This window comes from Grampus griseus (assembly GCF_964374135.1).
Source record: "Grampus griseus genome assembly, chromosome: 18".
Lineage (NCBI taxonomy): Eukaryota > Metazoa > Chordata > Mammalia > Artiodactyla > Delphinidae > Grampus > Grampus griseus.
This window is the reverse complement of record NC_139012.1, coordinates 60020541-60164719: the sequence shown is the minus strand read 5'-3', so window position 1 is coordinate 60164719 and position 144179 is coordinate 60020541. Positions and strand designations below refer to the sequence as shown.

Here is a 144179-nt window from a genome sequence, read left to right as displayed (position 1 = left end):
ACCTTCACTACCTTCAAACATGTCAGATCACCAATCCCATATTTCCAATTAATAATCCTGGCCCCAGTTACTAAGTTAACCCTTAGATTTGGACACACTGGTTCTTCCAGGTCCCCGGTCCATTCACCAATGCAGGTTTTTTGATAATAAAATGGGAATAGCACAATATGGTTTTTTGAGGATTAAAAAATATGTGAAAATGCCTACCACAATGACTTAGTAGTTGCTTAATATATGTGAAGTGAAATTTACCTGATGGGTTGCCATCAAAATAATTGTTTTGGGTGGAGAACATACACAATAGGCAGGGCAACAGGTGAGAGACGGGACTTGGGTACAAGGAATGCAACAGCAGAGGTTAAAAGAGGATAATCCTGAGGGAGACTGTTTTAGCCAGTTCAGGCTTCTAGAACAAAAAATACCATAGACTGAGTGGGATAAACAACAGTTCTGAGGCTAGAAGTCCAAAATCAAGGTGCTGGCCGATTTGGTTCCTTGCAAGAGCCCTCTTCCTGGCTTGCAGACAGTCACCTTCTGGCTATATACTCACATGACCGAAAGAGATAGCTCTTTTGTCTCTTCCTCTTCTTATGCGGCACTAATCCCATCATTGGGGCTCTACCCTCATCACCTCATCTAAACCTAATTACCTTCCAAAGACCCCACCTCCTAATACCATCCTACTGGGGTTAGGGCTTCAGTATATGAATTTCGAGAGGACAAACATGCAGTACATAACAGAGTTGATACGAGAAACCCCACGTGGAACAGCATAGCTGTTCAGGAAATCCAGTAAGAAATAAGCCAGCCTCAAACATCCCAGGAGCCCTTGAGAGAACCCATTTTACAGAATGGTACAATGACCACAATAAGCAGTGCTCTGGAGGCACTGCTGCATAGCAGAAACAGGCTGACCCCCTGGAGTGAGACAGCAATGCAAACCCCAGCTCTGCAAGTTACTAGCTTTATGATCATGGGTAACTCAGTTTCCTCATCAGTAAATTATAGACATTTTAGCAAAGCTGCATGACAGTTGTAAGAGATAATGTATGTAAAACGTAATGGCTGGCATGTGGTAGATGCTTAATAAATATTTTATTAGTATCCATATCTGTGTTTTAGGCACCATGTTAAGTTCTTTACATGCCTTATCTCATAAGAGTCTAGGACAAGTCTGTGATGTTTTATTGTCACTGTCATGCCCATTTCTCAGATGAGGATACTTAGGCTTAGAAAAGTTAAGTGACTTGCCCAAGACATCAGCTAATAAGTGGATAAATCAAGATTCACACACAAGTGGTCTTGCTCTGGAACTTGTACTAATTAATCTCTGTGTCCTCCATAAAAGGGCAGATACAAGAACTGGAACAGATTGTCTTGACCTCACTATCAATTATAACCTGAAGTAACAAAAAATATTCACTTAACATTCTTTAAACAATAAAGATGGAAGTATATAAAACATTTTCAAAAAGTTTCTGTCAATACTAGATACAACATAAATATTTCCAGACCAAAAGGTAGACCCCTCACTTAACCTAGAGGACAAAAGCCACTAATCAAAGATGCTTAATTACCAAGGAAGACTAAGAAATACATAAAGAAGAAAGACAATTTTGAGGCACAAGATAACTGCAGAACAATCCCACAGGGGAGGAGCAGACACCTCCAAGCACAGGAAAATTCAGCATAAGGGTTTTCTAAACCTAGAGATTTCACAAAGGATAAAAATGATGATCACGATTTAAGAACTTGAGTGAGTAGAAGCAGACATAGTGAGTGAGTTTGGAAGCTCAGAAAGGTAGAGCAAACCATAACAGAAACTCCTTACAGCAAATCAAGCCATTCCTAGGATGCAGTACTCAGCACAGGGACTGGCTGGCACTCATGGCAGCTCTCTCTGCCTCGGAGGAGCAATGAGGTTGAGGCTTGTAATGGAAATGCCCTAGGACGAGGGGTAGGTAAGTCTGGTTCCCAATGGCAACTCTCAGACAAATTAGCGGCGCAACACTGAGCAAGTGGCTATACGTCTTTGCCTACATGGCCTTGGTGGCCTCCAGAGTAGACGATCTCAAGCAGAAGAAAATGGGTGATAACCTAGATCAGTGCAATTTACCTGGGTGAACGCACGCTAAAGGCAGGAGCAGCAAAGCAGTGAGATTGAAGCTGTCCCTTTAAACTAGGTAGCGGAAAAACCCTGATAAACTGTAAAAATCACGAGGAAGATGACCCCCTGGCTATGCCTGGAATTTGAAGACTGTAAGACTATAAATCAATTTTAAATAGGTTATGAAAAGTCATACTGGAGGAAAAAAAATCAAATGTTCTTGTATGAAAGTTTATTTTAGATCAAAGGGCAGACACTAAGAATATGGAAGTGGGAGGAACCCTGGAGAAAAAAAGATTCATTTGCCAAAGATACTGGTTTGGGGAAGAAGAGTTGACTGTATGTTATCTCTCTTATTATCTTCAGGCAAAGTTCTCCACTGTACTTTGCAGTATTTTCTACCTCTGACTTTGATGCCTTAATCCCCGAGTTTCTGGTGGTAAGAAGAAGCAAAAACTGAACTTGGACTCAGCAAGATTGGTTCCAATCACGGCTCTACCACATATTAGCCCAGTGAGGTGGAGATGGAGATGAGCTTCCCAGAGCTTCAAGGAAGACCTTGAACCCCAGCTGCTGGGAGTAGTGGAGGCAAAAAACCATCAGCTATTAACAGAAGAAATTCACCTCATGGCTACACTCCTGCTAAAACCTTATAATTTCAGTTTACATTGAGATGAAAACAAAATTCATTTCCATAGCCTAAAAATCCTTACAAGATATGTTGTGTACCCATCCCTTCAGCCTCATCTCTAATGATGCTGTAGCTAACCGTCTTCACCCCATGCCTATCTAATGCTCCCTTCTTTCCAGGAACTTTGCGTATGCTGTTCCTTCTTCCTGAAAACTCAACACTCTCTTTAACTGGTTTCCTATGACTCATCCTTTAGACTTCAGCTCAAGCATTATTTCCTTAAGGAATTTCCTTTTTTTTTTTTTTAACCTTCCTGACTAGGTCAAATCACTTCATTATAAACATTAGAGTTTTTGTATCCTTTCTTCATAGCAATCATCATAGTTGCAATTTTACATTTTATGATTTGATACATGTCCCCCACCAGGCTATAAATTCCCTAAGAAAAAAGTTCAGTTTTACTCACCATTTATCCCCAGCACCTATCGTAGTGTACATATATAATAAGGACTTGATAAATACTGAATTCATGAGTAAATTGAAACACTGGCAGTTCCTACGTCAATATTTCACGGATATTTTGGTGGTACTTATCAGTGTTGCACTAATATCTTGTTCTTTTCCTCTGTGCACACAAAAGATCAAATTTTCCATTCCCTTTTAGCTGGATGATAACATGTAACTAGTTCTTGTTAATATGTTATAAATGAGGGGAGCATTTAACTGTCAGTGGGAGACCTTTAAGTATTCTTTTGCTTTTGATTTCTGTAGTGATCCTGAAATCACATTGAAATGAACTTTCCATCAGCCTGGATCCCTGAATGAGAACCACAGAGAGCTGAGCCTGCCGGTCAGCCTGATGGATGTGTAGCACAAGGGAGGATAAGCTGTCACCATTTGAGCTGAGACTTCAGGTTTGTTACAGCAGCATAAACCACCCTGAACGAAAGCAGAAATTGGTACCAGGAATATGGTGATCCACATTGTTCAGTGATAACATTTGACAAAATAATTATCTGTGATCGTTTGGAAAGCTGATAAATATACTTAGTGAACATGTGTCTCCAGAAACGGTTAGAAATCAGAACGGTATAGTGTGTTCTTAACGTCGCTGGCTTCATTTACAGGGTGTGTTAGTTTGCTAGGGCTGCTGCAACAAGCTATCACAAATTGGGTGGCTTAAACAATAGAAAGGTATTGTCTCAGTTCTGGAGGTTAGAAGTCCAGGATCAAGGTATTGACAGGGTTGGTTCCTCCTCAGTATTGAGAGGGAGAATCTTTTCCGTGCCTCCGTGCTAGCTTCTGGTGTCTTGTGGACAATCTGTGGTATTCCTTGACTTGTACATGCATCACTCTGAGCTCTGTCTTCATCCTCACGTGGTTTCTGTGTCTAAATTTTCCCTTTTTATAAGGACACACGTTGGAGTGTATTAGAGTTCATCCTAATGACTTTAACTCGATTACCTCTGTAAAGATGCTATTTCCAAATAAGGTACTTTGAGAGGGGGAGGTACTAGGGGGTTAGAACTTCAATGTATCCTTTGGGGAGAATACAACCCCACTCATTATGTAACTATTACAAGAAAGAGATGAAATCAGTAAAGAATAAGCCACACTGCAAGCAAAGTTATTAGGAAACGGAGAGAGTCCACAAATGCAGAAACTTCTAAGTCTGAAAGAGACCACCACTTCTCACGCTTAATGAATGAGGGAAAAAATTGAGAAATGTCTTTAGTAATAAATGTCAGCTAGAGCTCCACACTGCAGCAAGAATTAAACTGAGTTTAGCTGTCTCACCCATAGTTAAAATCTCTGAACAGATTTAGGTGGCGTCCAGTAAATTGTGGAAGTCGAGAAAAAACGGCTCAGCAAAAAGTAGGTTGAAGGAATGTGTCTGCCCAAGAAGCCCAGTAGGTCCATGGAATTCACAATTACACTAAGAGAGGCAGAGGAGTAAGAAAGCAGAGCTATACAGCGAATCCAGGGAAAATACCTAGAAAACAACTGTCAGTGTGGCTATTAGCACATTTTGGTGATTGGATTAAAATAAAAAACCTGAGCTATAAACAGAACTGGATTGCCAAAACAAACCAAGACCATGAAACCTAAAAGACTTGGGGTTTCAAACATCTATAGCAAAAAAAAAAAAAAAAAAAAGGGCTGAGAAGGCTGCTCAGAGCACAAGAGGAGGTACCATCCAATCCCTACTTCCTACGTATCAAAAAGGATATTAGAAAAACAAGAATCCCCCAGAGGCTGAAGCCAAGGGTTATGGAGAGCGACAGAGCAGGAGCTCCATCCAACAAGCCTAATTAGTAACAGTCTCCGTTCCCGTAACTCCACCCAGAGATGATGGCCACATCCCCAGCTCCTGGTGTGCAGACGCCTATGCATAATCCAGCGATCCTGAGCTTCGAGTTTGATGCCATGAATAAATGGGACTTTGGGGTTGTGATCCTGAGAGAGGGCTGAGTGTAACTCATATGTACTTAGAAGAGTAAACCAAATAGCTGATGGACATACGGGCAGAACGTAGTAGTGATTACTGCTGCTCACCGAAATCCAGTTATCTGGATATTCAGCTATCTTTCGGCAAATTGGAAAACTGAATTTCCTGGCTCCCTTTTGTGCAGGTGAGGCCGTGTGACCAGTGAGCATAGATGATGTGGATCATTTCCAGGCTAGAGTACTGAACTACCAGTATTAAGACCCTCTAAAGCTCTTTCTCTGCTTCTTCTGCTGTGCTGATCGTGGAAACCCTGTGACCCCTGAGAGGTGCTTTTGAGCCTGAGCTGCTAAATGAGAAGAACACATCAGAGCCCCCAATCTAATTCAAGATGAACATGTAGTTTGAGCAAAAACTAAATTTTTTGCTCTGAAATTTGATCCTATGACCCAGCGATCATGCTCCTTGGTATTTACCCAAATGAGCTGAGAACACACGTCCACACAAAAACCTGAACATGAATGTTTACAGCATCTTTAGTCCTAACTGCCAAATCTTGGGAGCAACCAATACGTCCTTCAGTAGGTGAATGGATAAACTGTGGTACGTCTGGACAATGAAATATTACTCAGCGCTAAAAAGAAATGAGCTATGAAGCCATGAAAAGACAATGAAGGAAACTTAAATGCACATTGCTAAGTGAAAGAAGCCAATGTGAAAAGGCTACGATCGACATGACAGTCTGGAAAAGGCAAAACTATGGAGACAGTAAAAGATAAGTGGTTGTTAGGGGGTTGTGCGTGGGTGGGATGAATAAGTGAGCACACGGAATTTTAGGGCGGTTGAAACCATGCTGTATGATACTGTAATGATGGATATATGTCATTATGCACTTGCCAAAACCCACAGAATGAACAACACAGAGTGAACCCTAATGTAAACTATGGATTTTAGGTAATAATAATGTATCAATATTGGCTCATCAAAAAAATATTAGAGGTTGTTTGTTACTGCAGTCTAACTTTCCCTATCCTAAGTGATACAGCATCAATAAAATCAATTGATTAAATAATCTAACAACAAAGAAAGATATGTATGTGAATTCAGAATAGTCAAAATTCACATATATAGCATCAGATTTTTACATCAGAAGCAACAGCACGTGAATAAGAAATAAAGTAGTAATAAGTAAATCAGTGTAAAAGCGATCAATCTTCCGAAGGTAAAAAGCCTCTCAAAAGCAATATCAGGGCTTCCCTGGTGGTGCAGTGGTTGAGGGTCCGCCTGCCGATGCAGGGGACACGGGTTCGTGCCCCGGTCCGGGAAGATCCCACGTGCCGCGGAGCGGCTGGGCCCATGAGCCATGGCCGCTGAGCCTGCGCGTCCAGAGCCTGTGCTCCCCAACGGGAGAGGCCACAACAGTGAGAGGCCCGCGTACCACAAAAAAAAAAAAAAAAAAGGGAACTTATAAATGAATCCCCATTTTCCCCGACGCAAACTTGTGCTAATTCTGAGTCTGAATTCTCCTCCTGCTGCACACATTTCCCACAAGGGATAAATGGTATCACTTAAGGTAATGAGCCTTTGCAGTTAGGAAACTGATGGAAAACATAAACCGCAAGATCTTCAAGGGGTTCTTTTGGGCGAACACAGCATCATGATGGAGGCAAATAGAAACAAAGTAACATAAAGCAAGCAGAACAATTCATACTTTTTTCCCCTAAGAGTGAATTTATTATTCTCAGTGTTTCTTCTGGCAATGATTTTTTTTTTTTTTTCCTTCGGTACGCGGGCCTCTCACTGTTGTGGCCTCTCCCATTGCGGAGCACAGGCTCCGGACGCACAGGCTCAGCGGCCATGGCTCACGGGCTCAGCCGCTCCGCGGCATGTGGGATCTTCCCGGACCGGGGCACGAACCCGGGTCCCCTGCATCGGCAGGCGGACTCTCAACCACTGCGCCACCAGGGAAGCCCCTGGCAATGATTTTATTCCATAATTGCACGTGTCTCTGGCTTATACAACTGAGTGAATCAATCAAAGGGGACTAGGTATAGGCATGTTCTCTATCTCGAGAGTGCAAACAACCTCTGCCATTCTTACAAATCTAGGATTTGTGATCTAGGATAATAGTTCTATGGTCTGAATCTAGGGAAGTTCAACTAACACATGTTTTACAAAGCCAACCTGAGGCAGGAGTAGGCTGATTCTCATTTAATGGGATTTATTCAACCTCAACTGACCTTTGTCTGCTCTATGATGTTTGGATTCTTATTCAATATCACTATTCTCTAGTAGCTCCACAGGTTAGTTTTTCTCCCCAAATTATTCAATGTAAGCTTTTTGAGAACACAAACCATATCTAAATGAGGTTAGAGCTATGAAAACACTTAGTAACTATAAAAAGCAAAGTAATAATAAACGCTAGGTATTATCATTTGTAGCTTATTCTAAAACAGCCTGGAAAATATAATCATTCAAGCTCTATTTAACAAACGATTACATTTCTCTCAAGTCTATCAGAAGACAAATTAATTTCGTGCTAATTAAATCCAATCCAAAAACTCAATCTCAGTTTTCACCTTTAATCTAGGCTTTACATTTTTGATCACCAAGAAAAATGCTATGGGTTACAGAAATGTCATGATTTCACAGTTTCCAAGGGGGAAAAATTAAGATATGATATGATGATAAACTCATTGACAGATTTCTAAGTTAGCTCTTTGATGTCGCTGTTATTTTTTCAGGGGAGAGTAGACTGTTTCAAGATTTTTAAAAATATGAATGCATATTTAATCTAAAATGATATCACAATGACAATAATCTCAGCCCCTGAGAATGTACTCAGTAAAAAAAAAACACCTTCCAGTTGATTAATAGGTGTGAGGTCAACAACATGCTCCTTAGCAGGACTTTTCTGACATGGAAGTCACGACCCACAAGATAAAGTTCCTATCACTACACTCGAAGGGTTCTCAAGCCTGAGGACCTTCCTGGGGATAAAGATGCTTGTGTGTCAAACCATCAAATAAAACTGAAAATACAGAAAAGGTCCCATTGAGGTAGAAATAATGCAGAGGTGTTGTGAGGAAGAGGCTACGAGTTAGGATCTGGACGATGAAAACAAGGTGGACAGGATCTGCCATAGATCGGGACGTTCGAATGTTAGGCAAACACTGCAGTAGAAAAGAGAACTGAACATACAATTGGACCAGCAAAATAAGGAGTGAATATAAGGGAGGGTATCTTGCACAGTGCCTAGTTTACAGTATGTGCTTGGTAAGTGTTTGTTTTTTTAATGATGATCTTACAGTACATGGGCTCAGAGTTCCTGAATTTCTGCCAAACTCCATACAGGGTCCTTCTGCCCTTGCCCATCTCTGTAAGACACACTCTCACATGCATTGCTGTGATAACCTGCAGATGATCAACAATGGATACTAACAAGTTACACGCCGAGGAAAATTCAGCCGAAGAGAGGGGTTACATGGCAGGATCCTCCCTTCTAGGGATTCATTTGGGGTTCTCTGCAAAAGGCCATTCCTGTCACCAGCACTCACCCAGCATCACCCAGAGACACAGCCTGATACCCGAGTGATGCTGCTAAAAGCAGCTCATCACAGCTCTGTCCCCTCCTTCCTTCTGGCCAAATCTGTATCTCAGACACTACAATGAGAGGAAAGAGTCTCCTGGGTTTTATAGAAGTGACAAAAGATCAAAGATTCAGTCTGGGGACAGACCTAAGAAGTTTGGCAGCCATATTTACTAAGTCAAAATCAGGATACTGTCTGAAAAGGGGAAAACATATTTGAAACTGACACCATGATGAAGAAACGAGGAAATCAATCTAGAAGTCAGATAGATTAATTTCCTCATTTTACAGATGAGGAATTCAGGTTTGGGAACTGCTCCCATGTGCCTTAGCTGGCTGACGGCAGAGTGTGGTACAAGGGCCACATTTCCTGGTGCCCAGAGCCACATCTATCCTACCACACTGCCCCTCCTCAGGACAAGGGATGGTGAACATGCCTGTCTAGGAATGCTCTAGTGATGCTTTTCCTGTACCTCCCCTTCCCATCTCAAAACAATCACACCTTCCTCCATCACCATCAAAGTAAAGGGAAGAGCACTTACTTCTAATTTCAGACAGACTCTGCTCCCCTATTTTCCTCTTATTTGTCCCTCATTACTGTCCCCCAGAAAGTATCTTCTATATTATATAAAAGTGTGCATTTATATGTAAAAATATTCAACCTATAAAATATATTGTATGGTATATAGACTATATACTGGCAAGTGAAATGAGCACACTAATACACTTTTAATATTAATATAAAATGGTACAATCATACCCTTACATGAAAGCCTTATTCTGCTATATAAAAATAATTATATGCGCTTTGCAAAAAATAAACTTTAAAAAATAAAGTATAAGTACTTTATATAAAGCATACACTGCTATATATTGCATACAATACTCTCTATGGTGTTTCTATAGATATTGTATATTAAAATTCTACATATTTTAAGGAGCAAAATTATTTGCTTTAAAACTGAAATCACTAACAACGTGAATACTAGTACTACAAGTTATTAATCATAGGTTTTCCTAAACTGGGGACATGCTTTCATCTTGCTTCAGATACCTTGTAACCTTGGGTTGCAATCCACAATTTTGAGGGGGGAAAAAAAGCCAGCTTTTACAGACTGGCTTCATACAGAGAAAGATCTTCACCAAGAAGCCCAGTTAAAGATTGTGGGAGACTATCGAACCTTTTCTGTGGATGTGTCTTTCACAAAGTTACACATGTAAATTATGAACTAGAGTGATTTTCCAATTTTTTTAGATCATAATCTCTTCCTCTTTCTGGCATCTGTCTGTGGAGCGCCAAGTTCTCTGAGGTTGCCACAGGCCATCCAGCTCTCTCTTATTTCTATGGTTCCCAGGCTTCTAGATTATGCCAAGGTCCCATCAGTTCTCCAAGTCACACAAGACTGCAATCAGTCTCTCAGTCAGCCTCTTGAGAATATTAGAACATTGGATGCACGCTCTACTCCTCTCATCCTCTCCCCCATATCCCCACCAAGGCAGAGTCCACCAAGCCATGTCAGCCTCTGTCTGCTGTATCACAGGTCATCTGGAGCAATAGCAAGCTCCCCATCTCTCTTTTGGTCGCAGCAACCTCTGGGTTGGTGACCATTTGCATGGAATTGTTTTCCCATCCTTTCATTTCCCATCCTTTCATGCCAGGCCCTATTATGGCTCCTAGACAAATGAGACAGAAAGTAGTCTCTCAGGCACACCCCTAAAATGCTGAAGTGCTGAACACATGCTCCATCTTATTTCCTCACCAGAGAGAGTCTGGAAGTTGCATGTTTTCTCCCACATATTCTGCACTGAGCCAGAGGGAGGGACTCTGAAAGTGAGTGGATGTCTGCCAAAATATGTGCCTTTGTTTTCAGTGGCCCCCAACCTGGTGCCCTTTCCTGTCAGTGCTTAGATTCAGGCAACACAGAAGCCAGTTCCTCTGGCAGCTTCCCCACTCCCAAAACCAAAAGTCTGAACACTGCATACGCAGTCCTTTTTCTTTCCCTCCTCCAGAGAGAAGCCAGGTGCTGGGAATTTTCTCTTGATCACACACTGAGTTGAAGGGAGGTAGTATAATGAGTGTGTGTAGGCGATTTGATGTTCACCTGGGGTGAAGGATACTCTATAACTGGTTTCTGGATTTCTTACAACAGGAATTGGTCCAATTGGTGTCTGGGGAGGGGGGAAGAGGTTTTGGGGCTTCCTTTTCTACCATCTTTCTAATGTCACACTTATATTATATACTCTTAATAGATATGTTAACATGACCCTACATCCTTTTCAAATGGCAGTTTCTTCACCTCCGAAATGAGAGCCTATGGAATATGACTAATGTTCTATAAAACTCCAACATCCTACAAATTTTGAGATAATATAAGAAATTAAGGAGCAGAGGCAAAAAAAAGTTACAATGAAGAAAGTGGATGGGCTATGGCAAAATACACTGATAAATATATTTCTCATATTTCTAGGTATGACAAACTCACAATATCCAGGAAGCCTCTACTCATCAGAATTAAATGTGCCTCCCCTGTTTAAGTGCCTTTACATACAAACTTAAATGTCTATTTTGTATTTCAAACCTTAAGAAAAAATGACTTATGGTAAAACAAAATTATCATCTGATATTTAGTAATCATGATTAGTAATAAAAATAACAGCAATAAATACAATGTTGATTAGCATGATCAATGCAACAATGGTATACATATTTAAATTGAAAATATACAATCACAGATGCAAATTTATAAATGTATTCATTACCTTTCGTCCAGTTTCTACCATGCTCACCATTCTAGCAGCTTCTCAGAGAGGAGAGCACGTATCTCAAGCTTTCTCTGCTGGAAGCTCAGGAATATGAAATTTCAAGCAGCCACATACATTTCATTCCTCTTTTGTCTCTCCTATTACACACACAGTTTGACCCCTTTTTAAAGGGCTTAAATAAAGTCCTGCAGTAAATGCATGCTTGTTGACAAATGCAACCATAATGCTCAGAGAACAATTTTTCCTACCCTCCAACTGTTCTTAAAATGAGAGGCCACAGAAGTAATTTATCAGAAAAAAATACATGTATCAAGCCAATGAGGACAAAGTCTTTTCATGCTCTCTCTTCAACTGCTTCCTGTTAGAAGTAGCTACTCCGAAACATTTGCACAATGTGAAGAGTCCTACATATAAAATGCCTACAAGTTTTGACAATGTAAAAATACCGACTAACTTGGCTAAGACCCGAATGACAAGGAGGAGCCTGTGGCTGAATGCTCTGGGGGCACATCTTTCAGATAGAAAAATAATTGGGGCACATATCTGGAGGCAGGAAGAGCTTGATGTGCTTTAGGGAAGGAAACCAGAGAGAGTGGCTGAAGGGGTGTCACATGTGACGGGAGAATGGGGAAAGATGAGATTGTAGATGTAGACAAGGGCCAAGTCAGGCAAGAGACACAGGCCTTGGCAAGGAATCTGAATTTCATTCTAAGAGTAGTAGAGAGCCATGGGACAGTTTTAAGCAGGAGAGTGATGAGAGGTGGTTGACATGTCAGAAGGCTCACCCCAGCTGTTATGTTGAAAACAGCTTGTGGTCACGGGAGATGGTGGGGGGTGTGTGTGGAAGCTGGTAGAGTATGACAGGCATCAAGACAGGATATGGGCGCAGCTTAGAAGAGGATGGTGGTAGTGGAAGCTGGGAGAGAGGGCAGATTCAGGATAGATTTTGAAGATGCTGCTGATGGAGACTGGAGATGCTAGATCAGGAGATAAAGGGCAGAGAACAAACAAGAATGAATCCTAGGCTTTTGGCTTTGGTGGCAAAATACCTATGCTAATAGAATGTGGCAGTCTGGAACAGTGGGCTCAAACATGCAAGACAAAGTTTCATAAAGATCAATTTAAAATTCGGTCCTCATTCCCAGATTCCAACAATTCCTAAATTTCGTTCAAGGATTATTGGCTTTTATTAGCTTTCTTTTCATAATTCCTATAAATTAATGTTTCCTACAAGTAAACATTTACTCCATTATTCTTCAAATTTGTAAGAACAACAACAAAAATAATCACAGTGTAATCCAGAAGGTTATTATGGCCTATTGACTATAACCTTGGATTTCTGTTCTATTTTATTTATTTATTTACATCTTTATCGGAGTATAATTGCTTTACAATGGTGTGTTAGTTTCTGCTGTATAACAAAGTGAATCAGTTATATATATACATATATCCCCATATCTCCTCCCTCTTGCATCTCCCTCCCACCCTCCCTATCCCACCCCTCTAGGTGGTCACAAAGCACCGAGCTGATCTCCCTGTGCTATGTGGCTGCTTCCCACTAGCTATCTATTTTACATTTGGTAGTGTATATATGTTTATGCCACTCTCTCACTTCGTCCCAACTTACCCTTCCCCTTCCCCGTGTCCTCAAGTCCATTCTCTATGTCTGTGTCTCTGTTCCTGTTCTGCCCCTAGGTTCTTCAGAACTTTTTTTTCTTCTTAAGATTCCATATATATGTGTTAGCATACGGTATTTGATTTTCTCTGACTTACTTCACTCTGTATGACAACCTCTAGGTCCATCCACCTCACTACAAATAACTCAATTTTGTTTCTTTTTATGGCTGAGTAATATTCCATTGTATATATGTGCCACATCTTCTTTATCCATTCATCTGTTGATGGACACTTAGGTGGCTTCCATGCCCTGGCTAGTGTAAATAGAGCTGCAGTGAACATCATGGTACATGACTCTTTTTGAATTATGGCTTTCTCAGGGTCATATGTATATTTTAAATAGTTATGTACAACACACAAACACAGTATTATAACTCAACAATGTATTATAGCATTTGCATAAAGTTATCATAAAGCTTTTATAACCATCATTTTATAAGCTGCATAATATACTATTGATTAAATACATCAAAACTTAAATAGTCCCCTATGGAATATACAGGTTATTCCCACTTGTCCTATGATCTGTGAATTATCACATTGACTATCATCACACACATAGTATTTTCAATATCTGGGCTCATTTCCTCTGAGAAAAATCCTGGAGATAGAATTTTTGAGTTAGAACCCATTAATAAGCAAACACGACACACTAGTATAGCCACAGTGGTTTATGATGTACTGAAATATGTCCATATAAGTTATTATATAGCCACTGCCCAGTACCTCCTGAGTGCCCCCTTTCTCCATCCTTAGCCCCTCCCTTAGACACACCTTGACATCTCCAGGGTCCCAAAATGAAAGGGTCAACACCCAGCTGCATAAAGGGGCTCCAACACTGTGACCAAGGTCCTGGTTGGTCACTGGCCAAAGATTACTAATTGTTAAATATTGTGACACCCCAGGGTCAGAAGTATTTCAGTTATAACATTTATATTGACTAGAGCAGTGTTAACAAGTTAACAAACTTTTATTAATAAATTGATCCTATAACATTCAAGGAGAAATAACTCTTTTATCCAATTCATTCTGATTGTTCTAGAGTCTTCTGGGGCTAAAACTGCCCCATGAAGTTGCCCTAGGTAGTTCCCCAGCCCTGACCCCACCTGTTCTCCATATGCCACGTAGGTGCCCGTTCTTCTTCCCTGAGACATTACAAATGGTAGGGTCTCTTTCTCTTTTGTCACTCCTCTCCTCACCTCCACTTCAGGAAATCTTGGTCCCCACATATAGGTTTTCTTTCCTCTCTACTGTGTGGGTAAAGATTCATAAATATGTTTTTTATTTGTGGATGGTGCATAGTCTATATTTTTATATTTCTGATTTGTGGATGGTACACAGTCTATAGTTTTTACTGTTGTCCTAAAGACATTAGGGCTTTGAAAGATCATAAAAATAGTACTTTCAGGGCTGGTAAGGGATCAGACAACTCTGAACTCAATGAATAAGCTATTTTTCTCTCTCTGAAGTAAATATTTGAGGGGACCTGATCTTGACAAAATAATCATTGTTTTTATTTAGTAAAAAAATGCAGGTAAGCGGTTTGTGCTGAACATGTGTATCCAAAAATTGTTGAGCCAAAGCAATCAATCAGACAGGGGTTACTGCATAGTATGATAGTCACTATTCAGGTGGCTATGGCAATATACACCCTAAATTAAGTGGACATCCAAGTCGGTTTTGGAGTTTTTCCCACAGCTCATCTCCTTTCCTTTTAGTTCTACCCGTTAGTTTTGAGTCACTCCCCTAAAGCAATATATTAAGTATAACACATCATTCAATTAAATCAGTAAGGGAACAGGTGGACCCAGTTCAGAATAAGTGGGTATTTAATCCTCGGAGAAAATATATGGAGAACATCCGAGATGCTATGAGAAGGCTAGACTAGGAAGAATTATCTTGAAATCCATTAAGGGAAAGTGTCCAAAAAAAAAAAAAAAAAAGGGGGAGGGAATGAAGGATGATGCTCTTAGAAGGTGAATGGCAGCACCTGGGCCAGCTCCCACTCAACCCTATGCTTCCAACCATGCATCCAATTCAGTTGAGACAGCATCATGGTCCACGATACGGCTTCCTACTTTGGATTTCTATTTTAATGACTATGTCACGGCCTGCCCAGAAAGACTTCTCCAAGACCAATAAAACTGAAAGTGCCTCTATAGAACCAGATTCTTCCATAAAGATCTACTGGAGGAAGTAAGACTCTGGGTGGCATCCTTGGATCAAAATATTCCTTCAGTACTTCCTCTGCCTGACCCAGCACATTGGTATCCTGATTTGACAGCCTTTAAAGAAAAGGAGGGCTAGGGGTGTGTCTAAGGTCTCTCTGTACCTAAGAGGACACTAAGTCTTATGCCCCAGGCAGGGTTCATAGGCCAAATATCCTGCCTATTTCTGGCAAACAGACTACATTGATCCTCTGCTGCTACCTCATTGCTACCACTAGGGTCTAAAGGCCATTGACAGGTACTCCAGCTACAGCCACACCATAGTAACATTAGAAACTAAGATATGCCATGTTTCTGTATATCCAGGCTATTTCAACATGTGATAGTGGCATCCTACTCATGGCAAAAGGAACACAGCAATAGACATGGTATTTGATAGACATTTCACACCCTTATTCTAAGAATACTGGCATAATCACCCAGAGGAAGGGACATCTAAATACCTGATTGAAAAAGATTTCTGGACAGAACATGTCGTCAGCATTGTGGCTGAACATCTTAGTAAGCGCATTAAATACAGCTATTCCCAACAAGGGAACGTGCCCTTTGGAGTAACTGCTTGGGTAAACTCAGAGGGAAGATGGGAAATAGAATGGAGAGACCAGATCTATTTATCTGTGATCCCAACAATCTGACAATACCCAATCACCCCTCTACTTTTTTTTTTTTCCACTGACTCTCCATCTGGGAGGCCTGACTAATTTCAACTTAGGGTAGCAATTAGTTAACAGGGTTTGGGTGACTGCAACCTACTGCTTGAACTCTACCTGGTTTCAGTTATTAGGCAGGACAGATCACAGACCATAAGCAAATTGAGCAGCTGGTTGAATGAGTAAACTCTAAAGCATCGTTACAGTAGCCCCCTTGGAAAGTGATGGGGGTACACTAGGTCATTACAAGTTCTACCATTGTGCCCCATGCCCCTTGATGCCTGACCCATCAGGCTGGGCAACGGGAAGGAGAAGTGGCTTCTAAGTTAGAAAAACTATGTAGCTTTGGAGGGAGAAAAACAACTCTGGCACCTAAGGGGGAAGACAACCTTAGATCCTTACAAGTGTGGGGAGAGAAAAATGCTTACTATTATCCTTGTCTCCTAGATCTAGCGCCACAACTTGGCAAAGCAATCCTGTGATCTGCCTGAGTTAAGCAGCATCTAAGCTGGCAAGCTGGTCCTCTGCTGGGTTTATGGTCCCTGTACACATGCTATGGGAACAGGAAAACTCATGTAGGCATGACTATACACGAATTATTTTTCTGTACTCAACGCTACTGTCAACGGCTCCCATTGGGGACCTCCCCTTCATTTACGACAGACACATAGGCTGTCACAACCTGTGTCAATACAACTGATACAAATGCACATGTGTCTTCTGAAACCCAAACAACCCAAAAACCAGGTATGAGAAGCAAGTCTGCGACTACCTGGGGACACTATCCGTGGTGCTTAACCAAACCCAAGTAATAGTAAGCCAAACCAAGTTCAACGACAAATCCTGAACTGGAGTAACCCGTGCCCTCTGGGTTATATGTTTATATGGGAAGGAGAGTGGGCCATGGAAGGCCTGCCATTGAGATAGAGCCTGTTTTCCGGCCCATCTGTTGCCCACTGTAATTATTGGCACTGACACTGGCTTGTTTTCTCTTTGCCGTAAAAGATGCTGTGCCCTTGGCCCCGTTCCTCTTCTGAAGCACAACCCACTGCACGCTGGGTTCGCTGCATTGCTGTGAGACTTGGGGGCAAGGAAATCAGTGCTGCCATGTTGGTACTCTTGCTGTGTGCTGTGCTATGAATAATACTAATAACGGTCTCACTCAGATCACTGTCTACTTTGTTATTTATGTAGTTGTTGAATGTTTTAGTCCTTGCTGTTCATTATGGGCCTGAGGCTCTTCCCCGACAATAAATAATTGAGCAGAACATAATTATAATGAGCCAATAATGAATGCTAGAGAAAACAGGAGACTAATTAGAGAAAATATGAACTACATACTTGACAAGTTTAAAGGAAAGAGAAAACAAGTGAGGGAAAGTAAATATAATCCCAGTCCCTAAAAGGAGGTATAGAGGCACACATACTTGAAACAGAAAAAGAATAGCAATGGCAGTCCAGGTTGACTAATCAATTTTAGAAAAAGGGATCAAAATCCATAATTAAGAGTAATTTGTTTATAAATAAATCATAACAAACAATAGTAATGAAACCAGTGGTTAAATTAAAAACAGCGGTCTTGGTGAATGTTTTGACTTTATTCTCATAAAATATCAGGTCAATATGAAGATACCATGTGGATTAATGCCAATTAAGTATTCTGGAAAGGTTTTTAAGTATTGGATCAAAAATCATTCAATTTACAAGAAAGCAAAATAGATGGAAAAACAATAGGTCCATGCATTCTGTATATTAAAAAAATCTAAGAGTTTGGAACAGCAGTATTGCTATACATTTAACAACCAGTTTTACAGAAAAGAAAACTGACCTGTAGTGCTTGCCTATTTCCATGGTGTAAATATCAATGACACGGCAAATTTCAAGCTGCCAACACATCGCTGATCAGATTTGGAAAAAAGATGGGCACAGTTGGCTCTTGTGAACTGGTATAAGCTATCTCTGGCACACCACTGAATTAGGGGGCAATGGACAACATATCATATGACTTTCAGTCATAAAAATAGACCCAAGAAGTTACTGTCTGTGGAAACAGTACAGCTTAGTGGCAAAAAGCTAGACTTTGGTGTTGGATATATGTGGGTCATAAACCCTCATCATTTACTATTGTGTGGTCATATGCACACAATAAAATTACAGTAGTCCCCTTGATCCACAGTTTCATTTTTCACAGCTTCCCATTTATGCAGGGTCAACCACAGTGGGAAAACATTAAATGGAAAATCTCAGAAATAATTCATGAGATTTAAATTGTACACTGTTCAGAGTAGCACGATGAAATCTTGCACTGTCCTGCTCTGTCCCGCCGTGGACGTTAATCATCCATTTGCCCTGCTTATCCTACCCAATAGTCACTCAGCAGCCATCTGGTTCTCAGACTGACTGTCTAGGTATCACAGCACTTGTGTTCAGGTAACATTTATTTTACTTAATAATGGCCCCAAAGCCCAAGAATAGTGATTCTGCCAATTGACATATGCCAAAGAGAAGCTATAACGCGCTTCCTATAAGTGAAAAGGTGAAAACTCTCAACTTAAAAAGGAAAGAAACAAAATCCTACGCTGAGGTTGCTAAGATCTACAGTAAGAAGCAATCTTCTAACTGTGAAATTGTGAAGGAAAAAAACTCATGCTGGTTTTGCTGACACACCTCAAACTGCAAAAGTTAATGCCTCCAGTGTGTGACAAGTGCTTAGTTATGATGGAAAATGCGATAAATCTGTACAGTAAGATATTTTGAGAGAGAGATAAAGACTACATTCACGTAACTTTTATTATACTAAATATATTGTTATAATTGTTCTATTTATAATCAGTTACTGTCATTAATCTTACTGTGCCAAATTTAGAAATTAAACTTTATCACAGGTATGTACATATAGGAAGAAACAGTGTATATATATATATATATACACACACTCACACATATATATGTATACACATGTGTGTATATGTACATATATGTGTGTGTTTACAAGTATATATATGTACACGTATATACACATTCACATATACCCCCTCATATATACACATATATACACATTCCTATATATACAGGGTTCAGTACTATGCATTGTTTCAGGCATCCACTGGAGGGGTCTTGGAATGTATCCCCTGCGGATAAGGGGGGACTATTGTATTTCAGTGTACTTAGATTTACTTTTCTATATACACAATGGGCATAAGAAGAGTATCCGCTCTAGATTATTATATAAGCATATAATAATGCATGTAATCACTCGGCACAGGATCCAGCACATAGTGTGAGGAGAAAACTTGACATGTTCAGCTATGGTTAGAATATGCCCAAACCCCTTAATACAACCCACAGGGTTCTTTCCAATCTAACTGGAAAACCACAGCCCTCAGCTTTCTTCCCCTTACATCCAGTGACCAACTACGGTTCCCTGAACAGGCTGAGCAAATCCAGACTCTAGCTTGGCTTGTGCCATTCCCTCTGCTACTTTCCTCCTTAGTAAATATTTACTCATCCTTTAAGTTCCTGCTGAAATCTTTCACTCCTCTGTGAAGCTTTCCTTGACCAGTTCAATCTTTCCTCCTACAAGATTAATCACTCCCTTCTTTATGCTTCCTCATCACTTTGTTTGTACTTTTAATGTGCATCACATTGTATCTTAATCATTTGCTTACATATCTGTCAACCCAACAATACCTTGCATATCATAATTATTTTGTACATGATTGTCTAGTACCTTGGGAGTAGGTTAGCATACTAATCTTTATATCCCAAGCCCCTAATACAGTGCTTGGCCTAGTGCCTCACATATTTTTGATGATTTATCGAATGAGTCCAAACAATAACTGAAGGGCTGGAATAAGGGAAGAAACCCAAACTGAGTTCCCTTAAGCAAAACCAGTATTTCTTAGAGAGTAATAAGTTCAGACAGCTCGCTATATCCACTGGGGTCTAATTAGAACACAAAAACCGTACCAGTAATTTGAACAAGGACAATATTAATAGCAAGACTTGTTAACGGGGTAAAAGGTAGTTACTCACTGAAAGATGTAAAAGAAAACTTTAAGGTATAATAGGGTAGCAACTTCAGAATGCTGTTGCCACTGTTGTTAGGCTAAAAGAAGTGAACGAGCAACTTAGAAACTTAAAGAAGGGGGGCTTCCCCCGCAAGAGGGAGTTTGACATTTGAGAAGAAACTAGCTGCTGCAGAGACACATAGCCACTAATCAAAGTGAAGAAACAGGCTCCAGGCTACCTGCCAGCACCGTGGGAGGTAGACCCACTGAGCTCTGATCTGCATGCCATCACAGAAGAAAGAGAGGAAACAGAAAGAAAAAAAACGTCCTCCTTCCCTCTCTCATCTTGCTGTCCCTTCCACAGCACCACCTATTGGCAGAGCTTAACGTCAAGCCAGTTGGTAAAGGATAAATGCAGTCTGCAAAGTCCAGATCCATTACCAAACAGTAGGACAAAAAAGGGTAGGTTTAGAGATGAGAAGTAACCGATAGCCAGCACACTCCCCCAAACTGGAATAAGTGCTATGAAAACCAGGACAGCTCCTCAGATCTCAGGTGCTAGGAGCAGAGACTCAACACCGGCAGCATTCTGCCTCTCCACCTCCCATCTTGCTCTCCTCTAAGAATCACCTTCATTCTATTGTGCCTTTTAACCATGGATGGGCTCTTTCATTAGTCAGATCATGGACACTGTCATCATCCAGAACCATACTTTCCAAACCAAGACCAAAGTGGAGACTGAGAACTGGGGGGAAGTCTTCTCTTCAACTTCATTATAAATAAACTCTGAAGGAGTTTTGAGTCATGGTTGCCCCACCCCTGCTGCCTTCCTTAACGAGTCTCTGTGACCAAGAGGATGTACAGCTCTTGTGCCTTATGTGACACACGCTCATTTCTGTAGGGAGGAAATAAGGGGCTATATGATTGTAGCTGCCATCAGAAGCACATGGGTGGCACAGAGAAGAAAGCAGAGCTCCCCCAAAAGAAAGGACAGAAGACAAAACAACAAATACCCACGACAAATACTTCAACAGTATCATTCTATGCCTCATTTTTCGCTCCTCCAGGCCACTGTTTAAGGCCCCGTTACAAAGCCCAGTCTGCAAATCTACTATCCAGTAAGACAATTCTGCTTCTACACAACCAGCTTGTTCACTGTGCTTGATATCTTCTGCTTCCATTTCACCAATGACAGAAATAGATGACCGAGGGCTGGAGGTGGACACCATGATCAATCACCATGTGGTGGTTCATAATGGTTTAGTTTCATTGCTGCAGCTTCTTAACGCAGAGGGAAAGTAATTTGAAAGGCAAGTTAAAGTTTTAGACACAAGAGAAGATTGGTTTTAAATTTAAAAAGCTCCTTTATAGAGAACCAATAATGATCATGACCAAGGGGTTTTTATTCAAGGAGAGGAATATACACTGATATGGCACTTCATTTAGTGATTCCAATTTATTAATCTCATATCTGATTAAAAAAACTTTCAAAATTGTTTTATTGAGCACGTGGACACCAGTTAGAAATGTGATTAATTCCCTTAAACTGTAATTATAGATTTAGTATGGTTGATTCCTTTGAATGTATTAAGCATCTAAAACAGCAAATAATAAAATTACAATGATTAAAAAATTTATAATACCTTTACATTAAAGCTAGTTATCAAAATGCTAAAAATAAATGTTTAACTTCGTTTCTTATTAGCCTTGATTTGACACATTGCAAGTGCTATCTTTAGATGCTCTTAAGAGTTTTGTTCATCTTACCAGACACAGTCAAGAAAAAGATCATAGTCACACAAATCAAGTTTGCAGATTCTAATTGTTGGCTAGGAAACTCTGGCTTGGGACCTTGGGTGTGACTGTAATGGCCACAGTGATTCACACAAGTGACACTGAGCATCATAAGCTGAGTCCTTTTATATAATAAATGTTTTAAGTTTCATTTTTTAAAGTTGGTGTCTTTTTGGAAAATGATATATTCTTAAGCTTTCGGATTTATTGGTCCCTAATTTTTGGCCTGTCACTATGATATATGAGCCTAGTCTACTAGCATTATTAAAAGTATATATTTTTACTAGATTTCTAAAAATTTTAATTACTAGAGCTATCTAGGGTTTATTCTCTATGAATACCTCACCTCTTGCGCTGTTAGACTCAAGAGATGAGGCTGTTAGAGATTAGGCTACTTTATTGGAAACAAATTTTTGAAATCTCCATCTTCCTGACCAACAGGTCTGATTAACTTCTATACCTAATTTGCTGGTTATTTCATATGACCACAAATGCTAATCACTACTTCCTGTTCTTCATAGAGCTCCTACTTTACACAGGATTTCTTTCCTGCTTACACAGATAGAAATAAGTGTGTGTGTGTACATGTGCACACACACACACACATATTTAATAGCAAAACCAAAATACCACATAGTAGTAATACTCCTTACTGTAAAACAATAAAATTTTTAAAAATACCCAAGTGTATCTGTGCTCCTTTTATATGACAACTACTTTTTGCACACTTAATGTTAAACTTTTTTATTTGGTGTGTTATAAATTCATGGTTTTTACAGATGCTAATTTCTAAGTATTATTATTGTTATTTTTTGAGTCCTCTTAAGCAGATCTACTCACTCTTTTTACTGCCCCTTACATCTCTCAAAGCATTCGTGCTTTCTGACAACAGGATATTCCATATATATCCTGATTTTTCTCCTGCCTTGAAGCAGCACATCAAGTACCTCCAGTGAGACATGACCCTTTTTATGTAGAGACAAAATTGGACATAAAACAAAATCTTGACACTAAGGATACACTATAGAAATGATCATGGGCAAAAGACAAAATGCTGTTGGACTTTTTTTTGAACTGTCTAAACTAGGAACATGTATTTATTTTAAAAGTATGACTTCAAGCTAATTTTTCCAATTTACTGTATTATGTTTTTGTTCCCTTCTTTCCTTACAATATGCTATTTCATCAACCACTAGAATTTGCTCCTACAATGACCTAAGGTCTCAATAGTTCAACAAAAAAACCCTCAAAAGAGTGAAAGTTTAAGATTCTGCATTGCTTATACATCCAAAGAATATTTACATATAACAAACTAGAAGTTGAGCTCTAAGAGTTTTTTAAGCAAAATACAACTCAGAAGTGAAGAGAATTAGGAAATAGAGTATGGTTCCTGATTTTGGAAAGTAGGATTACTATAATAGTGGGAAATCCATGTCTGTGGTCCTAGGTAATTACCACTCTTATTCTTCCTTCTTTGAAAAAAATGTAGGGCAGTAGAGGTTGGAGGACTAACTGAAGAGAAAAACATGAAACATGGTCACAAAACAACTCAGCCAATTTCCTAAGAGTTCACGGATAATGGTGGTAGATAACTCATTACTACTCAAAGGAAATTTCTATGTACTTATATCACAAAAATATTTATTTCAAAATCATCTATTTGTTTACAGTAATTCCATGACTGTACTACTTCATTTTGTATTCTTGAACATAATAAAATTTGATTCAGGGAAGATGGTATCAGTGGCAGCTTAGTTTTTCAACCTTCTTAAATTTCACCACACAAAGCAGAAAGCAGCCAGGGCAGCAAAGAGATGATCAACATCTCCAACAAACTTAGGTGACAAAGTATCTTCATATGCCTCGCAGTATGGGCACGTGTGAACGAACTTTGAATAGCTACAAGATACACACAGCATCTGCATCAGAGGAAGAGTAAGAAAGAATTAGGTATCCTCTTTAGTCCTGAGGCTCCTAAAAGAGCCAACAGGAACTCACTGGAAATTTCCGAGGGCCAATGTGAGAACAGCAGCTGGAACTCGTGAATTTTACGTAATCTAGTAGTGCATGAGAGTGAGGGCCCTTGCAGTAAGTTCTGAAGAGACTGGAGTAGTCTGTGCCCCATTGATTCAAAGCCAGCTGCCAAAGCTTCCTCCCAGGACAAAGCCCCACACTGAGTGTTAAGTGCTAGGAATAAAATCCAGGTGAGAAACGCAAGAACAATGGAGAGAGAGGCAAGAGGAGGCTCACATAAAAGCTGGACGTGAGAACAGGGCCATGGAGATCAAGAAGGTAAACCACCATACTTCTGTAACGCTACACAAAGGAGTAGAAGAGTCAGCTGTAGACTGTAAAGTTAGAAACTTTATCTTGAACAGTAACTCCTAAAAGTTTAACAAAACTAATTTCATACAAAAATAAGCAATGGAAAAGGAGTGAGGTTAATCTCATAACAAGTTAATATAAGAAAAAGAAAAAATAAACAACATAATCTGTGGAACTGAGGTCAACATGATTATACACCACGAAGCGTTTTCTGAGGAATTTCCAAGTGACCTGAAGGGTATGTTCATTATATGGAAGACAATGAGTTTGTAGACTTTTAAAAAATTGTATATTTAAAAATAATACAGGATTTGCACTTCCTCATAATTTTAAAGTTCTATCCAGTATTTGGTGTTAGAAAGAAAGAATATTCTCCTCATTTTATAACTGGGAAAACTGAGGCTCACAGAGAATGGACTTTTTCAGTATCATGTTGCTGAACTACCAGAATAAAAGCATGACATAAAGCCATCCTCAAAAAATATCTGAAAATTATGTTTTTCAAGATGAGCCAAATACTTTTAAAAATGATAAGACATAATAGATCAACATAAGTCCAAAGTAGAGAAACTCAAATGACGTGATAGGGGAGAATTTAGAAAAGAACACTAAACTAGAAGGAATGAAAGAAAAAGAAGCGGACACTAAACACATAGAAGGTAAAAGGGAGAAAAATTTTTTTTAAATCAAAAACGAATTAAAGTAACAATGAGATACCACTACACACTATTAGAATGACGAAAATCCCAAACATGGACAACACCAAGTGCTACCAAGGATGTGGAGCAACAGGAACTCTCATTCTTTGTTGGTAGGAATACAAAACGGTACAGCCACTTTGGAAGAGTTTCTTACCAAACTAAACATTTCCTACCATATGAGTCCAGCAGTTGAACCCCTTAGTATTTACTGAAACGAGTTAAAACCTTAAGTTCATACAAAAACCTGCATATGGATGTTTACAGCAGCTTTATTCATCATTGCCAAAACTTGGAAGCAACCTAGACGTAAGGCAAGTGGATACATCAACTGTGATATGTCCAGACAATGAAATATTATTCGTCACTGAAAAGAATTGGGCTATAAAGACATGAAAAGACATGGAAGAATCTTATATGCATATTGCTAAGTGCAGTAAGCCAATCTGTAAAGGCTACGTACTGTGTAACAATCTGGCAAAGGCAAAAACATTGAGACAATACAAAGATCAGTGGTTTCTGGGCGTTAGTGGGGAGAAAGGGATAGATAGAACACAGAGGATTTTTAGGGCGGTATCCAGTGCCCTACAAGTGTATTCTACATGATACTACAAAAGTAGATACACGGCATTGTACATTTGTCAAAACCCATAGAATGTACAACAATGGAGTGAACTCTAATGTAAATGACGGACTTTTGGCGATGATGGTGTGTAAACGTAGGTTTACCGATCGTCATAAATGCATCACTCTGGTGTGGGGTGTTGATGATTGGGAGAATGTGTGTGGGAGGGGCCGGGTGCTATATGGAACTCTGTCCTTTCTGCTCAGTTTTGCTCTGAACCTAAAACTATTCTAAAAAAATTAAATCTATTAAACAGAGGTTTGAAGAAATAGGTAAAAAGGATTTGAGAGAGTGACAAATATTGAAAGTAAGCAGAGAAGATTCAATATACATAAATACGAGTGCTCAAAGAGAAAATCAGATTGAGGGAACAATATAAAAATTTATTTGATAAAATCAATTTGATTAAAAATATTTTTTCTTTAATTAAAAACATTAAAACCACAAATTGAAACCAAATATTGAAACAAAAGGTGTATCTGAGAAAATAGAAATTAACAACACCCAGAAAAATTCTAGCAAAGTAATGGAATTTAAGGGAAAAAAACCCTGTGTCCAAGCAAAAAGACTATCTTATTTATAAAGGAAAGAAAGCAGTTTTTATCAGACTCTTCCAACAGCAATGCTTTATGCCAAAGGAAAATGGGGTGGCATTTAAGATATTAAGGAAAGCAAAAGCAAGTCAAGGATTTTATATCCAGTCTAACTTGCAAATATAATGACCACATCAAACTAATATCAACACACAAGAATTCAGTATTTTTCCCGTGATTTTCCTGGGAAATCTACTAGAGAACAAGTTTCAGATAACTAAATATAACCAGTGAAACACTATCACAAAGAGGAGCTATGAACATTAAATATACACTTAACTGTAGAACTAGGGCTGGATGATGGTTAAAAGGGTGATAATACAGTATCTGTGGCTATATTCTGACAAAAATATCATGCAACTATTTTTTTTAATGGGGAAGAATAAGGAGAATGCATACATAAAGAAAGGTTACCTGTTTTTATCTTGGTGATGGTAATATCAGTGTGTAATTCTGAGTCTGCTGTGTAACTAACGTGAAATAAAGTAAATAAGCAATTAAGTGATATTGTAATTCAATCATCCCATGTCCGTGAGAGTCAGAATTCTTGGAAGAAAGAAGAGTCAGGTGTAAGATAGAAACTATTACATAGAAACACCTTACTCATAAATTTGACTTTGAAGTATCATTTCTCAGCATAAAATATTTTTATTGTTGTATCTTTTTTTCCTAACTCCACTGAAAAGGCTTAGAAACAGTGACCAACCCAGGAGCAGTGAGTACCCCCTCAGACCAAGGTTATGGGCTTGAAAAACTATTTTCCACTAAGACACCAGGGACTCTTGGGGAATGACTGATTAGAGGTTTGGAACAGGAAATGTACAAGATGGGTCAGAACGTACCACCTACCAGAGAGCAGAGAAGCTGTCCAGGACTACTAGGGGCATGTGCAAAGGACTCGGGAGTAAACCTGAGGAGGCCTCCACAGCCAAAGAGGGCCAATTTGAGATTTAATAAGGATTATAACTGGTAACTACTGGGAAAGAAGTACAGCCACCCTGTCTTTCTAAGTCTAGTTATACTTAAGAATAATCAAATAGTAGAGGAGGGTAAGTTTCTTCTTATAGACGGTTACAACAAATGAAGAATGATAGATGGCATCACCTTGCAATCTCAGTGAAGGGCTGGATCTGAGCAGTGTGCAGCAGCGGCTGCTAACAACAACGGTAAAAATCACACACCACCATGAAATAGTCTTGCGAAAAATTCATATCTGATTAAGCTTCTATATCCAGATATCAATATACGGGAAACAAAAAGCGCAGAGGAACATGCTAAGCCATATGTTGGGGATGCAATTAGCATAATTCAGAGTGAGAGAAACTCTACAGATAAAGATCTGAGTTTCTTCAACACATTGCAAGGGAAAGTGGTGGTAGGGAAAGAAGGAAAACATGCACATTTAGGAGACCGTAAAGGGACTACACTATACTATATTACGTAGGCACTATATATAAAAGAAAGAAGAGAGGGAGCGAGAGATGATGGGAGGAAGTTACGGTTGCACACTTCGGGTGATAAAACAATAAAAGCAAAACAGTGATTGCATTAAAAATCAGGACACTGGTTACTTTTAGAAGAAACAGAAGGGGCTATGAATGGAATGAGGAACTGCAAATATAAAGGTGCATGAAGCTTCCAAGGCAACCAACAAAGCTCGATTTCTTCAAATGGTTAACTTACAAAGGTAGTTGCTTTGATTCATTGTTATACGTGTGTTATGCAATTCTTTGTTATATTTTATAATAAAGATGGTTTTTAAAAATTGAAAAAATACTTTAAATACTTTATATTTCAAGCCTGTCTTTGTTTATTAGTCTGAATTAATGAGCATGCTTTTTAAATAAGAACTCCCCTTTCTGGAGTTACCCTTTTATTGGATAACTACATTTACAGCCGTATCCACTTTTAGAACAGAAGAGGGCACAGAGCAGGGACTCAGGGCGTGGTTACAAAGCACAGTAAAATGTGCCCCCATTAGAATAAGAGACCCGGAAGTTGAAGAGCAAACAGGACACCCATGGAAAGATAAATATATCAAACCAATTTTGATTTTATACAGAACTAAAGTGTTTCTGGTGTTTCTCTCCACAGAATTGGAAATGTTCACATGACAGAGACCAGAATCAGAGCAGCCACCCTAACAATGCAGACACAATTATCCCAAGAACGAACAGTATCTTCCGAAGCAGCTGCACAGGGTGTAATTTTTATTTTTGAAATGAAGCGTAGCTTTACACTTGGCACAGAGTTCCATCAGACTAGCTTTGATTACAAGGAAGCTAACCTCTATAGATAAGAGACTTCCTTCCAAGGAGACAGGTACCTACAATAGTTGACCATGTTACAGTTATTTCAAGAGATCTGTGAGTCTACATGTTAGCAAGCAATGCTTATAGGCTGAAAGAATGTCATCCACATAAAACATTCTGACTGTTCAAAGATCAGTAATTGATTTTATGTTGAATAAAATTCAAATTATTTCAAAAACATTAATGAACTCAGCTTTCTCTCACATTTAGGAGATTTTCATGTATGTTTGACTCAATAAGCAGATTTTCCCCAGCTTTTAATCTTGAACAGTTTCAAAGCTACAGAGCAGTTGGAAGAACAGCACATGAACAACCATCTGCCCATCATCTAGATTCACCAATTTTTAACATTACTGGCAATATATTCCCATTCTCTCTCACTCTCTTGTGTGCTCACCTGTGATGTTGTTTCTAATATTTTCCTGGTCTATTTGAAGTAAACTGCAGACTTCACTTCTTCACCCCTAAGTACTCTAGCATCATTTCCTAAGATTAAAATTAAGGACATTCTCCTACAAAACCACAATATGACTCCCATACCTACTGAAGGGGGGGGAGGAGAAAAGAGACACTATATTTAAATTTCACCGATACCCCCAAATATTTTTTTAACATCTTTATTGGAGTATAATTGCTTTACAATGGTGTGTTAGTTTCTGCTTTATAACAAAGTGAATTAGTTACCCATATACATAACGTTCCCATATCTCTTCCCTCTTGTGTCTCCCTCCCTCCCACCCTCCCTATCCCACCCCTCTAGGTGGGCACAAAGCACCGAGCTGATCTCCCTGAGCTAATGCGGCTGCTTCCCACTAACTATCGTTTTTACATTTAGTAGTGTATATATGTCCATGCCACTCTCTCACTTTGGGTCCCAGCTTACCCTTCCCCCTTCCTGTGTCCTCAAGTCCATTCTCTAGTAGGTCTGTGTCTTTATTCCTGTCCTGCCCCTAGGTTCTTCATAACCATTTTTTAAATATATTCCATATACATGTGTTAGCATACGGTATTTGTTTTTCTCTTTCTGACTTACTTCACTCTGTATGACAGACTCTATGTCTATCCACCTCACTACAAATAACTCAATTTCATTTCTTTTTATGACTAATATTCCATTGTATATATGTGCCACATCTTCTTTATCCATTCATCTGTCGATGGACACATAGGTTGCTTCCATGTCCTGGCTGCAATGAACACTGTAATATCCTAAAATATTTTAGAAAGTTTAGGGTTTCTCTGACCCAGGGTCTAAACAAGATTCAGAGAATGAATTTGGTTGTTTTTCCTTGAGTCTCTTTTAATACAGAACTGTACCCTCTCTTTTTCTTATGGCATTGAGTTTTTGCCAGAGGCCAGGCCACTGGTCTTGTAAAATATGTCATGTAATTAATTTGTCTGACTGATGAATCTATCAACTAAAAGATTCAGCTAATATATTTTTTGCAAAAAATGCTACAGGGGTGATATTGTATTATTATTTCATTGAATCAGGACACATAATACTCATTTGTCTCACCATAAGGAACACTAAATCTGATCACTTGGCTAAGTGAATCACAGGCATATGTCTCCATTGCAATAGCACATTAAAAGAATCAATCACCATGATCAAGTAGCATTTATCTCAGGATAGTTCAACATACACAAATCAATCGATACGATACACCACATTAATAGAATCAAAGATAAAAAGCATATGATCACCTCAACTGACACAGAAAAAACATTTGGCAAAATAGAACATCCCTTCATGTTAAAAACACACAATAAATTGGGTACAGAAGGAACATTCCTCAGCATAATAAAGGCCATACACAACAACTCCACAGCTAACATTGTGCTCAATGGTGAAAAGTTAAAATCCTTTCCTCTAAGGTCAGGAATAGGACAAAGAATCCCACTTTTGCCATTTCTATTCAATATAGTACTGAAAATCCTACTCAGAACAGTTAGGCAAGAGAAAGAAATAAAACCCATTCACATCAGAAAGGAAAAGGTAAACTTACCTGTATCTGACTTGATATTATACAGAAAACCCTAAAGACTTCACTAAAAATGATACTGCTAGAATAAATGAATTCGGTAAAGTCTCTGGATACCAAATCAACATACAGAAATCAGTTGTGTTTCTATACACTGACAATGAACTATCTGAATGAGAAATTAAGGAAGCAATCCCATTTATAATAGCATCAAAATCAATAAAACACTTGGAAATAAGTTTAACCCAGGAGGTGAAAGATCTGGACAACAAAAACTGTAAGCCACTGATGAAAAGAAGATTGAAGAAGACACAAATAAATGGAAATATATCCCATGTTCTTGGATTGGAATGACTGATATTGCAAAAATGTCCATACTACCCAAAGTTAACTACAGATTCAACACAATCCTTATCAACATCCCAATGGCATTGTCCACAGAAATAGAAAGACTTTTCTAAAATTTATTTGGAACCACAAAAGACGCTGAAGAGTCAAAGCAACTCTGAGAAAGAAAGCTGAACACATCACATTACCAGATTTTAAGCCTTATTACAAAGTGATTAAACAGTACTGTACTAGTATAAAAACAGGCACATAAGGCAGTGAAATACAGAGCCCAGACATAAACAATACATATATATGGTCAACTAATTTTTGACAAGGGTGCCAGGATCACACCATGGGGGAAAGGACAGAATCTTCAATAAATGGTGTTGAGAAAACTGGATATCCACATAAAAAAGAATAAAACTGGACCCCTATCTTATACCACTGACAAAAATTAATTCAAAACAGATCATAAACAACAAGGCCCTACTGTATAGCACAGGGAACTATATTCAATATCCTGTGATAAACGATAATGGAAAAGAATATGAAAAAGAATATATATATATGTATAACTGAGTTACTTTGCTGTACAGCAGAAATTAACACATTGTAAATCAACTATACTTCAATAAAATTTTAAAAATTAAGAAAAAAAATAGATCAGAAACTTAAATGTAAGACCTGAAACTGCAAAACTGCTAGAAAACATAAGAGAAAATATTCTTGACATTTGCCTTAGCAAAGATTTCTTGGAAAAGACACCAAAAGAACAAGCAACAAAAACTAAAATAAGTGGGACTAGATTAAACTAAAGAGCTTCTGTACAGCAAAGGAAACAATGAATTGAAAAGGCAACCTACAGACTGGGAGAAAATATTCACAAATCATACATGTGAGAAGGGGTTAATATTCAGAACTATAGAAATAACTCATAACTCAATAACAAAAAAGCAAATAATCCAATTAAAAAATAGGCAAAGAACCTGAACACATTTTTCCAAAGACGATATACAAATGTCCAATAGGTATATGAAAAGATGCTAAACATCACTAATCATCAGGAAAACACATATAGAAACCACAATGAGGGCTTCCCTGGTGGTGCAGTGGTTGAGAGTCCGCCTGCCAATGCAGGGGACACAGGTTCGCGTCCCGGTCTGGGAAGATTCCCACATGCCGCGGAGCGGCTGGGCCCGTGAGCCATGGCCGCTGAGCCTGTGCGTCCAGAGCCTGTGCTCCGCAATGGGAGAGAAATCATATCAGAGTCTATACGATATGGCTTTCTTATAGCAATCCTACACCCAATAAAAGCTGCATTTAAAAAAAAAAAACCACAATGAGATATCACCTCATATCTGTTAAGATAGCTATTATCAAAAAGACAAGGGGTAAAAACTGCTAGTGAGGTTGTGGGGAAAAGAGAGCCCTTGTACACTGTTGATGAGAATATAAATTGGTTCAGCCACAGTGGAAACAGTAAGGGAGGGTTCCTCAAAAAATTAGAAATTCAACTGTCATATGATCTGGTAATCCCACTCCTGGGTATACATTCAAAAGAATTGAAATCAGTATCTCAAAGAGATATCTGCATTCCGATATTAATTGCAGCATTACTCACAACAGCCAAGATACAAAAACTAAGTGTCCATCAAGAGATGAATGGATAAAGATGTAGTGTGTTTTTAGATATATAATTAAATATGAGTCAGCCATGAGAAAGAAGGAAATCCTGACAGTGTGACCATGTGGATGGTCCTTGAGGGCGTGATGCCAAGTGATGTAAGTCAGACAAGAAAGACAAATACTGTATTATTTCACTTATGTAAGGAATCTATTTTTAAAAAGCTGAACTCATAAAATCTGTAGAATGGTGGTTACCAGGGGTTGGAGTTTCGGGGAAATACAAGGGATCATTAGGGTACAAACTTGGAACCAGTAAATAAGTTCTGAATATCTAACACACAGCATCCTCCAAGTAGCAAGACACTACATCTTGTTCTCACCACAAAAGAAGAAATGATCATGTGACATGATAGAGGTGTTAGCATATGCTATGACGGAAATACAAATATATTAAATCAACACATTATACACGTTAAACCTACACGATGCTATATGTCGATTATATCTCAATTTCTAAAAAATTCAAAATGGAAAAAAATAGTAGGCGATCTAAGGGACTATACTTCAAGACCATGTAAATTTCCTGTTCCCAACAACCTTAGCTCATTAGTTTAAAAATCTATTGATATTATTCTGCTGCAAGTGCCAAGAGAGTGATTTTCTAACTTTATTTTTCTTTATGCATTTATTTACCGACATATCATAATATTTTCTCAATCAATAGCTAGGATAACTACTGTAATGTGAGAGTACAAGTCCTCAGTAAGGTTAGAAGCCACCTTACCTAGGCAGACACTAGACATTAGGCTAGAAATTGTGTAAATGTTCCACTTCCCCCATACACCTCACTGCACCACTGCAATTATTTTTCCTCTCAGAAGCTCTGCTGACAGCACTGCTGTCTGAATTATTTGCAAAGATCTCATTAGATTTAATAGGGATAAACATAATTTTCTTTAAAAAACTAGAACCTCATTATTCCTGACAATTAGTATTAGGATTCTAGATATCTGTATGAAATACCTGAAAAAGAGGGCTTTGTCCAGACAGCGAAAACACTAAACAAATGATTGTACAAACCCCAACTCCATACATGCTGAGAACAACGAAATTTTAATATTTGCTGCTTAATTTGTCGTTATTTTCTTTAATTTCTGATATGCTTAATGCAAAGACTACATGAGGTCATGTTGTTAAACTTTTGTACAAGGCCTGTTACTGTATAATTTGTGATTCCCTGGGCTTTTCTTGAAAATCAGCCACAAGTTGCTACAGGTGCAGAATTCAGCAGCTTGGCCACTGCATTTAAGGAGAAGAGAGACCAATTTCATTGCGAACATAGTATGTAGAGCCTTCAACAGGCTAAGATACAAGGGCCTGACCTACTCATATTCGATGTCAAATCAAGAATTTGGCCCAGCAGTTCAGTCTTGACCCTGTGATGTTCACAAAATCATCAGTTCAGACGGGGGTTTCATTCTTTAGAAATATCTCCCCAAAGGTATATGACAAGGTTTCTGCTGTTGTTAAGATTTCAAGATTTACTACACTATCAAATCTGCCTGCATAAACAATGAGCCTCTCTTTTGCAATCTGGGATCACCTTCTCCAAGGGAGATAGATGGCAGGTATTTAAAATACAGCAGAAGAAGGGGCCTTCAAGATGGCAGAGGAGTAAGACGTGGAGATCACCTTCCTCCCCACAAACACATCAGAAATACATCTACATGTGGAACAACTCCTACACAACACCTACTGAACGCTGGCAGAAGACCTCAGACCTCCCAAAAGGCAAGAAAATCCCCACGTACCTGGGTAAAGAAAAAGAAAAAAGAAAAAACAGAGACAAAAGAATAAGGATGGGACCTGCATCTCTGGGAGGGAGCTGTGAAGGAGGAAAACTTTCCACACACTAGGAAGGCCCTTCACTTGTGGAGATGGGGGGGGGGAAGCTTCGGAGCCATGGAGGAGAGCACAGCAACAGGGGTGCAGAGAGCAAAGCAGAGAGATTCCCGCACAGAGGATCGATGCCAACCAGCACTCAACAGCCTGAGAGGCTTGTCTGCTCACCCGCCGGGGAAGACAGGGGCTGGGAGCTGAGGCTCGGGCTTCAGAGGTCAGATCCCAGGGAGAGGACTGGGGTTGGCTGCGTGAACACAGCCTGGAGGGGGCTAGGGCGCCACAGTTAGCCGGGAGGGAGTCCGGGGAAAAGACAGAGAAACACACAATAGATGAAGGAGCAAGGCAAAAACTCACGAGACTAAACACATGAAGAGGAAATAGGCAGTCTACCCGAAAAAGAATTCAGTGTAATTATAGTAAAGATGACCCAAAATCGTGGAAATAGAATGGAGAAACTACAAGAAACGTTTAACTAGGACCTAGAAGAACTAAAGAGCAAACGAACAATGATGAGCAACACAATAAATGAAATTAAAAATTCTCTAGAAGGAATCAATAGCAGAATAACTGAGGCAGAAGAACGGATGAGTGACCTGGAAGATAAAACAGTGGAAATAACTACTGCAGAGGAGAATAAAGAAAAAGGAATGAAAAGAATTGAGGACAGTCTCAGAGACCTCTGGGATGACATTAAATGCACCAACAGTTGAATTATAAGGGGTCCAAGAAGAAGACAAAAAGAAAGGAACTGAGAAAATATTTGAAGAGATTACAGTTGAAAACTTGCCTAACATGGGAAAGGAAAGAGTCAAGTCCAGGAAGGGCAGAGAGTCCCATACAGGATAAATCAAAGGAGAAACATGCCAAGACACATATTAATCAAACTATCAAAAATTAAATACAAAGAAAAAATATTAAAAGCAGCAAGGGGAAAGCAACAAATAACATACAAGGGAGTCCCCATAAGGTTAAGAGCTGATCTTCCAGCAGAAACTCTGCAAGCCAGAAGGGAGTGGCAGGACATATTTAAAGTGATGAAAGAGAAAAACCTACAACCAAGATTACTCTACCCAGCAAGGATGTCACTGAGATTCAACAGAGAGATTAACACCTTTAAAGGCAAACAAAAGTTAAGAGAATTCAGCACCACCAAACCAGCGCTCCAACAAATACTAAAGGAAGTTCTCTAGGAAGGAGATGCAAAAGAAGGAAAAGACCTACAAAAACAAACCCAAAACAATTCAGAAAATGGTAATAGGAACACACATATCAATAACTACCTTAAATGTAAGTGAATTAAATGCTCCAACCAAAAGACAAACACTGGCTGAATGGATACAAAAACAAGACCTCTATATATGCTGTCCATAAGAGACCCACTTCAGATCTACGGACACATACAGACTGAAAGTGAGGGGATGGAACAAGATATTCAATGCAAATGGAAATCAAAAGAAAGCTGGAGTAGCAATTCTCTTACCAGACAAAATAGACTTTAAAAAAAAGACTATTACAAGAGACAAAAAAGGAAACTACATAATGATCAAGGGGTCAATCCAAGAAGAAGAAGATATAACAATTGTAAATATTTATACACCCAACACAGGAGCACCTCAATACATAAGGCAAATGCTAACAGCCATAAAAGGAGAAATTAACAGTAACACAATCACAGTAGGGGAATTTAACACCCCACTTACACCAATGGACAGATCATCCAAAATGGAAACAAATAAGGAAACACAAGCTTTAAATGATACATTAAACAAGATGGACTTAATTGATATTTATAGGACATTCCATCCAAAAACAACAGAATACACTTTCTTCTCAAGTGCTCATGGAACATTCGCCAGGATAGATCACATCTTGGGTCACAAATCAAGCCTTGGTAAATTTAAGAAAATTGAAATCGTATCAAGTATCTTTTCCAACCACAGTGCTACGAGACTAGATATCACTACAGGAAAAAAATTTGTAAAAAGTACAAACACATGGAGGCTAAACAATATGCTACTAAATAACCAAGAGATCACTGAAGAAATCAAAGAGGAAATCAAAAAATACATAGAAACAAATGACAATGAAAACATGATGACCCAAAACCTGTGGGATGCAGCAAAAGCAGTTCTAAGAGGGAATTTTAGAGCAATACAATCCTACTTCAAGAAACAAGAAACATCTCAAATAAACAACCTAAACTTACACCTAAAGCAATTAGAGAAAGAAGAACAAAAACCCCCAAAGTTAGCAGAAGGAAAGAAATCATAAAAATCAGATCAGATATAAATGAAAAAAAATGAAAGCAACAAGTGCAAAGATCAATAAAATTAAAAGCTGGTTCTTTGAGAAGATAAAAATTGATAAACCATTAGCCAGACTCATCAAGAAAAAAAGGGAGAAGGCTAAAATCAGTAGATTTAGAAAAGAAAAAGAAGTAACACCTGCACTGCAGAAATACAAAGGATCATGAGAGAATACTTCAAGCAACTATATGCCAATAAAATGAAAAACCTGGAAGAAATGGACAAATTCTTAGAATAGTGCAACCTTCCAAGACTAAACCAGGAAGAAATGGAAAATATAAACAGACCAATCACAAGCACTGGAATTGAGATTCTGATTAAAAATTTTCCTAGCAACAAAAGCCCAGGACCAGATGGCTTCACAGACGAATTCTATCAAACATTTCGTGAAGAGCTAACACCTATCCTTCTCAAACTATTCCAAAATAGAGCAGAGGGAGGAACACTCCCAAACTCATTCTACAAGGCACCACCACCCTGATTCCAAAACCAGACAAAAATATCACGGAAAAAGAAAACTATTGGCCAATATCACCAATGAACATAGATGCAAAAATCCTCAACAAAATACTAGCAAACAGAATCCAACAACACATTAAAAGGATCATACACCATGATCAAGTGGGATTTATCCCAGGGATGCAAGGATTCTTCTATATATGCAAACCAATCAGTGCCATACACCATATTAACAAATTGAAGAATAAAAACCATATGATCATCTCAATAGATGCAGAAAAACTTTTGACAAAATTCAACACCCATTTATGATAAAAACTCTCCAGAAAGTGGGCTTAGAGGGAACCTACCTCAACATAATAAAGGCCATGTACGACAAACCCACAGCAAACATCATTCTCAATGGTGAAAAACTGAAAGCATTTCCTCTAAGATCAGGAACGAGACAAGGATGTCCACTCTCACCACTATTATTCAACATAGTTTTGGAAGTCCTAGCCATGGCAATCAGAGAAAAAGAAATAAAAGGAATACAAATTGGAAAAGACGAAGTAAAACTAGTAAAACTGTCACTGTTTGCAGATAACATGATACTATACATAGAGAATCCTAAACATGCCACCAGAAAACTACTAGAGCTCATCAATGAAATTGTTAAAGTTGCAGGATATAAAATTAATGCACAGAAATCTCTTGCATTCCTATACACTAATGATGAAAAATCTGAAAGAGAAATTAAGGAAACACTCTCATTTACCATTGAAACAAAAAGAATAAAATACCTAGGAGTAAACCTACCTAGGGAGACAAAAGACCTGTATGCAGAAAACTATAAGACACTGATGAAAGAAATTAAAGATACCATCAGATGGAGAGATATACCATGTTATTGGATTGGAAGAATCAATATTGTGAAAATGACTATATTACCCAATGCAATCCCTATCAAATTACCAATGGCATTTTTCACAGAACTAGAACAAAAAAATCTTAAAATTTGTATGGAGATACAAAAGACCCCAAAGAGCCAAAGCAATCTTGAGGGAAGAAAACAGAGCTGGAGGAATCAGACTCCCTGATTTCAGACTATACTACAAAGCTACAGTAATCAAAACAATATGGTACTGGCACAAAAACAGAAGTATAGATCAATGGAACAGGATAGAAAGCCCACAGATAAACCCACACCCATATGGTCACCTTATTTTTGACAAAGGAGGCAAGAATATACAATGGAGAAAAGACAGCCTCTTCAATAAGTGGTGCTGGGAAAACTGGACAGGTACATGTAAAAGTATGAGATTAGAACACTCCCTAACACCATACACAAAAATAAGCTCAAAATGGATTAAAGACCTAAACGTAAGGCCAGACACTATCAAACTCTTAGAGAAAAACATAGGCAGAACACCCTATGACATAAATCACAGCAAGATCCACCTCCTAGAGAAATAGAAATAAAAACAAAAGTAAACAAATGGGACCTAATGAAACTTCAAAGCTTTTGCACAGCAAAGGAAACCATAAACAAGACCAAAAGACAACCCTCAGAATGGGAGGAGATATTTGCACATGAAGCAACTGACAAAGGATTAATATCCAAAATTTACAAGCAGCTCATGCAGCTCAATATCAATAAAACAAACAACCCAGTCCTAAAATGGGCAGAAGACCTAAATAGACATTTCTCCAAAGAAGATATACAGATTGCCAACACACACATGAAAGAATACTCAACATCATTAATCATTAGAGAAATGCAAATCAAAACTACAATGAGGGTCCCCTGGTGGCGTAGTGGTTGAGAGTCCGCCTGCCGATGCAGGGGACACGGGTTCGTGCCCCGGTCCAGGAGGATCCCACATGCTGCGGAGCGGCTGGGCCCGTGAGCCATGGGCGCTGAGCCTGCGCGTCCGGAGCCTGTGTTCCGCAGCGGGAGAGGCCACAACAGTGAGAGGCCCGCGTACCGCAAAAAAAAAAAAAAAAAAAAAAAAAAAAAACTACAATGAGATATCATCTCACACGGGTCAGAATGGCCATCATCAAAAAATCTACAAACAATAAATGCTGGAGAGGGTGTGGAGAAAAGGGAACACTCTTGCACAGTTGGTGGGAATGTAAATTGATACAGCCACTATGGAGAACAGTATGGAGGTTCCTTAAAAAACTACAAATAGAACTACCATATGACCCAGCAATCCCACTACTGGGCATATACCCTGAGAAAACCGTAATTCAAAAAGACATATACCAAAATGTTCATTGCAGCTCTATTTACAATAGCCAGGACATGGAAGCAACCTAAGTGTCCATCAACAGATGAATGGGTAAAGAAGATGTGGCACATATATACAATGGAATATTACTCAGCCATACAAAGAAATGAAATTGAGTTATTTGTAGTGAGGTGGATGGACCTAGAGACTGTCATACAGAGTGAAGTAAGTCAGAAAGAGAAAAACAAATACCATATGCTTACACATATATATGGAATCTAAGGACAAAAAAAAGGTTATGAAGAACCTAAGGGCAAGTCGGGAATAAAGACACACACCTACTAGAGAACAGACTTGAGGATATGGGGAGGGGGAAGGGTGAGCTGTGACAAAGCGAGAGAGAGGCATGGACATATATACACTACCAAACGTAAGGTAGATAGCTAGTGGGAAGCAGCCGCATAGCACAGGGAGATCAGCTCGGTGCTTTGTGACCACCTGGAGGGGTGGGATAGGGAGGGTGGGAGGGAGGGAGATGCAAGAGGGAAGAGACATGGGAACATATGTATATGTATAACTGATTCACTTTGTTATAAAGCAGAAACTAACACACCACTGTAAAGCAATTATACTCCAATAAAGAGGTTAAAAAAGAATCATGTATCACAATGGTCAGTGCAGCTCTATTTACAATAGCCAGGACATGGAAGCCACCTAAGTGTCCATCAACAGATGAATAAAGAATATGTGGCACATATATACAATGGAATATTACTCAGCCATAAAAAGAAACTGAGTTATCTGTAGTGAGGTGGATGGACGTAGGGATTGTCATACAGAGTGAAGTAAGTCAGAAAGAGTAAAACAAATACTGTATGCTAACATATATATGGAATCTTAAGAGAAAAAAAAAGGTTCTGAAGAACCTAGGGGCAGAAAAGGAATAAAGACTCAGGTAGAGAATGGACTTGAGGACACGGGGAGGGGGAAGGGTAAGCTGGGACGAAGTGAGAGAGTGGCATGGACATATATACACTACCAAATATAAAATAGATAGCTAGTGGGAAGCAGCCACATAGCACAGGGAGATCAGCTCGGTGCTTTGTGTCCACCTAGAGGGGTGGGATAGGGAGGGTGGGAGGGAGATGCAAGAGGGAGGAGATATTGGGATATATTTATATATATATAGCTGATTCACTTTGTTATAAAGCAGAAACTAACACACCATTGTATAGCAATTATACTCCGATAAAGTTGTAAATAAATAAATAAAATACAGCAGAAATCCAAGATTATAGTCAATAGGCCATAACAACCTTCTGGATTACTCTGATTATTTTTATTGTAGTTCTAATCAAATTTGAAGAATAATAATGGAGTAAATGTTTACTTGTAGGAAACGTTAATTTATAGGAATTATGAAAAGAAAGCCAATAAAAGCCAATAATCCTTGCAGGAAATTTAGGAATGATTGGAATCTGGGAATGGATCCTGAAGAAAAGCCAACTCCTAAAACAGGCAATGATTTGCGCCTTTTTCAGAAAATCAAAACAAACACTATCCTGATAGTAGGCTCTATATTTTTAAATAGATTTCCAAGTATGTTTCTAACAGAATTCTACATGAAAATCCAACTGTTGGGCTTCCCTGATGGCACAGTGGTTGAGAGTCCACCTGCCGATGCAGGGGACACGGGTTCGTGCCCCGGTCCGGGAAGATTCCACATGCCGCAGAGCAGCTGGGCCCGTGAGCCATGGCCACTGAACCTGTGCGTCCAGAGCTTGTGCTCCGCAATGGGAGAGGCCACAACAATGAGAGGTCCGTGTACCACAAAAAAAAAAAAAAAATCCAACTGTTAACTACTAAGTCCACAAAATATGTAGACGTTTGCTTGCTAAAAGCAAAAAGCATTTGTTCTCGAAGTCTATCGCTTGAGTGACTGTAAATAAGTGTCATTCATTCAAGACTCTCTACCTAGCATTCAGCTTGGATTAGCAGGGTTCTTACATGGGGCTGTGTATCAATTATCTGGGGGACTTCCCTGGTGGCGCAGTGGTTAAGAATCCGCCTGCCAACGCAGGGGACACAGGTTCGAGCCCTGGTCCAGGAAGATCCCACATGCCGTGGAGCCACTAAGCCCATGCACCACAACTAGTGAGCCTGCGCTCTAGAGCCCGTGAGCCACAACTACTGAGTCTGCACGCCACAACTACTGAAGCCCGCGTGCCTGGAGCCTGTGCTCTGCGACTAGAGAAGCCACCACAATGAGAAGCCAGCTCACCACAAGGAAGAGCATCCCCTACTTGCCGCAACTAGAGAAAGTGCAGCCGAAAATAAATTTTTTAAAATTACTAAAAAAAAAAAAAAGAATTATCGAGGAAGATATTTTAAAGCACATGTGCTGGAACATACCCTCAGACACTCAGATTTACTGGAGATTTACTAGAGCCAAATATGTTCACATTTTAAAAGCTCCCGCAAGATTCTGGCATGTACTGCCATTTGGAACTAGTCAGTGGAAAGAGTAAACATACATAGGTTCAAACAACTATTGCCTAACTAGTTATACAATGTTGAGAAAGATACTTAAAATCCTGAACATCCCTTCACTTGTATGTAACTGGGCCACACAGGCATGAAATGTAATCAAATATCATATTTCACTGTTTTACTATTTTTTGTAGTTGTTTTAATTCTAAAAATCTGTACACATATTTAATGTTTTGTTTTACTCCAAAACACTACTACTAAAGTCACAGTGAGTCTTAACAGTGAGTAACATCCTAGGGGGAGGAAGTGAAGTTTAGACCCAAAGGCAAGGCCCCAAAGTTGATGTTCTATCAATGTTCTATCAGCTGAACTACTGTCTCTGCTACACGTCAGTACCAGGTAAGAAGGGCCTTAGAACCTTAAGAAAATTCTAGCTTTAAAAGTTAGGCCATTTGATCCCTGAGAATATGAATCTCTGTAGGAGTGACAGCTAAATTAGGGTAATCACATCAATTTATTTTGCACCATCCCAGAATGTAAATATGACCTTTCAAATAAAAGTACCCAGAATTTGTCCTAACCAAAATTCCAAGTCTCAAATTTAAGTTCTTATACATGTTCTGCCTCTCTTCATACCATCTTCAAAAGACATGTATGTTCTTGCTTCCTTTTCTTAATTGTCTCTTCTAAGATACCTTTTGGGTAAGCAACTAACCTTCATGTGTTTGGGACCATCACACATCAATACTCTTCATCTCATTTTACTGAGAAGGAAAACCTTTCTAACAGTAAAACTGAACACCTGCTGTAGGGGCTTCACTCCCACAATGTACCACTAGGGATTGTTGAATTATGACCTGTCTCAATATATTAGGCATCTCTAACAAAAACTTTACCTCTTTTCTATCTCCTTTGCATGAGTTATATTAATAAAGGATGTTAATTTTTTCTTTTTGGCCATGCCGGGTGGCACATGGGATCTTAGTTTCCGACCAGGGATCGAACCCACGCCCCCTGCAGTGGAAGCGTGGAGTCTTAACTACTGGATGGCCAGGGAAGTCCCAAGGATGTTAAGTTTTCACGAAGGACAGAATATCACAAAGTACAGGGTAGGTAGATGATTCCACAGCAGAAATGTCGTTTCTTCTAGAATTTAATCTCCCTCTTATATATCCATGAGAGCTTCTATAATAATATAATAAATTAAAAAAATAAACCAGGGGGAAGGGCAAGATGCCAGCATAGGAAGACCCTGAGCTCACCTCCTCCCATTGACAGACTGAATCTGTACCTACATATAGAGCAACTCCTCCTGAAGACCTGAGCGCTGACTGGACAGCTACTGCACATGAAGGGACCACATAGCAACAGGTAGAAAAGACAGACATGGTATCCATGGGAAACCTACTCCAACCTGCAGTGGGAAGGGATATAACTGAGGGGCTTGAGCACCTGGGATATAGCAAAAAAAACACAAAAAAACAAAAACCCAGCTGTTTCAAAGGCACCTAGACTATATGGGAAGAAAATCCATTTACGAAGCCTAGAGCTTCTGCCAGAAGATGAGGGAACTGCTGCAGCCCTCTGGAGGGTCAAGGGCACTGAGAACATCACTGAGCCCCACCAGGACTCCTCCAAGCCCACACATGCTACTGAGTGGTTGTGGAGATTAAATGATATACTTCTTTTTTTTTTTTTTTTTTTTTTTTGTGGTACGCGGGCCTCTCACTGTTGTGGCCTCTCTCGTTGCGGAGCACAGGCTCCAGACACGCAGGCTCAGAGGCCATGGCTCACGGGCCCAGCTGCTCCGCGGCATGTGGGATCCTCCCGGACCGGGGCACGAACCCGTGTCCCCTGCATCGGCAGGTGGACTCTCAACCACTGCGCCACCAGGGAAGCCCTAAATGATATACTTTTGTATGAGTATTAAGCTATTCTTTTTACAAGAAATTTTGGTTTGATAATTTCCTCTCTTACTCTTCTTTCCTTCCTTTCTATCCTTTTTGTTCTCATTATCAGCTCCTCAAAGAGGAGAGGATAGCAAAGCCCACTGCTCCTCAAATAAGAGTTGCTGAAAGTAGGGTTAAAGGAGAGGTCCATTGGACACATCCATGAGAACCCCTGAATACAGCCTATCAGCTTCCACTAGATGTGAAATCTTAGGCAGGTGGATGTCTCAGAACCTTTAGGGATGCCCGCTTTGCACAAGATTGACCAGACTTTAATCTAGAATATAAAATTGAAAATTACCGTTATCCTGACAGATCTCCTCTTGAAATCAAGACAGTACAGCTCTGCCAGTTCTCCTTGGTTCTTGGGATCTTACCAAACTGTTTCTCTGTGTTCCCGTGGTGCAAAATGGAGTTACTGGGATAATGCTTAGGCCTGAGAGGCAACCCAAGTAGACCCTCATACACATTTGCTTCCACACTTGAACAGCGGCTGAGTTTCTTTGGTCAAAATATACGTCTAACTGACTTGTGTGGCCTGGAGACAAATGTGAAAGAATGCTTCTGATTAACCAGGACTAATACCAGCAGTCTTTACTATGGTAAACAGTAAATACTGTGCTGATATGTCTACATGAGTTAGTTAGAAATGTCAGTCTTGCGCTATGAAAGTATTACCGTTGCTCGTCTTTCTCTTGGATGACACCTGCAGAGATAGCACCACTCAAGAATGCTTACGCATCCAGCTCAGATAATGAGTCCATTAACTGTCCCACCCTAACCCCATCAAAAATCAACACTGAGCAAAGACATAGGTAATTAACTCTCAGCCAAGAACACCAAATAGCTCAAAAGAACAAAGCCAAGTAATGAGGTCATGAAGGGTGTAAGACTGCAACCTAGCCTACAATCCAACAAGTAAGCCCTTAGCACTTAAATGCCTAGTAAATGGGAGCATCAGAGTTTTTAAATCAATCAAAATAAAATAGCTGGTAACTCTTGAGAGTTCTCAGCAACCATGCTAGATTTTGATAGTGAAATGATAAAACTTTTTACACTTCCTACTACCGTTCCACATCCCTACTAAACATCCTTCACTCGTAAGCATTGCATTCATTATCTAAAACAGAGATTGGCAAACTATGGTCTGCAGGCCAGACACCCATTTTAAAATAAAGTCTTATTGTAACACAGTCCTACCATTCATTTGTGTATTGTTTATGGTTGCTTTTGTGCTGTAACAGCAGAGTTGAGTAGTGGCAACAGAAATTGTATGACCTACCAGCCTAAAATATTTACGATCTGGCCCTTTACGAAAAAAATTCTCAATCTTTAAATTCTCAGCAAAAGTTTCTGGTTCTGGGTAAGATGAAGTAAACACAGTTCTCACTGTCTCTTCCACTGAATTCAGTTTTAAAGCCTGGACAGAACGCACGAGCAAACTGTTGGGAAACTCTGTAAAGTAATGACAGGTAGATTGGGGTATAGACTACAACTCAAAGTAGTACCAGACCAGTGGTGAGTTTGCCATTTTCTCCCCTCTGTTTGGAATCCCCACCATTTGTCCCATATGTGAATGCAGCTATGGACATCCATGATAGACCAGGATAACTAAAGCCCCGTATTTCTGGCAAAAAGACTGAAAAAGAAGATTCCTCAGGAAGCTGGAAAATACTGAAGAGCCTGTAGTGGTAAAGAAGCTTATGAAAGTGACCTCACAAAGTTGTTTACCGATTCCTGGGATACCCCCTGACCTGTGTACATATGGATAAGATCTTAATCAGAAAATAAAAGATTTTGAGAACTGAACTAAATGACCACCACCCAGATCCCAGACTGGCCACTGGCTGATGCACACATATAATACATTCAAATAACGCGGCAAAGGTTTTGAAAACTGAGTTAACGTCGGAACTACAGTGCACTGAAGGTCGTTTTAAACTTTCAACCTGAACCTAATCAGGCTGCTAAAACAAAAATATCAACATTCACCATAGGATTTAACAAGACCCAGAATCTCACAACCTGATATTCAAAATGTGTCAGATTTAATCCAAAATTATTGGGCATATGAAGAACCAGAAAATCCTCCAGCCCCATGTCACACGGGAAAGACAACCCACAGACATCAACACTGAGATGAGGTGGATGTTAGAACTACCTGACAAAGACTTTAAAGCAGCTGTTATAAAAATGCTCCAGCAAGCAATTGTAAACATTCTTGAAACAAGTGAAAAAATAGAACTACTGAACCTGAACGTCTGGAGCCTGTGCTCTGCAACAAGAGAGGCCGCGATAGTGAGAGGCCCATGCACCGCGATGAAGAGTGGCCCCCCCGGGCTTCCCTTGTGGCGCAGTGGTTGACAGTCCACCTGCCGATGCAGGAGACACGGGTTCGTGCCCCGCTCCGGGAGGATCCCACGTGCCACGGAGCGGCTGGGCCCGTGAGCCATGGCCGCTGAGCCTGTGCGTCCGGAGCCTGTGCTCCGCAATGGGAGAGGCCACAACAGTGAGAGGCTGGCGTACTGCAAAAAAAAAAAAAAAAAAAAAAGGAGAAAAGAAAAAGAGTGGCCCCCGCTTGCCGCAACTAGAGAAAGCCCTCACGTAGAAACGAAGACCCAACACAGCCAAAACAAAATTATTAAAAAAATATATTCTCAAGAAAAGTTGCTACTGATGATATCATAAAGATATTCCAAAGTCTGTCAGCTAAGTTCAAAAAACGTCTCTGAAAAAGAACAAAAGATTTGGGTGCATTTGCACCCTCATTCAAATATGTGGTTGCCCTCCCAAGGTGAATAGTTAGAAGGAGCAAAACTCTTTGAGTTATAAGTTCTAATGCGTTTTCTTTAAAATGCAGTCAATTTTATCTGTAGTCTTAATAAGTCTTACTGTTTACTCCAAGGTAAAATCATCGTATCTCTTACAAAGTATCAAACCCCAGATGCTCCGTTGATAATGGAAAAGAATGTGAGGTGGAAGAGAGAAGCCTGACGCCTGGACCTCATAACCATCCCGTTCACCCAGAGATCTACCTTCGGATTACTTACAGCTGCTTCAAGGAGGACTGCCACTCCTGTTTAATATTCTGGCCTAGGTCACAACATAGGACCCTTTTCTTCTATCCTCAAGCAAAACTGAGTTAATACTGAAACATTTACACAAGATTTTAGTTAAAATTTGGGAATAATTAAAAGGAAATGAGCCCTAGGAGTAACGTAAAACTACATCAGGGCTACTCAAACAGCGCAGCTGCACCAGCGTCACTTGGGTGTCTGTTACGAATGCAAATTCATGGACTCCCCGCCCCAGACTTACTGAGTCAGAAAATCTGGGGCTAGAGCCCAGGAATCCTTGTTTCAAGAAACTTTGATGTGATTCTTTTGTGAGTACAAGTTCAAGAAGCACTGAACTTGATCATCTCTCGAGATTCTGATTCAGTTGGTTTATGATAATCCTTCGCAAACTTGGTCGCACAACAGAATCACCTGGGGAGTTTTACAATGCCTAACACCCAGACCTTACCACAAACCAATTAACTCAGAAACTCTGGGGCCTATGCCAGACATCGGTAGCTTTTAAAACTCCCCAGAGAATTCCAGTGTGCAGCCAAGCTCGAGAACCATTGGTCTAGAATATGGCGTGACCCGGACATCAGTATTTTTGTTTTGCCACTTTGCTTGCGGGACCTTAGTTCCCCAACCAGGAATTGAACCTGGTTCAACTGAACCAGCAGTGAAAGTGCCAAGTCCTAACCACTGGACTGCCAGGGAATTCCCTGGACATCAGTTTTTTTTAAGAGCTCCCCAGATGATGCTAAGTGCAGCCTGAGTTGAGAACCAATGAACGATATGGTTTAAATACAAGGTATATCATGTTCATTTCCAGAAAGGGGTCTTCTAAGTCATCTCACTGTCTGCCTTCACATGTCATGGGCCATGTTTTCCCCTGCATGCCAGGAATACCCACAAGCATACCTCGATACTGAAAAATCCAAGGGAATAAGAATGAAGACAGTGATAGATTCCCTCTTCTACCTTTTCATGTGTGCCTTCCAAGTTCTAATGATTTGCCTTCCACAGATGGGTGATGTCAGGAGTATCACCCTCATTTTGAGAGACCCCACTTCTTACTCATAGGGAAGAGAACTTATCCCAAAGATATCAATAGAAATTATATCAGAATCTGCCTCAACGCAGTAACTTCAACATTTCAAAATGAGACACTTAGAATATTAGAAAAAACATTTCATGTTCTCTATATACATCAAACATAATGCAAATAAATATTTGAGCATCCAGGAGTAGAGAGGTAATTAAAGACATGCATCTACTACACATGTGAAAACTACTCTGTAGTTTATACTTTAACTGATTATAGACCCTATGGGAATCAAATACTTTTTTCTTAGCCTTTTTTTTTTTTAACATCTTTATTGAAGTATATTGCTTTACAACGTTGTGTTAGTTTCTGCTGTATAACAAAGTGGATCAGCTATATGTATACATATATTCCCATATCCCCTCCCTCTTACATCTCCCTCCCCCTCTCCATATCCCACCCCCCTATGTGGTCACAAAGCACCGAGCTGATCTCCCTGTGCTATGCGGCTGCTTCCCACTTGCTATCTATTTTACATTTGGTAGTGTATATGCGTCAGTGCAACTCTCTCACTTCATCCCAGCTTACAATTCCCCCTCCCCATGTCCTCAAGTCCATTCTCTACATCTACGTCTTTATTCCTGTCCTGCCCCTGTGTTCATCAGAACTTTTTTTTTTAGATTCCATATATATGTGTTAGCATACGATACTTGCTTTTCTCTTTCTGACTTACTTCACTCTATATGACAGACTCTAGGTCCATCCACCTCACTACAACTCAATTTAGTTTCTACTGAATTAAATACTTGAAATATCAGTTCCCAAGTTTTCTGAGAGCTTTAGTTTCTAAAGAACAAATCTATCTCTGATGACATTCTGAACTACCAACAGGGAGATACTACCATTTAATTGGCTTGTGTTTGAGATTTACACAGATCTTCATTTGAACCCAAATCTACCACTTACTAGCTATGTGATCTTGAACAAGTTAAGTCATCTATTTGAACTTTGATCTCATTTATAAAATGGGAATAATAATAATACCTGTTCTGAAGGACCTTTGTGAGAATTTATGTATGTGATACACTGACAAATTGCTTAGCATATGATTTGTGGTCAACAATGGGTAGCTATTATTGTTTCCAGAATACCTGTGTCATTTCATGCCTCCATGACTTTGCCACACCATTTCCTCTGCCTGGAAAGTCTTTCCCTTTTGTCAACCTGGTTCATTCATTCATCTAGTATTTTTTGGATACTATGTGCTGGACCTTATTAGGCACTGAGGATAAATTAAGCAAACAGTCCATCCTTCATGTAAAGATAACCCAAATTGACAAATGCTATGAACGAAAAAGTATAAAATAAAATTTAAGTGTATAAAGGGGACTTCTAGTCTGGGGGGTCATCACCAAGGAGTGTAGGGGTTAAAAGCATGGACTGTGAACTCTGCAATTCACTAGTTGTGCGACCTTGGGCAAGTTATTTCAGCCTTTGTGTTTCTGTTTCCGTAGTACTTAACACATAATGTTGTTGGGACAATTAAATGCTGTGCAATCAATGTAATACCTGCCACATAGCAAGTACTTAAGTCTTAATCTGGTGAAAAGCATCTTAAGTGTTACCTTTTCTATGAAACTTTTCCTACTATTAGTGTATGGCACATAGTATAACCACAATAAATGTTTGTTGAAAGAATAAACTCCACATGTACTGCAAATAAGTCAGATGCTTGCATCAAGTTATATAAATAGTACTTCAGTTTAGCAAGGAAACATTCGTTTTGACATCTAGCTCAAGGTCTTCATTTTAACCTTCATATAATAACTGCTGATATGTTCCACTGGCATCCTCTCTAAGGGTTTCAAAGGGAAGTTAAGTTTCAACAGAAAATTCTTTGAGGATAGCCTTTCTAAGAGAATCTACTTGCAAATTAATTTTGTGCCTGTCCATATTATCTTTCAATGTATAAAATTATATTTATCAATGCTTACTTAATTTGATTTTCTATGATGGGTATTATTATAATTCCCATTTTATAAAGGAATCAATTACAGCTCAGAGGCTAAGTAACACATCCATATGCGTGGCTACTAAATGGCACAAACTCCCTCAAACATGTTTCTAAGTTTCATGATCTTTCACCTTCTTCCATTGCAGCTATAGAGCAAAAGACCCTTGTCATATTTAAACCCATCAACTTTTAGCAAATGATTACCAGCATCTCCTAAAAACTCCAAAACCTACTCTGAAGTCTATCTTTATTGTACACAGATGTCAATGCTCCACTACAACCAAGCCCCCATATCATTAGATTATGTCTAGCAAATCAGCCTTGATATAACTATAATAAATAGTTCTTAACATGTAAATTTATTATGTGCAAGGCACCATGCCAAACACTTTACAGGTATTATCTCCTTTAATTCTCTCAACACCTCTATGAGGTAGCCAGTACCATTACTCTATTTCACAGATGAGTAATTTGGAGCTTACAAAGGTAAATCTAAGTGACAGAATTCAATTTCCACCTTACATTTATATAGTTTCAAACCTCTAATTTTTAGCCATTTTTTCCAGTCTTCTCAGCCTATCTGTGTTCTTGGTTATGGATATAATAGCATCTTAGCTTTTCTCATTCCCAGTCTTCTCTGTTGCTTGGAATTGTAGTTCCCTGCTTCAAGGTTATTATTCTGTTTGTCATAAATTGCCTGTGAAATTTTTCCTCTAAGAGGGTCCCAGACTGGCTTTGAGAATCTCTGTATTAAATCTGTCAGTTCCCATTCCTAAAAAGTGTGTCTAGCAGGGATCTGGCCACAGGTGACTGAGATATAATTCCTAAGCTATGCCTCATACTCAGACCTCCACGAACCAAAAATACATCCTCACCATGACTGTCAAGCAGATAAACTCAAAATACCCAGAAATCAACTTGAATCAAGTCATGATGCCCCCCGGGCATCACCTACAAGCTTGATGGAAATTGTACAGCTATTTTATCACCAGCATCACAACTGTTGGGGAAATGTGCTATTAGGTATTGAGTGTTTCAGATGGAGAGCCAGATACATGCATTACTGTGCGAGTTACCATACTGACAGTCTCAGAAGAATTTGCAGGCAGGAAACTATGTGTAACCTAACCTCAACAGAACACAGGTTCCTAAGAAATGGAGACTTTAAGGAAGGAGAGAGGAGGAACATAGCAGATATGTCTTGGCTAATCCAACATCCCCACCCTTTTTCACCTACTGAGACAGGATTGCTTAAAGACAGAACTATTGCTGGGGCCAGTCAGCAAGCAGACAAAGGAGCCATGCCGTGGCAAAGCTACATGTCATCAAAAACCTTCTCAGGAAGAACATAGCCAGGAATAAATAAGATCTGCGTTGTATCACTGAATTGTTACTGGAGTATTTAGTCTTAAAGGTAGCACAAATTCTTGGAAATCGGGTAAATTTTTGCAGAGTAGGACATTAGAAACTACATGTGCTCTCAAATCCACAAAAGCCTCCATTTCTCTGGCAAGACACCAAATGACGTTTGAAGGATTACGCAGTAACTATGTCAAGAGTCTCCTCTGAAACAGCATGAGATAGGTACCATGCAGAAAACCAAAACTGGATCCCTATCTTACATCACTCATAAAAATTAACTGAAATGGATTAGAGACTTAAACACAATACTTGAAACTGTAAAACTCCTGCAAGAAAACATAGGGGAAAATCTCCCTGACATTGGCCTTGGCAATGATTTTTTGGATGTAACACTAAAAAACAGAAAAAGGCAAAGATGAGCAAGTGTGACTACATTGAACTAAAAAGCTTCTGCACAGCAAAAGAGACCATCAACAAAGTGAAAAGGCAACCTATGGAAAGGGAGAAAATATTTGCAAACCATATATATGGATAAGGGGGTAATATTCAAAATACAGAACTCATACAACTCAAAATATGAAATTAAAGTGGGCAAAGGAACTGAATGAAAAACATACAAATAGCCACCAGACATATGAAAAGATGCTCAACATCACTAACCATCAGGGAAATGCAAATCAAAACTGCAATGAGCTATCACCTCACACCTATTAGAAGGATTATCATCATAAAGACAAAAGATAATGTAACTACTGGCAAGGACACGGGGAAAAGGGAACACTTGTGCACTGTCGGCAAGAATGTAGGCTGGTTTAGCCACTATGGAAAACAGTATGGAGGTTCCTCAAACAATTAAACTAGAACTACCATATGATCTAGCAATCCCACTTTTGGGTATATACCCAAAGGAAATGAAAACAGGATATCAAAAAGATATCTGCACTTCTCTGTTTATTCCAACATTATTTGCAGTAGCCAACATATGAAAACAACCTAAGTGCCTGTCAATGGATGAATGGACAAAGGTGTGGTACATTATACACAATGGAATATTATTTAATTCATGAGAAAAAAGGACATCCTGCCATTTGCAAAAACATGCAGGGCACTATGCTAAGTGAAAAAAGACAGATAGAAAGACAAATAAATACTGTATGATATCATTTATACGTGGAAGCTAAGAGAGCTGAACTTATAAAAACAGTATAATGGTAGTTACCAGAGGTTGGTGAGGGAGAATTGGGGAGAAGTTGGTCAAAGGGTACAAACATATACTTATAAGATGAATAATTCTGTATATCTAATACCCAGTATTGATTATAGCCAAGACTATTATATACTTTAAAGTTGCTAAGAGCCTAGATTAACTGTTCTCACCCCAAAAAAGAAATGGCAATTATGTGATGTGATGGAGGTGTTAGCTAACGGTGTGGTGATTACATTGCAATATACAAATGTATCAAACACATTATACACCTTAAATTTACACCATGTTCTATGCCAAGTATATCTCAATAATAAAAGAGAGGTACTCCATATAGGGGTTTAATATCCAGAGAACTTTGCAGGAGACCACAAGGAGGACACCTGTAGAATCGAGCACAGCTGAAGCACTCAGAGAACATGCTATTCCTAGGAAAGCTTATATGAAACATCTTGGATTTCAGCGATTGAATTTTTACTATTAGTGGAGCAAATGAGGGAAAAGATGAGCGCAAAATTGGTTGCCCTCAGGGAATAAAACAAGCAGTATAAGGTCAGCCTTGAAGAACTAGTGATGAGACCAAGATGGCTTAGATCCTTATAAGTCAAATCCTTGGCAAGTGAGGCCCTTGGAACCTGCTTGGGGGTCAGGGAGGATGCCAAGCCCCACAGTCTACTTCCACCGCGACAGTGTTGGTAGCAAGCTTCAAAACTATGACAAAGTAGGTACTAACGCCCAGCTCCTTTCAGACACAACTCATGCGGGGCAGATTCTAGATCCACCCTGGGGCTGTCCAGGACATTGGGAGGTGGTAATGCCCACCTACCTGTTTCAAATGTGATGAGAAGGAATACACTGGAACAGACAGGAACAAGGTAGTTTTCTTCTTGTGAAAGACATACAAAAGGCAGCCTGGACGGGGATTCTGCCCACCTGCTAATGTGACTGAGTTCAACTTAATACTCACTCATTTCAAAAAAAATAAATAAATAAATCTCAATCTCCAGTCCTTCAAGCTCCCCAAGGTACTGGCTTACCCACAGGGCCACACACCTGCCCGGGTTGTAGCAGGAGAGCTGTACCCGAAGGCGAGAGCACAAACCTTCCTAGCATCTTAACTTTCTAGACTGAAGAAGGGCGCCTCATGGAGCTCCTTAGATCAGCCCTGCTCAGCCCTGAAGGAGCTGCGGAGGTACGTGGCAGGGCTTAAGACATGGAGCTGAATTCGGAATTTTCGTCAAAAGGAAAATCATGAAAAAACCAATCTATTTTTTTTAACATCTTTATTGGAGTATAATTGCTTTACAGGAGTGTGTCAGCTTCTGCTGTATAACAAAGTGAATCAGCTATACGTATACATATATCCCCATATCCCCTCCCTCTTGCATCTCCCTCCCCCCTCCCTACCCCACCCCTCTAGGTGGTCACAAAGCACCGAGCTGATCTCCCTGTGCATAGGCCCCTCTTCAAACAAATATATGTCCCTTATTCCCTACTCTGCACCAACGGACATGCTAAGGAGCAAGAGGTATTCTGCTTGGGGCTCGCAGGGGTAAGCAGGCTACGATGAACAGCTGCAGTCCTCTGGATAATGGGGCAATCTTATACAGATGGAAGGACACATGCATGGCTGAGCACAAACCAAAGGAACAGATTTGTTTACTGGGGAATTCTGATTCATTTCTGTTACATGGTGTATGAGGTAGTTCTCTCCTCCAATTCCCCCGTCCCCCAAAAATACTTCCGGAAAAACTACCGAGTATGGGGTTTGGGGGCTGTTTGTGGAGGAGGGAGCAGGGAAGGTAGAGCACAGGAGGCAGCCACACCGCAGCTGCGCGAGGTCCTTCCGTGGACCAGTGAGAAAATACCAGACAGGTCGCAGGCAGAGGGCGAGCTCACGTTGGTGCTGCCCTTAAGTTCAGGCATGTGCACAGACCCCGGGGGTGGGGGGCTCTCTACTTGCCTGAAAACCAAGGGGTCTCAGGAGAAAACACTGAGAAAAGTCAGAAGCTATTGTGCTTTTCTAGCTACCGCTGCCTAACAAACTATGCCCCAAACTCAGGGGTTTAAACCAACTGTCTCCATCTCCTAATTTCGTGGGTCAGGAATTTGGAGAAGGCCTGTCTGGGCAACTCTTCTTCACTGCGATGGTACCACTTTGGATCACTCAGTGGTAACTGGCTAGTGGCTGTCCTGGATAAAAGGTCCAAAATGTCTGTGCTCACATGCCTAGCAGGTGAGGGTTCCTCACCTTCTCCACGTAATCTCAGAGTCTCCCGATGGGCCTTCCAGCAGAGCAGTTTGACGGTGTACACGTGGCCCAGGGCCCCATAAGTGAGCATTTTAAGAGACAATAAATGGAAACTTCGTGGCCAAGCCTGGAACTGCCTAAGTGTCACTTCCCCACGCTCTGCTGGTCAAGCCATCACAGGGCAGCCCACATTCAAGGAAAGAAGATGCACCTCCTAATGGGGCCATCTTTAATCTGCTACCAAAGAAAACAAGTTTAGTCTAAGGACAGTTAGGTGTTTTCCACGGAGAAGGATACTCTGAATACATATAATGTGTGCTACTCAGACTGCCCTACCAGCCAGATGTACACACTGATTTTTACGCAGGGGATCTGCAGAGCAGAATGGGCATGAAAGAACGTCTTCAGGGTGTTTATAGAAAACTGAGGAGACCGACAGCTCCACTTCAAGGTAAAACATAACCCAGGTTGAAGGAGAGTGTCTTGTCAATGTCAGACGTGGAAGAAGCTGGGAGCCACCTGTACCCTGAGCCTCCCCTTCTGCATCACAGCCTGAGGCGGGCAGGGGACAGTCACCCCACATGGCCACCACATTCCCTCACACAGGTAAGGTGTCTTGCAACCCCAGGGCCTCAGAGAAAAGGGGATGAATTTGTGGGTGGAGAATGGGTCAGAGAATGCACTTCTAAGCATAGGACCATTGCTTAGAACCCCGTGACCTTGATCATCTCCTGAGCACACAGAAGCCAAGTTAGCGCTCATGTGGGCTTGTACACATTGTATGAACAGAAGTAAGCCATTCCTAGAGAATAATGGTTTTCTTCCATATTTTGGCATTATTGCCAGTCTGTCTATTCAAATATCACAGTAAAATGTTGTTAGGGATATGGAGTTTCTTGTTCCAGTCAGGAGATTTTCTTTTATTTTCATGAGAATGTACCCTGGTGGGTTCCCAAGATGAATGTGGGTACCCTCACTAAGCACACACGGCCTGCTTCCATAGCTCCAGACTCAATTACTCTACATACATCTCAGCATCATGACCGAAATCTGGGCACACGGCAGCCAGCATGACAGTACTGTTTCTTTTAGAGGTGGGTGGAAATAACCATCTGAGGGGAGAAACTAAAGGAAAAAAAAAAATGTAACCAACATATTTTTCCACTAATTTCCTTTCTTAGTATATCCACCCCTATTCCACACAGAAATGGAAATCCTGTATGACAACCAGAACATTTTTCTTGATTACCTTTCTGATCTGATGACCTTGGCACTTTTAAAAACATGTCATTTGTTCACTGCATGATATAATATACTGTTAGGACTCCTGCAGATGCAGCTGACAGAAACGAAAATCAAACTACCTTAAGGAAAAAGAGGAAATTATTGGCTAAATTTTAAGGGAGGATACTCTCAAGCACAGATAGATCTGGAGGCTTGAGTGATGTTCACACTTTCTCCACCTCTGGGCTTTGTTTGTCTCCACTTTGTATATTTATCCCATTCTTTCCTATATGAGGCTTACAGGTTATTCCCGAAAAGCAAGAGACATTCTCTCTCCTATGATCTAGATTTAAAACCTCACAAGAGAGCTTCCCTGGTGGCGCAGTGGTTAAGAATCTGCCTGTCAACGCAGGGGACACGGGTTCGAGCCCTGGTCCGGGAAGATCCCACTTGCCGTGGAGCAACTAAGCCCGTGCGCCACAACTACTGAGCCTGCGCTCTAGAACCTACGAGCCACAACTACTGAGCGTGCGCACCTAGAGCCCACGCTCTGCAACAAGAGAAGCCACCGCAAGGAGAATCTCACGCACCTGCTTGCCGCAGCTAGAGAAAACCCGTGCACAGCAACAAAGACCCAACACAGCCAAAACTAAATAAATAAAATTTTTTTTAAGTAAAAGAAATAGGGCTTCCCTAGTGGCGCAGTGGTTGAGAGTCCACCTGCCAATGCAGGGGACACGGGTTAGTGCCCCGGTCCGGGAAGATCCCACAAGCCGCGGAGCGGCTGGTCCCGTGAGCCATGGCCGCTGAGCCTGCGCGTCCGGAGCGTGTGCTCCGCAAGGGGAGAGGCCACAACAGTGAGAGGCCCGCGTACCGCAAAAAACACGAAAAATAAAAATAAAAAAAATAAAACCTCACAAGATTCTAATTCAGTGTTCTTGGATCCATGTCACCCTCTAGAGCAAGCATAGAAGTGAGAGAGATGGAGTCCCACAACCAGCCTGACTGGGTCCTGAGCTCACCCCAGAGGTCAGCAGGCAGTAAAACAGGTCCATCAGAACCCTAGGGTTAAGAGAGGGCAGTTCCCCCACTGAAAGATGGGTAATGGGCACAGAAAAAACACATGTCCATGTCACGTGATCAGTCCTGTGTTTGGTTAAACTGGAAAGCATGTGTTAAAAGAGATAGTGAAAGAAAACACTTTAAAAAAACTAAGTTTACAATGCATATAAAATATAAATATTTTATTCTTTTCTATGCCGTTCTAATCTAATTTTATTTTGCTGTATTTTATTTTTATCCTATTCTAATCCCCATCTTATTCTACTATAAGTAGAGTATGTTTAATGCAGCTGCAACTATCTCTTCTCTCTTAGCACTTCCAGTGCCCTTGTTGCGGAATCATTACTATCCTCATACAAACATACTGCAACATTTTCCATCAGAAACAGGTCCCCCTCACCCCTCCTTATGCTCCAGCTATTGCATAGTTTCTCTGCTCCTTTTTATACTCCCCAAGCTTCTTACCACGGCCCACAGAGCCCTACGCAATCTGATCACTGCCTATTTCTCCAACCTCATGTTTCTTTTTCCCTCACCTCTCATTCTGTTCTCTATCTATGCCAACCACACTTTCATCCCACTGACATCCCTGACACCCTTCTTTGTCAACAAGGCCATAAAACAGTATCTCTTTTGTAATTCTCAACATTGGCTGCTCTCTGGTCATCTTGGAAGACTTTCTTCTATTGGATTTCACAATACTTTTCTGTGCTGAGTTTCCTCCTATCTCAGTGGCCACTCCTCCTCAGTTCCCTTCTCCAGCTAACCCTCCCCTTCTCTTAGTGACTTCTCTCCTCTGGAGCACCCCAGAGCTCGGTCATATCTCCTCTCCATCTCGATTTATTCCTTAGGCATTTTTTTCCAATCCCATGACTTCAAAGATCACGTAAATGCTGAGGACCCTCACATTTATACAACAGTCCTAATCTCAATTCCAGGCTCACATATTCAATTGCTTACTTACTATCTACGTTTGCGTGTCTAAGAAGCACCTCGACTGAACAAATTTAACTTTTGCCCTCCACCCCAAAATATGCTTCTCCCATAATCTTTCACTTATCAGTAAAAGGCAACTCCATCCTAGTTATTTGGGTCAAAAACGTCAGAGTTGCCCCTGACTCCTATCTTTCTCTCACACCTCACATGCATGCCATCAGCAAGTCTCACTGGCTCTACCTACCTTCATAATATGTCCCAAATCCAATGACGCCTGACCATGTCCACCCATACCAGCCGGTTCATGCCTAGATTATTGCAACAACCTCCATCTGGACTTTCTTCTACTACTTTTGCTTCCTTCAGTCAGTTTCCACACAGCTCAAAGCATGCTTGTGTTCTTAAGCTTCAAGCTTCTTACCAGGACCTGCATATCTCCACATGATCTGCCAGTTGCCTATTTCTCCAACCCCATGTCCCACGACTCTTCCCCTCACCCCTCCACACTCTAGCTACACTGGACTTTCCGTTGTTCCCCAAATATCCCAAGTCAATCACACATCAAGGGGCCTCACATTTGCTTTTCCCTCTGCCTGCAAAGCTCTCCTGCCCTAGTTCTCATCAGAGCTGGATTCTCCTTGTTATTCAGCTCTTAACTCTAATATAACCTCCTCAGAAAGATCTTTCCTAAGAATACCATCTAAAATACTCCCCACTCTTCACTCTCTATCCTCTAACACTGTACCATTGTTCTTTTGGGCACTTATCATCACCTGGCCCAACATCACATACTAGCATGTATATGGTGATCTACCTTCCCAAATAGAATGGAAGCTCTATAAGGGAGAAACATAATTCCACCCTATCCACATAAGTATACCCAACATCTAGAGCACTACCTGGGAAATGGAAGGCCCTTAAGGAATAGTTAATGGATGAGGAAAATGCCAGAAGCTGTTTAAGAAAAACGGGGGCAGGAGGGTAGGAATGAGGAACTGTCAGGGTAACTGGAACTGGAAAGAGGTTACAGAAAACATCCCTCTGTTCAATTAGAGAGTTTTTTTTTTTGTTTTTGTTTTTTTTTTTTTTAGCAGAGACAGAACATCTCTAACCTAATTACATTTGCAGGAATTGAACTGATTTTTAAATACTGTTAAAAATGCACAGCAAACACTGTAGAGAATGTCAAACTCCTGACACGAAAATGACAGCTGAAATTTGTCAGGAATATGTAATGAACATCTTCTGACAGAGTAGGCTATGATTAATAGACTGTATTTTAGAACTAATATGTTGAAGTAATGCATAAGGAACTTGCATTTGCATCAAGTTTCAAAGATTTACTAAGAATGTTATGTGGTAATTCTTCCTCATTTACTATTAAAGATTATTAATATCAATGATTTATTGATAGTTTAAACTTTAGCTCTTACAATCTAAAAGAAATATTCAGTCTATCACCTCATGTCACTTCATATTTAATTTGTTCATTTATACAGTTTTCGGACGGCCCAAGTATTGCTAAACTTAGCAACTGGCATCTCTTCTCAAAAATGGAACACATGAGGAGTAAGGTAATAGCTCTTAAAAACCTTAAGAGTCTATATAGTAACCATCTCCCAGAATATCAGCCTATTCAAATTCCCTTTTCAGAGCCTCTGCTTCCACCATCCCAACTGAGTAGGTAATAAGCCATGGGGCTGCCGACCTCCCTACAGATAAAGAGAACAGAAGTGGACAATTGACCCCAAAATGGGCCATTCAGATGGTCTTTGCCTGTAATTCTGAGATGGTCTTCAAAAATTCCAGCAAGAGAACTTTCATTTCCAGGAATAAAGAATAGATGTATTTCTCCCTATTTCTTCCACTAAGCATAAATAAAAGCCCTAGATGTTACACATAAAATTAACATAAGACTCTGAAAGGTAGAAAGTGGGTGGCAGAATGACTAGCGTCCTTGAGACCCAATAGTGGAACACCACAGTTTTGAGTACCCTGGGTTTTATTTTAGTCTCATATAACCCAAACTGGGTGCTGGAGAATCAGCAACCTGGAAGCACCAACAGGGATAACCAAGAAATGCCTCAACCAGAGCCTCTCTCTAGCCAAAGGATCAGAAAAGCAACAGCCTAGGAAAATAGAAAATTTAGATAATAACCACTCTACTTCGCACACCACAAAATAAACTGTGCTCCCACCCAGCAAAGGCTGAGTGAAGAGACTATACTTCCACCCTAGCCAGGCAGTAGTGAGGCACTCTAAGGTGGTGCTAGAGAAGAATGAGTAGGTCTCTAGGACGTTTATCCTTACCTTAGTGTCAGTGGAAACCACACAGGAACCTGGACTTCTACCACACCTGCAGAAACAAGTTGCCCTCTCTCTCCCCTGATGAGGTGGTATCCTGGGAGGCCTAGCTGGAGAGGCAGGATGCTCACCACTACCTACTAAAAGGCCATCTCTCCCCACAGTAGAGCATATCCTGGCCCATAAAACAAACCTCAAGAGATTGTAAAGAATTAAAGCCATACCAAATCTGTTCTCTGACTACAGTGGATTCAAACTAGAAATAACAGAAAGATACCAAGGAAATCTGAACACTTGGAAACTAAACTGCATGCTTCTAAATAATCCATGGGTCCAAGAGGTTTATTGGATATAAAATGTAATTGAACTTAATTAAAATGAAAATATTGTATATTAAAAATCGAAGGAGGCAGTGAAAACAGCTCTGGGAGAGAAATTTACAGCATTAAAGGCATACGTTAGAAAAGTCTCAAGTCAATAAATGAAGCAAAGAAGTGAGAAATAAACCCAATGCAAAGAATGAAATACGAAATCAAGGGAAATGAAAAGAAAGAGATAAATCAATGAAACAAAGAGCTGATTCTTTGAGAAGAAAAAAACTGACAAACTAGCAAGAAAAAAAGAGAAATAAGACAAATTACCAACATCAAGGATAAAACCCAGGCTATAACTCAAACATTGTAGGCATCAAAAGAATAAATAACTACCATGAATAATTCTAAACACATACATTTGACAATTTAGATGAAATGGATCAATTCCTTGAAAAACACAAATTATCACAACTCAGCCAATAGCAAATAGTTAATTTTATAGCCCTATAACTATTAAGTAAATTGAGTTCTTTATTTTAAAACTCCTCAAAAAAGAAATCTTAGGGGCTTCCCTGGTGGCGCAGTGGTTGAGAGTCCACCTGCCAATGCAGGGGACAGGGGTTCATGCCCCGGTCTGGGAAGATCCCACATGCTGCGGAGCGGCTGGGCCCATGAGCCATGGCCGCTGAGCCTGCGCATCCGGAGCCTGTGCTCCGCAACGGGAGAGGCCACAACAGTGAGAGGCCCGTGTACTGGAGAAAAAAAAAAAAAAAAAGAAATCAGCCCCAGATGTGTTCACTGCAGAACTCTACCAAACATTTAAATAATTAACATCAATATTATACAATCTACTCCAGAAATAGAAAAACATTTTCCATATTTTATAAAACTAGTATTACCCCAATACCAACACCATACAAAAACAGTACAAAAATGAAAAACTATAGATCAATATCCCTCATGAATATGACACAAATATTCTTAACCAAATATTAGCAAATACAGTCAGCAATATAAAAAGAATTAAACACCATTACCAAGTGGGGATTATTCCACGGCTGAAAGACTGATTTAAAATTAGAAAAAAATCAATGTAATTTCCTTTAACAGGCTAAAGAAGGAAAATCACAAGATCAGACCAGTGGATGCAGAAAAGGCATTTAACAAATTTCATGATTAAAAACTCTCAAAAAGTTGGAATGGAGGGAAATTTCCTCAACTTTATAAAGCACACCTACAAAACACCTACATCTAACATACTTCATGGTGAAAAACAGGATTAAGGCCAAGATGTCCACTTCTACCATCCTAACTCAACATAGTGTTAGAAGATCTACCCAGTGCAATAAGGCAAGAAACAGAAATAAAAGACATACAGATTGGATAGGAAGAAACAAAACTGTTCCAATTTGCAAATGACATGATCATCTATGCAGAAACTCCCAGTGCATCTCCAAAAACCAATCCTAGATAAAGAAATGAGTTTAGCAAGGTCACAGGATATGAAGATGCAAAAATAAGTTGTATTTTATATACTACCAATGAATAAAGGACACCAAATTCTAAAATGCAGTATCATTTACAATCACTCATAAAATATAAAATAATCAGATATAAATCTAACAAAACATGCATAGGACTTGTATGCTGAAATACAAAACACTGATGAAAGAAATCAAAGATCAAAATAAATGGAGAGATCTGACACATAGATAATGGAATAAAGAATTCAAAAGTAGTCCCACACCAACATGCTCAACATTTTTTTTTAACAAAGGTGCAAAATATTTCCATGAAGAAATAACCTTTTCAACAAATAGTAACTAGAGCAACTAGGCATCTATAGAGAAAAAAAATAAAAAAGAACCTCTACCTAATCTCACAGCTTTACAAAAATTACTCAAAATTAATCACAGACAAATGTAAAATGTCAGACTATAAAAATTTTAGAAACAAAATAGAAAATCTTTGGGGTTTAGGGTTCAGTAAAGAGTTTTTAAACTAGACACTACAATCACAATCCGTGAAAGGAAATCTTTATAAATTTTATCTCATTAAAATCAAAAGTTTTGCTCTGTTAAAGATCTATTAAACATGAAAAGACAGGCTCTGTTAAAGATCTATTAAACATGAAAAGAAAGAGTGAGAAAGTATTTGCAAGCCATGCATATAACAAAGGGACAGTATCTTTAATATACAAAGAACTGTCAAAACTCAATAAGAATTCTATTTGAAAATGGGCAAAAGATGTGAACAGACATTTCACTTAAGAGGGTATACAGTTGACAAGGAAGCACATGAGAAGATCTTCAATATCGTTAGGCATTAGAAATTAAAAACACAATGAGATATCGCTACATACCTATCATAATGGCTAAAATTAAAAAGTGACAGCACCAAGTGCTGACAAGGATATGGAAAACCCAAACTACTCGTGCATAGCTAGTGTGAAAGTGGAATACTGCAGATACTTCAGATCATATTTTGGCAGATCTGTGAGACACATACTCCTGTGCCCTTCCAGTTCAAGTTCCTTTGGGCTTAAGCTAGTATAGGCGGGTTCTATTTCCTACTGCCAAACAATTTCTAAAGAAGACAGCCATGTTCACAATTACATCAACACTCAGAACCAAGTGGAATATTTTAAAAATGTGCGGGATACACCACAGGTACATACCTTATTGTTTTAGTTCCACCAGTGTACTAATTTTAAGGCTAATATAGTGTAACGTAGTAAATTTACATAAATGTTTATATTACCAGTATTGATTACAGTTGTAAACATGCACCTGCCCAGATTAATTAACCTATATAGTAACCTGTGATGTAACTATATAATGGCATTGAGATGTTCCATTTCAGTGGGAAAATCGTTTTTCCAGTAGTTGAACCAAGCTGTTTTGATTCTACCTCACTTTTCATCATTAAATTAGTTCATCTTCAATAATTAGAAAAACAAGAGGAGAATATTTAAGAGAAACATGATTGTTTGGAGGATATCTGTTTTTCAAGCTGGATAGCGTAAGTGGTAATCAATTTATTTATATTTATGTTACTGGGATGTGTGGACCATGAGTGAAACTTAATTTTTATGCTTGTATGCTTATGGTCATTCTTACGCTCTCCATGTGCCCACAAATAATCGCAAAAGGTGATTCTGATCCTGTCTTAGAAAGAAATGATTCCATTTAAGACGTAATCCTCTCAGAAGTGTTTTTCTCAGGTTTATTTAAAATAGCAATTATCCCTCCCTCTCATAAAATCCAGATTTACAAAATTAGCCATAACTGTTTCAGAACCTATTTGTTATACACAGCGAGGAGCACTCACCCACCCAGGTATGCATTTATTTAACACGGTCGTGGTCCTCACCCTGTTACACATTGAGCTAGATCTATCAAATACAGGTAGTCCTTAAGACCCTCACAGACAATAAGGGTACCACATCTGCAGTGGGTCTGTGAACTGCACCTCAGGATTGTATCAGTACATGAGTAAGTATTCTGGGATGTGCAAAGGTAAGCAGCAAAAATTACTCCATTCAAAGTGAAACTAGTGTGGTTGTATTGATGAGTTTTTGTGTGAATCTAATCGCATTGACCTATCTCACAGCTTGTGGTATGACAGTTGAAGGTAAGCTGGAGCCTTTAGGAAAGTGTCATGAACTAGTTCTATTGAGATTAAAAACCTCAAACCAAAAAGCAATTCAATATTTTAGAAATTAGAGACCTTGTACCATGACACTAGAAGTACTTTTAAATAGGGAGATATGAGCCAAAAATGTGTTATACTCACACAAGCTCTGAATACCAGGATAGAACTTTGTTATATAGCTGCTGATAAGAGAAGTCTAAACCCCAGAAATGTTCCCTTCAAGCAGCTTGACATTTTAACTCAGCAAATTACAAAACCATTATCCCTGACATTTTCTGTGAGTGGGACAAGCTTCCAACTTGCTTCTGCTCATGTGCAAATAAGGATTCAAATGGAACAGACATTTTAATAAGATGAACAATGCTATCTGAGAGTATCATACAAAGCACCTTCCTTTCTTACCTCATAAAAGTGCTTTGTTATGAAAGAGGATTAACAACTCTCATAATTATAATCCTAATTGTTCTGTTGACTGAGTGCCCATCACATGGCAGGTCCTCTACTTGGTACTCTCCAGGTGTCATCACATTTAATCCTCACAATAATCCTATGAGGTGGAAGAGGAAACGGAGGCTCAGAACGATTAAACTAGCCTAAGGTCACAACTTCCACCAAGAAAAGTCAAACATCTCATGAATGCTTAGAAAAAGGGAGGAGAAAGACAGTGACTGCCCCGGGAAGTGAGCGTGAGAGGTGGTGGGTGAGCAAGTAGAACTTTTATTCTTATTTTCTGTATCTACTGCTTTTTTTTTTTAAATGAGAATGGATTATTTTTATAATAAAAAAACTATTGAATTCCTTGATCTGATAAGACACCTGTTGTATGAAAACATCAGATCCCTTGAGTGCCGAAAACACAGTCGGCACTAAGTAATTACTAGACAAAACTGAATTGGGTTAAAATATTTTATTCTTCAAGAAAATGACAGGTGGGAAGCAGCTGCATCGCATGGGGAAATCAGCTCGGTACTTTGTGACCACCTAGAGGGGTGGGAGGGAGACGCAACAGGGAGGGGATATGGGGATATATGTATACGTATAGCTGATTCACTTTGTTATACAGCAGAAACTAACACACCATTGTAAAGCAATTATACTCCAATAAAGATGTTAAAAAAAAAGAAAATGACAGCTAAAACCAGAAAATAATTAGCAAAGTATAAATAATGTGCTTGTCTAATATTTATAAAGTATCGTTAGGTTATACAAAAAAGTACATACTGTATAATTCTACTAATAAAATTTAATAAATGATAAAACTCATTTTTGCTGTTAGAAGTCAGGATACGGTTACACTTGGAGTGGATAGAGAGTGACTGAAAGGGAAAATAAAGTGGATTTCTTATATGCTGGAATTTTCTCTTTGTCAACCTAAGTTCTGGCCACATGGGTATGTTCATTTTAGGAAAAATTAATGAAACTGCAGACTTACAATATGTGAACTTTACTGTAATCTATTATATAGTGATATAATGAGGGTAAAATAAAATTAAAGTGTCCATAGCAAAATTAATAGCAGTTACTGCACAGTTTAAAATTTAAAAGCCAAGACATAATAAAATTTAAAATATATAGTCAAAGAAAATATGATGTAATAAAAAAAGAAAGAAAAATGGAGACATGGGTTAAGATTCCAACTCCAGCAGTGGCCTGTGAGATTAAACTTGGGCACATCTCTTGACTTCTGGGGGCATCTGTGTCACAGACTCTTAACTTCACCTCTCTCGCAGTTGTTGCCAGCATCATACAACAGGTATGTAAAGCATAATACTTGGCACATGGTTCCATAAGCATTCATTTCTCTTCCTTGGTTTTAGAACAAGATATGACTATAAGTTTCATACAAAAGCATCTGCTATTATTCTTAAATGTAGCAAGAGTTCATAACCAGTAGTATAACTCAACATCAATGTGGACAAGCATATTACAAAGGAATGCTCATGCCAGCTTAGAATTAGACAATTCCAGAGGATTTTTAAATATTTCCAATTTTACATGCTTTTCTGGGGTGGGAAAGCAAATGGTAGGTGGTGACTAACCTACCATGCAGACAGATATGGGTGTATAATGTGCTGTCTGAAAGAATACTGGCTGTGACACACTGTTTTTAACATACAGGAGCTGGGACCCTGACTCAGTGGAGTGTCACTAAAATAAGTGTCATTGAAGGAAGAAGTGATGAAACTCCAGGACCCAAATTCAAATGCAGCAGGAAAAAAAAAAAAGTGATCTGAGTATTGAAAGATTTTGCAATGCATGGCAATCAGTGCTAGCATGTTTCCATTTAAAAGGCAGATCATCATCAGATTCGGTGAGAGCTGGCATATCGCTTGGCATGGTGCACTGACTGAACAGCTACTGTGTATGGAGCCTCTGGCCTCACCAGTCAGTTCTCATCTGCGCTCCAGAACGGGTGGACTTTGGAGAAGATTGAGAGGAGCAAAGGTTGAAAACAAAGACAAATGAGCAAAACTTAAAATCACCCAGCATCATTCACACAAAGAAGAGAAAAGTAGTGGACAATTCAACAACCATCTTTAATTGTCTTTGAGTTAAAAAAATCAAGGATTTAGGGGGAAAACAACAAGTGCCTTGTCAACAAAAGCAAACATGCTGCATGTTTTTAGTGCCCTGCCTCTTGGTTCCATTATAGTTCTCCCAGGCAAAAATGATGCCTCCCCTACTGGCTTCATTTTGTTTTCAGAAAAGCACATACAGTGTATAATCACTGTAACTTCTGATTACAAAAATGAAAAATGTGCCTGGAAATGGAAGCCAAAAAGTAGAATGGAAAAGAAAGGGATGGTTGGGTGAATACATTTGTTTTATGTCCTCCAATCTCCCATTACATTCCTTGGCCAATAGAGTCAACTGTAAATGGCTCTAAACGTCATGGATCGTGACCAGCTCCCCAAACAGATACTAACAAAATTTGGGGGCAGTTATACAGTCATGAAAGATTGAGCTGTTACATGGCAGACTTCTGAATATCAAAAAGGACGACCAATAGTAAAATACTCTAACTTTGCCCTTTACCTTTCAACCTTTAAAAGTTTAAAGTCTCCCGAAAAGTGAATTGATGGCTCACAAAAGTGTGGTCAAGTCCATGGCGAAGAAATAACATGAAACGTCTGTTTACATGCCAAATTTTCACATGCTCTCTACTGTGGTGACAGAGGTGAGAAATGGAAGTTTCTGGCTTATTCTTAGAGTCGCTACCACAGAAAAATTAAATGAGTCAATTGTGAGGTGATAGAGAATTAGTTATTCTGCAGTAGGAATCAGCAGACTTTTTTTTTTTTCTGTGAAGGGCCAGATAAATATGTTAGAATATGCAGGCCAAATGATTTTTTTCACAACTACTCAACTCTGCCATGTAGCATAAAAGAAGCCATGGACAATATACAAGTTAATGAGCATGGCTGTCTTCTAATAAAACTTTATTGAGAAAATGGGCAGGCAGCAAGTAGTATTTAGCCTGAGGGCCACAGTTTGATGACCCCTGCTCTAGACAGCATCACTAAGACCACCTTCCTATTGAGTGGAATACATCAAACGACCTTTTAACTGAATCTGGCCAAGAGACAGAGAGCCAGACACAAGCACAGACACACAGAGATGGAGAGAAACAGAGACAGAGAGAGAGAGACAGAGAGAGACAGAGACAGGGATTCAAGAAGAATTTAATCCACACATTAAAAGAGCACATTATGTTTCAAGAAAAACTGGCATGGAACAAGCAAGAACAATACATTTCCTGATAAACTTAACTAGAAAGAAAGCAAGAAGTAATTTCTTTCTTTCAGAAAGAAAGCAAGAAGTAATGTGAGCAGGATGATTTTCTCTTCCTTTATAGATCTTATGTAACGCTGATAAGTAAAGGTACACATACACTTAAGTCAGAAACGCTGTAAAGACTGTGATCACAGACACAGCTCCGCACAAGTCCTATGTGTTAAAAGCTTAAAAGAAATGAAAAAAGTCCTTTGAGCATCAAGACAGAAAGGGGAAACAATCTCACTAAACTCATACTTCTACACAGCCATATTCAACCCCAGAAGACGGTAGGACAGTACGTACAATGCCCTCTTACAGTAGCCAAAACACGGAAGCAATGGAAGTAAACGCCCATTGATGGGTGAATAAAGAAAATGTGATATACACATGCAATGGAATATTATTCAACCTTTAAAAGGAAGGAAATCCTGCCATTTGTGCCATGAATTAAACTGGAGGACATTATGTTAAATGAAAGAAGCCAGATACAGAAGGACAAATACTAGCTCATACCACTTACATGAGGAATCTAAAATAGTCAAACACAGAAGCAGAAAGAATGGTCTTTGCCAGGAGTTGGGGAGGAGGGGAAAACGGGGAGGTATTAATCAAAGGGTACAAAGTTTCAGTCAGGCAACATGAGGAAGTCCTAGAGATCTGTTATATTGCACAGTACCTACAGTTAACAATTCTGTGTTGCATAGTTAAAAATTTGCTAAGAGGGTAGACCTTAAGTGTCCTTATCACCAAAAAAATGATAAGAAGGCAGGGGGAATCTTTTGAAGGTGATAGGTATGTTTATGACATAGATTATGGTGATGGCTTGACAAATGTGTACTTATCTCCAAACTCATCAACTTGTACACATTAAATATGTACAGTTCTTTTATATGTCAATCATACCTGAAAATGGTTATATATATACATATACACACACACATAGATACACACATATATACGTATATATATATATGCACACAGTGTTCAAGGAAAGAAAATGGGACAAGAATTTTAGACTAAAGTGTAAAGATAGAGAAGTGGTTTTGAACTATTAAGCACTCAGGGAATACAGTTCCATGACTCATTTTTAAGAACCCGCTAAAGAACAATCAATCGACCAAGAATAACTAGACAGCAATGGCCAAACAGATGTTGGTAAGCATTCATGCCAGCAAACTGTAGGACTAAAGCCTAGAGCAGTTGTGAAGATTATGATCACAAAATGGATTTAACATTATAAGCCCCAGAATTGTTTCGAAATGATATAATTAACAAAACCGGAAGGAAATATCAGAAAGAAAGCAAGAAGTAATGTGAGCATGATGATTTTCTCTTCCTTTATAGATCTTATGTAATGCTGATAAGTAAAGGTACACATACACTTAAGTCAGAAACGCTGTAAAGACCGTGATCACAGACACAGCTCTGCACAAGTCCTATGTGTTAAAATTTCACAGTGCATTAGTAGGTGAAGTATTTTCTCCAAACCCATTACAGCCTTTGACTTTTTTAATGGCAAATCATCCAGAGAAAAGCACTGGATCTTTGTAGAGAAATTACCTGGAACCAAGTTACTAAAATGCAGTTAAAATGAACATTGATGGAAATGATAAAAGCAGAGAATCTCCAAATGAGGGATGAAGATACTCCAAGTGAAAGTCAAGGTTTTTAAGTGGCTACTAAGACAGTGGCTTCCAAAACTTGCTACATTTTTTAGGCCTTGAAAGTTTATACATAAGTGAAAAGAAATTTTTCCTACGTATTTATATTCATAGGTATCTTCATTAGAATAATTCTGTTTTCTAGTGAGTCAAATTTTATTAGAATAACCAAATGGTGGTTCATAAGATTTGAAAATGTTAGAGCTGCCAATTTAAAGAACCCTGTGTTAGATGTGGGGAAAATATTATTAAATTGTTGGTGGAAATATAAATTAACATTATTTTGAATAGATATTTGGTGGTATCTTTGAAATTTAGTATTTTCAATCCTAATACATTATTTACCTGTTTATCAAGAAGAGACTGGTCAAATGAATCATGGCATGTCCTTCAGAAGAATTGTATTGCCTATTTTTAAAATTTATATATTTAATTAAAAATTTAATATAATTATATATACATATATCACATGTATGCGTATATATTATATATACGTCTATATATCACATGTATGCATACACTCATGCAAACACACTTGCATATGCAAAGAAAGTATCTGAGAGGATCTAAAATATGGGCAGTATGATTGGAAGGGAGATCCTTTTCTACATGGTTTTTTAATAATATGCGTGTATTTTATTAGTTAAAATAAAAACCAATTTTAAGACATAGTAATACCTAAGTATGACTCGGGCACCAGAGCCTATATGACTGAATAAAAACACATGGCAAAAAAAATAGATAAGCCAAGTATGACTTTCCACTAACAGAGTGGATAGTCATCGTTTTACTAGTCTGGGCAGAAATCCTTATTTGGGAAAGGGGTCCATTCCATACAGTCCCAAGGAAGCAGTCAATCACTTTGCCTTGACCTCTCCCCCCGGGAATGAGCAGGTGGCAGGTCCCAGACTGGCCAATTCGAGGGCTCCATTCCTCCCAGCCACCATGATTGGTTCAGAAACGGGCAAGTGACCCACGCAGGTCCAGTCAGGGTCTTCCCTGCACGTGCTAAAGGAATGTCACAAAGTTAAAGCCTGTTTCTCAAGCTTATGTAAAATCAGAACTGCCAACAGCTATCTTTCCCAGTCCCATGAAGAAAGCCATGTGTAGTAGAAGAGAATCAGGTCAACTGAGAGGAAAACAGATTTCAGAGATAGAAATAGAGTCTGCACCTTTTCAGCCATTAAATCCAGCCATGCCTGAAGTACCAGTTCCATTCCTGGACTTGTCAATTACCTAAGAAGCTCCTTTGATGCTTCTTCGTCTTGGATTTCTACCATTTGCCAATAATTATCCTGAATAATACAACTGCTATGCCTAAAGAGAACAAGCTGTGGGTTTTTTCTCTTTTTAACATCTCACCTTGAACCCAGTGTATCCCAGTCATGGTTAGAACAGAAGATTATCCCTGGCTCTCTTCCTATGACCTTTAATTAGTTTAAATATTTTAAAATTATTTTATGTTTATAAACATAACACATACATGCTTCAGAAATTTTATAAAATCCAAAATAAACATAAATAAGAAAAGAAATCACCATAACTCCTTGGCCCAGGTGATTACTGTGAAAGCGTTCATGCATTTCCTCTCAGTTTAGGACCATGCACATGTGGTTTTTAAAGTTGAGGTCATACTCCTTGGAGTTTTTATCCCGCTTCTAGTTAATGTTTGAGTAACTTCCCACATAATGAAATGCTCAACTATATGAATCTTAAAGCTTCACGGTATTTCATTTGCCTTCTCTCCTCCTTGAAATATTTCCTTCTAAGACCAAGGGAAGAAAATATTTCTCTGTGTTTCCCCCTTCCTCACCGCACCTACACACCAGTCTCCTCTGCTGGTTCTTCCTCACTTCTAAATGTTGAGGTATCATGGGATTCAGCTCTCCAACTGCTTCTTTCTCTCCTCAGATGTTGGGAAATTTCATCCTATCTCATGGCTTTCAATACCCCCTATACACTGACAATTTCCTAATTTACATCTGCAGCCTGGACTCTCCACTCTACCCTGGATTCAGCATAGTCATTTGTTTGTCATAGACATCTCAAGTTTGACATGCCCGAAACTGATCTGATATTCACCCTTGCTCCCTAAACTTGCTCCCCACTGAAGCGCTTCAGTGAAGGGCAATTCCATCCTTCCAGTTACTCAGGTCTAAAGCCTCAGTCGTCCTGTCACCGCTCTCTTTCTCACATACCAGATCCTGTCTATCCATCAGCAAGTCCTGTTGGCTCTATTTTCAAAATATACACAGAATCTGATCACTTCTCACAAACCCATTAGCACTACCTTAGTCCAAGCCACCATTCTCTCACCTTGAAACCAACATCCTGTTTCCATCCTACCCGCTACTCACCCCTCATTTCATTCTGTTCTCAAAGCAGCCAGAGTGATCAGTTTAAATGTATGTCAGACACAGATGTTGAGAACAAATTTATGGATACCAAGGGGGAAAGCGGCAGGGAGGATGACTTGGGAGATTGGGATTGACATATATACATTACTATGTATAAAATAACTAATAAGAACCTACTGTAGAGCACAGGGAATGCTGCTCAATGCTCTGTGGTGACCTCAATGGGAAGGAAATCTAAAAACCAGGACATATGTATACATATAGCTGATTCACTTTGCTGTACAGCAGACACTAACACAATATTGTAAAGCAACTATACCCCAAAAAAAATTATTTAAAAAAAACATATATCAGAGCATGGCGCACTTCCGCCCAAATCAAATGGCTTCCCACGTCACTGTGGCCAAATGCCAAATCCTTTGCCCATAGTAACCCGTGGACTCCCAGCCCACTCATGCGGCTGCAGCCACAGTGACCTCATTGCTCTTTCTTACCCACCCCAGTCATGCCCCTCAAGCCCTTTGCTCAGAGAGAAATTTGCCAAACAATCTTCACCCCACTCCCCCTATATCTGCCTGGATCATTCCCTCTCCTATTTCAAGTCACTGATCAAATACAGCCTTCCCTGACCACCTACTATTACAACCCCTGCTCCAGTGCCTATCCCCTTCCCATGCTTTAGTTTTTTCCATGACACCTATCACTTGGAGACACTATATAATTTATATCCTTCCACCTCACACTCTCAGAACTCACCCTGCTCACCACCACCACGTTGCTCTTGTAGATTTTAACATTTTCGATGAAACTGGTTTTTACCAAGGTCACCAACCAACCCATGTTGCCAAATCCAATGGACTCTTCAATGCCTTCATCTAAATAGGCATCACATTTTATAACTTAAATTACGGTATTTCACTGCCTGAAACCCTAGGTGACTTCCCACTGTACTTGGAATATAATCCAGACTATTCAGCCTGGCCCAAAAAGCCTTAATGATGCCTGACCACCTCTCAGGGTTCATCCCGCACCAATCCCCCCCAATCCCAACCAGTCCTCAGAACCCTGCCTCGCCCCGCCGCACCAAGCCTGGTCCAGCCTCAGGGTCTCCCCACGTGCTGCTCCTGCCGAGTCTTCCCCCATCTTCTCATCCTCCTGATCTCACCTCTGATCAGAAGACCACAGGAGACCCTCCCTGATCCCCTTATAAAAAATGTCCCTCGTTCTTTTCTATCACAACACCACTTCCTCACAGAACTTAAATGACAAATATATTTACTTTCTCCCCTAACTAAAATACAAACCTTATAAAGGACTCTGATCACCATCTGACATCAACACATCTACCAGCTGCCTGTACCTGAGCCCACAATATTCTGTCTTCTCTCTTGTTATGGTGGAGGGACCCCCCTTCCACTTGTGTCCTTGACCCATCCTTTTCATCAAATCAAGGACATCATTCCAGCAATTATCTCCTGCCTCTATTGCACTGTCAATTTCCCCTTTTCTACTGGACTGTTCCCATCAGCACAAAAACATGTCATAATTTATCCTATCTTGAAAAAAAGTCTTTGCCTCTTATCACCCTTCAATTACTACTGCATTATTCTGCTGTTTTTTTTTTTTAATCCTCAAAGTAGTTCTTTACATTCATTGTAACTTCTCCCATTTTTTCTTAAACCCACTTAGTTGGACTTTTACTGTAACCACTCCATTGGAACAGTTCCAGTTAGGGCCACCAAAGGCTTCCATTTTGACAAATTTGATGGTCATTTCTTGGTTCTCATGATACTCAGGCTATCACGAGCATTTGACCCAGTTGAGCACTCTCTATTCTTGAGTCTTCACCTGACTTCCAGGATATCACTCTCTTTTTGCACCCCTCCTTACTCATTGGTTGCTTCTTCTCCATCTACTTGACTGGTCCCTCTACAGCTCCCTGACTGGAGTAATCCAAGCCTCAGTCCTCAGACCTCTTTTCTTTTCATATCCCCATTCACTCTCTGGATGACCTCGCCCAGTTTCAGACTTTAAATACCATCAACAGGCCATTGACAGCCCAGTTTATACCTCAACCCTATACTCACACTTGCTACCGCCAACAATTCCTTAAGTGAATGAATTAAGGCAGAAACACTGTCCACCTTCATGGTATTACTTAGCTCCTAAAACAGTGTCTGACACAGCACTTGGTAATTATCCATTAAATTTATGAATATTGTTAAAACTAGACACCACTGTGGGAAAACTGAAAAGACAGATGACAGTCATTAGCTAATTTCAAGTAGTTGTTTCTTTTCACACATGCCAATGACATTAACAGAAGGCAATGCAAGACACTGCTTTCCAAGCATGCAGTGGTCAAGCGGTCAGGCTTGTTCCAAACCTCAGAACTGGAACACCCAAAGGAAATGATGGATTACATATCATTCAGGAAATCTGGGAAATTCTTTTTCTCATTCTTAGACCATTAGTAAGATTTGATTAATAGAAGTCTCAGGGACATATTGTGAAGAATGAACATGAAATAAACAAATTCTATGTGGCCAATTTAGAAGAAAATCAGGTACAACTGAGTGGAGGTTAAGGTGGCCACTATCTTTAAAAACAAAGCCTAAAAAGAACAGACAGAAGAAGGATCTAGTCTATGCTTCTTTGAATAAAAATAAGTGATTGACACCCCAAATGTCCAGGCCATTTGTTTCCCAGACTGCAATCCATTAAAAAAAAAATTTACTCACAGCAACATGAAGGAATCTTACATACATACAGTTTAGCAAAATAAGCCAGACACAAAATGAGCATGTACTACATGTTTCCATTTAAGTGAAGGTCCAAAGAGGGCATAAGGGAACTTTCAGAAATTATGGAAATGGTAGATGTCTTGATTGGGTAATAGTTATATGGGTGTATAATATATTTATCAAAGTGCATTGAACCATTTAAGATATTAATATTTTAATGAATGTAAAATATAACTCAATTTTAACAAATAAATTTTCCTGCAACGAGTGCTCTGGGGGCTGGAGGGGGAGTGGGAAAAATAAAAAACAAATGCCTTCACTGCAGGATCTCTCAGAGCCTTGAACATGCTTCTGTGCACTGTAAATCTCTAAGAGAGGCTACAGGATGCTGTATGTTCCAGGTTCAGTTGCTCAAGGAACTTTATGTTTTCCTTACATATATTAACATCTCTAAGGCACTAATGTTTCAGAACCCAGTAACTTTAGTCTGGAAAAATTCAAACGAGGCTATAAATACCACTGCAGTCTCTGAAAAAATAAAATCAACATTTTTTAGTGAATCTCCCAGAATAAACTAGTTGCAAAACGTACCCTTAAAGAAAGTCCAATTAAGTACTGGAATAATTCTGTCCAAAATAATAAATTTCATTTTGGAGTTGTTGACCTCAAATTCCTTCTCGCAATTATTAGACAGTAAAGCCAGTCGTCTGTCAAACAATTCCAAGTTTGTGTCAAGAAAGCATGCAACGATATAGACAATACTTATCTCTCTGTCTCTGTAGGACATGCAACTCATCCAGAGGTAGCATTAAGTCATTGAAACACAAATTTAAAAATAGAAGAATTAGGTTAGGTTCCCTGGGAACCCTTGTGTACCCGTTTACTGTGGAAAGCTCCAGACCAACACCTATCGGGAAACACGACTAGGCAGGGGGAGGAGTGTAACGGTGACACAACCACAACAAAGGTGGGGAGCTCTGGAACCAGGGCAGCCCTTAAGTGTTGTCCAGCCTTGAGGCAAAGGGGGCCAGACTTTTATATCTTCACAACAGACCAATCACTGTATCCTGGCTGCCCTAGGAAAGGGGCACAACTATGGGCACGGTGGCCTCTTTGAGGGTAATTTCCACAGGGAGGATCAGCTGAGAGCCATCAGCTACCAACACTTCCAGCAGCAGAGAGAGTGAGTGCCTCAGCCTTGAAGGGAGAGAGGCGTCACACACCAGTGTCCACTACAGCAGCCAATACACACCCCTTTCACCAGGCTCAAAGGGGTGTCTGATCTGCAAGAAACCCTCCGGACCAAATCTAATTCTCAGGCTATTAATAGTCAAGCTCTGTTCAAGTACCAGGAGTCAAGGACTGAGATTTTGCCCATAGTGCTTTGTCCTTGACAAGCATTCACAAAACCGCAATAGAAAGTGCAAATAATCTTAGATGGTTACTAAAAAAATTATCTCACAATATAAACTATACACCAAGAAACTCATATGACTAGCTTTGCCATGACTGGAAACCTAGCTGTTCTTCAGGAAGAAGAATGGCCTGAGAACATCAGATATCTTTAAGAACTAAAACACAACAATCAGTAAAACAAGATTTAGCATCAAAAAGCTTTAGAATCACCTTCCAACACTGAAGTGTTCTTTTTTCATCATATTTTCCTTTCCTTTTTTTTCACTTTTTTAAATTGAAGTATAGTTGATTTACAATGTTGTGTTGGTTTCTGGTGTACAACAAGGTGATTCAGTTATATATATTCTTTTTCATATTCTTTTCCATTATAGTTTATTACAGGATATTGAATATAGTTCCTTATGCTATACAGTAGGAACCTGTTGTTTCCTTTGCCTTTTTTAAAAAAAATAAAATTTAGTATCCCATTGGACAAAATAATTAAAAAGCATTTAGGAGTCTCCCTGAGTCTGCTTTTCAATATATGCTATCAATTCATATATTCCTTCAAAATGCATCTACCAAGGACATCCCATTAAAGGACATCATGCTTGGTATTGAGGGTATAGAGATGAATAAGAAGTTCACCATCTAATAAAGATGACAGACATGTAAACAGGTAATTATAAATCATTCATTCATTCAAATATACCTAGGCACCATACCTTGAACAACAAAAACATAGCCTTTGCCCTCATGGGGCTTACATACAGTGTGAGAAGTGTTCACACAGAAGACTGTAGAAGGTGCTATAGCCTCTGCCTACACAGGGAAGGAGTGCCACAGAAAACTCTCTAACAGTAAGCTCAACAACAATAACAATTAACCTTTTCTGAGGGTGTAAAAGGTGCCAAGCACATATGTAAGTTTATTTAACCCTCACATCAATCCTCTGAGGTAGGTATTATTATTCCCTATTTACAGGTGAGGAAATCACAGCACAGAGAGGTTAAGCAGCTTAATCAAGGTCACACAGGTGGTAAGCGGTGGCCTGGGATTCTCAGAGGACATAACACTGGAACTGAGCCTTGAAAGCTGAGTAGGAATTTGCCAAATGGACACAAAAAGGGGGGTGGTGGGAGTATTCCAGACACAGGAAACTGCCAGTACCAATGCTTAAAAATCCTCAGAAACTTCCAAGTTCATCCGCATGTAGGCTGCTGGTAGGAGAGTTACAGGAGTCCAGGCCTGAAAAGGGGGAGCGGTGGGCTTGGGCAAAGACAGAATGCATGTGCCTTACAGAGACTGAAGGAATGCAAACACAAACTGCAGGGGTTTTTAGTAATATCAATAAGAACATTCATAAGAATTAACATGGCTAACATTCTTCAAGAGCAGTCAGACACGGGGTACATGTTTCTACTCGTTATCGCATTTCAGCTTCATTACGATCAAAGGGAGCAACTAGATTGTCCGGGGTTCTGCTGCTTATGAGTTACACAGCTGCGGTTCAAAACTAGGGAACTCTAACCCCAAAGCCTGTGCTCTCTCAGCTGCTGGGTCTACAATACGTGGCAATCACCCCTTACCCTCACCCACCCAACCCCTACTCGGGAAGCAGAGGGGCAGTGAGGAGGGACCTCATGCTCCAGCCCAGGAGACAATGATGCAGCCGCCTTTAACCAAAGAAGTGAGAGCTGGGGGCTGGAGAAGAGATTTGAGAAATACATACACAGAGGTGGCACTGGAGACCTTCTTAAGATCGGGCCGTGAGAACGAGGAATAGATGTGGAAAGAGATGATGAATCCTTTACCAAGTGAACAGGTGGAAATAAGCACTGAGAGGTGGGCAGCGGGATGGGAAAAAAAAAAAAAGATGCTAAGGTCAAGGTCTACCTAGGCTAGGGATAGAAGGGCCTGCTGGGCAGCTAGATATTTAGGTTGGGAGCTGAGGAAAATAACCCACCGTGAAGGTACAGATTTGACCAAAAACATGTTGAAGGCATGGGAGGAGGTTAATTTGTCTAGGGAAAATGTAAAGAATAAGATGGACAGAAACCCAGAAAACTATTCAGGAAAAAATCCATTTTCCCACCTGTAAAAATAAGGATACACACACGCACCCACACACACACACACAGCCCCTGACATATCTACCTTCTTGAAAAATCTGAGGAGCTTTCTTAGAAGTAAAGCTGGTTGTCCTTTAGTGTTACCTCTGGAGAAACCAACTTATTCTCTTCCACATGTGAGGTACTGAATTACTTCTAGGGGGTATATTTCTGCCGAAGAAAATAAGCTAGTTGAGTGACGTATGTATTTAATAATAAACAGTACTGATAGTTTATCAGCGTTATCACCAAAAATCTGCTCGGCCACTCCGAGCCCAAGTCACCGATGTCAGTAATTCCACTTCAGGCACAAGCTCGGTGGGCTCTGCGTGGAAGCACCGATGCTCCTAGGATATACCGTTCTCTGGCTTTATTTACGTTCTCTCTTCACCCTTCACCCTAAAAAACGTCTCAGTGGGGCTTACCTGCCTTAGGAATCTGTACAAAGGGCGATTTCTCCCGTTTCTCTCTTTTTAAAAAACAATGGAAAACTTCCCACTGTTAATATGTAGCAAAAAGAGGGAAGAAAAATAAAGCCCGTCTGGTCCGCCCTCCCTGGCTGTTGCTACCTTGCAGTTTATGACACACAGATAGAGGGAGGGCTGCCGGAGTGAACGAGGCGGCCCGGCAGCAAGTCCATTCCCGGGGAAACCACGAGCGCCCGTGTGCAGGCTCCTCTGCCTACTTTGTGCCCTGCGATGTCTTCTGTGCGACTTTGAGAGGGGCTGGGGACGATGTCTCACCGCGCGCCCGGCCCAGGCGAGCCCCGCGGGAGGGAGGGAGGGAGGGACCCAGCCAGGCGGGGGCAGAGGGAGCCGCCGCGGACCTTGCAGCGCTGGAACTGGCTCGACTCTCCCAGGCAGTTTTTGAAGTCAGCAAAACAGAAATCGAATTACTATGACGCTGGTGGACGACGCTCAGGGAAAAAGGGGCTTTCTGCCGGCTTAATCGCCATGAGAGATGCAGCGAGTCACCGAACAGCCAAGTGTGTCTACCGTGTGGACCCTGAAGACCGACCTATGTAAGTCAGGCTGCTGTATTTTATTGCTGTATAATTTTCTTTCTGGCTTGAAAGGCTGCTTGGCCGAAATGTAAGCGTTTCAGTGAGAATCTCTAGAGTGGAAAGTTGTCTGCTGATCTTTGCTGAAGACTTTTTCTTTCTTTGATTAACTAAGCCACATGATACAAGCTGACATTCCTGCCGGCAGCCGTGGCGATTCAGCCTAAGACTGACGGAGACCTATAACCCAAAGTACATCCAATTACTATGGAATTAACCCTGGCTGTATTTTTAATTGACTGTCAGTGTAGAGTACCTCCAGCCCCACTGTTTTGGATGGCTTGCTGTTTTAACGCTGCCGTGGCTCAACTAGTATTATCAGCATAACCAACCGAATGAGACAGAGCTAAGAGAGATTCCCGGTAGTTACAAAACTTTTTTTTTTGGCCAGGATCACATTTTTCTCCCTGACCGCTAAAAACGCAGCAACCTGTATGTTAAAAGTTCATTCTGCTTTTTTGCCCTTGCCTTGGAGAAAAAAATCAAGCCAGACAAAGGATTCTACTGAAATTGTGAAGGAAGGAAATATAAGGAAGCCACCGCAGTTCTTTAACTACTATTGTAATAATGGGAGAAAAAAAGCCAACCAAAGAAGCCCAGCACGTACGCCAGCCTGTGACAGAGCATGGGGACGTAAAGCTGAATGGTGAGCAGAGCCTGTAACTCGGTTTTTCGGTACTTCATCTGCTACAAGTTCCAGCTTAGACATGGATATTCTCTGTGAAGAGAACACTTCTCTGAGCTCAACTACAAACTCCTTAATGCGATTAAATGACGACACAAGGCTCTACAACAACGACTTTAACTCCGGAGAAGCTAACACTTCGGATGCGTTTAACTGGACAGTGGACTCAGAAAATCGAACCAACCTTTCCTGTGAGGGCTGCCTGTCACCACCCTGCTTCTCCTTACTTCATCTCCAGGAAAAGAACTGGTCTGCTTTGTTGACAACTGTAGTGATTATTCTAACCATTGCTGGAAACATACTCGTCATCATGGCAGTGTCCCTAGAGAAAAAGCTGCAGAATGCCACCAACTATTTCCTGATGTCACTTGCCATAGCTGATATGCTGCTGGGTTTCCTTGTCATGCCCGTGTCCACATTAACCATCCTTTATGGTGAGTGGCGTTGGTTTCCCAGCTGTACCCACACTGGTAACAAAGCATGTGCATGTTATTAGCAGATGAGTCAGGGCTCACGGGACAAACTAAGAGCAGGGCTTTGTTTATACAGGAGGGTCTACCATGTTATACTGCTTAACTTTTACTTTTAAAATGAGACCTCACATTTTAAGAAATCAGACAACCTGTCACGTGTGATCACTGGAGAGTTTTGTGCTTTGAAACATGTATATTTTATGCAGGGAGATAAGGTGTTGTGCTGAAAAACATGTACATTTTATGTAGAATTATAAAGGTCCCAACACAGTCATGAAGCAATGACATCTGTCGTTCTGAATCCACTTGGTTTTCGCTCCTTTATATTCTCAACCAAATATTACAGACCTCAAGACAGGACAGTTTTATCTTTGTCACACTGTTTTCAGCACTTCTAATGGAGTAAAACTTTCCCTATTACCTTGGAACATTTGCAGAGAAAATATTAGTGGTGCAGTAGGTTTACTGTTAAAATATGGAGTCTCCATTAGAATAAATGAATTATACCAGTTTTAAATTGTTCCCTGCCCAGAGAAGCTAATTTGGAAGTGTGCCTTTGAATTAGAACCTCAACTCTTTAAAAATGCATAGGCATAAACTCCTCCCGTCTGGTTTGGAGGAGGGTGGGAAACACATGGGAAGAGATTAATCTTGCTTTTTTCTCAATAGAGTTTGAAAGAGTCAGACCTCTCAGCAAGTAGGCAGACACTGGGATGGCTTCAGCGGGAAGCAGAATGTGATATTCTTTACAAATTATGAGTAATACAGCTAGATTTCTCTCTTTAAAAGGGGGCAGAGAATCTTCAGACTGCTGATACAGGCACACCGGCAGTCACGCAGGGCTAGAAACAAGTTATGAGCGCTGTCTTTTAGAAGGGATGTTCTGGCCAAGTCTTAAGTGTTAAGAAAAAAAAAAATCAACCCAGCCCCAAGGAATATGGAGGAGGAAGGAGGTGAGCAATGGAGCGCAGGGGCGCCGGTTTACACAAGGTCGATAGTGCTCTTTGCAAGGGCAGCCTCCGCTTGACCACTCACAATGTCACACCAGGATGATTTGATTAAATTCGCCTGTCATTGCCCAGACATCCTGGAGAGGTTCCCGCTTCCTAAAACCCCGCTGCGTTGAAGGCAAACTCCAGGAGTGGGAGATGACTCTCAGAGGGCCTGTCCGGGAACCAAAAGCCCGGTGGGGGGGTGGGCGGGGGGACCTCCGAGCGGCAGGTGGACCCCCGAGTTGCCCGTGGGGACGAGCAAAGGCCAGCCGGGTTAGAAAGCCGACATCTACCCGGAGCCTCCGGCTCGGGGTGCAACGGCGCCCCCTGGCGGCCACCACTCTGCGCACAGCTGGTTCCTGCCCAGAGATGCCTGGGCAGGCATCTGAACTGTCCCTGAACTGGTCCTGTCCCTGAACTGGTCCTCCGGACACCGCTGGGTGGCTGAGGAAATGCCCCCTCCTTATCCCCACCACGGAAACCCCAACTACGGCCCGCGGCTGCCTCCTTGCAGAGAAAACTCCTCCCAGGCTCAACATCAGTTCCGACCAGGCAAAGCATGGCTTCCCCCCAGGCACTGCTAAGAAAAGTTCTCTCCTTTTAGCTCAAGCTCTCTGCAAATGGTGTGAAAGGCACCAAGTCCAACCTGTATCCTGCACCCTTTACTTTTCTAAATATCGGTGGTGGCATTTTGGTAGAGAGTATGTTTGTGACTAGAGAGTCCGTTCAGCTCTGTGGATCTAGAATGCCGTGAAAGAAAGGTGGTCTTCATAATTTTCCTTCTCACATGTGCACAGATTTAACACCATTGCTTATATTATCAAAACTAATTAAGGTTTATATAACCATTTGATCTCCCTCTAAAACAAACAGGAGACTGCGTCCATAAGGCATACCCTGCCTTCCTAGTGCAGCAGGTGACTTCCTGCAGTGCATCTCACAGGGGAATCCTCTGGGTAGCTTTAAATCACTTTAATGTTGGGGGGCGCCCTCCACCCACCCTGCTGGGCATCAGGACCTACAGAAAAGCTGTCCAGCTGATTCTAATGTGCAGCCCTGGGTGAGAACCACTGCCCTAGGCAGACGTTACCCAAGTGTGGTCCCTGGACCGGCAGCGTCAGTACCAGATGGGAAATTGTTAGAAACGCAAATCCCCCTGCGTCACTGCACTTTCAGAATCAGAACCCCTGGAGATGGGGTCCAGGAGTCCCACTGTAAGAAACCACCTCAGATTCGGAGGCTTGTTAAAGTTTGAGCACCACTGCCCTGAAACACTTCTCAGGACAAGAATACCATGCTTTTCTTTACCACTGTCTTCATTTTCACCCCACACCCCCCAAGTTTGAGTTTAACCCCCAAAGTATTGTTAGGTAATAATTTTTCATTTTCACAAAGAAATTCCCAATCTGGCTTTTTAATCATTTCTTCATTCACACCAGTAGCACTTTTGAGAGACCACTAGATGCCATCACTGTGCAAGACTGAGCAGTTGTAATAATGGCTGAGAGACGGCCTAACCTCAGGGAACCCACAATCTGTGAAAGATATGTGAATAAATAATGACAGCACACTGCAAGAGGTGCTTCAGTAGAGGAACCCATAGTACCTCATAGCTCCTGACCTAAGTCATCTAAAACAAAAAGGAGGGACTTCCCTGGTGGCGCAGTGGTTAGGAATCCGCCTGCCAATGCAGGGGACACGGGTTCGAGCCCTGGTCCGGGAAAATCCCACATGCCATGGAGCAACTAAGCCCATGCGCCACAAAAAAAAAAAAAAAGAGGTAGATTTTGTTAGGCAGAGGAGACAGAACGAGAGAAACCCCAGGGAGACACACCCTGAGTTTACAACACACCAGCATGATTCCAGCCACAAGAAGTTTTCAAACCTTGTATTCACCCACTGCAATCTTATTGTAGTTAAGTACAGTTGCCATCAGGCTGTTTTGAAATATTGAAAATGTTAATATCTTGTGTTGCCCTTTGCTGTTACCTGTGCCTTTTCCCAGGATGGAAACTGTTCAAACAGGGTAAATTCCACACACCAGAGAAGGTCAAGGTCGCTAACTGATGCTTACCTTCTGCATCTTAGGGTACCGGTGGCCTCTGCCTAGCAAGCTCTGTGCTGTCTGGATTTACCTGGATGTGCTCTTCTCCACGGCCTCCATCATGCACCTCTGTGCCATCTCCCTGGATCGCTATGTTGCCATCCAGAACCCCATCCATCACAGCCGATTTAACTCCAGAACTAAGGCATTTCTGAAAATAATTGCTGTTTGGACTATATCAGTAGGTAAGTAGGAACGGTATTTTGGAATCTCATTTGCAATGACAGTTCATGCCTTCTAAGTAGACCTGTCCTGTTTTGTTGCACTGAACCCTGACACCCTGAATGTACTGTTTTGCTTGTTGCAAGACGTGTTATAGTAATTATTAGATTTGCTTTAGGAAAGAAAAATCTGTTAATGTCACTGGCTGGCAACATAAATTTGTATTTTTTTGCACAGGTAAAAACATATACACCGATAGAGCCAAACGTGAGAATAACTGTGCCATGGCCACCTCCAAACACTTTCCCCATCTCACACTTTCAAATTCACTCAATTCAAGTTTCTAAATTCCTAGATCTTGAGTTTCCCAGAGACCTCAGTGTTTATAATCACTGGACTTGTGGTCAGTATAAGAATACAGAGCCCTATACTGGAGAATACACAGCTTCTGGGGGATAGAGAAGGTACCAGGTGCCGTAATTCAGGAGGAGAAAGAAAGTGAGGACAGAGGATGGTGGCAGAAGTACCCAGCACTTACTGTAAACTTCCTCCTCCTCCTCTTATGATAAAACATGCCAGAGGATTTCAACCCACTTCACTCGGGTTGATTACACACCTTCACCTGTTGCCAGTATTGATCTCCTCTCACACACCTAACAGGAAAGCCCAGGTAGGGGAAGCTAAAGGAACAGCTCCCAGGCAGCTAAGTCAATTGCACCTGTCCCCTAAGCAGGCTTGGTTCATAACCAAAAATTCCCTGGGATTTGTTTTAAAGTTGCCAAGTGGGAACGATGTGCCTGCTTACGGCCACATGGGTGCCAGTATCTACTAACATGAGAAACGGATTTGGTGGCAGGCTTGACATCAAGGACTCCAAACCCTGTTTGCACTGCTGAACTTAATAAGTTCCTTCCTGGGAAACAGAGGTCGCTCCCAAAATACGCTTGGAGTTTCTGGGCCTGTGCAATCTTGGACTCATCCTACTAGGATCAAGAGAATGAAGGACTAGTGGTTCTCGATCCCAGCTGCACATAAAAGCCCTGGGGAGAGTTCTGATTTCATTGGTCCATGGCAGGGCCTGGTGACTGAGGTGCAGCCAGGGTTGAGGAATGAGACAGACAGTTGCTGAGGGAAATGCCATTAGAGGGGCAAGAATAACGTGAATGAAGCGAGCCAGGCTATTGTCAAGTTTACGTAGCTTTACCCTGGACACTGTCCCATTGGTGAGACAGACGCTGGGAGAGTCACCCAATTTATTACCCTCAGCCGCATGCCACCCCTCTCCCTGCCTTAGTCAAGCTTAATAAGAGCGGTAGTAGTAAGGGCCGTTTCTGAGCAACGACCAGAGACACAGTCATGTTCAAAGCACCTTATGGAAAATAAGCTGCAGAGAAATAAGTTGCACAGGATGACACAGCTCATAACCAGGAATCACCCTGGGTCAGTCCTATTTGAAAGCCTTACACCCTTACTACTGCCCAGTAAGACAGTCTGCTTCCTCTCCCTCCAGCCATCACCCCAGGAGGCAGGCAGGCTGGAATGAATAGTTGTGGGGTGATGGTCAGGGGTCATGATCCATTTGGCCAAACTTTTACTGCATAACTACTATGTGCTTGGCACTGAATATACTAAGGTATACATTCAGAGATCTCTGACCACGTGGTCGGGGAAGGCAGATAAGAAAACATAAGAAACGCTGAAGTTGCGTAGGCTGTATATGTGTGTCTGTGAGATGTGTGTCTGAGGAGTTGGTAAAGGTAAGATAATAATGTCTGTTCTAGTGAAGGGGCTTAGCATAGATAGCCTCCCGAATTGTTTTTCTAGTGTTTCTATTTCCATTGTTGTTTTTTTGTTGTTGTACATTTAAATCCTTAGGGTAGACTTTTTGTATATGGTCTAACATGTTTTCTTCTACCAATTATTAGAGCCTTTTCAGTATCTATTGATATCAGTTTTTCCCCTTCAATTTCCTGATGTATCTCATTTTCATATTAAACTGCCCTTTCATGCCTGGAATGTATTCATGAATGAAATTGGATTTCTATGACTTTGTTAGTTGGTTTATTATTCTTATAAGGTTTCTTTCTGTAGCCTTATTAAATTTGGGAGGGTTCTGATTTTCCCCTAAGGTCTTGAAATATTTAGTAGGAATGTACTTTAAAGGTTACATAGAATTTAGTTCAAATCTTTCTCGTCCTGGTGCCTTTTCAAATGGTGTCTTTAATTATATCACAAACCTCTTCAAATTTTTTCATTTACATTTTCTACATTGTATGAAGCTAATAACCCAGAACAAAGTTTAAGTTATCTTTTGTGTTGATTCTTTTATCATTATTAAGTGTAATGCTATTTGTTTTAAACTCTGCTTCATCTGATACTAGTATAGCTATGCCAGTTTTTTTACGTTGTCATTTTCTGGATATATCCTATTCCATCCTATATACTGTCAAACTCCTTTCTGACTTAATATTAAGTACATTGTAAGAAGCATATAAAGTTGTTTTGTTTCTATCTAGTCAATCTGTCTTTTTCTGTTTAAACTTTTGAAGATTGCCATTTTTTTTAATAAATTTATTTTTGGCTTTGTTGGGTCTTTGTTGCTGTGCGCAGGCTTTTTCTAGTTGTGGCGAGCAGGGGCTGCTCTTCATTGTGGTGCATGGGTTTCGCATTACAGTGGCTTCTCTTGTGCGGAGCACGGACTCTAGGCACGAGAGCTTCAGTAGTTGTGGCTCACAGGCTCTAGAGCCCAGGTTCAGTAGTTGTGGCACATGGGCTTAGTTGCTCCATGGCATGTGGCATCTTCCTGGACCAGGGCTCAAACCCGTGTCCCCTGCATTGGCAGGCGGATTCTTAACCACTACGCCACCAGGGAAGTCCCCAATCTGTCTTTTAATTGGAATATTTAGTTCATTTACATTTAATGTAACCCAGATATATTGGGCTTAAATTTACCCTCTTACAATTTTCTTTTTATTTCCCATTTATTTTATATTCCAGATTTTCTCCATTCTTGCCTTCTTTTAGACTAATCAAGAAGTGTTAATTCATTATTCCCCTTTATAAGCTTGTTAAGTTATCCCATTCTTTTAAATCCTTTTAGTGATTACAGCATTCATTTTTGACCTAAAGGAGGCTAATACAAATTACTTGTATCACCTTTGTTTTTTTGTTTATGGCTGTGTTGGGTCCTCATTGCTGTACGCAGGCTTTCTTTAGTTGCAGCGAGCGGGGGTTATTCTTCATTGAGGTACGTGGGCTTCTCATTGCAGTGGTTTCTCTTGTTGCGGACCATGGGCTCTAGGTGTGCAGGCTTCAGTAGTTGTGGCACACGGGCTCTAGAGCACAGGCTCAGTAGTTGTGGCACACGGGCTTAGTTGCTCCCCAGCATGTGGGATCTTCCCGGACCAGGGCTCGAACCTGTGTCCCCTGAATTGGCAGGGGGATTCTTAACCACTGTGCCACCAGGGAAGCCCCTTATCTCTTCTTAACTGATGCAAAAACCTTAGAATATTTAACTCAATATTGTTATTTTTATAAAAAAAACTTTTATAACATTTTTATTTTGTTTTCCTTTTAAGCATATTTTTGTTCAGTATAGAATTCAAATTTGGCAGTTATCTTTTTTCAGCAATTTATGGGTAACATTCTAAAGTTCTAGCTTATATTGCTTCTTTGTGAGAACTCTGCTGTCAGACTTATTGTTCCTTAGAACAGGGGGGTCCCCAACACCCGGGCCATAGACAAGTACCTGCCTGCAGCCTGTGAGGAACCGAGCTACACAGCAGGAAGTGAGCAGTGGGCAGTGAGCGAGCGAAGCTTCATCTGCCGCTCCCTATCGCTCTCATTACCGCCTGAACCATCCCCCCGCCCCTTCCCCCTGTCCGTGGAAAAATTGTCTTCCATGAAACTGGTCCCTGGTGCCAAAAAGTTTGGGGACCACTGCCTGAGAAACTACCATCTCTTACCACTCTCTGCTGCTTTGGGATTTTTTCTTTGTATTTTAGCAATTTTACTATGATGTGCCTAGATGTGGGTTAGTTCTGGTCTTAACCTACATGGTGTTTGTACTGATTCTTCAGTTTGTAGCTCAATGCCTTTTGTCAGTTGGGGAGAACTCTTGACCGTTATCTTTTCAAATATTGCTTCTGCCCCATTCTCCCTTCCCCCACCCACTTCTTAGACTCCAATTTCTTGTATGGTAGAACTTTTACCCATGTTTATGACTCAAATGCTTTTCTACATTTTTCACCTTTTTTCAATTCTTACTTGAGTCTGGATAATTTTACTGACTTTTCTTCTCCTGGGTTACTAATCCTCTCACCAGCTATTTCTAATTTGCTATTTAAACCTATATACTTTATTTTTAATTTGTTACTGCATATTTAGTTTTAGAATTGCCACTTGATTCTTTTTATAGATTCTGGTTCTCTGGAATAACTCTCCATGTTTTCATCTATTTTCTTAAATACTAATCACAGGTATCTGGGTATCTGAGTAACCCGGGAATTTCTATTTTCTGGGGTCTTTTTCTGCTTGGTTCTGTCAGCTGGTAAGCCTGGTAATTTTATTAAACACTGACAATGGGGGAGAAAAATGTGGATACTCCACTGATGTTCTCATTCTTCAGACAGGGGTCCTTTAACTTTAGCAGGCAGTTAGAATAGGTCCCCTAAATCCAATCAGGGATTAAGCTAGGTTTAGGCTGAGTTCTTGTAACCACTGGTCTGTTTTCAGTTTGCCCTTACACCTGGGATATATTCCTCCATGAGCTCAGACGGAGGACCAAGGTGTTCTCCATTTTGAAGAGCCCTCAACTCCAGTTTCTGTCTCCTCAGCCCTATAAGGCTGCTAACTCTTCCTGAAAATTTTTTAATTGGGAGTACAGTTGATTTACAATGTCATGTTAGTTTCTGCTATACAGCAAAGTGAATCAGGGGCTTCCCTGGTGACACAGTGGTTAAGAATCTGCCTGCCAATGCAGAGGACACCGGTTCGAGCCCTGGTCTGGGAAGATCCCACATGCCGCGGAGCAAATAAGCCCGTGCACCACACCTACTGAGCCTGCGCTCTACAGCCCACAAGCCACAACTACTGAGCCCGTGTGCCACAATTACTGAAGCCCACACACCTAGAGCCCGTGCTCCACAAGAGAAGCCACCACAATGAGAAGCCCGCGCACAGTAACGAAGAGTAGCCCCCGCTCGCCACAACTCGAGAAAGCCAGCACACAGCAAAGACACAACACAGGCAAAAATAAATTAATTAAAAAGTCAATCAGTTATCCATATCCACTCTTTTTTAGATTCTTTACCCATATAGGTCATTACAGAGAATTGAGTAGACTTCCCTTCTCTAGAGTAGTGTGTATATGTCTCTACTCAACCTCTCCATCTGTTCTTCTAACAAGTTGGTAAGCGCCTTAAAGGGAAAGGAGGCTCATACTATTACCTTACTTTTTTCCTCTTCCCTTCACTCCAGAATCCTAACCCCTGAAATCCTGACTGCTTAGACAGCCCTAACACCAGTTTTTGATCTCCCAATCCCCACTTAGACACAGTTTGGGGCCTTGAATTTTGCTTTATTTGACATTAATATTCCATACCTCCTCCTCGTTTGAATCTTTCCAGGCTATCTTTTCTCACCTCTTCATTTTTAATATCTTTGTTCTTTTGTTTAATAAACATATTTTCACAAGTAACTTACAGATGGATTTTTTTAAATAAAATCTGACAGTCTCTGCCTTTTGCTATTGAAAGTCAGCCTGTCTCCATTTACTGTGACCATTGACATAATTGGTTTTATTCCTCCCATTTTATATTCATCATGTATCTTTCTTTGTAAGAGTTCATTTTCTTCCCCATTTCATGTTTGCTGACTTACACAATGTTTTCTTCATTTCCTTCGCCCCATCCCGTTAGTTTGAATTTCTACTTGGCTTTTCCACTCCTTCGTGATTATAGTCCCATCCCAAATAATCATTACACTGATATTTCTATTATTATATACAAAATAAATAACCCCACTAAATCGTTTTATTTCCTCATTCACCCCGAGTCCCAATTCATAGGTTTTTCTATAATTTTAAAGTAACCTAGTGGCACAATAGATCTTAAGTCAAAAAATGTAGAAACCATAAAGATCAATATAGACATAGCTGACTACACTAGAAATAGTACATTTTATGTGGCTAAAATCAATATAAACAAAGTTGAAAGAAAAATTTCAATGTCTGTGAATAACAGACCAAGGGTTGCTACCCTTAACATACAAAGAGCACCCACATTTTGATAAAAAATGAAAAGACAAGCAACCCAACAGGGAAATAAGCAAACTATATGAACAGGCAATTCACAGAAAGTTAAATGGACAAAGTTCATAAGAAACGCTCAGCCTTTTTACAGTCATGGAAATGTAATTTAAGACAACAATGCAGTACTATCACCCATCTGATTGGCAACATTGAAATGAGTGAAAACACCCACTGCAGTTTTGGATATGGTGCCCTATGTACTCAGATTCTGTTTGTGTGAATTTGAATTGTTTGTTCTTGGACAATCTAGCAAGAGTTATTCAATATTAAAATGTGACCTACCAACCCCACTTGAGAGAATCTGTTCTACAGAAACACAGAAGTACACTTAAGAATCTATGGGAATTTGGGGAAATAGCAGAAAAGTGGAAAGGCTAGGGCATGGCTGAATGTATTATTTTTGCCTAAATTATGGAATATTTTGCAGCTCTTAAACATATCGAGTTGGGGTTATTTGATATTCCACCGGAGGAATATTAAGTGCAAAAAAATAAAACAAGTTGCAGTGTGGTATGCACGGTCTGGGCCCATTCGAGTAAGATAATAGTAATGATATATGGATACATTTACATATTAGCACTGACAAACTACTGAAAGATTTCACACTTGTCAAGAAGGTAAAATTAGCCATAAGAACAAAATAATACCATTTACAGCAACATGGATGGACCTAGAGATCGTCATACTGAGTGAAGTAAGTCAGACAGAGAAAGACAAATATCATATGATATCGCTTACATGTGGAATCTAAAAAAGGGTACCAGTGAACTTATCTACAAAACAGAAACAGTGTTACAAATGTAGAAAATAAACTTATGGTTACCAGTGGGTAAGGGATGGGGAGGGATAAATTGGGATTGACATATACACACTACTGCGTATAATATAGATAACTAATAAGGACCTACCATACACCTGAAACTAACACAACATTGTAAATCAACTACACTCCAATAAAAATTTAAAAGAAATGTATACAACATAAAAAAGGTAAAATTAGAATGATCGTTATATTTTCCCTTATATATTTCTGTAGAGTTTTGCCACAAGTATGATGATGATGAAAGTGCTTTAGATGATCAAGAATGAAACAGTTACACCTGCATCATGGGAGGGAGGGCTCTATGGAGGAGGTGGCTGACCCTCAAAGTCTGCGAGGATCTAACAGATGGCAACCTTGGTGACCACATCATAGATTACTCAAGTTTTCTTGCACTGAGTATTTCTGCAATTAGCCTCTTCTTTCCCCTCCTTACTGCAACCGGCTTGGTCATCTTATTTTCGCCAAGGATTCTATCTAACTCTGAGGAAAATGAACATAATTACAAATCAGTTGAGTTTTCTACTTGTGAGCTTCTCTGAGTAAAGAAGTGATAAGAGTAAAGATTGAAGCATTAGATTAAGAATGATCCTGAGGTTCTCTGGATTTCATTTTGCCTTCATAAACCCAGTTCCCTTGATCAGGGGAAACCATGACTTCAACTACAACATATAAAATGAGCAAACCTTTTCCTCATGATGATTGCCTTGCTAATGCCATGTGAGAAGAGAAAGTAATGCTACTTATTCCTTGACCATCCTTAGCAGGTTAAAGTACATATTAGATAGAAAATGTGAAAATGACTATTTTCACATTGTCATACCCTGACAAGCAAGCAGAGACACCAATTTAATTTTTTTCTTGTGCTCATTTCATTGCAGAAATATATTTGCAGCTCATAGAGTAATTTTGAAGTATCATGAGTGTAAATAAGTTTTTCCTCCTCAAGGCTAAGCATGACTTTGTATTTTATGCACTATTACTTTTATAATAGGAGAGACAAGCTGTGTCCATTTATTTTGTCCTTTGCCTTCACAAACTGGGACACCACACATAGAACCCTAAACTAAATGCTTAGAACACTGGGTCCAACCTCATGCCTTCAGGCAGGTCAAAAAACCTACCTTCCTAGACAGTGCGGCTGAATAAGGCAGGTTTGAGGGAGAGTGAAAATGATATATGTCACTATAGTTTTAAATTGTACTTATCTGATCATATAGTATTCTGAGGATCTTTTCATGTTTGTGAGCAAATGTATATTATGTTTTCTATGGTTGGCTGCTTAGTTTTTGCTGTAGAATTTGGTGGTTATAAGCAAAAGCCTGGAGCCAAATATCTGGCTCTGTCCCCATAAGCTGTGTAACCTTGGGCAAGTTACTTAACCTCTCTGCACCTTCAGTTCCTGATGAATAAATGATAACAGTACATATAATGATTAAATAAATACAGCATTTGTCTCATAAATGTTAAGAGCTGACAACATCATTTGAACTCCTTTCTGTGAGGTTCTTGGACTTTTCCTAACATAAAGCAGAAGAATTAACTTTGTCTGTATTTTCACGATTTGTGTATTCCCAGTGTGTTGTCACTTGCCATTGTTTATAGTGGTTTTCTTTTCCCCCACATGGACTTTTATGTAATTTTATCTATAAATGTTCTTTTCTCCTTAACGGCTTCTGAGTTTTGAATCATGACTAAAATTGCCTTTCCCACTGCAAAGTTATAAGAGGAATTTCTTCCATATTTTCTTCCATTATTTTTATGGTTTTGTTTTATACATTTAAGTCTTTGACCCATTCAGGATTTAACCTGTGGTTCAATCTTATTATTTCTACACAGCTACTCATTACATCACTTATTTCCCCCACTGATTTGATATGTCACCCTTAGTACACTCAGTTCTCATGTATGTATTTAGGTTTATTTCTGGACTTTATATTCTATTGATCAGTCTGCTCATTCACTTGCAGTATATTTTTAATTGAGGATATGTAATAATATGGCTTTTATTATCTCTTAAATCTAGTATTCCTTCATTGCTTTCTTTCAGACTTTTCCTGACCATTTTCATTTGCTTCTTTGAGTTTTTTAGGAACGAGCTTCTATCTAGTCCCAGAAAAGAAAATTTTATTAGAGCTGCGTGTAACTTTTTAAGTCAACTTTCTAGACCTTTTTCCTGGCATACCTGTGTACTATTTTTGGTCTTGTTTATTTTTTGTGGTTGTAAGCAGCCTCCAATTCTATATGGAATAAAGTGAAAGTATATAACCAAATAAAACGTAAATGTTAGCACTTAGGTTTAAAAATTTTTGAATGCATGTTTAGGTCCAAAAGGAATAATATTGAAATATGTAATGTTGAGTATTCCTATCATACCGTATCTTCTGGGGGAAAAAATGGCTTGGAAAAACACAAAATAAATTAGCTGAATGAAATGGGCTCAAAACCAGATGGTGTTGTGTTGCCCTTTAGAGTGGGGGACATCCCTAACTCCACTGTCAGAAACAAATATGTCTGAGGAGCCCACTTTGGAGTCTCTCCTCTAGGACCTTGCAGGTTCAGGCCCGAGTCCCTTACTGCCAGGAGTCAGCCTAGGAACTGGGTTTCAGATACTCATCGTGCAACCAGGACAGGAAAGGACTTGGGTTACCTGTTCTCTCTCCCACTGCTTAGAGCTCACATTGTAGGTGAGCATCTACCGAGATACAAAAGGAAACCTGTGAAGAATTAGTCTAAGTCGCCCTTCCCTCAGTTTCTCTATCTTCTAATTTCTCTCCTGGGTGAAGTAAAATCGCCTCCCCTTTTTCCCCATCTTTTTTGTCCCTGCCACAATGCATTAGCGCATCAGAGGTCCAGGAAGGAGCTCTGGGCACTGCCGCAGCCTGCAGGTGAGCAGGTTGGTGTCCAGGAGCAGGGATGTTCACAGCCGTGGGGAGAGGGGGCTGCTGACCTTCCCTAGGGTGCTTCAGCACCCGAGAGCTGCCAAGGAGCCAGCTGTCACTGTCACTGCCCTGAAACAAAGCCTCTGCAGGGTCGCCACTCAGCCCATCTCCTTCTCTTAGAACCCTGAGTGCAGCGGTCCTGTCCCTCTCTGTACACGGGTGCAGGGAATTTAGGGACATCTCCTCCACCAGACCACCTCTTCTCATACTTAAGCACATAACATCACAAAAAAGACTGTGCTCTTGGAGGATGTGTCTTTCGTTGTCCTTCAGGACACCATCCCATGGGTAAGAGGAGACTGACTGGCCTGGGCAGCTCAGAGCCTTCCAGAGTGACAGCTGACTTCTCTCTGCATGGCAGACTCTAGCCATAGCCATGGGACTACATGCTGAATAAAACAGCACTTAGTAGCATACACTCTCCACGGCCACGGCCACGGGAAACTGGTGGGCAAAAGTAAGAAATGACCCAATGAAAAAGAACCGCTTTATCCTTTGTTAATTTGACCTTCGTCATAGACTGAGTTTCTTGGCTTTTAGCTCATCATTCTTCCAAGGAGAAGAAGTTAGAGGAGGAAGCAAAGGACTGGGACTCCTGTTGCTTCTGTCCACTTAAAGCAGAGGACTACCATCCACATATGGCCCCCTCCTGCCCTTGGACCGTGTCAGGGACTCACAGGCTATGGAGGCATACACTTGCTCCAAATCTATCCATCCTTTTTGGGCTGCAGGTAGGAATCTTCACTAAGTCCTGAGCGATAGCAGATCATCTGATCCATTTGTTATCACCCACACCCTTTGTGCCCTGGCACCTGTTCTTTCAGTGGTAACAAAACGCCAACCCTGCACAACCAGACTTGACTGTTGCTGTGTTCTGTAACCAAGCGCTCCTGGAGAAAAAGTCACATGCTGTGAATCGGACACCACCTATCTGTGGTTTCCAACCTTGCCTCGACTCTCATTGCTATCAATCCTTTTGTTTTGTCCTTAGTGGATTTTTTTTCCAAGTCTTTTTCCTATTCAAGTCTTCTTAGCAACCCGAGGTGCCATTCTCTAAGCAGACAATCTTACTCCCTTTTGCCCTAAGAAGGGGCCGTCAGGCGCAATTCGTTTTCTGTTTCTACTCCCACGTGCCAATTCCACTTTCAGTTCTCAATTTCCAAATGGGTATCCCAAGAAGACGCAGGTTCTTCCGTACTTTGTCTCTACCTCCTATCCCTCCCAGAAGAATCTTTCCTGACTTCTCTCCATCTCCCTCCCTGGTTTATTTTAATTCCCTGAAGATTCTACTCATTTGCTCCATTTTGTCCCCTCTCGTTTGTACCTCCAAGCACCATCCAGCTTTGACCTTCCTCCTTTTTTACTGTTCAAGGTCACCAAAACCTTCCTGATTCCCAATTAAATCCAAAAGATTTTTTCTATTTCAATAATGTACTCAAGTAATACATGAATACATCCTCAAAGGGAGAAAGTCAAACGGCTCCCACTACAGGGAATAGACGTGAACTTGCCCTTCATCGCTCCCTGTGTCTCCAGACCAGCACCCACAGGTACTATGCTGACCTTGAACTTCTCTGTGACCGTTCAATGCGGAGCATAGCAGGAGAGGAGGGAGTCTTGCCAAGCAAAGCCCCCTCAGCCCCCTTCTACTGGTATATCCTTCGACTCTGGGCTTGCATGTCAAGCTATGCCCTCCAGACCCTGCTGACCTCTGGTGCAGTTTTTTCTTTCGTTTTGGCCCTTTCATCAACTTCTACTTCTCTCTAAACCAGGTCCCATCTGCTGTCTTCCAGAGATTCCTCCATCATTTGTGAAATACTAACGAGATGACATTTTCATGGGTTATAATTTATTCTGATCAATGTGCTTTATCTTCTCTAATCATTAAATGGAATTTTAGGAGGGAGTAGAGACACATGGACACTGCTTGGATACTACCTTGATCCAAATTTTATTTATACATATCATACCTTATCTACTATTCTTTTATGCATTTATTTGTGTGTATTGACGTCTCCTCTTTGAAACTGTCTCCTTCCTCATCACCCTCTCCTCCCTCTCTGATCAGTTGCTTTTGTAAGCTCCTTTTTCTCTTATCCCTTATATGGTAGTGTTCCCTAGAGATCCATTCTCTACCTTCTCATTTTTTCTCCTCCTTGCTTTTGCTGGGTCCTTTCCATTTCCATGGATTCAGCTATTAGCAGAACACTGACGAACTAACAAATCTGTACTTCAGCCCACAGTGCTCCCCAGGGCTTCAAACTCCTGCATCCAACTATGTGCTTCTAGCCAGAAGGCCCACAGGAACCCCAGTCTTACCAGATCAAAAGCTGTGCTCATCGTCTGCCATTCCTCCTCCTGAAATCCCCATCTTAGAACACGGCATTAATATCTGCTCAGTCACTCGATACCCAAAATTCCTCCCCTTGCTTTCCTCCACATCTAAGCAATTGACTAGTCCTTTGGTTTTTTGGGTGTCACTTGCTAGTCGTTGCATACATCAGCCTTCTCTCCTTTCATTCAGCCCCATCATCTGTCCTGTGTCACTGCACACATTTCCCTGGCCACAGGGTTTGGGGTTTTCCGGTTTTTTGTTTTGTTTTTGCCATCAGTCTCCACCTTGTCACCAAAGTCACCATATGAAATAAAGGTTTAACTAAATCCCTCTCTTGTTGGAAACCCTTGAATGCCTTTGCTGCCAACGGATTATAGATTCTTCAGTGAGAGACACAAGGCCCTGTAAGTATGGTCCCTGTCCACTCTTCCATTTCATCTCCCACCATACTTTGCCTCACATTTTCTTCTCCAGTTACAACACACTGTCCCTAATTCCCACGTCATTTCACCTTAATTTTTGCATCTTCTGCTTCAAATGCCTTCTCATCTCCTTGCTTGGCTAATTTCTACTATTCTTTTGGCACCACCTCCTCCAGGAAGCCTTCTTGGTTTTTTTTTTATTTGGAAACAACCAACATTTTATTATCTTTCCAGCTCTGTGGGTTGACTTGGCCTCCACTGGGTGCTTTTCTGCTCCATGTGCTGTTGGCTGGGCCTCTAGTGGACAATCTGAACTGGACATCTGCCATGGAGAACTTACATGGCTGGTGGTTGACGCCAGCTGTCGGCTGGGAGCTGAGCTGGGGCCAGACACTGAGTGTCTCGGTTCTCCTCTCCTCCAAGGAGCCTTGGGCCCCTCAGAGCATGGTGACTGTGTTCCAAGGAGTGGAAGCTGCCAGGCTCAGGAAGCCTTCTTGATTTCTCCCTTTTCCCCAAGGATTAGGTACTTGCCCTGCTTGGAGTCTTCCACAGCCTCAACATGTATTATCTTTTCACATATTATAATCATCTGTTTATTCCCTCACCAGATGAGTTCCCAGAGAAAACAAAAAAATATATACTTCCTCTTAAGCCCAAGTTATATAATAGATAATGCCTGTCCAAAAATTAATTTCTAGAGTCAGAGGCTGAAAGCATCTTTAAGAAACTTATTTCCTTGTGCACTTGGTTTCAAAAACGTATTTTTAGATTGCTTTCCCCATAATCTAACTACTTTTATTTTTCTACGTAATACCAATCACGTTGTGGTTATTGTAAATGCCTAATTAGTAGGGTCTGTAAGAAAGATGTGGAATTTTTCCCCACCAGATGGTGAGTTTGAGTTTGAGATTTTAAGACCTATTTGGAAAGTGTAGGACAATCGTCCCACTCCTAAGCCCAGTTCTCTCAAGTCAGAATCTACATAGCATCTCAGGGTAGTTTTCCATTGGCTGCTTTTTTTTTTTTAAACTCATTATGAGAAGGCAGGTAATGTGTCTCTTAGAGGCCTCATGGGTCTCCCAGGAAGAATCTCACTGTTGCAGCTGGACATCAGTGGGGTCTCCACATTCTACAGTCCAGACATCAACTTTGCAAGTTCAGATTCTTCCCCTGCTTTGCCCAGGAATAATCACACTCTGGGAAGTTGACTTACAAGAGTCAAATTCCAATAAGCTGACTTATTTAATACATAGGTAATATATACCCATTTTCCTGGACCCATACACCGGGAGTCTCCTTCCTGGCAGGGCAATCCTTTCAGATGGCCATACAAAATAGCAACGTGAAGTAAGGGAGGATCCGTAATGGGCCAGAGGCAGTACAAGCATGTGAGGGACACAGTGAGAACTGAACAAATATACAAGCATGTAGCAAAGGGTTTGACGCATACATTTAAGCTTTTTTAAAATGTGAATCAAAACATAAGTACACAGCAAAGGGCTTTACAGTCTAATGGAGGAAGATCTATAACAGAAACCAGAATTTGCCATTATAATAAAAATGAAAAGAACTCAGCAGAATTGGGGATGAGAGAAGGTTGTATGAAAACAGACATTTGAGTTGAGCTTTGAAAAAGGGGAAAAAGTTGGGAAAATGGAGAATGAGACAGAACTCTCCAGAAAGAGAATAATGCAGGCAAAAGCCATGATATAGCTTGATAAAAAAAGGATTGAGATATCAAAATATCCTTTAAAGGATGTCTAAATTCATCTAACTCTAACTGATGAGTTGGATGCCCTTTTCCACTCTAGGGATAGTTGTCTTTAAATAAGCAAGACCGGTCATCAAGTATCAGAACATCTTTCCCCTGGACAGCACTGAAAGAATGCTGAAGATTTCTTAGCTCTCGGACTCTTTCAATATTTCATCTCAGTCATCAAAATAGTCCATTATATATAAACGTTATGGCTCTAAGACTGCTTGCATTAGTCATGTTACAGGTGCTGGCTAAGAGAGGCACCTTGGAGTCTCAGATAAACAGGAAGATATGTTTTTAATCAGAAACATTTTCAGAACTTTCTTCTACAGAGTTGCTTCTAGGAAGAATTCTGCAGATGAAGAGTTTCATCCATTTTATTGTGATCCTTCTTGATTTTAATTCTAGAAGGTGGTACCTTCTGGTCTTGCCCTGTATTCTGCTCTCTTGCTTAGTGAGGGGTAACAGCCTTTAGTTTTGGCCACAGAGTCCGGAAGCATGAAGTATGCTGGTATTTTAAAATGTCTTCCTAAATTTAGTTTCTAATCTAGCCTCATATTTCTTATTTTTTAAATTAAAGCTTGATTTCAGGAGTTAGGACTGTTGGCTATGGTGGGGTGTAGAGGTGGATAGAAACTTTTGCTCAATTCCTATTAGAATATGCCCGTGAGAACCTTTATGATAAGTTATCAATGCTTGCCATTATCTTAGATTTTTAAAACATTTCCAAAATTAGTTACATTGCTCTATATTCCATAGGATGGATTCTTTTTCATATTCCTATTCCTTTTTAACTCCCAGATGAACCATTGTAAAGGTTTATATGGGTGACCTTGTTTACAGGCTGTACTCAGATGGTTAAAACATAACCAAGCTAATGCCCACTGTGTGTTTTATTCAAAGAAACCACCCAGTTTTTCCATTTGATATAGGAACTTTAGAAACCACCCAGTTGATATAGAAAGCAAAAGTCTGTCTACTCAGGGGTTCTCTTTTTTCCTCTAATACAGCAATTAACCCACCTATTGGGTAAGGGCTGTTGCTTATTCAACTTTTCGTTTCATCCCATGAAAGATATTCAAGTCTGTCTGGAAGAAAGCTGATCTCCATTTATTGTCTGTCTTCGGCACACTGGTTATTGTGTCTATTTCTGCTTTAGGCCCTGGCTTCTGAACCCCTGGTAGATGTCCATGATGTACCACAAACCACGTACCTGTGGCTTCTCTACTTAAAGGGAAAGGAGAGATGCCTTTTATGTTTCTCAGCTACCCCAACTCGCCAACATCTTCCCATAGTCTGTCAGCGTTCTGTTGTGGCTCCAACCATTCTATTCAGGCATCAGCATTCTTGGATGTGCACTGAGCCATCATGCTTTGGACGGTTGGGATGCAGAGACAACAACCCTGCCCTTCTATCAGTGTGTTTAACTGACATGCTCCCCAGATATACTTGAAGACAGTATCCCGGTTGGTTTTGTCTCCTGAAGACATCTATCTGACCCATATAAGATGGGAAAAATGTCTAGATTTAACCACATATAGGTGCTCAATTATGCTTGTTGATTGAATAAATAAAAGGAATGAACAAAAAAGAGGGAAGAAAGAAGAAAGGATAGGAAAATAAAGAGAGGAGGAGAAACAGGGAAGCCTGTTGTAATTTTTCCCTGATAGCAAGTCATCTTTAGAATGTCCACCTGCGCCCATTTTGCATCTGGGAGCGTCACCTGGCAAAGGACAGCAAATAAAAATTTACAAGAACATCTCGATTGTAGCTCCTCTAGTATTTTCAGATTTAATGTCTGTTTCCATAGAAACAGGTTTGGCAAGGCTTGTCATAGAAGCTAAGAATGCGAGACACATACCATGAAAATGTCACATTCTAACTTCAAGCAAAGCTAACTCATGGTTTTGTCTTTTCAATAACTTAGTGCTTTAAACTCAGCATCAGAGAGCCTTATTAAGAAATAGTTTCATTACATTAATGAGGGTTTCATTTTTGACTGTTTATGTGTATCATAAAAGTGAAAGCCATTACAGGAGCAGTGTGACTAGGGAATGTCCTCGGAGGAGTGGAGAACTTTGGGATACCGGGTATGGCCTTCAGAACGAAGTCTCCACCAGCCACCCTTTCCTCAGCGAATGGTCTTAGCCAGCACTTGCTCACCTGCCTGTGTTGTTTTCTTCACATTTGGCTAAACCGTTCATAAGTGTTAGAGAAAACTGAGTGAGACTCAAAGATAAACAGTGAACTAGTTCTCTAAGCATCCCTCATAACCACTCTCAGACCAGTTTCTGAAACAATGTGAAAGACACAAAAACAATGACCCATCACTGAAGACCATTTCACCCTTGGATGAGAAACTATTGCTGTGAAGGATGACTTTTCTCTAAGGAAACAATGGAAGTGTGTTAGAATCACATATTCTTAGGGTCCACTCCCAGATAATCTGATTCGGGAGAAACCAAAGGGAAGCCCAAGAATTGGTGTGCACCAAGCAGCACTGTCTGAACTATCAGTTTAGAATTGGGATGGACCTTTTAATATCTATTCTCAGGGATCGCCTCACATATGCACTTTCTAAAATTTCAGATAAGTACATTGCACGTACCCTTGTTTGCAACGAACCAATGATAGTGTTGCACAGAGCTGTCAACCCGTGCAGTAGAGCATACTGGGTTTTTAACCTCTCAGGTGCAGGGAGGAGTCATGTCTTATTGTCTTTGATTCACTCATCACTAGCACAGTAGGCACTTGATAAATGCTGGCAAAACTGACCATTAATGAGCCAATCCTGATTTCCTCAACCAGGTGCATTGGCCTTGGATTCTTTATAATCTTTTATCTTTGATTTAAAATCTAAATTTAAGAACGGTTTTCATTCCAAACTGGTCAAGGTAACAAGGTACCTTCTCACATTTCAAAGAGCACCATGATATTTTAAAGCTATCATGGCACATCATGAACATGACCTGAATTGAAGAGGAAGAAATAAAAGATACGACTGAAGTGATTTCCCTGGAGGTCTTTTGAAATCATAAGACTTACGTGGGATTTGTCTAGAATTAAATCACATTTTGATAATCCTTTCCGGCTCTATAATATTTTCTACTGTTAGGTCTCAATACCTAAGATTGTCAGCAAGCTGTTGAACAAACAGGCTTTTGTTCTGGTACAGAGGGATTCTATTCGACCTTCAGAACTACGCTTAGAGCAAGTTGGGTGCCAAGATACAGAGAAAGGCACCGAAACCTCTCACTGGCCTGACCAAGACAGGTGGCGTTATCTCCAACTCCCATCCATTTGCCTACCTGGAGAGTCTGCTAACACTTTGTAATTATTGATATTTTGAAATAGAGTTGGTTTGGGTCAATAAATCACAGACCCTATCGAGAGAATAACGCTAAAAAGTCTATTTTCAGAATATTTGCTTGTTTTTCTTTTTCCATAATGGTTGAATGCAGAGCAGACAATTGATTATTTAGCAACCCAGTCAGTGGCTCAGCAGCCTGAATTAGGCCAGGAGGGGACTGATGGACCAGAAGGGGTTCTCTTTTAATCCAGCTTCAAGTGATAAAAGACAGGGTTTTGCGATTGATTTCCTTTTTTGTTTTTCAGATCAAAAATGGACCTGTTTATGGGCTTTTAACAGATTTTTCACAAGATATGAAATATGAATCAGGTTGCATTTATATTTCTTTAGAAAGCTTTTTCTGCATTAAGCTTCTAGCATGCTGAAAAGTCTAATTACTGATAAGCTGAAATAATTCTCACAATGTAAAAGATCCTAAAAGTTGAAGGAGGAGAGAAGGGATGACGGGTTTGGTTAATTTAGTATTAACAGCAATATGCTAACAACATTTTGAAGATGAATCTTCCAGCACTAAGCTCCTCTGGCTATAATACATTGTCATGCACGTACAGCACTGGATATGAGCAAAGTATGAAGACCCAGGCAACCTGGGCTACTATCCGGCTTTCTTCAGAATACAGGCTGTGTATATGTTTCCTTGCTTGTAAAATGAGTTTGGACTACCAATTTCCTAACTCTATAGTCCTAGAGTTATATAAAAGGAACCCTGAAGTCTTGGCATTAAATGAGAGTATTTCATGAGATCCCAAGCAACACTTAATTGGAGTTTAACTTATAACACCTTTAAACCACTGATTTAACTCTGCTGTCGTTAATTGTAGCCCAATTTAGACATGTCTTCAGACTAAAATTGAATATAATTGATACACCTCCAGGATAAAGGGAATCTAGTTCAAAACACCAGCATTACTTTGCACAATAGGTAATTACTAGAGAGAAAGTACTGAGCCCACCAATATGTTTCACTTTTCCTTTTTTGAAAAAATTAAAGCAAAAGCATTAGAAATATTTTTTCCTAGAACTGTTTTTGTTTTGACTCCCACATAAAATGTATTTTAGCAAAGGTATTATATATGCTGTTCTATATTCTGATACATCATATAATGTTGTATTAATGTGCTTTTATTTTTCCACATGGGCTTCATAATTATGATGTTAATGGCTACAAGTTATTCCCTCATGTTGATATAGTCTATTAGCCATTTTCCCAATTCCCAACTAATTTCCCAACTAGTTTTGACTAATGAAGTAGTGTATTCTAAACAGTAGTTTGGCATATAATTTGAGCTTATTCTATCCCTACAGTAGTCTATTTGTCCTTTTAGTTTCACTTACCTATAATTACCTCAGATATATTTACTTTGGTCCCAATAATTTTACTTTTTCAGTTTTAAAACTCCCTTGACCAATTTAGAAGCTAAATTATTTAAAAGTCACAAATAAAAGGTATGTACATTTAAACAAATTATGGTTAAACAAATTTGCCATTTTCAGTATACAATTTAGGAATATTATATTCATAATCTTATAGCAACCATTACCATTATCTATTTCTAGACTTATCACCCCAGACAGAAACCCTGACCATTAAGCAATTATTCCCCATTCCCTCCTTCCCCAGCCCCTGGTAACCTCCAATCTACTTTGGATATGAATTTATCCATTCTAGGTATTTCATGTAAGTGAAACTTTGTCCTTTTTTGTCTGGTTTATTTCACTTGTCATGTTTTCAAGGTTCATCTATATTATAGCACGTTATCAGAACTTTATTCCTTTTTACAGCTGAATAGTCCATTGCATGTACATTTTCTGTTGGACAGTTGGGTTGTTTCCATCCTTCAGCTATTGTGAATGATGCTGTAATGAATATTGGCATACAAGGATCTGTGAGTCCCATTTTCAATTTTGGGAATCTACTGAGGAATGTAGTTGCTGGGTCATATGGTAATTTTATGTTTAGTTTTTGAGGAACTGCCCAACTATTTTCCACAGTAACTGTGCATTTTTCCATTCCCACCAGTAATGTACAAGGATTCCAATTTCTCTGCATCATCGCCAAAGCTTGTTATTGTCTGTTATAGGCATCCTAGTAGGTGTAAAGTGTTATCTCACTGTGGCTTTGATTTGCATTTCCCTAATGATTAGTGTTATTTCATATGCTTATTGACCTTTGCATATCTTCTTTGAAGAAATATCTATTCGAGTCCTTTGTCCGTTTTAATTAGAATGTTTGAGTTTTAGGAATTCTTTATATATCCTGGATATTCAACCTTTGTCAGATACAATTTGCAAATATTTTCTCCCATTCTATGGATTGTCATTTTACTTTCTTGATAGTGTTCTTTGATGCACAAAAGTTTAATTTTGATGAAGTCTAATTTTTTCTTCTGTTGCTTGTGCTTTTGGTGTCATCGCTGTTCTTTCAATCTAGTTTCCCATTTTACTCCCTTCCAATTCCTTAAAGTGACTTTATCACCTTTATCAAGTATTATAATCCAACAAGTTATCTGAGAATAAAAAAGTAGACTTGCAAAAAATGTTTTTCCTATAGTTATTTTAAAGTATTGACATTTCTATGTGACAATGTTAAGAGCTGAGAATAATTTTTCCATCTTTAGAAATGGCAATCTTCCAGTTGTTAGGGAATGTAGATTACTTTATAAGCCCTTTTGGATATTTCAAGGATGAATAGCCACCCTAGACTTCCTTGGGGAAGTGCCTGAAGATAAATGATGTAAATTCTGTATAAATTTAATTTAATAAAATTTTATAAAATTTTATAAAATTTAATAAAATAGAAACTCAGTCAAATATAGGGAATTTAAGGTATACCCCCTGTGAGTAGTCTCTCTCAAAGAACTAGGTATAATAGTTATACATCTTTAAAGGTGCAGTTCCCTAATTTAAGGGGACAAAAATCCAATGATGATATTTTAGGAAAGTGTTAGTTTGTAATTCCTTGAGTAGGAGTTTGCTTTTGGTCATATGGTCAATTCCTCCAAATACATCATCTTCTGAATAGTGTTGTTCTTAGCCATGCCTTCACCCTCAAAGACCTTGTACAAACGTTAAATCTCAATACCAAGCTGTCAGAGTTTTGCCTTCCATTTCATCTTGAAGCTGCATTTCCAGCCACACAAACACGTTCAGTAACTCCATTCAGCTTGACTCTGCCCTGGCTCTGGTAGCATCGCACATCCAAGAATGCTGAGCATTCAGATTACTCAAATGTTATGCGCTCCCTGAAGTCTGACCTCTTTAGGGAAAACACATCCCCATACCTTTAGAGAGATGGGGGAAAAAATTTGTTTGAATATGGAAACAGAATTTCCACTGATAATATAAACTTGTGAACTTAACTGACTAGGTTCCCAGTTGCCTAAGGAAACCAGCTACTTAAGAATTGACCCCCTCTTTGCAGCAGTGCTGAGACAGTTGATGAACTATTTCCTACGTTATCTGGGTATTTTGTACTCAATCAAGACAAAGTTCACATTTAGACTTCAGGAAATTCTTCAATAATTTGTTTATAAGGTATATCATCATTTCTTATATTCCTTTAACTATTCCCTTGGTCTAACAAAATTGCCAATTCATTCCAAAAGTGCACATGACGATTGAAGGGTGCATCTTAGATTTTACTTTACTTGCAAGCTAACAGGTTACCCTGCCACAGTTTCATGGATGCTGGCAGATGACGTGAGACTCTTGGACCAGAGATTCCCGGCAGTAACAGCCAGCGTATCATCCTTTTCTTGTGCTGGTTGCCTGAGCCCCGTTTCACACAGGGCAGTGCCAAGGGAGCCGCAGTAGATTGCACAGAGAAAAGGAATCTGAGTGTCACGAACCCAAATCCTTTATGATAAGCAGTAAGCAACCTCCCCCTTTGCTTCAGGTGGACACATTATATCATCCAAGGCTGTTCACTATTCAGACATCTTTGAAAAGATACTCTGGAGAAATAGCAACTCAACGTTCCAGGAAGAATTGTCTCCACAATTTTATAATACATTGTATTCACATTAGTACCAGGCTCTGTCATAATGTTGATGTAAATTCATAAATGGTAGACTGTAGAATAAGACATTCAAATTGACATTCAAATTCCCCGAGACTGGGAATTTGTTAAGATTTGGGGGTTAGCCTTCACTTTCCGGGATGAAGGTCAGCTGTAACCAGCTTGTAGAATAGATATATTTTAGATATAAGATATATGCCAGATAACTCATGTCTACTACATGATTAGCATACAGTAAGCATTTTAAGAATATGCTGTTGTCATTGTTATTAGTTCCAGGCAAGGGTCAACAACTAGGTTTTACTTTCCTATTTTCCTGTTTCTGGACTCAATTTGGAAAACTCTTCCCAAGATAGGTACATGTTCTATTAGGTACATGTTCTATTGCCTCATTTGCTTTAAGCCTTTGCTCAAATGTTTATTTCTTATGAGGCCTACCCTGATCTCCCCAGAGAAGTTATCACATTCTCTCCCATCTACTCCCCATCCATTTTCCCCCTCTACCTTATTTTATTAGCTTCTATTATATATTTACTTATGTTTTATCTTCAGCTGAAATGAAAGTTCCATGAGGGTAGGGGTTTGTAGTCTACTTCTCTGATGAATCTCCAGCCCCACATACTATACCAAGCCCAATAGTTGGTGCTCAACAAATTTGTTAAATGAGAACTAGCTCAAGGAGACTCAGTAGCTAGTCAGGATTTCATAATTAAGAAGGCAGAATTGGTCCAATGCACGTCTTCTGACTTGAAGTCCATGACTATTTCCACTGTGCACCACTGTCTTTCCTCAGCCTCTCCCTACCCTAAGGCCTTTAGGCAGGTCTAGGGTGGCTCTTCCCAAGAGCTGAGAGACCCCAGGAAAAAGAAGGAAGCAGAGAAGGGAGAACTGTGAGGCCAGGCTAAGGCTGAAGGACGGGTCAGCTTCACAGATAAGCACATCAGGAAGCGGATCACCTGATCCAACTGTCTGTGTGAGCCAGCCTCCTGGGTTAATAACACAGATGCATTTCTCTGGAAATGTGAACTGTCAGAAGTCTAATCTCTCCAAGTCAGGACTGCTCAGAGTAATAAACACTTTATAGAGAATTTTAATCTACAAAGCAATTTATAAAACTCTTACAAATGAATCCTCTTAGGATTCCCAGGATGTAGGCAAGATAAAGTCAGCAGAACTCGAAAATAATGAAGACAGCAAAAAGGTCTCATGAGATGGCTGGAGGGAGCCCAGAAAAGCTTACCTTGTTCTGAGCATCCACACGTTCCCACTGCTGCTAACAACTGTTAGGAGTGCTTCATCCTCAGTCTGTGTATCCTCCAGTCAGTGTAAGTGTTGCTGAGCATTCCATACTTCAGATTCATCCTCCCCCTGCCCCCAATAGCACAGGCGTGTATATACATACACGTACCCATATATACATATACGCTAAGTAAATGACCAACAAATGTTTTTGCCTTGAATCCAATAGTTCTGAACTGTAAGACAGCCACTAGACCTGTCTATTGCTATTTAAAGGTCCTATCTCCCTTGATGGCATTTCAAAGAGTTAGCTCCCTGGTCCGTGGGAAAGACATTCCTAGTTGTAAGACTTGAAAGAGGCTTTTTAAAAGATGTAAAGCCCAAAGCCAGAGAAAGAATTTACAACTTTACAAAAGAAAATGCTCTAAGAAGGGAAGGGATAAGAAGAAAGAAGAAAGAAGGCCTCTTCCCTTATTTGTAATAAGGAGTATTTATCCTCTTGTTTTTAATTTGTATTTGCCCTTAAAGTCTATACAAGTAATATGCTAACTCAAAGTTGTATAACCATTTATAATGTGACTAATTGCCGGGAAAATAAGTCTGAGTTAAAGAACCTAAGTTACAGATTTTAAAAGAAACTTTTACTCTCAAAGGTACATGGTAAAACAGGGTTATACCAAAGAGACTGTCAGTATAGAGGCCCTTGATATTTTCTTTGAGGATTAAATTGAAAACTTGTATAATTAGTGATTTAAGTCATTTACACGGAAATGACCAACAAGTGCTTAAAAGCATTCTACTCTTTTAAGTTTATATTTCCACCAGTAACTTGTTTTATTTGTAGAACAAATGTCATTTTATAAGTAGTACCAGTATTTTTCTACATAGTCCAAAATAGGGTTATTCAAATAAAGTGTTATAATGAACGAAGGAAAGAACTTACTGAATTTTCCTTGGGTGTACTGCCTTACTATATAGTTCTTTGCCTCGTGTGCTGTGTTATTGAAAATGTTGCATGTAACCATCATATGCTCTCACCAACTTCCATTATAACTTAGGAAAACTAACCCCCTACACTATTTTATTAAAAAGTTGGATTTCAGTACTTGATAAGATTCAGTCAAGAAAGTCATACCATTACTTACGTCAAGGCAAAGTCAGCTGTGGTCCCTGTACTCTGTACATTTCATTCTCATAAAAGCCTTCATAGTAATCAACTGGTCACAAAGGTGCCAAAATTGTTTATATACTCATTAATACCGACACCTATTAACCCGGTTAATTTGTAGATGAACACTAGTGTTTAAACCGCCACGGGTTTCATTCATTATTCAACAGAATTCAGAGGTATGAGCTAAGTAAATAAAGACCTTTTAATAACTTTTCAATGGCTTCCCACCTCCCTTAGGATGACTGTGAAATGCTTTTGTTAAGCTTAAATGCTAAGCACCTGCCCTCAAGCACCTGCCTATGTCTCCACCCTCACTTCACCTCACTTGCACCTTATCTCCCTTAGGACCTGCCTACTCTTCCCCCAGTTACTAGATTCTTTGGCTTCAGGGTTGAAATATCATCTCCGATCCCACCCACCCTTCACTTCTTACTCTTCCTGTAGGTCTCGCTTCCAAGTTCTGTAAAGTGGAGTATTTTACCAGCGAAGTTCTTACCAATTAGAGGACACCCTTAGAGTTAACTGCCCCAACAGATGTTGTAGGTTGTCTTACAAAGACTTCATTTAATAGGAGTCACTAACAGCTGCATCTCCCAATCAAGGGTCAGCCAGTTTTTATTTCCCCATTCCTCTTTCCTATTAGGGTGGTTTCTCTTTGGGGGCCTCTATGTCCCTCAGAGCCACCCTGGATCTATCCCAAAGTTCTACAGTACTTTTTCCCCGCTATTTTTCCTTGTCCTGCTTATATTTTATTAAACTTGATAGTATAGTTTGCCTTCCCTAATACATTAATTTTGCATAGGACGTATCTTATACAGTGCTTACCTCTATTCTTAGATTGTGGTACCTGCAGAATAGGCTCTTAATGACTGAACACATAGGGGAAAAAACTTTTTTCAAGGAGCTACTCTCTGTGAGTCACCTCCTCTAAAGTGTGAAATGCTTAAATTGATTGGTTCAAAACCGTATGCATTGCCTATATACTGTGCACCAACTGCTGGGTTGAAGTATACTTACAGAAGGTACAATAATTTGATTCATTGTAAGAGTCAAATCTGACAAGGAACTTCTTCACTGTCGTCTGGTTCTCTATCTTGCATGCTCGCACAGAGGTCATTTTGAAGTCCGCAGCTAATTTCTTATGTCAGAAATTAGTAGGATCCTGCCCCATCTCCCAGGAACTAAAGGGCAGGCAACAGCAAGACAGTCTCTTTTTGTCTTCTAAAGGGGGGTTGTCCCCACATGGATCCAGTATTCCTCATTACCTTGGGCTCTTTGGCAATAGGTAAAAGCATAAAAGAAACTGACTTCAGTTCGGTAATTAGTGATCCAGGAAGTCTGGGCAATAGAGATTAAGCCAGAGAAGGAACCTCCCATCCAGAGTTGTAAGAGAGGCGCAAATAGGCTTTTCCACCTCTGCAAAGTAGCACTTGGAGGAGGGGAAATTTCTCCAAAATAATTCATTCCATCTGCTTCAGCCCCTACAGGGCTTCTATTTGGGATAAGGTTTTAGTTGATAAGAGCTAATGGGTTCTAAGTTATCACGCCTTCCAGAAACGGGTGCATTTTAAGTAGAGAGTGCCAGAAAGATCAAGACGTGCAATATAAAGAAATGAATCTGTGATGGGAAAATCTGGGGAAGGTGGGAGAGACAATTTGAAAACAGACCTTTCTATGTCTCCCAAACTATATCACAAGGCCAAGTTTACTCCTTGGCCCACAGCTGATTGGGGGTGGTGGAGGGGTGGTGGAAGGAGCTGTGTTGGTATTTGTTGCTGGGTCATGTGTCTAGAGGTACTGAAAATTTAATAATGGTTTTGGGGATAAGGGGAGGACATTTTTCACAATCTAAAAGTATGTCAGTGAGAAGGAAGCTGCTTAGGAGAAAAAATAAAATAAAATCATATCCTTTGGAATCCCAAACTCCAAGTTTCAGAAAGGCTAACACTCTATAGGATTTCAACTCATTCTCCTTTTCTTGCTGCTAAGCTTTTCTCCTCCATTTGGCTCTGAACCTGGTTGCTTTCTTCATTTTATCATTTTGGTTCAGTTTCCTACCAGCTATTATGAAATGACTAGGACCTTTTAAAGGGATACGTTCCTATTTTCCCATTTCTGCCTACAACAAAAACATCTGGTGATTCTAATATTAAGTAATCAACCTTTCAGCATGGTGATTAAAAGATCTATATCTGAATTTGCATTCATTTGTAGAAATTCTTCCTGGGAGCCATTCATTTTTCATCAAGCTCCCTGTGCTTTTAATTACTTCCTTCCATCTCCCTGGGGTCAACCTGCCTGAGTAAGCAGCTCTATTTCACTCCAATCTCTTGCTCGGCAAATGTAAAACCATTAGCAAATGTTAATAGTAACCCATCAGACTTCATTATTTCAGTAATGGAATCTGTCAAGGTCAGCCACTGATAGCTGTTAATGACCACTTTGTTAATAAATAGGGGGTAACTGCAACAATATTCATTTTAAGCAAATAAAATATGTTCTGATTAAGAATTCATTCTGACTGGTTGGAATCCAATTAAGCCAGCTTCTGGAGAAAGGTTCACTCAGGATCTCTCTGCTTAAGAATATAGTCATAGAGACAACACAGTATAAGTTGGACTTCTTTCCATAAAACTCTTCCTCTCTGGGTATTTTTTCGGTACGCGGGCCTCTCACTGTTGTGGCCTCTCCCATTGCGGAGCACAGGCTCCGGACGCGCAGGCTCAGCGGCCATGGCTCATGGGCCCAGCTGCTCCGCGGCATGTGGGATCTTCCCGGACCGAGGCACGAACCCGTGTCCCCCGCATCAGCAGGCGGACTCTCAACCACTGTGCCACCAGGGAAGCCCTAAACTTGTTTTCTATTTCAGGCTCCACTCTACAAAGCTAAAAACCTTCAGTCTTCCTTTTTCTTCCTGTACCCACACCTAATCACGAAGTTCTACCACTTCTCTTAATGTCTTATGAATCCTCCACTCTTCTCTGTCCCCACTGCTGTCTGTCACTTTCTCACCTTGTGTACTGCGTCAGCCTCTTTACTGGTCTAGTTCCCTTCTAATCCATTTTCCACACTGACAGACCTTTCATCCGATCATTTCCATTCTCTGCCTTAAATCATTTAATGGCTGCCCATGGCCCTCAGGATAAAGTTAAAACTGCTCCAAATGGCTCACAAGGCCCTCCAAGATATAGCTCTTGCATATCTCCTCAGGCTCATCTCTCTCTGGAGGATCCTCACCTCATATTGAAACACTTTCAGTTCTTATTATGTGCTGTGCTTTCTTGTCTCTAGGGAATGGATCCAATTTGTCTGGATAAAGCCTTAATTTTGAGGTCTCAGTTTTTGATCCCTTTCTACAGAAAGTTTTCTTGATCTGTCCCCAAATCCAAGTGCCCTTCTGTGCCCCTCATTGTAGCCTGAAACTGCTGCTACCCTAGGATGTATTCCCCTGTTAGTAATGCCTTCTACTGAACTGTAAACTCTGACGTCAGGGGCTGTTCCGGCCAAGGTTGTATCCTTGGTGTTGAGCACCATGCCTGACACTTAGGAGACATTCAAAAATTATTTGCCCCATGAATGATAAGTAGTTAATGATATCCCTTTAACCTAAGTTATAAACCTTTTCATAAGAAACCCTGATCCCAGGATGAAAGTACTGTGAGAGAGCATATATAAGAACCACCATACTAGATATACCAGTAGTCCCGTTCGCCCTAGTATTTTGTACTAAGAGTTGAACAGGCTCCACCAGAGAAACGCAAGCTGAAGTTACCTTTCACGAACTTTAAGGTATATATAAGACTCGTACTGACTTAACAGATCGATATTCCATAAGGTAGAGGGCTAGCCAAGCCCCATATCCATTTAAAAGACTCATTTCTATTCAAAACCCTGCTGCCATTTTTATCTCGAGTTTCATAAGCTCATCGTGAGTGAAGTAACATTCCTGCGTCCTTACTTCCTGTCCGTCTTGGTTGGGAAAAAGAGAGGTTAAGTAATTAGGTTTATTGAGAAGTCACTGCAAAGATAAAGTTGTACCTAGTGTTTGCATTTAAGTCTTTTCTAAATTGCCTATTAGGTTGATTAGAAAGCCATGAGGGATTACTGTTTTGCTTTATTTTAATGAGGGATTTTTACAGAGAAAAACTATTCAAATCGGGTACTCTTATAAGGAGAATGAGAATCATATTAGCAGGACACAAATGCCCGAATCTTGTTCTTAACCCACTGTTCAGAACACTGTCAGTTTTCCAAGCGAAATGTATAACCAGAGGATGAAGCAGGACAAAGGATTGCTTTGTTTTACCCCTTTTGTCCTAAATCCAGTCTCTTATCTTGAATGTCAAGAATATACCAGCAAGGAAGAGTTGTAAGTATCAGATGGTGGTAGCCAGAGGAAAGACCATTTGCCCCAGTGCCCAGGGTTGTTTAAGACCTTTGGTAACTCTTATTTCTAGAGCCTCCACCCACATCATCTTAAACATGTATGTTCAATGTGGCATATTAACGTAGCCAGGTCAGCCCCGTTAGATGTTACATTGTATTGACACTTAGATGTTTATTTTGAAAAGGTTACACACACGTGTTTTGCATTTTTTCCAGATCTTAACATTTTCATAGGCCCTTCAGAACACCAAAAGGTCCCCACCTGCCACCCCACCTCAGACCTTTTGAGGGAAAGCAGTTTGGAGTTCTGTCTCTGTTACAGTTTGGCTACATGTAATAAAGATCATCTACAGAAGCATAAGCAAAGGCCAGAGAAAACGGCGGCCAGGATATCTCCCAGCTGGGAGCCCCTTCACACTCCAGACGAGGGAAGAAGTGGAAATGAGAGACAGGACCCCCATCCCACCCTAATGAGATTTATTTAGGATCTCACACAAGAAAAATGTTAGGTTGCATCACGTGAAACTGTACTTTCTGAAGGTCAAAGGTGGCTAACTATCAACCTTTTCATGTTTCAGCCTAATAATTCAATGAGTGTCCTTGAATCTGACCCATCCATAGCGTCGCTTCTCCGAGGAGGCAGAGTGAAGGAAAGAGGGTGTACTAGTTTCCTAGGGTGACTCAAACAGAAATGTATTGTTTCACAGTTCTGGAAGCCAGAAGGCCAAAATAAAAGCATCGGCAGGGTCGGTTCCTTCTGAAGGCCGTGAGGGAGAGTCTGCTCCATGCCTGTCTCCCAACTTCTGGTGTTACACTGACAATCCTTTGCATTCCTCGTCTTGATAGATGCACCCCCAATTTCTACCTTAATCTTCATGTAATGTGATCCCTGTGTGTTTCTCTCTGCACCCTAATTTCCCCTTTTTATAAGGTCACCAGTCATACTGGATTAGGGCTCATTCTCATGACCTTATTTTAACTCGATCATCAACAAAAACTAATTTCAAATAAGGTCACATTCACAGATACTGGGAATTAGGACTTCAACATCTTTTCCAGGAATACTCTTCAACTAAAGCCAGGGGTTGCGGATGGGTGGCGGGGAGAGTGGGATGTAATCTGTGATCTTAACCAAATGCTGTGCTGTTTTTCCCTTAATCAAATGTTAATTATATGATCACATCCCTGAACCTAGGGAGTCTCTGCTGACTTCTTTTATTAGTGACGTACACCATAAAATCCCTGGGAAAATTTCAGCCTAGAAAGAGTTGAAGTCAGGTAGGGCCAGACCTGGAATAGTGATATTTTATTCTAATAGAGGCTAAAAAAAGAAAAGAAAAACAGACCACCACTGGAATTCCTGACAATAAACGTCAATTCTAGCAGCTTCTACCTCAAGCCAGTACAAGCCTGAAATGAACTAAATTGTATGAGCTCATTATGTGTCCCTCTTACAGGCTAACAGAGGAGTCTAATTAAGTGTTAACAGAGTACTAAAGGTATGGCTCACAGCCACGGAGAAATACCTAAGCCTTTGATATTTGTAACACCACCTGCTAGATGATTCTCTTACTCTCAGAGCATTGATCCTCCCGTCACACATCAGTTAATGAATGTTTCTGTCCTATTCACACCACAAGAGTTCAAGTTCGGCTAACACCTGTGAGCATCTCCTAAAAGATGCCACTGGAGGCTTGCCACTTTCTCTCATTTAATCCTCACAACTGAGGGATAAACTTTCTTTGTTAGGAAAGAATCAAATCCCAGACTTGACGCTGTGTCCAGAGCCCTCCCCCTACAATTTGATAATGTTCTGGAGGAAAATATACGTGCTACTGATGACCAGGCCCTTCTGGCTTAGTTCCTCAGGCTCGTTTCCCTTTAGTCTTCCAGGTTTAAAAGAAGGACCTCCAGGTTCTATTACAAAGGCAGATTCACTGGGACTGCAGACTACTTATTCTAAACCTAACAGAAGAGGGGAATTGGGGAATCGTAGAACTAACATAAAAGCTATGAAAAAGCTCTAGGAAAACAGAAGGTGATCAGGTCCACACGTGGGACACACACAACCCAGAGGGGAAAAGCGCCGAGAGCCACAGACAGTGGAGTGGGCTCCCCCTTAGAGCCACTGCCCACCAGGGACTGCTTGCCTGGTGACCAAACAGAGAAACAGCAACCTTGGCTGGTACCTCCTCCAGCCAGTGGGCTAAGTTCAGGCCAGGGCTGCAGCCTTCACAGCACATAAGAATCACCTGTGGAGTTTTAAAAACCTTCTGTCCTAGGCCTCCCCTGGGGCTCAAAGTCAGACTATAGGTTCAGTCCAGGTGTCAGTATTTTAAAGCTCCGAGGTGGTTCCAGTGTGCTCCAAGGTCGAGAACCGCCGAATCAGAGCCCAGAGAAAGGGGAGCAGCGGCCAGCTGGCCCCCCGAGCTTTCTTTCCTCCTGCCCCTCCCAGCCCTGCCCCTCCCAGCCCAAGGGATAGGGGACTAGGGGCTGGAGCAGCAGCCCACGCAGGTGCCGTGGAGGCATTCAGGCAGGATGTGGGCAAGTGGGGGATCTTCGAGCCCACATTTTAATACTAGAGGTCCTCCGCCCTAAGGTCCATCCTCCCCCCCCACACCGAATAGAATCACCAGGAGGCACACAGGCTAGGGCATGAGCTGTAAAACCCCTTCTCCTGCTGTACACAATCAGCTGTGGCAGCTTAAATCCTCAGAACTCCAGAAAAAAATACTTAGGCCTATGAGAAGCAAATCTATAAAGGAAATACTAGTAGCCCAACCTTTACCTGACAATTCAGAAGTAACACACCATACAAGGGAACAATAACAACCACACATATTGATACAGGCAGCAATACTGGATGCAAAACAGATGACATAAGAATTCCCAAGACTTTTATGACAAAAAAGCCTTAAATTATTATAGACAAAATAGGACTTAGCCAGTTAAAAAGATATAACATGTTCATATTGGGATAATTTGACATCGTAAATTGCAGAACTAAGATGTTAGTTTCCCCCCAAATTAAACCCACAGTTTCAATTCAAGTATCAAAAGGATTTGAGGAACTTGACAAAGTTATTGTAAATGTTTATGGGAGAACAAGTCCATCACATCCGTAGCTTGTATGAGGAAGAGGAAGGGCCAAGGACAAAAGGCAGGGCTTCGGTCCCCCAGTCTCATGCTCATTTCACCCCAGGTGGCTACAGCTGTGAATTGCACTTTAATAACAATAAAGGTGAAAAGCAAGGCTGCTTTTCATATTGTGGAACAGTTTTCTTCCGCACAGGAAGGTTTAAAAGTTCATACATGAGCTTGGATGGCATCGAAACTCATCAAGTTTTGACGAGTTTGCCGGGTGAATCTCACTCCAAATGAACAAAGGCAGTACCATCAAAACAGTGGGAGCAGAGGGCGCTGTGGACAAGCAAAGGCTGGAAAGGCCCCACTCTCTGGCTGAACCCCTGAATGTGCCTACTTACAACAACACCCAAGTATCAGAGAAGGAACCAGTCCAGGCAATGTATGTTCCCTTCCTGTTGCTGCAGTAACAATTATCACAAACTTACGCAACACTTCTGCCAACTTTAAAAAAAAAAAAAAGTGTTACCTTCAAGTCTAGTTAGAAGTCCAAAATAGGTCTTACCGGACCAAGTCAAGACGTCAGCAGGGCTGCGTTCCTTCCAGGGGCTGCGGGAAAGCATCACCTCGCCACCTTGCTCCAGCTTCCAGAGTCCGCCGGCCGCCATCTTCCAAGACTGAATCACTCTGACCTGGCTCTCCCGCCTCCCTCTTCCTCCTTAAGAACGCTTGTGATTACAGTGAGCTCACCTGGAGGATCCAGGATCCCCGCCCTGTTTGAAGGTCAACTGATTGGCATCCTTAATTCTCATCTGCAACCTTAAGTACCCTTTGCTGTGAAATACAACGTATCCAGGTTCCCGGAGTTAGATGTGAGCATTTCAGGGGATCATTATTCTGTCCCCCACAAAATGTATCAGTTTAAGAATTTAGTGGGCTGGAGCTGATTAAACAGTACCTTTGCTACTATTGCTACCTTGCTCACTGTTTAGAAAAGCAGTGAGCGTATCATCAAGAAGTTCACAGTTTACTTAACCGGATCCACCACTACCCCCATGCCCAAAATGTTGTTAAAAGGAGGGTCTCTCTCTCTCCCACTTGCTCTAAAACCATCCTACCCTTGTAAACTGGACAACTGAGCAATTTTTCAGAAGTTCCTGTTTCCTTTGTATGAAAGTTGTCTTTTGTCTATGTGAAAGTATTCTTTTGGTCTGACTTACTGTAAGAATTGCTTCAATTTTAACACGTATGTAACTAGCAAATTACCTTCTCCCCAGAATACTAATGTGTTTTGTGGTGTGTGTGTGTGCACGTGCGTGTGTGTGCATGTGTTTTAACCTGAATACACAATTCATCAAAAAGGTCATCCTTTTATCATTTTCCTGCCTTTCCTTAAAATTAACTGGCTCATTAAATTTTTGACTGTGACTTGTGTCTCTTGATGTGTTTTTAAAGTATAAACTACTTCCATGTTCTAAGAAACGCACTCTCCAGGAGATATGGAACTATGAAGCTGTGAAGCTGTGATTTTATCAGGAGGCACATACACACTCTCTCTCTCTCTCTCTCTCTCTCTCTCTCTCTCTCTCACACACACACACACACACACACACACACACAAATGTAGCCTTTGTATATCCAGGTTCAATGGTCCAGAATCATTTTTGTGTTACAGAGTTTTGCGAGATTACCTTTCCCCTGAAAGTTTTACATAGTCAGAAGGGCATAAACTTTTGCATTCATTTTCAGAGGGTTTCTGCCCCACCCCCATCCATGAAATCATCTAAAGGTTAACTTGGAAGGAAAGCATTCAACCTCAGCGCAGGTGCAGGATATCAATCAGCTGAGAACCAGGGAAAGAGAATGAGTGTAAAAAAATAGTGGAGGAAATTGTAATTTTAAAAATGTTAAAATTGTTCATGTTAACGTAAAAATGTCAAATTAAAAAAACTGGGAGATGTGCATTAAAGACTTATAGTAGATAATTCCTCCTTAACTTTAAGCTCCTGAACGACCGGTTCCATATCGTATCTCTTCATTTTTGTTTCTCTCTTATGGAAAGCCATGACTGGCCTTCCCGTGAATAGCATCTAAATGGCTCTCAATGTGAAACTGATATACAAAGAAAGAAGGAGGCTTGCACTCATCAGCATGTTTCATAGCTAGGGCCCAGCATGAATTTCAGGATCCAGACCTGATGATTCCGAATCCGGGAGTGATGTGATTTGTTAAGTAGCAGATTTGCTGAAATGAGGTAGTTTGACCCCTCGAGCCTGCATGCCTGACGGCTGAACTGTGCTGAAACCACAGAGCAAAGAAACATACACACTCTGGAGCCAGACTGGCTGCATCTCAAAATCCTAGTTCCGCCACTTACTGTGTGACCTTAGGCAAGTTACTTAACCTCTCAGTGCCTCAAGTTTTTCATCAGCAAATGGAGATAATAATAGTACGTATCTCACAGGGTTGCTGTGAAAATTAAGTGAGCTAATTTGTGTAAAGCACTTAGGACAGTGCTTAGAACATAGAAAATATCATACAACTATTTGCTACTACTATTACATTATTATTATTATTACCATCCCTACCACCACTACATAGTGTCCCTAAAGAAGCGTTAGGCTGTAAAGATGACGGATCTTATTAACTGCAGGGTATTAGAGAAAGGCTACTATCTCTTGGAAGCCTTCATATTTAATAGCTTTGCCTTTATCACCTACAAAGACCTAATTTGACTAGAATTTCTAGTGCCCCAAATGACCTATATTTGGGCAACCTCTTGCCCTTACCCCTATAACCGAGGTAATGAGAAACTCTATTATCTAATCATAATTGCTTTCTGCTCTTCTTCATATGTCCCAAAGGCCTCTGAATTTGCTTGTTCATTTATTCCACGAATCTTTCTTTATTTTTTAATGCTTAGATACTGTGTGGCAGGCACTATCTTGGGAGAAGTCCCTGATTTTTATGGCGTTTACATTCATGGAAAAAGACAAACAATAAACAAGCAAATAAATAGACCAATAGAAAAATTCATATAATGACAAGTGCTATAAAGAAAACAAATCAGGGAAATGTGCTCTAGAGTGACTCAGGCAGGGTGAACAAGGGCTAATTGAGGTTAAGGTGTCAGGAAAGGGCTCACTAAGGAGAGGGAATTAAAACTGATGCTGAATGATAAAGAAGGAGCCAGTCATGGGAACATGGAGGACACGTTCCTGGCAGTGGGAACAGCAAGTCCTAAGTCCTCTGTGGAAACCAGCTGATGGGGTTGAAGGATCAGAAAGAAGCCAGTGCAGCTCAAGTAATTCATCAAGAAGCGATGAGATGAGTGTTAGGAGACAAGGAAAGAGAGGGAGGCTGGGCCGATAAGAGAAGGCCTTGCAGCCAAGGTAAGGAGGTAGACGTCATTCTAAGTGCAATGGGTGATCTCTGAAGGGTTCAAGCAAAGGGTTACATGGGTAAGGGTGGACACAGTGAGAGCAGTGGGGAAGCTCTTGCAGTAATCCAGGTGTGAATCTTAATGGCTTGGAGTGTAGAGATGGATGGTAGTGCCATTAACTAGGACGGGGAAAGTGGAGAAAGTTGGCGGAGCGGTGAGGGATGCAATCCAGAGCTCTGTTGTGGCCGTGTAAAGTTAGGATGCCTATTAGAGACATCCACGTTGCAAGGCCAGGTAGGCAACTACATATTTGTTTATTGCTTATTAAAGAATTATTTGTGACCTTGAATAGGATACTTGTATTGAAGAGCCCTGAGAGTGAAGTCTCGTTATATCAGTGGCAATGCACAACCCTTTTGTTTGTTTTCCACTTCTATCTCCTGTTTCTACTCCTACCTCCAGTGTATAAGATCCCACATAATATTCATTTGCGTCTCAAGGCTCTTGACCCATGAACATTCTTAATCCCTAAAACCCAAAAAAGTATTAGTTATAAAGTGAAAGCAGTGAAGGAGCTAACCAAACATTCTGATGTAGTCAAAGGACTACTAGCCTAGGGACCACGAGGCCAAGGTCACGACAAAAAGTGAGGTATAGGGGGTGCCGGGTGGTGGTGGGATGAATTGGGAGATTGGGATTGACATATATACACTAATATGTATTAAATATGTAACTAATAAGAACCTGCTATATAAAAAAAATTTAATTAAAAAAAAACCCATATAACCCCAGACTAACCATGAGAAGGACATCAGACAAATACCAATTGAAACTCACTCTACAAAATATTTGACCAGTACTCCGCAAACTGTCAAGGTCATCAAATATAAGGAACGTCTGACAAACTGCCACAGCCGTGAGAAGCCAAAGAGATATGACCCCAAAATGTAGTGTGGGGTGCTGGATGGGATCCTGGAACAGGAAGAGGACAGTGGGTAAAAACTGAAAAGATGGGAATCAGGCATGAACTTACAATAATGTATCCATATTGATTCCCTAATTGTAATAAACATACCACAGTAATGTAGTGTCTGTAACAGGGGAAACTGGGTGTGGGTATATGAGAACTCTCTGTACTATCAGCACATTTTTTTGGTAAATCTAAAGTTCTTAAAAAGTAAAACTTAAAAAAAAAAAAGGTACAGAAGAAAACAAATGATTCCTAGGCTGGACTCCTGGCTCATTCCTTTACTAACTGAAAAACCTAGAGCCAATTATAGAATCTTTTGGAACCTCAGTTTTCTTCCCCTGTAAAATGGGGATAATAATTCCTGGCTCATTTGTGCCTTGTGAGGATGAAATTTGCTAACATCTGTGAACACCTACACAGTGCCTATACTATCTATGGTGGACATCTGTAAATATAGGTTTTTTTCTCACTCTTTTTACTTACTATCTCTCTACCTTGGTTCATCAAATGTAAAAAGAAGATGCTTCACTAGATGATCATTAAGCTCTATTTCAGCTCTTTAAAAACCAGTAAACCATCCTCTTGATAACAACTGGATAAACTTCTTGGTTAAAGCTACTTTTTAACCCAATATTAGTACATCTTTCTGCAAGCTTTGGTCACATTTAGATTAGGGAAGATGCAGCGTTCAGAAGCAGGCATTAGACCAGAGAAATGTCTCTCCAAATGTTGCAAAAAAAATTTTTTAACACCTTTATTGGAGTATAATTGCTTTACAATGTTGTGTTAGTTTCTGCTGTATAACAAAGTGAATCAGCTATACGTATAGCTATATCCCCATATCCCCTCCCTCTTGCGTCTCCCTCCCACCTTCCCTATCCCACCCCTCTAGGTGGTCACAAAGCACCGAGCTGATCTCCCTGTGCTATGCGGCTGCTTCCCACTAGCTATCTATTTTACATTTGGTAGTGTATACATGTCAATGCTACTCTCTCACTTCATCCCAGGTTACACTTCCCCCTCCCCATGTCCTCAAGTCCATTATCTATGTCTGTCTCTTTATTCCTATCCTGCCCCCAGGTTCATCAGAACCACTTTTTTTAGATTCCATATATATATGTTAGCATACGGTATTTGTTTTTCTCTTTCTGACTTACTTCACTCTGTATGACAGACATGAGGTCCATCCACCTCACTACAAATAACTCAACTTCATTTCTTTTTATGGCTGAGTAATATTCCACTGTATATATGTGCCACATCTTCTTTATCCATTCATCTGTCGATGGGCACTTAGGTTGCTTCCATGTCCTGGCTATGGTAAATAGAGCTGCAATGAACATTGTGGTACATGACTCTTTTTGAATTATGGTTTTCTCAGGGTATATGCCCAGTAGTGGGATTGCTGGGTCGTATGGTAGCTCTGTTTTTAGTTTTTTATGGAACCTCCATACTGTTCTCCATAGTGGCTGTATCAATTTACATTCCCACCAACAGTTGTTACAAAAATTTTATCTCCCCCAACATCAGTAAAATTTCAGGGTAGGAATAACCTTGTAGAAGTTAGAGTAAATGAAATCTCACAGAGTGGTACTTTTAGTAGCACTTGCTGAAAACACAGTCTAGGAGAATCAAAACCCAAAGCTCTTCATCTCAGACTCCCTTAAACTGGATGGGAAGTTTGGAGGTCTGGGCCAACCAGATGGATGGGGGATAAGAGTGGGAAGCTGTGAAGAAGCTTCTAGTATCCTACCAGCTCAAAGAGAGAGGGGCTAAGACAGGAGGGCCATACAGAAGACCAGCTCAGGTTAAAAACGGGAGTCACTAGTTAGGGACTTTCTGTGTCCCCCTCCTCCAGGGACACCTGTCAGAACAAGAGCTTATCCACCTGTGTGGCAGCAGCACTGATCTGAGTCCAAGGGGAGTGCATCTGCAACCCACGCTGAGAAAGACGCTGCTTGATCAAAGGACTTAGGAACAAAAATTAAAATGTGTTTGAGCCTTATGGTAGAAACAGCGTCGGTTTATCAGGACAGGGACAGTGACCCCAAGGACGAGGCCAAGATGAGAAGCCTATAAGAGATGTGAATATAGAAGAATCCACCGCAAAACACTTTTTAAAGCTTCAAACCTATGCCAAGCTAATTGAAAAATGAAAACTCGGTCTGGCCCAGAGATCTGTTTGGTTTGACTTGCACAATGTGTTTTTTCTTAATTGAACCCAATTGTCCTGTTCAGTTTTCCAAGCACCACTCTCCTGTCATCTTATACCCCAACCCATAACCCAGCTATATGACTACATTAGTCCCGTATGCATTCAGGTTCACAGCTACTGGTATGTAATTTCCAGACTGATTTACTTTTAAGTATTAGATACTTGAACATATGCCGACTGCAGGGTTGACGGAGAAAGAGAACAATCGTAGGGAAAAGAGGAAAATAGGAAAAGGCTAGAAATTCCAGCCTTGCCATCTTTGGACGAGGCATCTCCCCACACCCAGCCCAATTAAAACAGCTGCAAATCGGCCATACCTAGGTCCAGTGAAATGGGTACCCGCCGTAGTCATAGCTGCCTGTCTCTTTCAACTAGCCTTTCTATATTTGGAGAAATTCCCGAGAGGCAGAACTCAGATTCCCAGCCTTCCTGGTAGCTAGGACATTGGCTCATGGTCTAGGTTCCTCCAAAGACCATGGCAAAACTGTGGTTCCTGGCAAAACTGTGATGTGGAAAAGGGCAAAGTGAACAAATATGATGTCTTTGCCAGCATGGAGGCGGCTGGGCCATCAGGTTCCCAGGGGCTGCATGATTGACTCCCTAGTAAAGAAGTGACACTGACGAGGCAGGAGGCTCTGATGCTCAGTAGACAAAGAAAAGAGCAGAAGTTTCCACATCAGACCAGGTCGGCAATGCAATTTTACTCCTGGAATTTTAGCCTGGAGCCCAGCCCTCTCAAGAATTCTTTGAACTACTCAGTATCATTTTATTAAAGTCATTTTCTGCTAAATCAGCCCAATCAGCTTCTATGGCTTGAAACCAAAATCCATGACTGATAAAGCAAGCAGTGGTAGATCCATCTTTGAGAACCTTTCACTGGGGCTGCCTTGGGAGAAAGCCATTCGTGCTGATTTCCACGAATCCCGGCACCTGTGAAAGAAGCCCCAGATGTCATCAGGCCGCCCTTGTTCCCGCAGAGGAAGTGCACAGGAGAAAACTCTTTTATATCCTTGCTCTGTGAATCCTAACATGTACTTTCTGAAGTCATATCACATTGCACACCCATTACTCAGTACTCGTGGCAGTTGACTTAATTGTCACCATCTGCAGAAGAGGTCATTAAATTTTCACCACTTGCTACTTAGTTGTGGAAAATGTCAGAGCAGAGGAGTCTGTTCTCAGCCAGTCTAGGAGATGGTCTTGCTTTACATGGCCCTTGTAGTGACTAGTGAACTGGTTCCCTCTTCTCAGACCTCTGTGCAAAAGAGGCAAGCAAGACAGATTTTAAGCTAAGCTGCAAGGATGACAGCAAGCTGGTCTGCACACTAAGAAAGGCTGTCGAACATTCTTCTCTGTTATTTCTGTCTGCTAGACAATTCTGTATTTACTATAACCAGTAGAGCAATTCTCATTTATAGTCCTCATGAGAATCCTTTAATGGGGATACTATTAAATCCTCCTTTTTTTTTTTTTTTTTTTTTTTTTTTTTGCGGTATGCGGGCCTCTCACTGTTGTGGCCTCTCCCGCTGCGGAGCACAGGCTCCGGACGCGCAGGCTCAGCGGCCATGGCGCAAGGGCCCAGCCGCTCGGCGGCATGTGGGATCTTCCCGGACCGGGGCACGAACCCGCGTCCCCTGCATCGACAGGCGGACTCTCAACCACTGCGCCACCAGGGATAGCCCAAATCCCCCATTTTATGGGAGAAAAAGCTCAGATACATTAGGTGGCTTGCTTAAGGTCATAGGGGATCCAAACGTGAGTTTTCTGATTCGAAGCTGGTGGCTTTTTCTTCTACACGTCAGTGGCTTGCAATGTGGGTTCCAGGGATCTCCGGGATGCTTTCAGGAAGCCAAGGAGGTCAATACTATTTTAATAATAATAATAGTAATAATAATATCCAAAGTAAAGGAGATCACTATCTCAAAGAGCTATCTACACCCCCATGTTCTTCACAGCATTATTCACAATAGCCAAGATATGGAAACACCTCAGTGTCCACTGATGAATGGATAAAGAAAATATGGTGTATATATATTTGTGTCCTGCCTTTTGTGACAACATGGATGGACCTTGAAGGCACTATGCTAAGTGAATAAATCAGACAGAGAAGGACAAATACTGTATGATTTCACTTATATGTGGAATCTATACAAACAGAGTAAAATGATGGTTAGCAACCCCAGGGTTGGGGGAAATGAGGGTGCAAACTTTTGGTTCTAAGACGAATAAGTCCTGGACTCTAAGGTACAGCGTGGTGACTATAGTTAACAATACTTACTGTATACTTGAGTGTTTCTGTGAGCGTAGAGCTTTAATGTTCTCACTGTAACAACAACAAAATGGTAATTATGTGAGGTAAAGGATGTGTTAACTAACCTTATTGTGGTAAACATTTCGCAAAATATATGTGTATCAAATCGTCACATTGTACACCTTAAACATACGCAATGGCATATGTCAAATATATCTCAGTAAAGCTGGGAAAATATAAAATGTCATTTGCCCTCTTCTGTTTCATCCTTTTATGAGGGTGCAGGGGAATCTTCCAGAGGATACCTGACATGCAATATAACAGACTGAAGCAGAAGCATATGTTAGAATCCAGCTGTCTTCTATTAAGCCAAACATTAAAGAGAGTTTCAAAACTGCAAAACAGTGCCACTCTTCTCACTGTTTTGTTCTGGAAAACATAAGTATTTTTCATAAAAAATATTATTTATGTTAATATATGATGGGTTTATTCGTTTCATTTTAAAATGGATTGATAACTTATCTTCAGTGTTCACAGCTTTCATTTCTAATACAGCAAATATTTATAGATGTAACCCACAGAAACAAAAACGATTTGGAGTCCCCAATAATTTTTCAATGTGTAAAAGAGTCTTGAGACCAAAATGTTTGAGAACTGCTATCCTGCATTATAGCTGCCTTAAAAAAATATATCCAGGGTAGATACAGATTTACCTTGTTTGCATTTTAACAATTTGATGCCAGTGCTAAACCTAGATTTTCTGTTTACACCTCGTATGTTCTTCCTCCTAGTCTTGCTTTGGATTGATGAGTTCGTGAACGACAGCCGAAAATCTTGAACTGTAGTGATTATAGACTCAAGCAGCTTCTTCCTCTCAGTTCCTAAAGTACCTAGTTCACTGTATGTTCGATTAATATTTGATCACTGGATGAATGACTAAAACAGATTGCTGTCACAGACAGAGGACCTTCTTGAGGCCTCTGATGAGCATGTGCGCTTACTCCTGAGTTCAGTTGCCTGCCAAACCCAGCTCAACTCAGCCCCGGCAAGGCCAAGTGCACTTCGGCCCCGGATGTACAGCGATCGTATACCTGTCTCCGTGCCTTTGGACCTGACCCCTGTCCAGTCTATTCACCCAAAAAACCCAGCTTAGCCATCCTGTCCCCTACACAACTCTTTCCTGGAGACACTAACCCACAATGATCATCACATTCTGACGTCCTGTAGGAGTGTTTATCCCCGTCACCTGTTTTGCCTCTTGATCTCATTCTATCCTGCACTGCTGTCTTTCTGAATCACCTGTGTCTATTTCATTTTCCCTACAAGATCTCAGACTTCACGAAGGTTCTCAAAGGTCTTCTGTGGTACCCACAGAATCAAGCACAGTGCCAAGTTAATAATAATCACTTTGAACTTAAGAGTTTACAAAATAATTGACACATCACCTCACTGTTTTCTCACCAAAGCCCTGTAGGTAAATTAGGGAAGGCCTCTTTTTATTATCTCCACCTTCCAGAGGGAGGCTTTAAAGTTCAGCAGCCTAAGGTCACTCAGCTAGTGATGGTGCAAACCTGTGTCTTGTGATGCCCTAGTCTGTGCTTTCCCCACTGTATCATGCTCTAGTTTCCTAATACATACCTATTTAATTTACTTGAAAGAGAGCTTTGAGAAAAACAACAGCTCTAGATCTATGAGTTAGGACAGTCAGGAATAAACCCAGGTCTCCTGATTCTCTCTCAGCTGCTGCATTTCACAGCCATCTTTTCCCTTGTGATTTTAGCTGTTAAGGTAGTCAGCACGTGTGCTGGTTAATCCTATACATAGTTCTCTCACAAGGTATACACGTTAAGTGTCACATAAATATCAGTTTTCTCTCTTTCTGCCCTATGTGGCTAATTGGTAACCTCATTTACTCATTTGGTTTTCGGGCAAAAATGAAGGAAAATATTCTGAGATAATCCAGAAATGCAAGTTGTGTCTATAAAATTGATTATACTTTACCTTTATAATTCCTTATCTTCTCTCTTCTTCTCATTCATTTGCTCACTAATCCCACAAGCATTTACTAAGTTCCAGGTATGAACAGAGCTGCATGATGCTGGAGGGACCGGCCATAAGTAAAAGAAATGATATCCCTGCCATTAATGAGATTATCATCACATGGTTGAAATGACATTTCTAGAGAAAAATTCTAAGGCATTAGAAGTGTAAGTTAGCTCAGTGTAAATTATTTATGGAGGTGATGAAGGACTAGAGAGTAAGAAAAAAGGAGTTCTTATTACAGAGAGAAATAATTTGGGGAACGCTTCATACAAGGGATGTCTTGAAAGAAGGATGTCATGAGATATGTCTCAAAAGAAACGTAGAATATGGTCTGGGAACATGATCTCCATCTACAGCCTCCAGACCACCCCCAAATAATCAAACAGTCAAATTAAAAACAAATGTAGCCACCAGACAGGTTGCCTGGCTCCCCACACCCAGCCAGCTGCCACCCCTAGGTCCTTGCTACAGAGAAATTCTGGAGTCCACCATGGGCTGGTAGAGCATTTCAGGGGAATGGGTGGCATCAGAACTGGTCCAGGGCAAAATGAAAAAGTGAGTCCATACCTCCCAGATACTATGTACAGTGCATCTTCCCTCCCCCATGGTGCTCAAGTCTTTTAGGAACAACTCAACATGCCATGGACACCACATTCCTCTCTGACCTGCATCCCAAGCTATTCTCTGTGTCTCTCTCCTATGATGGGCTTCTTTCCGATGCCCATGCCCTCAGGAGTCTCCCCTGCTGTGCATCTCTGTGCCTCTACAACTCAAGTTTGGATTCATAGTTGACCCACCGAGGTACTATAGGTACGCAAAATGGGACCCTTCACTCTAGCAGCGGGACACTGCAGTATACCAAGCACGCCACTGGGGGAAGACACAGTGGGGACAGAGGGATCTCGGGAGCTACCCAGACCACACTATGTGATTAGCTGGAAAGTCAAGCTACGTGTAATACCCTCCTGAATAGTTCAAGATATAACGAAGAGAGAGCACACCACATGGCTATGTCAAAATCGAGAAGGTTGAATAATGACATTAGGACCAGATCACAGAGACCTTGTAGGGTAGGGTGGGCTCCGTCGTTGGTAATGGCTCGAGCATTAGGGACACTGTAGTTCTTCACAACGTAATGTGATAAATGTGGTGCTTTGTGAAGCCGTGGATGAGAGAGGTTGGGGGAATAACGGACTCCCCATAGGCCTGGATTATGAAGGCACCTGCTACAAGCTCACTTTTCAGACGCTGTAACCATTTCTACACACACCTTCTAGATCAGAGTCTCTGAAATGAGGTGTCACATGTGAGTTTCATTCTCCAAGCTTTCAGAAGGAATCACTCCAAAATCTACCCCCTTTTAAACAAATGGAAGGATGTAGTTCTTTAAAGATGAGGTTCCATCATGTGGGTCAGAGATGAATTTTTTTGGCAAATAAACCTTTGCTCATGAGCACGTCGCTAAATATGCAGTCTAGAAAAGAACACTTTTCTGTTGATGGATAGGATGATATCCACTTATTACAGATGACAAGTTGAATGGAAGAATTTGAAAAGTAGCTTTACTGTGATTCCAACAACAAAATGAGGCTCTGATAATTTTTTCAAATTCCGTTGTATCATTCAGATTCTATTTGGGTTTCATGACATATTGTCAGGGGAAGAAGGTGGTGGGTGGACGCCAATCCACCTGGGATGAGAGATGTGGATGGACTTTCAGGTGTCCCAGTGACAGCTGACAATCCATGTTTGACGAGTCAGAATTCAATCTCTTTACCTTTCAGTGCAAGATCGTCGCATTAAAGGCCCAACTTCTGTGGGGTGGGGCGGGACGGGGAAGAATAAATCGGGAGATTGGGATTAACATATACACACTACTATATATAAAATAGGTAATCAACAAGGACCTGCTGTATAGCACAGGGACCTCTACTCAATATTCTGTAATAACCTACATGAGAAAAGCATCTGAAAGGAATGGATATATGTATATTATAACTAAAGCCCTTCAGCTATACACCTGAAACTAACACAACATTGTAGATCAACTATACTCCAATATAAAATAAAAATTAAATTTTAAAAAAGCACAATTTCTGGGCTATGAAACACAATGGGAAAGGAGCGTGGGTCAGAAGAGCAAGAAATCGCCTTTCTAGGAAGCAAGGACCGGGAACCAAGGCCACCAGCTGCGGCAGGGAGTGCACGACTGCTTGTACCACAAGGAGACTTTGAGCATTTCTTCCAAGTATCATGTATGGACTAGGGCAGAACACAAACTTTAAAAGCTTTTTGGAGATGCAGTCATAACAGTCAAAGAATTGAAACAAGGACTTGGGGCTTCACATAATAACCTCACTCAACATTCCCCCCCCACCCCCCGGACAACTCCTGCCCAGGAAGGGGGAGGGATAAAGGGCAGGCTTCTTTTCCTCTCCATCAATTCCCCATGTTCCTTTGCTGTTTGCTGCGGGAAGTTAGCCTGAGCCCCTTGGAAAATTCATAGATGTGTTTAATGAAGGCAAAGGGCAGAATTGTAAAACTTTACTTGATTTGGTTTTATTTTAAAATAAACACATTTTTACTACACTTTTAATCCTATACCTCTTAGGTTCTCGACACTGGTTGTAGATTAGCATCAGCTGGGTGTTCTTTTGTGTTGATAATAATGTCCCTGTGGGACCTGAACATTAGTATGGTTTAAGGTACTAATGTCAGAACTCTGGGAATGGAGCCCAGGCAAAGTAATTTTCAAAAGCTCCCCAGGTAAATCTAATATGCAGCCATAGTTGAGAATAACTGCTATATTGAAAAAAGAAAAAAAACAGGTGTTGGTTATAAGGATTTCAGTTTTAAAGTATCTGTCTGGCCTCAAAAATAATGTCTCACTGGAGGAAATTTCGCCTTTGAGATGAAAGAATGAAAAAGAAAGTATCAAGATGTAGAGAATCATTGGTGTGTGTGTGTGTGTGTGTGTGTGTGTGTGTGAGTGTGTGTATGTTCTATAGTTAGGGTGTTGATATAATTCAGTAGTTATTAACAGCCTTGGGAGCAGAAGCTTTTCTGACAATCTGATGAGGGCTCTATCTTCTCCAAAACAGTGTACATAATGCAAATTTTGCAGATTTTAGGACTATCCCTCTCTTCCTAAAACCGATGTTAAGGACCTCTGATATAATCATAGACTTTTATAACCACCATTAAAGAAACAAATAAGCAGATAAAAATAATCAGCCGTAAGAATTGAGAAACCTGAGTCTCGATTTTTCCCCCTAAGTTGCTGTGTGATTCTAAATAAATTACTTAAGCTGGCTAAGCCTCAGTTTTTCTATATAATGAAATGTTTATCTGCCTATAGGGCAATGTGGTTAGTATTTTTACAATTTTGTAAAAAAAAAAATCAATTCAGAGTCAATGAATACAAGTAAAAGTACTTTGAAAAGTTACGATTTATTGTCAGAGATATTCAGAATTAGTCTAAGAAGAAATATACAATTTCTTGGGTAACTGAGATGTATGTCTCGCTTTCACTGCTATGTACACCTGCCCCGTCAGCAGACCATCAATTATAAGGAATTCAGCAACTCTTGAGCTAACTCAGAGCTAACTCTGTATTAGATGGATGGTGAGTCCCAGCCCCAGTTGGCCTATATATTCAATCTCTCTCTCCCTGTGGTATGATGACCAGCCTTTAGTATTCATTTTCTGTCAAACTGCTAGTAAATCCGTACTTATAACTTGAAAAAATTCAGCATGTGTTAAAATACAAAGGGAAAGTAGTAGTTTCAGGGGAAATTAAACCTATGAACCAAAATTTGGTCTTTTTCACGGGAATCCTGAGTATTTGTTTCTTTCCTCTCCACCTCCTACCTGACCTGAGGACCTGGAGATTCCCACTGGTTCCCTATCGGAGGATCTCTCCCTAGTAAATCAACCTTCTTATTTCCCAAGGAAACACTGTCTCAGAAGTACCTTCAGTCCCAAAATATTAAAGTGTAAAAATCTAGGATTAAGAATAAAGCTTGCTTTTCACAGCCAGTGCTACAGAGTTAGAGCCATTTATCCTGACTGTGGTAACATGTTAACCAGAAGTGCAAACCTTATACACAAAGACTAGGTAGGGCTACCCTAAAAGAAAGACACCAGCCAAAGCCTTCATGTTCCTGGGTGTCAATGTTTCCTATTATTTCATTGTCTTAGTCTGAATTAAAAAAAATAAAAATGAGCAAGGAGTATCCAATACTCATACTGAATTTTGATTGCTGTTTTCCACTCCTCAGAAAAATATGTTGAACAAAATGCAGAGTCACGTAGCTCAAGCTACTGTCTGTTTGTTCATAAAGGAAAATGCTTTATATGCAGAAATTTCAAGTGAGAGGAGATCTCAGGTCTCCAAAAGCAGCTATTATCAAACAAAGCAATCAGAAAATTAATGCACTGGAGATGGCTGTGACCACAATCTTGGCTATCAGGGAGTATCTTCGTCTCTCTTGGTAGGAGCTTGTTTTTGAATTGCTTATTGTACCCACAAAGTCTATCTAAATGTTCTTTGCCATAAATCCCTCCCCCTCTTTTATAGAGTATTGCTTTAACTGTCTAGGTATTCTTTCCCTAAACCCTTGCTTACCATCTACTATGAGTAAGACACTGAAAAGAACGGTATTTGAGAGCATTCAAGATATTTTTGTTACATATAAAGAGGAATGGGCCACTGAAAGACCTAATCAGTTTGATTCTGCCCCTCCAAACCAAGGTCTCCCTAGTAGATGACCTATCTGTGTCCTCTTGCCCCAGCTGCTTTGAAACAGCTCTTCATCCCAGGGACCTAATGGAGGAATCTGCACTTCAGTGAAATGGCTCCATCATCCCTTTCCCTCCCTGACCACAGAAGTTGGGCCATTCTGGAGGGGGTGGTGTGTGTGTGTGTGAAAGAGAGAGAGAGAGAAAGTATGTCTTCTCCTCAAACAAGGGCACGGTACATATATGAATTCCAAGTGACTGAAATTTGGTGTTTTAGGTAATCCTATCTTCTGGTAATTGAGAATTGCCTCTTATATAAATTACCAGGTCACAAACAAATAGGGCAAAAGGCTCTCAAGGTGGTGACTTCCTTTGTATTAATCAGGAAAATGCACACCCAAGAGTTGAATAACAAAATCATATACTTTTTTCTTGGACAGTTGATATTTTGTTTCTGTATATCATGACTAATCATAATGGCTATAATTCATCACTTTAGAAAAGCAATCTACAGTTGTAGCTGTACAAAACTAAAATTGATTGAGACCCTTTGTCACCCTGGCAGAAGATAATAATTACATCATTATTTATTAACTATAGAGACAATAGCCAAAAGTCTTTTTAACTTCGTTTGATTTAAGATCTGTTATACATTATAGTCCAGCATACACAAGCCAAGCAAAATAGAACAAAATTAGAGAAAAATCAAGTTAGTGTATTTAATCTGAATAATCCTGCAAAGAAAGCTACTCTCATGTTTACCTACCATTGGTAGAACATCTACTCTGCACTAAGCACTGTCCTAGGTGTTCCGCATATTTCATTCATTTTATCCTCACCACATCCAGGGAGGCATGCTGGTTGCATCCGTTCTAATTAGTGAACAACTACACTAACAAAGATCCTGTAGATTAGTACAGGCAACACCTTTCACAGATAATATGTTCAAACATTAGAACAACAAAACACTCTTCTTGGAAACCGTGTCTTAACTTTTACAATCAAGAGTATTTTGAAGGATAAGCAAAACTGAATCTCAGAGGATGTCCCCCTTGGAGCCACATTTCTTCCGTCTCTCCTTGGCCCACAGAATGTTCCCAGAAACAGGCCAGGGACAGAGAGGAATGAAGGAAATGAAGAGTCATCAACCACACTGAGTGCCCTTAAGAACGGCTCTGACGTCATTTGCCTCCACCTTCCACGAATCCTGGGATGGCCCTGCACAGACAAGTGACACATATTGACAACTCAGTCTGTGAAGATAGTGGCGAATGTCACTGGGGGAGATTTGTGTTAAGCATTACATTAACTCAAGCTAATGCACCCTCCTTGCAAGGATGGCCAGTGTGAGGTGACGCGAGGTTAGGACAGTCCAATCCATAGTTGGATGGTGATAAGCTCTGTTCTGAGTATGCAGAAGTTAGATTATAGATCCTCAAAGGGAGTTTTTCCACGGATAGCAAGAGTCAAGCAAGCGGTAGCTCCCACCTCTGGAATGAACCTGTGTTCCTGGCTGGATTGTGACCACTTACTAGACTCTAAAGGGTGGTCAGAAGCAGGGACCAGGATACTCCCTATTATACAGTTCTGAAGGAGCTGAAAACATGGGCAAGAGTTAGGAAGACAATTTTGCTGCCTCTCCCAGGGTGCCCCTGTGGTATCTACTCTTCACAAAGGAAGCAACCTTAAACTAAGTTATAAAGAGTATTTGAATCATGTTTCCTCTCCTTTCTCCATCATCCTGATTCTTCCTTTATGACAAACACATGATTGCCTGGCCTGACCAGTCCCAGGCCAGTAGAGGAAGACATTCCCACTTGCCCCGAACTGTACAATGGTGGTTGTGGCCAGCTGGTCCTATCATCATGGGGGAGAAATTAGCATGATTAGAGGCCAACTGTTGCCTTCATTCCCTCTGCTCCCTCCTCTGCCTGAGCCTAAGACCTTTACAGGTTCCCCAAATGGGAGTGACAAAGCAACTGACCACGGCTCACGTTCCCATATATATGTCTCATTACGTACCCAAATTTGTATCTGTCAATAAGAAAAGTCTCTGGCTGCTTACTTGTTTGTAATCCACCCTTTGGAATGTGCTACTTATAAAAATATTATTAAAAATATATAATGACTTTTATGGGACACTGGAAATGTGAACACCAACTCTATATTTAATGATATTAAGGAAATATTAAATTTCTACTTAGAAGTAGGAATGGTATTGTGATAGTATTAGGATTTTTAAGAGTGAATAGCTTATATATATGTGTGTGTATATATATATATATATATATATATACACACTAAAGTGTTTACAGATTGAATGATATGATGTCTGGGATTTGTTTCAAAATAACATGGGAGGGTTGCAGCAAGTAGGGATATGGGTGAAACAAGATTGGCCTTGAGTTGATCATTGCTGAAGCTGGGCAATAGGTTCATTGTGCTGGATTTTGTTTTCTTTTGTTTTGTGTTGTTTGTATATGTTACAATTTTTCCATAATAAAAATTTTTTAAACAGAATCAAAATTGGTTAAAGTTAATTTAAATTCACATTAGAAAACATGTTTTTCAAAAATACTTTAAGATATGTGCAATTTTATGATTTAATGTTAAATGGAATAAGAAGATATAAAACTGCACATAAAATATTGCATGCACATATATATATATATATGCATGGAAATGGAAGAATAAAACTACACAAAAAGTAAATTATGGTTGCCCCTGACTGGCAGGAATACATGTTATTATTCTTTACTTGTTGTTACGTTTTTGCATTTTCCAAATTTTCTAGAAAGAAAATATATATATATATATATATATATTTTTTTTTTTTTTGGTACACGGGCCTCTCACTGCTGTGGCCTCTCCCATTGCGGAGCAACAGGCTCCGGACGCGCAAGCTCAGCGGCCATGGCTCACGGGCCCCGCCGCTCACATGGCATGTGGGATCTTCCCGGACCGGGGCGCGAACCCGCGTCCCCTGCATCGGCAGGCGGACTCCCAACCACTGCGCCACCAGGGAAGCCCAGAAAATATATTTTGTTTTTGATTTTATGAAGTTATTTGTATAAGCCATGCTCATGATACGTAAGGTGAAAAAAGTGTTATAGAATTGTATATGAAATAGAATCTGAATTTGTTTTTAAATGTGCATGCATGGTGTGTGTGTACCTAAAATAAACATCATCAAATTGTTAATGATGATTATCTCTGGGTGGTGGCATCATTTGGTCATTTTTATGTTTCTTCTTCAGTTAATAAGTATAATGTTATAATCAGAAAAATATAGCATGAAAAAAATTAAACTTAGATTTATTGTATTTCTTTATAAGTAAAGGATTGTCTATATAGGGCAATGTAAATATAAGGAACCATGTAATATATATTTATAAAACAGATAAGTAAGTCCAAGGGAATTTTAATTCTCTTTGAAAGCATAGGTTAAGCGGTTTTTTTAGATTTTTTTTTTTAATGTGGACCATTTTTAAAGTCTTCATTGAATTTATTACAATACTGCTTCTGTTTTATGTTTTGATTTTTTGGCCACGAGGCATGTGGGATGTGAGCTCCCCGACCAGGGATCAAACCTGCACCCCTTGCATTGGAAGGCAAAGTCTTAACCACTGGACTGCCAGGGAAGTCCCTGTGTTAAGTTTTGAACAATGCTAATATAAAATCCTGTGAACAGCCATTATGTGGTGATGCTCCTGCCTTCATATACTCAATTCCTTAATAATCATGTTTCATTTTCTGTCCAACTCCAGGTATATCTATGCCAATACCAGTCTTTGGGCTCCAGGATGACTCGAAGGTCTTTAAGGAAGGGAGTTGCTTACTCGCCGATGATAACTTTGTCCTGATTGGCTCTTTCGTGTCCTTTTTCATTCCCTTAACCATCATGGTGATCACCTACTTTCTAACCATCAAGTCGCTCCAGAAAGAAGCTACTCTGTGTGTGAGTGATCTTGGAACACGGGCCAAATTAGCTTCTTTCAGCTTCCTGCCTCAGGGCTCCCTGTCTTCAGAAAAGCTCTTCCAGCGGTCCATCCACAGGGAGCCAGGCTCCTACGGCAGGAGGACTATGCAGTCCATCAGCAACGAACAGAAGGCTTGCAAGGTGCTGGGCATCGTCTTCTTTCTGTTTGTGGTGATGTGGTGCCCCTTCTTCATCACCAACATAATGGCCGTCATCTGCAAAGAGTCCTGCAACGAGGATGTCATCGGAGCCCTGCTCAACGTGTTCGTTTGGATCGGTTACCTCTCCTCAGCGGTCAACCCTCTAGTGTACACACTGTTCAATAAGACCTACAGGTCAGCCTTTTCCAGGTATATTCAGTGTCAGTACAAGGAAAATAAAAAACCATTGCAGTTAATTTTAGTGAACACTATCCCGGCCTTGGCCTACAAGTCTAGTCAACTCCAAATGGGACAAAGAAAGAATTCAAAGGAAGATGACAAGACGACAGATAACGACTGCACTATGGTTGCTCTAGGAAAACAACATTCAGAAGATGCTCCTACAGATAATATCAACACAGTGAATGAAAAGGTTAGCTGTGTGTGATGGACTGGTTGCCATGGCAACTGCGGAGGGCACACTGAGCAATTTTCCCCTTATCTGGGAGGAAAAAGGAAAAAGAAAAGAAAATAGGGAGACTGGAAAAGATTAGGCCAGTCTAATGGAACCAACAATAATATCTATATGCCTCATTTTATTATGTCAGTGAAAAGCAGGGTTCAATGCCACAAAACGTGCACTTCAAAAATATTCTGACAGCATTTCAGCTGTGAGCTTTATGATATTATTTTTAACATTGTAAATTATATGTCTTTAAAATAATTAGCTTTTATTGTATAGTTACAATGAGGCCATAAATAAATCTAAATTTTCTTCTATTTGCAAGTGAAAAACTTGCTACTGTGTTGTTAATTGATGGCATGAGTTGGTTACCTGTCGCTGTAAACAAAAATAGCTCTAAATAGTGAAACATTGGATGAATATAATGGCCTCTTACATAAAGAAAAAATTCTCTTTAAAACTTACCATAATACACGTTTTGGATGACAATAACAAAAAGACACTAAAGACAGTGTTATGAAATCTGTACTGCTAAGATACTTAAAAGAAATACTTGACAACTTTTTCAATCCTGCTTTTTCATAGATGCCATTTTGCAATATTCACAAAGTTGCTGGCATTTGCTGCACTTCAAATTAATTCTTCTCAGAAGTGAACAAGATTTTAAGTGTTATTTAATAACTATTGCTGCTTTCTCTTCTACTACTTGTGCTTTATTCTGAATTTCCAGTGTGGTCTTGTTTAAGTGTTTGCTCTATTAGGTAAATTATCAAAAGGATAATCAAACATTACCAGATACATTTCTAGAAACTGCTTCTCCTAAGAGCACCACAGAAGCGTTTGGTAACTTGCTCTTTAATGACTGCGTCATGCCTGCGCTCCTCTGAGCAGTAAGAGGTATTGATGTAACTGTGTCAGGATTGAGGAATAAAGTCAGGTTTTTGGCTACTGACAGCAGTAGAGTCTTAGGACATCTCTGTAAAACGCAGGTGACCCACCTGTTGGCACCCATCAGATAAATCGATGCTTTCAGATCAATCTATATTATTTACTAAAACTGTTCAGCTTTGGATTCACAATCATTGATTGAGTGTACACCATCTGTGAAGAAATTTCCTAGGTACTAAGGATATAAAAATAATTAAAACAAGATCTTTGCCTTTAAAGAAAAGGACCTAATTTGAATGGGACTTATCAAAACAGTAATTAACAGACATTTGGAAAATCTGTTCAATTTATTTCCTTCTCGCCTGGCTTAGAAACAAGTTTATTTCAACTCCAAGGGTAGTTTTCTCAGTAAGTTTCCTGACTGGTTGCCAACGAATACCAACCAAACAAAGGAGGGGGAAAATACCACTTGAGGTCAAAATCTGCAATTAATTTAGGAATATGAGCTTCAACTTGGACCCCAACTATGACTACCATAGTTTTGAGCAAAATATTATTCCACTTTCCTGAAAACAAACTCATTTATTACTCACTGACACTGGACATCCTACCCCCCAAAAAGCAGTAATATAATGTTTCATAGAAAAGTTTGTTAAGGAGACAGAGATTAACAGCAGTTAATTCACCTTGATATTATTACTCTAGGTTAAATTGCACATTCTTATTGGAATGGATGTTAGATATGTGATGACAATACTGAAGCATTTCTATTGAATGAGGAATAGTTTTTGCTGTATGCCATTAGAAAAAACTATATATTTGAAAACTAAAGAATGTGGGAGGTTCTGTTGTGTAATTTGGAAATGCATTAGGTCTGTCCTAATTATGTCCTTTTAGGTACACTGAAAGGGTTTTTTTTCAAAGCTAGAATTTATAATAAGCTGCTAGTATCTAGGCTGCATTTGAACTGAACTATTTTCATGATTATACCATACTAACTGATACAAATGTTAAAAAGTCTCTACTCTAATGTATTTTGCCTTAGTTTATAACTCTGCCCATCTCATTACATATTAGAGAAAAGACTACAGATTCCACACCCATATACTCAATCTTGATGAGAATGAACATAAATACTGCCTGATAAGTCTTTTGACTACATATATATTACAAATGTGTTATGTTTTTTCTCTCCATAATTATCTATTCAAGTGTATATAGACAAACATGTATCTGTATTCTTGTACAGACATGTTCCCATGCACTTTACTCAGTATTTATATATTTATATGGAGGAAAAGCAAGTCATTAATGAAAACACAGTATATACACGTGTGCATGTTTGTATCATGTCAATTTAAATGTGAATTTCATGTTCTAATGTTTCTATGACCTTCCATTGCTGTCAAAGCAGATTGTAACAGAAATGTCAGCTCTTTAAATAAACTGGATGTTGACCTAATTTTGTGGGAAGATTTTTAACACAATTCTATGAGGGTGGTGAAAACAATGCTCCTTTCACATAGTTGATTGATCCTAAATAAAATGGTACCTCTGGGCCTTTTGTTTAGGCTGGGGACGTTCTGATTACTAAGGCTTTTGTTTTTTCTTTTTTCTTTTTTTTCTTTTCTTCTTCGGCCACGCCATGCAGATTGCAGGATCTTAATTCCCCAGTCAGGGATTGAACCCGCGCCCTGGGCCGTGAAAGCGCGGAGTCCGAATCACAGGACCACCAGGGAAGTCCCACTAAGGCTTTTTAACACACCCCTCACTCCAGGGAAACAGGCCTTGAATTATTCATGGATCTGTGATCAAAGGACTCACTCCTAGTCAATATTGTTAAAGCGACCAACCTTATTCTACTTTAAGTTGAACGGTAGATTCTTCTAAGTTTAAAGAGTAGAATTAAGTGCCATAATTAGGGAAAACTTTCAGGTTAAAGCATACACTTAATCTACTTGGGCACAGCACCATCTCATGGTCACTTTTTAAAATGCTACCATAGCCAAATTGAACTAAGTTACTGTACTAATTTTGCACAAGGTGCTTCTTCCATTTGTGCATCAATGAAACATATTATAAAGTGTTAAATTATTCTGTGCCATATGTAACAAATACAGCGAAGATTTTTATGTCATGATTTTAATCAAGGCTATTCTAAAAGATTTCACGAAAGAATGAATAATTGTAAATAAAGTATACTCAAAAATAAATGCAACTTTTTGAGTCTATAGCTGTGTCCGCTAAAAGAAAGTTGCCCGAAACCTCCCATCTCATCAGGCTGGGAACTCCAGGTACCATCCAGGTGTTCTGAGAGTACAAAGCCTGTGCTTCTGGGGCTTGGTCATAGAGCTAGGACCTACCTGGTTGAGTTAGATTTATAGTAATGATCCCGTTTCTAGTTATCTGTAGCAGACAAATGTTCCATGTTTGATCACTATGTCTGGTTCCACCTGTGGGTACACGTGTACAGGTGTACCTGAAGACATTCACAGATACATTTACACACACACACACACTTTTGCAGGAGCTAGCTTCAAGAATTCAAGTAAACCAAGGAGACGCTGTATCATTGAATAAACAGGAAAGTTGCTCTGATTCATCATCTCACCTCTAAATGTAGGGAAAGGGAAATAGGGACAGTATGTATCTTTTCCAGGTGTTTACAGCTCCATGTATTGAGTACCTATCATGTGCCAGGTGTTAAGCTGGTTGCTTTGCTTACTTTACCTGATGGAATCCTCACAAGTCTACAAGGTAGGTATTATTATTCACTCTTTTCCATAGATGGAGAGACTGAGATTCAGAGCAGTTAGTAACATGCCTGAGGTCACACAGCTGGCAAGAAAAGTGACAAGTGCAAGCCTGACTCTGAAGCATAAACTCTTTCCCCTGCTCAGTTCGGTACAGGAGAAAGAACACTGGGCTCAGAACCAAAAGATGCACGTTCCCATCTTAGCTTCCCTGTACACTGGTTACATGAACTTGGACAAGTCATTGAATAACCCTGTGCCTCAATTTCACTGTCTCTGAAATGGAACTACTAGCACCTGTCCTGGCTAACTAACAACGTTGCTTAAATGAGATCATGGCTATGGCTGTGCTTGATAATCTGTAAAACACTGTATAAATGTTGTAAATGTGTTGTTATTAAAAAGAAAAAAAAGCCTCTATACATTATTAACCATCAGAGCAAATTCTAAACAAAACTGTGGGATAAGCAACATTACTATTCAACAGCTTCTATCCTTTCTCTGAATGCTTCTCATTTTTTACAGCTATCTGCTTCTGCTTTGTTCTCACCATAGAGTTCCCTTCATTGGTTCTCCGCTGCTTACATCAAAACCTATTTACTTTATGTGCCATTCCCTCAGGTTTCTCCTCTTTGCTAGATCACTAATAAGTAATTCAAGCTGGTAATCCATTGTCTCTCACTGAGATCCCTTTAGCTGTCCACCATGAAGATAAACCAAAAGGCAGGAACAAAAGGCAAAAATTTTAGGCACCAGAGACACAAGTGAGAAAGAAATCGGGGGGGCAAGAAACATCCTCCTGGTATTGCTCAAATGACCTGCAAAAAAACAGGTGCCTTCAGACACTTCATAATTTATATAAAGTTTTATAACTTAACATTGAATTTTAATCCACAATAATAACGATGATTTTGAAATATTTGTGACTTTAAAGATTTCATTCTAAACTGAGGACAATAATAATATTACTAAGCTTTCTTTCAATGGATATTTGCCCCAGTAAATATGCAGTAAGACATAACTTCTTTGTTAATTTTTGATTATCTTTGCAGGCAGTTTGCAAAAACAAATAGCTTCCTTATTTTCCCTGAATAGTATTCATGTCAATCTTAGCTCTGTTCTTCCTTTTTGATATTTAACACCAGTATGTCCACCTGAGCCAACACATTATGGGAAGTTTTCACATCCAGTTGGAGCCTCAGGATTTGATGGGATCCCACTGGAGCAGAAGATTGAGGCAAGAAACCTAGGTCTGCTGTTACTGTCTGACACTGGACAAGTCAAAACCTGTTTTCCCTCAAGAGTATTATGAAGGACTGAGAGTCAATGATCGTTTCAGGGTCTAAGTCTATGCTTCTTTGAGTGCTAGGGAGTCCAGTCAAGACAGCTTTGATGAACCTTGCACATGAAGACAGCTTCATGTGCAAGGAATATTCTGGAACCCACAATTCTCACATTTTCTTAAATTCTTTAGATGAATTTCAAATGAACGACAGCTTGAATTTTATATGGGAATCTTATGAGAAAAATCAAGTTGTTAGTGATTTAAGGAGTTTCTAAGATATGAGACTAAGAGTCAGATATTAACAGGTAGGATTCCTGCTGTGGCGTTTTTCTCCAAGTCAGCCTTCCGTTTGTAGTTTCTAGCTGCTCCAAGATATCGGGTTACTCTTTTTTTTTTTTTTTACATCTTTATTGGAGTATAATTGCTTTACAATGGTGTGTTAGTTTCTGCTTTATAACAAAGTGAATCAGCTATACATATACATATGTTCCCATATCTCTTCACTCTTGTGTCTCCCTCCCTCCCACCCTCCCTATCCCACCCCTCCGGGCAGTCACAAAGCACGGAGCTGATCTCAGGTTACTCTTTTTAATAGCCTCTAGGCTTGCTGTAGAACAAATGTTCCCACTATCTGAGTCCTTGAGCAGTTAAAATTTAAAAGCCCAAATAGATTTAGAATGCACACTGCAGAGAAAATCTTTTTCAAAAGCTAAATTTTTGTTGAAAGTGAGCCAAGGTTATTTAAGTTTTTATTTATAATTAAGATTATGAGTTCTTAAAGGGGGTGTTTATTCTGGCTTTTAGAGAACAGTACAATTTGTACTTCCTATCCTACATTTATTTCAGATGTTGAAAGGTAATAATATGTTATTATTCAGATGATCTTGTCTTAGTTGGGGTGACCCCAAGTGCAGAGCTGAGACAAGAACTTGACAGCAGACTGTTTTATGTGGGAAGTGCTCCCAGGAAGCAGACAGAAGTAAAGAAGATGTAAAATCCTAATTAAGGATGTGGTATCAAGGTTACTGCAGACAGTTAGGACCCAAATCCACCAGCAGTAGGAGATGACCTGGAACTCTGCACCATGGGTACAACTAAAATCAAAGGTGAGCTAACAGCACCTGGCCAAGATCTTGCATGAATGTTTTATCCAGTTGGTAATTAATCATGGTCTCAAAAATCATTATGCTTCCTTAATAGCAAGTGGTATTATTATGGTTAGTAACAATTTTTAAATAAACATATGTTCGTATCACACAATCACATCTAAACTTACTCACGTTAAACGCAATCACATCTAAACTTATTTCTCTGACCAGCATACATGTTTCATACAGAATCAAACTCAGAAGCATGATGCAGATAATTCTTTTCAGCTCTGCTAAGATGGTTATGGTCAGCCAATATCATTCCTACCGGAGCTGTAGAAGACCTAAAAAAAGCACTGTATAGTCTGAACAGGCAAATGATCAATTCTTTGTATGAGTTCTATTTATTTAGCCCCATTTTTTCTATGAGTTCTATACAAAAATGGCCTAGTAGCATCCAAGCCAGCTATGGGATTCAGACCTCCCTCATGGTACCCAATCTCTACTTTTCTCCTCTTATATGAAAAATGGATCTAAGAAGGGCCCATTGGTTTATGGACCATATGGTTTACTTGGTCATATCACCAAATATATATTTAAACCAGGTTGAGAAACCAGGATTGCAAATTCACTTATTCTCTCAACAGGTTTATTAGCAAGGGTCTACTATGTGCATGTTATACCTAAGACATTATTAAATGTGGGAAGTCTGGGGATGTGGGAAGTCTTTTTTTAAAGAATAGAAATAAGATGTTTCATGAGGAATTATCCTGTCTTCTTTATAAATTAAAAATTAGATAAAATGTTCAATATCACCATCTCCAGGCTCCACTACTAAAGTTCTGCATTCTAAGACCCAGGGTTCACAATGGGGTATATAAAAAAGAATATCCAAAAGACAGGAATTAAGTCAACATAGAAAAGTAAACCAAGAAGAATTTCTTAAATAGAAGAAAAAAAGAAATTAAAAAGCAATGATAACAAAATCAAAACTAATTTGCTCAGCATGCACACATTTAATAATATGCCTCTCTGACCTCTAAAAATGGGATATATCTACAAGTATTTAATTTCTAAATATGATGTGTTTTTTTTTCTGAATTAGCAGGAAAATAGGAAGTAGTTACTCATGAGTGATTTTGAGTATGACAAATTTAGGAAAACTAAACATTTTTAATACTGAAGAGAAAGAAGAGTGATTTGCATGAAAATGTCACGTTATAGTCAGCCCTTAAATATAATCACCAGAGAACTCGACTATGATTAATTCATCCCTGCACTTGTCTGCAGTAGAAAGTGGAAGCTATGACCACATTTGTTCCTCCACCCGTTCACCAGGTGGATCGGACCAAGTCCAGTAACCCATTAGGACTACTCAAAAGGAGTAAGTCTTGTCAACCTTAGAATTCTAATCATAACCATGATGCAAATATCAAGTTATCTCAATTTATATTAAGCATAATAAATAAATATTGAAGCTATGGGTGCATTTATCTAATGTTCCTTAAGAAATTTGTTTTAATGACTTTGAAAGACAAATTATTTTCCCCTTGGAGAAGAATATTTTTAATTTAAATTTAGTAACAGCTAATGTTGCTCATGGCTTTGAGCAATCCTACTTGGTTCTAAGAATTCAGATGAAGAACAACTACCCACTTATAGGTAAATGATAATGTGTACATAAGCATAAATTAGCAATGTTTTGACCTTTTTTTTGGAAACAATTAAATTAAACCCAGAACCATCAGCCTACCTTCCTTACTATAGGAGAGAAATGCAGAAGGAATGTAAAAGGAAGATACGGATGTAAATATTTATACACATTCCAACAACCATATGTAATCACAGTAACATCTATTTATGTCTCACTGTAACCAATGAGGAAACTGAGTCTCAGAGGGAAACTTGCCCAATTTCACCAAACTAAGGGGTAGAATCAGAACTCAAGAGCAGATCTGTATGACTGTTAAGTTTTTACTGTTTCCTGTTTCTACTACGCCAAAGGTCAGGAAACATTTTCAGTAAAGAGCCAAACAGTATATATTTCAGGTTTTGTGGGCCATGTGATCTATCACAACCATTCAACTCTGCTGTTGTAGGGTGAAAGCAGTCACAGACAATAAGCAAATGAGAGGATGCCACTGTCTCCCAGTAAGACAGTATTTATAGAAACAGGCCAGACAAAATCCATGGGCCATAGTTAGCCAATCTCTGGACTACACTAATAATGACAGCTAATACAACACTATAACACATACAACTACTGCCTTCACAACTATGTATCTGAGTCCTTATTGGATGCCAATTCTTGTGTTAGGTCCTTTGATACATCATTTTATTTAATTCTCACAAAGCAATACTACATGCTTAATACTACTATCATCTCCATTTTGTATATAAGGACAGTAGAGATTAAGTGATGTGCCCAAGCTCACACGTAGTAAGTTTTAGAGCCGGGTTTTGAATCAACA

The 144179-nt window shown here is 40.1% G+C and overlaps 1 protein-coding gene across 1 annotated transcript; it reads left to right on the top strand.

Annotated features, from left to right (window-relative positions):
• Window positions 1-79949: 79949 nt before the first annotated feature.
• On the top strand, window positions 79950-135679 carry HTR2A (5-hydroxytryptamine receptor 2A; the record flags this gene model as incomplete). The annotated part of the gene is made up of 3 exons (XM_082675709.1): window positions 79950-80361; window positions 83481-83681; window positions 134880-135679. 3 exons carry the CDS (start codon window positions 79950-79952, stop codon window positions 135677-135679), a joined length of 1413 nt encoding a protein of 470 aa, XP_082531835.1.
• Window positions 135680-144179: the final 8500 nt, after the last annotated feature.